The sequence below is a fragment of the Rhinopithecus roxellana genome, chromosome 8 (genome assembly GCF_007565055.1).
Source record: "Rhinopithecus roxellana isolate Shanxi Qingling chromosome 8, ASM756505v1, whole genome shotgun sequence".
In the NCBI taxonomy this organism is placed as follows: domain Eukaryota; kingdom Metazoa; phylum Chordata; class Mammalia; order Primates; family Cercopithecidae; genus Rhinopithecus; species Rhinopithecus roxellana.
The window spans coordinates 80944368-81088546 of NC_044556.1; positions in this window are offsets into that span (position 1 = coordinate 80944368).

Sequence of the window (144179 nt, forward strand, 5' to 3'; positions counted from 1 at the left end):
TGTTTATTCTTTCTCTCTCTTCATAATTAGGCTAGAGGCTTATGTAATTTATTGATCTTTTCATGGAAGTAGTTTTTGTTTTAATTTTTTTTTTTTTTTTTTTTTTTTTTTTTTTTTTTTTTTTTTTATTAGAGACACGGTTTCACCAGGTTGGCCAGGCTGGTCTCAAACTCCTGGCCTCAAGTGATCTGCCCACCTCAGCCTCCCAAAGTGCTGGGATTACAAGCATGAGCCACTGTGCCTAGCCTGCTTTCATTGGTGTTCTCTAATAATTTTTATTTTCAGTTCATTGGTTTCTGCTCTGACTCTTATTTTTTTTCCTTTGGCTTACTTTAAATTTCATTTTCTCTTTTTTTTCTAGTTTCCTCAGATGCAAGCTGATGGATTTTTTTTCTAATAAATGCATCCAGTGTTATACATATCCCTCCTAGAACTACTTTCATTGCATGCCACCTTTTTTTTTTTTTTTTGAGACAGAGTCTTGCTCTGTCGCCCAGGCTGGAGTACAGTGGTGCAATCTCGGCTCACTGCAAGCTCTGCCTCACGGGTTTACATCATTCTTCTCCTTCAGACTCCTGAGTAGCTGTGATTACAGGTGCCAACCACCACACCTAGCTAATTTGTGTGTGTGTGTGTGTGTGTGTGTGTATTTTTTAGTAGAGACGGGGTCTCACTGTGTTAGCCAGGATGGTCTCGATCACCTGACCTAGTGATCTGCCCTCCTCGGCATCCCAAAGTGCTAAGATTACAGGTGTGGCATACCACATTTTTGATAAATTGTATTTTCACTTTTATTAGTTCAAAATATATTTTTAAATTTCCCTTGGGATTTATTTTTTGACCCATATATTAATTAGATTTGTGTTTCTCCAAGTCTTTGAGAAATTTTCTAGCTATCTTTGTTACTGATTATAGTGCAATTTCATTGCGGTCTGGAAGCAAATGTTGTACAATTTTTAGTTTTTAAATTTGTTTAGATGTGATTAATGACCCAGAATATGGTCTAACTTGGTGAATCTTTCATACAAGCTTGAGAAGGATGTGTTTTCCTCTGCTGTTGAATAAAATAGGGTATAGATGTCAATTATTCCAGTTTATTTAAGGTGGTGTTGAGTTCAGCTACGCCCTTACTTATTTTCTGCCTGCCAATTCTTCCCATTTCTGATAGAGGGGTCTTGACATCCCCAAATATCATAATGGATTCATCTACCTCACCTAGTGGTTCTCAGATTTTGCCTCACATGCCTTAATGCTCTGTTGTTAGGTGCATACCTGTTAAGGATTGTTGTCAGGTTCATACACGTTAAAGATTGTTGTATCTTCTTGAATGATTGACTCTTATCATTATAATGCATCTCTGCATGCCTGATAATGTTTCTTGTTCCGATGTTTGCTCTATCTAAAATTAAGATAGCTACTCCCACTTCCTTTTGATTAGTGTTAGCATGATCAGTAAATTGATTTCTTCATCTGTTTACTTTTAATCTATATGTGTCCTTATATTTTAAGTGAGTTTCTTATAGATAACGTTCAGTTGGGTCATGTATTTTATGTACTCTGACAGTCTCTGTCTTTTAATTGACATATTTAGAGCATTGCTCTTCAAGTGCTACTGACATGGTTGGATTAATACCTACCATATTTGTTATGATTTTCTATCTTTTTCTCCTGTTCTTTGTTCCTGATTTTGTCTTTCATGCTTTTCCTGACTTTTGTAGTTTTAATTGGACATTTTATATGATCCCTTTGCTCTCCTTTCTTATCATTAGGTTATACTTCTTTAAAACTTTTTTTGTGGTATGCTAGAGTTTGCAATATACATGTACAACTAACCCAAGGCAGCTTTCAAATAACACTATACAACTCCTTGCACAGTAAGAATATCTTATAAAAACAAAGTAGCCCTAATTTCCCCTTCCATCCCTGTGTCATTGCTGCCATTCATTTCATTTACACATAAGCATATATATTATATATATATACACATACACATACACACACACACACACATAAGCACATAATTCAATACATTGATTTTAGTGAATGGCACATTTAGTGAATAGCACTAATACCACAATCCACCAAGGAATGAAATTTGAAAAATCGAAATGAAAAGATTTTCTCTGCAAAAGACCCTAATAAGAGGATAAAAAGACAACCTAGAGACTGGAAGAAATATTTTCTAACTCCATATATGTCAATGGACTCATAATCTAGAATATATAAAGAATACTTAAAACTTATCATCATAAAAATATAAAAATAAAACAATTAGAAAATGGAAGTGGAAAAGGACATGAGGAGACATTTTGCCAGAGGTATGAATGGGAAATAAACAAATGAAAAGGGGTTTAACATCATTAGTCAATAGGGAAATATAAAACCAGAAAGAGATATTATATGCCCATCAGAATGTCTAAAAAAAAATCATTATTATAATATCAAATGTTGGCAAGGATGCAGAAAACTGAATCTCGTACATTGCCTGTGGGATTGTAAAGTGATACAAACACTCTGGAATATAGCTTGTCAGTTTCCTTGAACAACTGAATATGTACTGGGTTTAACAGTTGGGAATATATTTTAGAGAACTGAAAATTATGTCCACACAAAAACCTGTACATGATTGTTTATGGTAGCAAAAATTGTAATAGCCAGAAGCTGGAAACAATAAACATATCTCTTAAGAGATGAATAATTAGACAAATGGTGGTATAGCTATACTATGGAATACTATTCAGCAATAAAAATAAATGATATATTGGTATATGCAACAATTAGCATAAATGCCAAGGCCCTATGTGTTTTGGAAAAAAACTAATCTCAAAATATCACTGATTATGATTCTTTTGATATGACATCCTCAAAGTGACAACATTATAGGAATGGGAAAAGGAATAGTGGTTCTCAGGGATTAATGATGAGTGTGAGGTTGCGACTAACAAAGGGATAGCACAGGGAAATCCTTGTGGTGATGCAATGGTTTTATATCTTAATTGAGGTGGTAGTTACATGAATTTACATATGTGATAAAATGACATATAGAGCTGTACATGTTGTACCAATGTCAATTTTATAGTTTCAATATATTATATTCATATTAAATGTAAACATTGAAGGAACTTGGGTAAAACATACAGAGGATCTTTTTGTACCGTCTACCCGACTTCCCGTGAATGTATAAATATTTTGAAGTCTTTTTAAATGAGTGAAAAATATAAGCATATCCAACTCATCAATGCTCAAAAATCTTGTCAAAATCTTCCTAAGGAAATCCTTCTAAAGAAAATATAGGGCCGGGCGTGGTGGCTCACGCCTGTAATCCCAGCACTTTGGGAGGCCGAGGTGGGCGAATCATGAGGTCAGGAGATTGAGACCATCCTGGCTAACACGGTGAAACCCCGTCTCTACTAAAAATACAAAAAATTAGCCGGGCGCGGTGGCGGGCACCTGCAGTCCCAGCTACTCAGGAGGCTGAGGCAGGAGAATGGCATGAACCCAGGAGGCGGAGCTTGCAGTGAGCCGAGATCTCGCCAATGCACTCCAGCCTGGGCGACAGAGCCAGACTCCATTTAAAAAAAAAAAAAAAAAAAAGAAAAGAAAATATAAATAATGAAAGTGATTCTTCAACTTTTGAAGTTAGAAATGTATTGGTCTACACACAAAAATTAGGAAGTGTAAAAATTTCAGAGGATATTCAAAATTTGCAAAGTCATAGAATATTTCAGGCAAACTACTAGTGACCTTTATCAGAATAATTTTATTACCTCCATTTTACATGTAACTGAAAAATACAAGATGTGAAATAAATTTTTCTATATCAGAGAGCAAATATGTATGTCATGATTGGGAGGTTTAATGAAGTTTGCTTTACTTCAACACCTCTGTTATTTCAAACACTGTAAATCATAGATAGACTATTTTGTATTTTATACTCTGTAGGTAAGTCATTTAGAGTTGCCTAAATATAATAAATTCAGCATCATTCGTAGAAAAAAGAATTGGCCATCAATCTTTAAATCCAGAACCTTAACCAATTCTCATTTCTTTGCTTGCATTCAAAAAAGCAGTTTGTCTGACTTCTGGTAATTTGTCCACAAACTTAGGCAATGTAAGAAGAGGTCTCTAGGTCTGATTTCTCCTGGCTACCAGAAACTACCGGGCTTCACAACACTATGAATAGACCTCATTACCAGTGGAATCCAACCGTGTTCTAGCCAACCCCTTACAGAGAGATTTAGATCTATTTCAGCCCTGGAACAGATGTTGTTTCTCATTCCGGTGAACGTCCAAACAACTAAGTTTGCCCCAGAATCCCAAAATCTTCTTTGTAAGTACCAAAACAATTTCTTAACATTTTTTTTTGCTGTTGTCAGTAAAGTTTTCAGAATGTGTACCATGCTAGATCTCTAAAAACCTCAGTTCTCTAAAACCTTTTTAAGGGCCACTGTCCTTAAAAGTTTACTAACATTCAGTTAGTAATGTAGACCAATACATTTCACCACATATGAGATGTTTGCCTCTGTTGCTGACTGCCAGAAGCAGAAGACCTGTTCGAGTACTTGATCGCTGAAGTAGTCTGAATTTCTTTTGTTTGTTTTCTTTCTCTTTGGAGACCCATCCAAACTCCTCTTTTTTCTATCTCTTTTTCTACTATTCTCTACAGAATTTCCATTTCATGAGGAACAGTTCCCCACATATTTCTTAGCATCCTGAACGTACTACAGCAATCTCTCATCATTAACTAGAATCAGATTTCCTCTGAGATTATTTTGTCCATATATTCTCTTGAGTGCTCACTCTACCATTCTCTATTTAGTCCAGGAAAAATAAGTGGGAGTTGAATTGAATTTTTTATAAATCTCCACCAGGGTTTTCACTTCATATAAATACGAACCTTTGTTATTTGAAAGCTCACAGCATCTGAACAGTCTGTCCTGTCAGTTTTCACTCTATTTATCTACTAATCTTTCAACGTATCCCCTTTAAACCTTGATGGTTAGAATTAGAATTATCTCTGGCCTCCTTCTCACATGATTTCATCATATGTATTTATGGTCCATGTATAAGCCTTGCATAATTATATATTCTTTTCATATTATAGTTTTTACTCTCTAGTCTTCTTTTACCACCACTTTTTATCACTACACACTTGGTGTGGTAATTATCCAATCTCTGACCACATATTCTACCTTTCAAGTTAATTTTAATGCCTTTTCAGAAAAATATTTTTTCTCCTGCCTTATCAGCATCTTCAGTCTCTTGTACACCCCTTTTTTAAAATCAAACAATCAAATGTTTCTTGGATTTAGTAATGTCTCTCACCAACTTAATGCTCATGATCTGTTTTTAATCCATTCACCAACTAATTTCCTTAATAACTTTAGCTCTTGTTTTTTTGTTGCACTAACCCAATAAATATAATATGGGTGATCAATGCTGATATTTACACATTCAGGTCTGCATATGGATCACTCAGTGTTAGGGTAGAAATCACTCAAATCAGCTCCATTTACAGATGTGGCCTCCAGGCTGAACAAGATCTCATTACTAGTTGGAGGTCTTTGTATATGTCAGCGGTTAGTTCCATCAGAGCTTCACTGATATTTTTAGCTCCCTGCTCTACCATTCTCCTCATTAGTCTGGATTGCGATCAGATTTGTTCTAACTTCACTCCTTCATATTTCAGTGGGATATTTGATTCCTCCCTACTACATTAGAAATAAATATATCTACACATATTCTGGTTTACATATGCTTTCATCTCTTCTGAGAGTTTGATCTGTCTTCTTGTTTTTTTGCTGTTTCTGTATCTTCAACTTTTCCCTCTTTCTCTTCAAAATATATTTGTGAATTAATTCTCCCTGTCTTTAATATGTTAGGTTCCAAGCTACATATTTATTTCACATATTCTTTTAACTAATTTTCTATTGTACTCTTTTCCCCACCAAACTCCTTTCACCAAGTTTCAGAAAGAAGACTCTGCTTTAATTTTCTATCAGTTGTCCCTCTCTATTTTCAACTTTAAGCCCGAATCTTTTTTCTTTGTTCAATCCTCCACCTCTTCATTGAAACTATCACTGCAAAAGTCATTAATGGCTTTACAGAGGCTATAGGTGATGAAAACCTTGCTTTATCTTATTCAACTCTAGCATTAACATGGTTAACTTCTAGTTACTCTTCTTTTGGTTCCTATGCTGTCTTCTTATTCGACTGCTCTTTCTTCATCTTCTTTACAAATTCCTCATTTTCTCATCTTTTAAACATTGGCATACAAGTGTATTCTTTTCTGTTCTTTTTACTTTTTAGTCTACAGTCCTCCTGGATAGCCTCATTCCTCTTCTGTAGTTTGAATTATTGCCTATATGCTGCTGACTCACGCATCCATTTTTCTACTTAAACTTTTCCTTGAAATACATTTAATGTACTTTTCAATAATTGTATCACCAGACAGTATATTTCAGTATGTAAGAGAATGGCTCAGGAGACAAACTGACTGGGTTCAGTTTCAGCCTTTGCCATTCACAGTTGTGTGTGGTTGGACAAGTTGCTTATCTGTTTCTAAGATATACTTACACAGTTACTTACAGATAAATTACTTATCTGTATCTGTATCTAATTTTCCTCATTGGTAAAGTGTCAATTTAAAAAAAAAAAAAACTCATTAATTCTGTTGTTAAGAGGGAATAGATAGATACACACACATACATATACCTCATTAATTCTGTTAAGAGGATATACATATATATACACATATACACACACACCTATACATAGATATATAGCTATGTATATATGTTTATGTATAGAAACACTTAGAATAGTGCCTTTTGTGGTAACCTTGCAATAAAATATTAGTTCTTACTAATAGTTTTAGGGGTAAAAAAAGAGCATTTGAGTTTATATGTCTACTTACTGTAGGCATTTTATGCAGGCAGTGAATTATTACAAGAGACTCAGTGTGTACAAATCTTAAAAAGACTAATGTAACATCCTATCAAAGTCCTCCAAATGACTTCTAGAGCAGTAATGTACTGATGCACCAAGGGGTGACTTATCTGAGGCTACCACTGAAGCTATGTAGGAATCAAAGGCATCTAGAAGCCACCACTGCAGTCACCTCTTAATACTCAAGAAGTTTGAGAAAGGGCACTTACAACTACCATCCCCAAATTAGAAAGAAAGACAGAGGAGATGCTGCTGCTGCAGCACCAGCTGCTACTGGGCACAGCAAAATGGAAAATAGGCTCTGGAAAACATTTTAAGAGAAACCTCATATTTCCATTACTGATTATCTGTAGAAATAGACAAGTGAGTCAGAAAAGTGACTTTGATCTCATTGCTTTTCTGATTTCACACAAGTGCATCTAATTGGTAAAATCAAATTCACAGCCCAAACCCTAACCTCAAGGGAATTTCAGCAATCTTCCATTTAGCTTTCCAATCTTTCCAGTAGAAGGACCATGAAATGAAATTGAATGAATATATCTACAGTAATCTTTGCTGGGTGTCTTAGTCTGCACGTTTTGCCATAAGAAAATATAATATATTGAGTAACTTAAACAACAGAAATGTATTTCTCATGTTCTGGAGGATAGGAATTTCAAATCAGCTATTAAGGCAACAGCTGACTTAGTTCTGTGGTGAGGGCTCTCTTCTTGTCTTGCAGAGGGCTGCTTTCTCACTTTGTACTCATATGGGTTTTCTGAGTGTATGCTGGTGGACAGACAATGAGGAAGCAATGTCTCTGATGTCTCATCTTCTAAGGACACTAACCCCATTATAAGGGTCCGTCAACTAAACCTCAACTAAATTACCTTCCAGAAGCCTCATCCCCAAGTATCATCATATTGGGGGTTAGGGCTTGAACATATGAATTCTGACAGGTCCAATTCATCTTGTATTATAGGGCCATCTCCATTTAAGTGTTCCACATGTATTTTGGAGCCAACTTTTTCATAAGCATCTTCTTCCATTCCACAAATCTGCTCTATTTCATTGGATTCATCGAGTTTCATTTATTGACTTGTCTTTTATGTAATTCTTCCATCCCTAAAAAATGAGAAAGTTCAATTGAAATTATCTTTTTACATCTGTCGTCTTAAAATCAGTGCCACTGGCTTCTATTGGGCTTTCCAATGTCTTTCTTATACTGTTGACATGGCCTATAAATTTCTCTTTATCATTTCATTTAGTTCTACTCTGTTTTCTATACATTGGACTAATTTATATTTCAAAACAACACAACCCTAATTATGTCACTATTCTTTAAAACTCTTCCCAAGGCTCTTCATTGCTTTCAGCAAAGCAGCTCAATTTCCTGGTGTGACATAGTGCACTCCTATGACCTGACCAGTGCCTGCAACCTCTTTTCTCATGACTAGTCCTTCATGATCCCTGAAGCAGGCCTATTGAGCCATTTAAAGCAACAAATCAGTGCTTTCATAAATACATCTGAAATAAATACAAGTGGAATATTCTCGCTTCCCTCTCCCATCCCTCTTCATCTCAGACTTTCCCACCTCTAGGAAGTCTTCTAGCTAATGTGTAACATATTATTGGTCAAGACTAGGTACCACCCCTATGTTCTGTCTGCACATCACTATTTTACCACTTACCACATTGTATGTAATTATTTGCCTTTATTTATATCCCCACTAAACTACATGCTCTCTGTACCTTTTACCTCTAGCTCTCTAGTGACTAATACAAAGCTTAGAACATAGTGAGTGCTTAATAAATGACTGTCAACAATGTTGTTGAATAAACTCCATATATTATCATACAACTTTATTCTCTGCTTTTAATATTTCCTGCCTCCCAAACATAACATGAGAAAAATTGTCTGTGTAAAAGACTATTCTACATTTTCTTTAAAAGCTGGACAACTGTTTTTGTCTTCTGGATGAAAGCACAAATTTAAATGAATATTTTTAATATTTTTCCAACAGATATTAGGTATTTATATTTGTAGCTACTTTAATTTCCCAAAGAAGACTTACGGTAATGTTTATGTCTATGCATACACAGAATGAAAGAGAGATTTGGATTATAGAAAAAAATATTTTAACAAAATCCAGATCACAGTGTAATGATTTCTTTATATGTTAATCAATTTGCCCTAAGTAAGGCATCTCTAGCAGGAAATGAGCAGATCAAAATCCAGATCACAGTGTAATGATTTCTTTATATGTTAATCAATTTGCCCTAAGTAAGGCATCTCTAGCAGGAAATGAGCAGATCAGCTTTAATGGTACCACTAAGTATCATCTCTGCCTTGATCAAATAAGACTGAACTACACACACATAAATATAGCCACATTCATCAAATGGGTCAGAAGTTCTTGGTGTCTTTTTTTTTTTTAATTCACCATTAGTAATGAGAAAGGGATGACAACTGATGATTATTCCAAATTGTAAGCTTATTGGCTTTCCTTAAATTGTTTTGTTTTTCTTGGGGAAAAACTTCCAGATACATTTCCTTCTTTCCTCTTACCTAAAATCTTTCTTATAACACCTATCAAGAATTCCTCAACCTACAGTCTGATCTTCAATGTCAATATTCTCAGCTCTAGTACCCACCATGTGAGATGCCAGGCAATACTGACATATCCTTGATTCTGGGCTCTCCACCCCATTCTCCTGAGCTTCTTCATGAAGTATTCACAATTGTCTACAAGGTATGAATCTCAGAACATAATGTTAAGGAAAGGATGCCAGATACAAAATAGCACGTTCAGCATGATTTCACCAACATGAGGTAGAAGCAGGCAAAGCTAATCTATGGTCTCAGACATCAAGATGGTCATTACTTTGGGATAGAGAGACAGAAAAAGATTACAAGGAGGATATGGAGATCCAGGAAATGTTCTGTTACATGATCAAACTGCTGGACACAAGAATGTGTTCATTTTTAAAAGATTCAATGTAGCTTTGCCTGGTGCAGTGGTTCAAGCCTGTGATCCAAGCACTTTGTGAGGCTGAGGCAGATGGATAACTTGAGATCAGGAGTTCGAGACCAGCCTGGCCAACATGGTGAAACCCCATCTCTATTAAAAAATACAAAAATTAGCTGAGCCTGGTGGTAGGCTCCACTCAGCTCCTCGGGAGGCTTTGGCAGGAGAATCGCTTGAACCTGGGAGGCAGAGGTTGCAGTGAGTGGAGATGGCGCCACTGCACTCCAGCCTGGATGACAGAGTGAGACTGCCTCAATTAAAAAATAAAAATAAAAAATCAATGTAGCTTAAAAATGGCAAAGTTTTATGATTAAATGATTGTCACTATTTTGCTTTGCAGGTGGGGACTCTGAGGTTCAGAAAGGCTAATGATTTGGCCAAGGCCACATGTTCCTATAAGCAGCAGAGCTGAGAGTGGATTTGAGCTGTCTGCCTCCAGAGCCCAGAAGCACAGTCACCCTGAGGAGTGATATCAGTGTGGGAATTACAGCCCTGACTCCGTTAAGAAGCTTCCTACTAGGTTTCCCACATACCTTATGATTCTGTTGTGGCAGGATTCCCTGTGACTGTTCTATTCAGTCTGTTATGGAAATGTCTTATTTAGCTCCTAATCATGAACTTTAATGTATAAAAGTGAAAAATAAATCACACATAAAGATTATATTCTAAATAGCCAATGTTTTATATAACATAAAAACCAAATTTATATATATAAGCCAGAATATTATGACATTAATCTAAAATTCATAAAAATATAATGTTGACCCACACTGTTAAAACAACTTTACTTGAACATTCTATTCGAATACATGGAACGCACTTTAATCAAATTGGATGAAATATTGCCACTGTGAATACAACATACACCTGTTCATCAAATAAAATATATCTTAAATAAATATAAAAAAGGGAAAGCAGTTATCATTAGTTTTGAGACCATAGTTTGCAATAAACGCGCAGTTTAAATATGTTTTAACTACTTAAACTAGAAATAAGTCATTGAATGATTCTGATTTTCCATATTTACATATAGGACATACATATACCTGTACACAATATGTCTTACCAATAAACAAATTGAATAAATTGAGGAAAATGCCAATTGAATAGCTGGTATAAAATAATTTTCCTAGATTAACATATGTGGTCTTCTAACTGACAGACTTTCAACTTTTTCCAATTAACATGGAAAAGAAAACGTTTTCTCAGGCTGCATATGAAACAAGTTCTTTTGACTTATTGAAAAGAAAATTTTGATAAAGTAATACATGACAGGCTGATGAATAAGCAGAAAGCTTAAAAAAAAAAAAAAAGTGAGCATTGCATCCAAATCTCTTAAACTGCCTAAAATAGATAATGGAGATTACTTTGAAAGTGGTTTATGACCTCATTCTTTGGTAAATGTTAGGTGGAGTTTTTAGGATCACTCTCTTGAACTGTCTTTAAAAGCATAGGACATATTCTTAAATGCAAAAGTGGAAGATTAAATATATTATTATAATATATTTAATAGGGCAATTATTTTTATTGTGATAAAAAGTAATATTGTTATGAAAGTATTCAAATTAAACATTTAATTTTCATTAAATTTAAAATGAGCATATGGGCTTGATGTACTATTATTTTTAATATATATATTTTTAGACATTAAATTATTTATGTGTTAAAATTTATAGAATACGTGACTCTATACAAGTGTTTTTGGATTGCAAGAGCCTTAAAGTCCAGTAGGAAAATGTGTAAACTATCAAAATGATACTGAATTAAATTAATCTAAACTTATTTCTCTCCCTGAATTTCGTAAGAAGCATCAAACAATGAATACCTGAAGGAAAATTCCATCTTCAATGAAACCGGGTTATGGATACAATTCTAAAACACAAGATAAGAGAAGTAACTTTTCCAAGATACAGTGAAATGTGAAATAAATGTAAAGAGAACATGGAGGCATAATAACTACCTTTCCAGAAGAGGTGCCCCTTACCTGAAATGACTTTTTCCTCTTGGAGTATCTAAAGTATGAAGCAGCCATTGATAGATGGTTGTGTAGAATGACAAAAGAAGAGAGGCTGAGAGTGGGGACATGTTGACAGGCCATCTTTATTTTAAATACCAGGGTTCCCAACATATAAAATTTGCCTGGACATAGAAGACAAATATTGCACGTTCTCATTTATATGTGGGAGCTAAAACAGTGGATCTCATGGGGGTAGAGAGAATAGTGGTCACCAGAGACTGGGAATGGTACTGGGGAGGGGGTGATGAAGAGAGATTGGCTAATGGGTACAAAATACAGTTAGATAGAAGGAATACATTTTAGTGTTGAATAGCACAATAGGGTGACTACAATTAACAGTAACTTACTGTACTTTCAAAATAGCTAGAAGAATATTCGGAGTCTTCTCAGCACAAAGAAATAATAAATGTTTGAGGTGATGAATAGCTCAATTACCCTGATTCGATCGCTACACATTGTATGCATATATCAAAATACCATGTGCACCCCAGAAATACGTACACTCATTATGAATCAAAAAAAATTAACAAAAACCAACTAAAAATTTAATTGAACAAATAAAAACAATACAACTAAAATCTGCCTGGAGGTGAGATAAGGGAAAGAACAGAGACACAGCAATCAGCATTATGGTTATATGTTTGTACAGTTTATGCACTGCCAAGAGACAACTCGGAACAAAAATTCAGCCTTTGTTTTTCTGGCCAAACATATGCCCCGTCTAGGACCACCTGGAGGAAGACACATTTTCTAGTATATACAAAGGTGCTTGTTAATAGAGCTGTATCCCTGTAGTTGTTGATCAAAGTCATCTGAAAAATGATAAACTAAATATAAGTGAAAATCAACACATATGACACTTATACCTGTGGGAATATGAGTCCTCAAACTTTCTGCTCACATGGAATTGGGTTGCGGTATGGTGCAAAAATGTATCCCCAGGTGCTAAAATGCAGGAGGGGTAATGAATATTTTGAGAACATATACTGAAGAGAAGCTGCTGACCATTCTGACTATTTCCTCCACTACTCTCCACTCTGTTATTGAGCAAAGTGATAATGAAAATGCAACTTTCACTTAATGATATAATATAAACAAGAAAGAAAATATCATAACTGGGCAGGATGGTTTGCATCTGAAATTCCAGCTACTAAGGAACCTTAGGCAGGAGGATTACTTGAGTCTGGGAGTTTGAATCTAGCTTGGGCAATATAGTTAGAACACAATCTCAAAAAAATAAACAAGGAAAAATGATTATGGACCACATGCAAACATACATATATATTATATTATTATATTTTTGAAAAGAAAAGTAAAAATAGTCAAACATAGATGAGGAGTACACATAAGCAGAATGATTATCAATTATAACTAGAAACCAAGTGGAATTTCAAATTCTTCTCCATGCGATCAATAAATACATTTATTCATTCATCAACAACAAAAAATTTGAACAATTAATATGGGTCAACCACTGTAATAGGCACCAAGCACAGAATCGAAAAATTACATGTAGTTTTCCCTTATATGATCTACAGAACAATGGAAGAGGTAAAAAATATAATGAGTAGACAAAAATACTAATGGCTAATACTTATTGAGCATAAACAATGCATCTTTTTCTTTTCTCAGTGCTTTATATAAACTCATAGTAACTTTAAAAGGTGGGTACTATCCTTTCCCCCATCTTACAGAAATGTTAGCTTTGGATATCTTAAGTAACAAGTGGCTGAGCTAGGGTTTAAGGCGGGAATTATCCTTCCTAGTACTTGAATCTATTTGGTTTCCAGTGCCAGCTTTTATAAATATTTACAGATTGTGATAAGTGCTTTGAAGGCAAAACACAGACTACATTAAAGCATTTTTATGTAAGAAATAACATGGTAAACTTCATTAAGATTAGGCCACTAGTGAAGGACTGTTTGAGATAATGGCGTTTAAACTGAGAACTGAAGGAGAAGCAGAAATTAGCAGGTGAAGAATGAAAGACTAGTGGAGAATAAGAGGTCCCAGTAGAGAGGGTGATTTTAAGAACAACGGTATATGTGTTCTGTAAGTAGGATGAATGTGTACCTTACCAAACTGGATGTGTTACTAAATTGATATTCAACTTTTAAGATCTTCTCACAGTGCTGTGATTGGGTTGGAGATTCTGCAGGCTTCCCAAATGGAAGCTTCATGCTTGTGGTTGACCTATTGTGATTCAAGAGAGACTGAAAGTTATCTGCCATGTAGAGTCCATTACATCATAATGTGAGCTTAGTGAATAACGAGAAATGAAACATTTTAACCAATGACCTAAGGAAATCTGAAGCAGATTCATCTACAAATGTGGTTGACTATTAGCCATAGTCAAGACAACCATGTCAGCTAATATATACCAAAGAGGCTAAAAGTATTTAGACAGAAGGTATACTGGAGGTCCAATAAATGCCTAAAAATATACAAAATAGAGATATTTGAACGAGTAATTGGCAAAGTCTAACTCTTTTATGATACAAACACTCAATAAACCAGGAATAGAAAAGAATTGTTTATGATCAAATGAAGAGTACCTATGTAATTCTATAGCTAATACATATAATGATGAAAATCTAAAATCTTTCTGCCTAAGATCAGAAATAAGGTAATGATGTTTGTTGTGACTGTTTCTTTTCTTTCTTTCTTTCCTTCTTTTTTTTTTTTTTTTTTTGAGACGGAATCTTGCTCTGTTGCCCGACCTGGAGTGCAATGGTGCAATCTCTGCTCACTGCAACCTCCACATCCCAGGTTCAAGTGATTCTCCTGCCTCAGCCTCCCAAGTAGCTGGTATTACAGGTGTGTGCAACCACACCCAGCTAACTTTTTGTATCTGTAGCAGAAACGGGGTTTCACCATGTTAGCCAGGCTGATCTACAACTCCTGACCTCAGGTGATCTGCTTGCTTCGACCTCTCAAAGTGCTGGGATTATAGGCATGAGCCAGTGCACCTGGTCTAACCATTTCTTTTCAATATTGCACCTGAGATAGCAGCCAGGGAAATCATATAGAGAATATTTTCTTATACATAGAAAATTATAAGAATATGCTAATAATTAATTGAAATAAATTAGAATAAATGAGGTAAGCAAGCTGTCAGATTGCAAGTTTAGTATAAAACACCAATTGTTTCCATATTTTAATAATAAAAATTAAATTCAGAAAACATCCTACTTATAAAATTGAAAATAATAAAATAAATAACAATATTTTGAAAATGCAATACATTTACACTGAAAACTATAATAAGGAATTTGAAACATTTAAATAAAAAGAAGATATCTCATTGTTATGAGTTAGAAAACAATATTGCTAAGATTGCAGTACTCCCCCAAATTAATCTATAAATTCAATGCAATTCTTATCCAAGTCGCAGTTGTTGTTTACTTGTTTTCTTAAAAAATTGTGTTTCCTATAATTCTTATAAAAATGTTAAGAGATCCAGATAGTCAAAAAAAATTGGAGAAAAATACAAGTTGCAGGAATCAATTTTATTATTTTAATGATTACTCCAAGCTATAGTAATAAAGAGAGTGTGATATTGGTATAAGAATAGTCACATAGATAAATGCAATAGAATTGAGTATCCAGAGATAAACTGATGTGTTGTTACAAAAATTAGATGGATCTTAAGTCTAAATGTAAGAACTATAACTATAGCATTGCTAGAATATACTGGCATAGACTTTCACGATCTTAAGCAAGAGTTTCTTAAGTATGATATTGAAAACACAAATAGCAAAAAAAAAAAAAAAAAAAAAAAAAAAAAACTTCGCAAATTGGACTTCATAAAAATAAAATCTTTTTGTGGTTTACATTCACTAGGATCGCTAAAATGAAGACATTAATAAGTGTTGGTAAAGGTGCGGGGAGATTGGAACCTTCACACATTGCTGATGGGAATGTAAAATGAACCAACCACTTTGAAAATACTTCGGTAGTTCCTAAAAATGCTAAACTTCAAGTTAGTGTATAACCTAGCAGGTCCATTCTTCAGAACTTACCCAAAAAAAATGAACACATAAGTCTAAACAAAAACTTGTAGCGGGGTGGGGGATTAAAGACTGCACATTGGGTACAGTGTCCACTTCTCAGGTGATAAGTGCAATAAAATCTTGGAAATCACCACTAAAGAACTTACCCATGTAACCAAACACCACCTGTTCCCTTAAAATCATTCAAATAATAATGAAACGTCCAGTATAAAAAAGTCCACAGAGAGAAAATAGATTAGTGGAATGGGGCAGAGTGGATGAGGCTTGAAATCCTAGTACTTTGGGAGGTCAAGGTGGGAAGATCCCTTGAGACCAGAAGTCCCAGATCAACCTGGGCCATATAGCAAAATCCCATCTCTACAAACATTTTAAATCTTAGCCAAGTGTGATGATGTGTGCCTGTGGTCCCAGCTACTCAAGAGGCTGAGGCAGGAGGATCCCTTGGGCCTAGGAAGCTGAAGTTGCAATGAACTGTGTTTGAATCACTGCACTCCAGCCTGGGCAACAGAGCAAGGCTTTCTCTCAAAAAAAAAAAGAAAAGAAAAGAAAAGAAAAGATTAGTTGTTGCCTGGGAATAGATGAGGGAGGAAGAGTGAAGAATGGGAAATGACTGTTAATGGAGTTGTGAGTTTTTATATGACATTGAAAATATGCTACAATTAAATTGCTGTGATAGTAGCACAAATTCTTTGCATATATTAAAACTTTCTAATTTTATACTTTAAATTGTGCTTATAACAATGAAGAGATAATATACATAATATATATTATATATAATATATTATATAATTAACTATATATCTATATTGAGATATATATCTATAATTTCAATAGTTTTCAAAATAAAAAAAATGAAAGGAAACTTTTCTGATTCATGTGCTACATCATAGTCCACGACAAAATGGGCAAAAAAAAAAAAAAAAAAAAACCCAAATAAGAAAATTAAAGATCTTAAGAATAAAGACAGTATCAGTCTTAGTTTGACAGTATGTAATTCTTCTGTACATCCTCTGCCTGAAGGAGGAAAAAAAAATCTAAAACCTAGATGTAATATAGAAAACAACCACCTAAATATAAGAAGAGTGACCTGAAGGAGACAAACTCTGGTAGGTAGTTTATACTCACTCAAGAGGGGTAAGTATGTACCAAAACATTTAATCATTCTGGTCCAGGAAGCCAAAAGATGTGAAGTCAGGTACCTATGAATGTTGAAGAAATTGGCAGATTGCTTAAATAAAAAGTCAAAGGTTTTTTAGTCCTACCTAGTAACACCTCTGATTTATGTTTCAAATATGCAAGCACATAATGTTCTCTGAGCAGCTTAGCCAAAAATAAAAATAAAAATAAAAAAATAACAACAACAACAAAAATCTCAACAAAGCTATGATCTGTTACTCTGTAAATACTCAACAATACAGAAGCAGAAAGACTATGGGGAAGAGTGAGAATGCTAGGAGAAGAAACTTACTAGGAGAAGGAGAAGCTGTTACCATACAAGCAATTTCCCAAACGTTTGGCTTTTAATCTAGGGCTACTTAGCAGTGGTAAGGTTGGAAGGGATAAACATAGAAAAAAGAGTTTTTCTGGCCTAGGGAATGAGAAAAGAAAAGTTAGGAAACTATGAGCACTGAAGAAAACAGGGCAATTCCAAAGTACAAGAATTACAGAGGGGATCTCCAAAATTTTAGTCCCACTTCTTGAACTGCTTCTAGGACCACGAATGAGCAGAATTGATGTAAAGCCAACTACCTACAGACAAAAGATCCAACCCAAGACTAGAGTAGCAGAGAGTTTGCAGTACAAGCTCACCAAGAAATGTCACCTGTTAAAAAAAGAAAACAATATTGATGAGAGAAACATCACAGAATCCATAATATCCACAATTTTACTTTCATAATATTCAGGAGGCAATCCAAAATTAACCCAACATGTAAGAACCAAGAAAAGGAATTACGGTTTCAAGAGAAAAAAATAATAATTGAGTTTTGCAAAGAGATGAACTAGATGTTGAAACTGATTGAAAAAGATGTTAAAGTGGATATTAAATCTTCCCTCAATGAAGTAAAATATATATATTTTTTCCATTCTCAAAATTTTAGCAGATAAATTAAAAGTGTAAGCAGAGAAATAAAAACAATAAAATAACTAAATAGAAATTCTGGAACTGAAAAATATGATGTTAAAAAAGAAACAAAACTGGATGAACTAACAGTCAATAGACATGATAGAGGAAAGCATAAGTGAATGGGAAGATGCAGGGAAATTGTTATATGTGAATAAGGAGGAAAAAATTAAAACAATGAATAGATCCTTGAGACCCCGTTACAAATGGCATTAAATTATCAAATATATCTGTCATCAGAATACCAGAAGAAGAGGAGAAAAAGTGTATGAGGGAAAAACATCAAAGAAATAATGACCCCAATTTTTCCAAATTCAGTGAAAACCATTGAATTCGAGGTATGAAGTGATAAATGAACACCAAGCAGAATAAATACCAAAATGCCCATGCTGAGGCACATCGAAATCACCCCAAAGATATGAAAAAATATATCAAGGGCAGAAAGAGAAAAATGACACATTACATAGAGAGAACAAGAATATGGTCTTATACTACATTCTAATAAGAAACCCAAAGGAGAATAGAACATTTTTAAAGTGGTAGAAACAACAACAAGAAACAACTGTTAATCCAGAATTCATTCTCTGAAAAAAACCATGTAACTTAATAATAAAGGTGAAATATATAATGTTCCCCCCAAAAAAAGGAAAGTAGGAAAATTTGACCCCTGGTACAAGAAACACCAAATGAATTTTTTTTTTTTTTTTTTTTTTTGGCTAAAGGGAAACTACATCAAATAGAAACTCAGATGTTTAGAAGAAAATTAAAAATTACTGGAAATACTATTTAGGGAAAATGAAAATATTACCTTTTGGGGACTTTTTCCTCTTAATTCATTTATAAAACATATAACAGTCTAAAATTTTTACAATGTCTTGGGAAACAGGATGCATTTTGTTGTATTACATATAACAAATACAACATAAAGGATGTATGGGTGTATGGAACAACAAATTTGCTAAGTGTCTACATTTTATGTAAAATATTTATTTACTGTAAGTAGACTGTGAATAACTAAAGATGTAGATTTTAATCTCCAGGGCAAAAATTATAGCATAATAAAAAATAATAGCAAAAACATCAACAGAAAGATAAAAATGAAAGTTCAAAAATAAAGCCCAAAACAAAAATGGGCAGATTTAAAGAGAAAAACGTAGAAAACACCACAACTGTAGTTGGAGATTTTAACACCTTCCTCAACAATTGATAAAACAATTGGGCAACAAATCAACAAAGATATAGATCTTCAGAAGACTATGAATTTAGTTGACTTAATTGATATTTATAGAACGCTTTCCCCCAAAATGGCAAAATGCACATTCTTTTCAAGTACACATGGTATGTTTACCAAGGTAAGGTGTAATCTGTAACTTTAAATATTCTAAATCAATTTTCAACATCCTGAAATAATACAGAGTATATTCTCTGATCACAGTAGAACTTAATAAGGAATCTGAAAATAAGTTAACCAATAAAAGCCCAAATATTATGAAACTTAGCACAAAAAAATTTCATTGACTAAAAGAACACATTATAAGAGAAATTATAAAATATTTTGGGCTGAATGACCTCCAAATTAGCATAGCCTTATGGTACTAAACTAACATTATTGAGCTATTTAGTCTTTCCAATTTGTGACTTCTGCAACCACACAGGGAGTCTGGTCTCTGATCAACATCTACCTTTTACTCCCACCCCTCTCTCTTAAGCATATTCACAATAGAAATCATTGCGTAAGTATATGGTTCAGCTGGTCAGGCTGTATATGACTTATGATAAAGGTCATGTGAATTTTCTCTTAAACTGGCCTGTTGTGTTAAAAATTGTTATCTCCAGATAGTCAAATCAAGAAAGTTTACAACTTTACACTGAAAAGTCTACAATTATTTTTGACTGATAAAATGTGGGCAGTAGTCACCCTAAGAATAACACAGCATAATGCACACTTTAATTCGTTTTGTATAATCTAACCCTTTAAAATCAGAAACAAGCATAAAACAAACTGGGAAAAATTAGTGAATAAACTAATATTTTCTCACAAATTAAGGGAGAATTTAATCACAATGATGTTCTTGAATGAGCCATCTATAACTTCTTTACAGCTTCCTGATAAGCTGCTCCCATGGGAGTGATGGACATAAAGGACATCCTCTACATTTTTCCTTCCAAATATTCAGATGTAGGGAGTTGAATATGTACCTTAACGGAAGTTACAAAGGTTATCTAAAAGCAGAAAATATGCTGTAATGAAAATAATTCAGTTACAGGTAATCATTCAATGATAGATAAAAGCAGAATCACTTAAAACAGACATAATTAAATCATGGTTTCAATTTTTTTATGAGCTGTAGATGATTATGGCAACTTCTCACACTTATAGTGATAATTAAGTGAAATGCGTGTTGTCTCTTGAACTTTTACATGATAGTTAACAAGTTAACTTCCCCCTCCCTTTCCTGTCAGATTACTTATCTGTAAATGCAGGAGATAATAATACTTGCCTTAGTCATTTAACAATGCCAGAAGGGGCCGGGCGCCGTGGCTCAAGCCTGTAATCCCAGCACTTTGGGAGGCCGAGACGGGCGGATCACGAGGTCAGGAGATCGAGACCATCCTGGCTAACCCGGTGAAACACCGTCTCTACTAAAAAATACAAAAAACTAGCCGGGTGAGGTGGCGGGCGCCTGTAGTCCCAGCTACTCGGGAGGCTGTGGCAGGAGAATGGCGTAAACCCGGGAGGCAGAGTTTGCAGTGAGCCGAGATCCGGCCACTGCACTCTAGCCTAAGCAACAGAGCGAGACTCCGTCTCAAAAAAAAAAAAAAAAAAAAAAAAAAAAAATGCCAAAAGGAACAAAATATTGATACTCCAACAATATTGCAAATACAGTTAATAGACATCCTACCTAGAGTTTACTCTAAGAATTCCTTAAAATAGCATGTAAAGTAAATTAAAATATAGTAATGAATACCATATCAACAAATTTATATTCTTAAATGCTGAAGATAGAGAATTACATAAAAGGGACTGTTTCTTCACTTTGTCCTAAGTTTCACTGAGTGCATCTGTAAACAAATGAACAACACTGTATAATACCAGGTCACATAATACGTGTGATGAAGAAGAATAGAGCAGAATACTATTCAAAGACAGGATTAGAAAAGATTTTTTGGGGGGGTGGTACAGAAATTGAACGTTGTAAAAGAATAAATCATGTAAGTTACCGGGATAAACAAACTTTACAGGTAGAAAGAATATCAATTACAGAGCCTTGTGGTAGAAGTAAGGGGGGTATTTTCAAAAATAGCAAAGATATCAATATGATCAGAGCACAGAAAATAAGTAATAGCACTAGATAAGGAGAAAGAGCATATAATTATCTGTAGTGCATAGTAATCGCACTTTTTTCTGAATATGATCAGGAAGCCACTGGAGGTTTTCAATGGGAAAATTACATAATCTGATACATGTATAAAAGGTTATTCTGGCTGCTCTTTGTAGAATATACTTTAGAGATTGTTCATGGAGAGATCAACTGACATAGTTCAGGAGAGAGATCCTGACTTTGACTATAGTTAAGAAAGTGGTGATTTGTAGTTGGAGTTGGAATATATTTTAATTGTACAGTCAACAAGATTTGCTCATTAATTGAATGTGGGATTCTTCCCTTGAACAAATGAGTAAAGGTTGATACAACTTATGAAGAGGGTTAATACCGAGGATAGCAGGAGGTTGTAAGTGAAGAAAATATAAATTTAAACTTTTGATATAATGAGTTTAAAGCATGGTTATTTTCAAGTGTGTATGTCACATCAACTATTGAATGTATCAATCTACAGTTCAAAGTAGAGGTCAGGGATGGTGACATGCATTTGGGATTCATTAGTGCTAAAACAATATTTAAAGTCATGCTGCTAGATGATAAGGCCACCTATAGAACAAGCATAAATAGAGGACAGAGAAAATCACAGACCTAACATTAAGGATCTCCAAACAGTTATCACTTAAAAAGATGTGCAAAAGTGGTGTTTGCAAATTATTTTTGCAAACAAACCAAACAACTTTCATTGAGCATGAGAAGAGACATGCAAAATGACAGAAAACAAAACGAAACCAGGAGAGTGTTTTGTCTCGAAAATTCAGTAAAACAAGTGTTTGTAGAAGGACAAGCTAATAAACTTTAATGAATGCTCCTGAATATTCAAATGAGATGAGGACTATGAATTAACTGTCAAATTTGGCTACATAAAAGTGCTTGGTAACCTTGACAAGAGTCTTTTCAAAAGAGTGATGGGGATGAAATAAGTGAATTAATGAATTAGTTAAATTATGTGGAGGACTTATTTACCTCAGTGTGAGTTCCAATGTTGCTCCTTCTTGCCCTGTTTTAATGTGTTTCCCTAATTATAGTCATTGGCTCTTGAAAATTATAACCACCCATTTAAGTTAAAGACAAGCAAGATAACATTTATTCCAATATCTGTGAAAGAGAATATAGTATTCATAGAATGCTTACTCTTGGTATCATGCTATGAACTTTTGAGGACTGGAACCATTTATGGACAGTGAGAGAACAGATTGAAGCCACCTTGCGGATTGCGCATGATGTATGTGTGTAGTGGGGAGCTGGGAAGTCCTATGTATTCTGAAGAGTAAGATTACATTATAGAAAGAAGATGTGAAAAATGGAAAAACACCTTGGCCTTTGGTGATATCATTTGAACTACCAATTAAAGACATGTCTCATGACGATACTACATGTGAGCATTCCACTTCTGAGTATCAATAAATTGGTTTAAACTATTTAAATTTGCTTCATACACCTTGGGAAACATAAAAAAATGTTGAATAAAACATCAATTGATATTTGGATTTTAAAAAATGCTACAGGGTGATAATGTAGTTTTTCCATAAAAACGAAAGTCAAATATGAATTGGCTGGCATCAATTTTAAGATGTCACATCATATAAAAAGAATTGCAGTTTCTGTGATCTTAACATGAATTGTATGTCCTAAAGTAAAATAGGATATATGATCAACACTTGTTATATATTACATAATGAAATAATAATATTTAAAGAAATCTATTACTATCTTCATTTAAAAGAATATTTCTCAAAGTTTACATAGTTCATAAATAGTATAGTTTATCAAGAACCACTTGAAGATCGAATGATTCTATCAGTTGTGGAGAAAATTTTGTGTATTTTTCTCATTAGCAAACAAGATAAGGAATTAGGATAGTGTCATTAAAAAAAAAGAGGAAAGGAGAACTAAGAGATTGCCCCAATTAATGTGGGCAACTGCCATCCTTCTGAAATAGACAATTACCAAATGAGCTATGTTAGCTTCAATTATACCTTATTGTAAACTGCACAAACATTAACTGGACAAATACTTTTAGAGAAGACAAATTTGAAAGCATAGTAAACCAGACGTGCAAGTTTTATCAGCTGAAAATAAATGTAGAAATCTGGAGGAAAAGGGGAACATAGAAAATCTAGAGGCAATTAATAGTGTGAAAATAAATACATGCTGGGGTAGTCTACACTAATTGGTAGGCTTTGGTATGCAAAAGTATTTTGTTTGACTAAATTTAGCTAAACTAACGGCCAAAAATCTAGATAATGTTGATTTCCATTTGGATGGGAAGGATGTAAAAGACCTTCATACTCATTGTGATAACAATAAAAAGCTGAAGAGACAAAAACTTACATTAATATGGGAAGAGGAGAATAGCCAGGAATTTTAAGGATTTCAGACACAAGACCAATACTGATACATTGACACTTGAAGCATTGTATTCCTCCAGGTTACAGTGGGGACATATGGAGATAAGAGTTTAAATGAACTGGTGTCTAAATTTCTTCTTATAGTGAGTCCATCGTCTCCACAGAACTCTCTTATCATCATTTTCCTGGTGTCTGGTTATACAATTAAGAGTGACATGATTGGCTGTTGGAGTAACTCCTACATAGGATCCTTGGTCTATAGGGTCAACCACCTCTTCAAGCATAAACATGTGAAACTACAACCCTTCACTCCTGGTCGGGATGACAAATCCAAAACAATTTCTTATTCCAGGAAATATCTTGAGATTAGCTACTATCCTTAAAGATCTAAAGAATAGATAGTCTTTATTATTCTCCATATATCCATGTAATTAACCAACCTTGCCCTGAAACTGAAATTAGATAGATCTTGAAGAATGGCTGTAGATCACCACAAGCTCAACTAAATAATAGCTATAATTGCCACCATATCAGATGGTTTATCATTGTTGAAGTGAATTAACACATCCCCAGGAAACTAGCCACCTCTTAATTGTCCTATGTCTCTCACCCCCTACCTAAGTAATGTTCAAAAAGATCTGAACCATCTAGTCATACTACGGAACCACACACTGGCCCATTATATTAGTGGCATCATGATGACCTAGGAGGGCAAGCAAGAGGTGCCCAGTCTGGACATCACAGTAAGCAACATGTACATCAAAAGGTAGGAGATGCACGCTGCAAGATTCAGAGCTATCCCAGGTCAGTAATGTTTTCCAAGGTTCAGATTCAGAAGAATGCCAATAAATCTTATCCAAAGTAAAAGGAAAATTAATGCTTTTTGCTCCCCCTCCTACAAAGAAGGAAATGTAATGCATAGTAGACCTATTTAGGTCCTGTACCTAACACAGTTCACATCTGGGAATACTATTTCTGCCAATACACTGGGTAACACAGAAGGATGCTGTATTTGGTAATGACTTGAACAAGAAAGGACTGTGAAACAGGTTCAGGCTGAAGTGCAAGCAGCTCTACCACTTCCTTCAAATTATCAAGCAAACTCTATGATGCTGGAATAATCAATGATGGGAAAGAGTTCATGGCGGAAAAATCACAATGCAGGTCTCTGGATGATGGAGTGAGGCCACACCATCTTCAGTGTAGATACTTTTTCCCCCGAAGAAACGCCTTCTGAAATGTTATTGGGCACTGCTTCATGTAAACTAGGAAATATGGGGACCTGAGAAGTCATAAAGTGGAATGGGCCAAACAGCAGTTTAATTTAATTTAGAAAGAGTCCCTCCTGGATTTAGCCTGAGCAGAGCCAAAGGGCATGAACAAGACACATGAGCAGGTAGTCCAGACCCACATATCACTCCACACAGCAGCACGTACACATCCCTAAGATTGCCTCTACAGTTTTGTGTGTGTTTAGGGGGACGGGGAGGTTTTTCCTTTATGTTAATTTGAAAGAGGAGGAAAGAGACCAAGATTGATTTACGGATAGGTAAACAAAGTATACGGGTGTGAATCTTTAATATACAGTGTCTGTATTATAACCACATTCAGGGATGGTCTTAAAAGCCTGTGGTTAAGGAAAATCTTTCAAATGAGTGGACTGTGAGTGGTATGGCTGCTCATCAAGTTCTTTTGGAAGGATAAATGAATCAAGGTTTGAAATTATAGCTTCCTGGGCAGGAGCCGACTAACTAGATATCTAACTAGAGACATGAAAGGAAATGTATTATAATATTAGGAACAAAGAAGTGTGAGATAAAGTTTCTGAAAAACAAAACAAAACAAAACAGAAAACATGGGAATGACCACCAAAGTGTGAAGATCGTATATGAATGGCCAACATAAATCTTCCATCATGGTGTTTTACAACCAAGTAGTTACAATCACTGAGCCAGCTGAGTCAGTATCTGTCCTCGAGTATCCCATAACAAATATACTGGGCACATAAATGGAGTATTCATTTTGGAAGATTTGGAGGCTGTATATGGGCTTTTGAAGGCTGATATATCTAGCACTGGTTCTGAATGCTGAGCCCTCATGTGGCATTGATTTTTTAAGATCAGCTGGCCACTTGTTTACAAATGGACAACATTTGATCGTTCCTATTCTGAAAGGTTCCTTCTCATGTTGATACATACCTATTCCAAGGGCGTACTCACCTTTCCTGCCTACAAAGCCTTAGAGAGAATCAATAGCCACAAGCTTAGAGAATGTTTGATCTACAAGAATGGAATTACACACCATGTAGTATCTCAGCAAAAGACCAATTACATAGCACTGTTATGTCATATGTACACCATTAAGAAACCAATGGCCTGATAGAACATTGCAGCAGACTATTGAAGATGCAGTTGAAACACCAATATAGAAGTAATTCTCCATAAGTACTAAATTAGAGACGTACATAGGGCACTGTGTTCTTAGCAGGAAGAACAGATAGTTCCATGAACTAAGTAGTAGAATCAGTAGTGTCATATATCATCATTCTGATATCCAGAGCAATTTCTTTGTATTCTAGGGGACTCTGTGTTTCCAGTCACCCCAGCTCTGGACTCTGCAGTTGGAAGGTTGTGGTCCCCAAATACAGGGTACTCATGCCAGCGATCAAACTACAAATGGTTCTTTTTTTTTTTTTTGGCCCTTGTGTATAGGGATAAGAAGGTGAGAAGAGGGTGGCTATTCTGGTGGGGGCAATACACTCTGATCAGTCAGACAACTTAAGGCTGCTTTAAAAAAAAATAGAGGCAGGGAAGAATATACGTGGAATTCAAATTATCTGCTTGAGCATCTTTTGGTATTTTGCTGTTCAGCTGTAACTATAAATGGACATATGTAACAGTAGCTCCATCCTAAGAAGATATGGTAACCACAGCTCAGATCCTTTAGGAGTGAGAATTGGAATCATACTCCCAGAAAAGAGCTATACTATGGAAATTATAGCCGAGGATAAGGATACATCATAATAGATATTGGAAGAGGGAGCAAATATGTGTGAAGTGGATTTGTACAATGGAAAAGATGGACTGTGGTATCCATGGTATGCACCTCTCAGATCTTCCTGATGTGAGAAGTGTAGTAAGCTGACAGTTTCCAGCTGTCTCACTTTAGTATTTATTGCACTATTCATGCAAAGGACACACTCTCTCTAGGCTGCTCCCACCAATGCCTGAGCACAGTGGGAACACTTCTGCCTGACCTGCAACTTGCCTATTGCCAATCTTTGCTTGAGGCTCCCATGGTCCTAGCAGTTTGAGGATTTTTTCCTACACAATCTCTCTTTCATCTATCCCTCCTTTCTCAGTTCTCACATCTGCATGGTGGTCTGAAGGACCCACCTGATCCCCCAGTTTGGTGGAAACTTCTATATCTCAAATGTTTTCCACATTTTGATTAACAGTTATTTCTTAGCTTTCTATCATGGAATATATGGAAAAATCAGAATGGAAATAGCAAAATTAGCTAGAAGCACTGCAATCAGTTGGGGAGAGATGAAGATACATCTATCTATCTATCTATCTATCTATCTATCTATCTATCTATCTATCTATTTATCTATCTATCTATATTTATCTATCATCTCTAAACATTCATATTTATATTTATATCTCTCTATATCTATCTATTCATAGACAGATATAGACATCTATATCATCTGTAAAGACATCTAGATATCTATCTATCTGTAGGTATCTATATCTATCTCTATAAAAATATAAATATAGATATTTATACACACCCACCTATATACACATGCACACATATATATACACATAAATATATATAAATATCTTTATTATTTGGAACCAAACAGTAGAGAATTTAGGGCATTAAGTAAATTACATTAATTATTCAAATTTAAATATGCACTGGGTTAATCTTTATAAAAATATTCAACAGTTTTAAAAGAATAAGATCAAAGAGCCTAAATGATTTGCATATTTTGGTTGCATTGGAGACTGAAATACTGTTGCTCTTTATTGTCAATATTCTGTGAATGAGAAAACCTCAGTCAGAATTTATAAAAGAAAATTAACCTGAACCTGTAGTTCTCATGAAAAGCTTTTTGTTGTCCAGTAAATACCAGAAAAAGTGATGCAAATAAATCATGGATGAAAAATATGTGACAAATCAAAGACAACCCAATATTTACCATTCTCTTTCATCTCTAAGTGATTAATCTAAATAGAATAGATTATTCTAAATAGAATCACATGCTTAAGATTAAGAGATGAATCAATCAATTTGTGCCTACTCAGGAGTTCGGTTAGGTTACCATTTTGGAATCAGACTGAAGAACTTAAAGGAAAGCATCCTTCAGCACTCACACTTCATCAAAAAAACAAAAACAAACAAACAAAAAAAACAAAAAAAAATTCGAAGTGTGGTTGGAATATATGTAATAAAGTTCATTTTTAAACTGTATAGAGTATCAGTTAAAAAGACAATGTAACTCCAATGTGCTACTGCTATTCTCTAATTCATGGTAGTAACTGTCTTATTTCACTTCTAGCAGTGTGTGTTTCTATTCCACTCCTAATTCTAACAAGATTTGTTGTTGTTGTTGTTGTTGTTGAAACAGAGTCTCACTCTAGCACTTAAGCTGGAGTGCAGTGGCGTGATCTCGACTCATTGAAATCTCTGCCTTCCAGATTCAAGAGATTCTCCTGCCTCAGCCTCCCAAATAGTTGGGACTACAGATGTGCACCACCATGCCCAGATAATTTTTGTATTTTTAGTAGAGATGGAGTTTCGCCATGTTGACCAGGCTGGTCTCAAACTCCTGGCCTCAAGTGATCCACCTACTTCGGCCTCTAAATTGCTGGGATTACAGGTGTGAGCCACCACACCTAGTTAACTTTTTTGTATTTCTAGTAGAGACAGGGTTTCACCATGTTGGCCAGGCTAGTCTTGAACTCCTGGCCTTAAGTTATCCGCCTGCCTTTGCCTCCCAAAGTGCTGGAATTACAGGTGTGAGCCACCATACTGGCCTAACAAGATTTCTTTAAGTCAAAAACAGAACCTGAAGCAAAACTTACATGTTAACAGTTTATGGGAAGTGCCTTACTGAAATGACATGGGATTGTTATAAACAGAGCTAATTCTTTAGTCCTATAGGACATAATCATAAAGGCAAATATGAACTGTTATAAAACAGTATATATCTAGGGAAAGAAGGGAGACATAGATATTCTCTGACTTCAACCTAAACCTACTGTTTCATTGGTCCACGTGGTCCTCACAGGAATGTACATGTCTTGCTCTTCCAGATTGTAATACCAATTTTCTGCAGGCAGCCACTGGGAAAGTCAGAGTCTTACATCATTCACTCAGGTTCCATGGCCTTTCCATCAGCTGGTACTGTAGGAGAGGCTGCTTGACCTGAAAAACAAGCAGGCAAAGGCACTGACCTGGTTTCTCAACCAAGGGAGCAGTGGGAGGTTTTCTTAGGTCTTGCTTATGGTCAAGAAAATGAAGTGCATAGAACTGGGATAGAAAATAAAGAAATCTGTCATAAGTGGCTCCATTGACTTTAAGGGGATTCTAAGACCCTTGTCTGGTTTTTCCATTGGACATTCTGTCCTTGTGTATATTCATAAAGAATGATAAAAAGCAGTAAATAAGGAATATAGCTCATTTAAGAGTTTTTACTCACTGTTCACTGAAAAGTGAGTTCACATGTGTGAAACTCTTTGCTGGTCTCTTTTTTTTTTTTTTTTTTTTTTGGATCTAGCATAAATAGCAAAAGGCTCAAGGATCTCTTATCTGGAGAAAAAGTATTTCCCACTGTTCTTTGTTCCCTTACAACTGAGTGGCTCAAGTTAGATATCTAAATATCTTCTAAGTCTTTGTTTAGGTAAATTTCCCTTGGTGCTGTCAAATGCATATTAGCAATCCTTTTCCTCCAACCACCGAGCTATAATGCAAGATCTTGACTGGCATTTTGAGTTTTTGCCTAGCATAGTAATGTAGCCACTCCAGACCAATCTGGCTCAACTTGTAAGTAACAAAGTTGTGTGTTGTTTTCAGTTGCCAAGGACCACCATGTTGAAGGTCACGTAACTTTAGCATGCCCAGATGAACCAAGTATGCAACCACAGGAGGGACCTAAATGCTTGGACTGAGGGGCAGGGATGGAATTAAGAAGTGGACCCCACATGGCGGCATCCAAAATCCAATCAGATGCAGCCAAGGTGTAACCTCAAGGCAGGATTCAATCAGATTATGCCTCCTGGCATCACTTCATTGCAATATCCTATTAGATCTCACCTCATTACCTTATGCTTATAAAACTAGGCCCAAACACCAGCTCAGGGAAACTGATTTGAGTGTTTTCTGGTAACTTCTTGTGGGCTGGCATGCAATAAAACATTGTTTTTTCCAAAAGTCCATGCCATAGTATTGGGCTTGATGCACATTGGGCAGTGAGATCATTGATGGCTCAGTAACAGTAATATGACTTTCATTGGTTTTAAGATCCTTAGACCTGTTTGTTAAGAAAAACAAGGTATTATGCATCTTATGATGGATATATTAATCATGCTTTTTATTTTCTATATTCTGTAATGTTTTCACATCTTGGGACCTTGCTGACCCTGGAGAGACTGTCCCTCTCATAGCTAGCTAATTCCTAGAGATAGCCAACAACTCCTATGAAAGTGTGCTTTTCTGTGTAAACCAATATAGCAAAGCCTATATCCCCCAGTTACCACCTTTGTCAGGCTCTCACACTCATTACCAATATTCCCTAGCTCTAATCTGGTAGGGCCAGCTACCAGGCACTCAGGATAGCCCTTACAACCTGGAACTCGCTGCAAGTATTTAAACTAGCTCATCCTAAACCTGCATATCCTGCTGGTCTTGCCCTGACAATTCCATTCTGCAACAAACACAATAAAGGCTCTCACCCATTCTTTCCCCTCACTCTCTCTGCCTCCTGACTGACCTTGATCCTTTCTGTGTTGCTCTATGTGGTTGGCTACAATTCTTGAATCTAGGAAACTGTAAGTAAATACTTTTTACTTTATGACAGAGATTTCTGTGTTTTTATGACTTAAGATATCCAGTTTAAATGAGTTAAAACAAATCACAGGCACATTTTAAAACAATAGTTGATATTTCAACATCCAAAATTAAAGTGTTACCTAGCTACCTGTTTCTCAGCTTCCTTTTTTCAATAATGTTTTTATTTTCACTTTTAATGCTTTACTTAGATAAACATGTTTATATTGCTGTATAATTATATATAGTAATATAAACAGAAGAGTGCTTTTTAATGAGATTTGACAAATGTATACATTCGTGTTCCACCAAAGTCAACTTATAGAATATTTCCTGCATCCTGGGAAGTTTGCCGGTGCTTTTTTTCAGACATCCCCCACCCAGCTATAAACGAGCACCACTCTGATTTCTATTAACATGGATGAGTATATCCTTTTAGTATCAGGATTATTTTTCCTAACATATGATTTGCTGAATCTTCTATATTTTTGCATACATTAGCAGCTTGTTCTTTGTATTACTGAGATGTATCTCACTGTATGTATATACCACAATTTGCTTATAACTTCTCCTATTGATGGACATTGCCTTGTATTTTATTTTTTGCTATTAAAAATAAAGCTAAAAAATAATGCCAATGAAAATGGTATGCAAAATTAATGCCTAAAAATACATTTAATAAAAGATGCACAGAAGTTCAAGAAAATTGTATTTAAGCCAAATTTTTAAACATCTAAATAATTTTCCTGTATACTATGGAAATGGTTTGGAAGACTCAATATTATGTTGACTCCCACTAAAAAAACCTACAGACTTGACAAAATAACAAACAAAAATCTTAAAAGCTGTTCTGTAGAAATTGATAAGCTTGTGCTAAAATTTATATGGAAATGCCAAGAATGTAGGATAACTGGAATAACTGAATTATTAGTAGACTTCTTATACATAGTTTAGTGAGGTTTTGTATAACTATAGACTAATAGATAAATGAAAAAGGAGTCAATAAATAGACTGATACATAACAGTACGTTTATTTTTAACAAAGAAGTCCATGCAAGGCAAGTCAGTAGACAGAGCAAACATTATTTCTACAAATTTTGCAGCATACAATAGCAAATTAGCATAGATACATACTTCAGAAAATATAAGACTATTAATATAAGAAAGATTATAGACTTAAAAAACAATAAGACTCCTAGAAAGAAACATTATATATTGTATCTGCAACCTTGGAATAGACATATTTTTCTTAGCCTAAAGGAAAAAGTATCATTAAAAAATTAAAAACAACTTAAAATTTAAACATCTACTCTTCAAAGAACACTTTTAAAAAAAATCTGTTAGGCAAGTTGTATTAGGCTGTTCTTGCATTGCTCTGAAGAAATACATGAAACTGGGTAATGTATAAAGAAAAGCAGTTTAATTGGTTCATAGTTATGCAGGCTTTACAGGAAGCATGGTGCTGGCATCTGCTGGACTTCTAGGGAGGTCTCAGGAAGTTTAGAATCATGGTAGAAGGTGAAGGGGCAGCAAGCATGTCACACGGCCAAAGCAGAATCAAGAGAAAGAGAGACAATGGGGTCGGGGGAGGTGGTACAACTTTTAAAGGACCTCAGAATTTGAAAGATCTCACTATCACAAAGAAAGCACCAAGCCATGAGGGATCCGCCTCCATGCCTCAAACACCTCCCATGAGGCCCTACCTCCAGCATTAAGGATTACAATTCAATGTGTGATTTGGGTGGAGACAAATATCCAAACAATAGCACAACTAATATATGAGAAGAAAGTATTTGTAATAAATATATGACAAAGAAATTGTTATATAAATAATTCCTACAAACAAAGTTTTCAAAAGACAAGTCAAAAACTAGATGATCAGTGAAATTGTGCACTTTTTTTGACATTTATCAACCATTTTAAAATCCTCTTTTATGGAGTAGATATATAAATTATTTCATTTTTTTAACTGAGCTGTTTATTACATTGATTATTTAGTTATTTATACAAACTGGAAACAAGTTTCTTTCTAGATACATGTATTACAAACATATTTCCTCTATTTCAACTGCCTTTCAAGGTTAATGATATATTTTAATGAGCAAAATATTTTTCATTATTATTTTTGTATTGTATTTATTTTCATTAACCCATCGCATACTCAGTTCTTTCCATTATAAAAGATCTTATTTTTTTATCTGTCACAGAACAGAAATGCAATTATTCTAAAGAGACAATTAAAAATGAAAACAGGTATAAAACACTTTGTAAACATGGAAAGTATAATTTATTCTTGAAAACATTGTGGTATTTTCAAAGTTCTTGGGATGTTTCTAGCTGAAGAGATTGAAAGTTGGTAGAATTTTGTTATACTCATACAGCCCCAACAGAGGCAAAATCTTAGACTAGCAAACAGAGAAAAACAGACTACCTATTGTCTAAACAAATAACTATTCCAGTTAAATCAGAAGAGAATACTATAACAATGTATTAAAAGCAATTAATCTGTTATCTACTGTGAGGTTAGGCCTATTTAAAAGTATGACCTCTGTTACAGACTGAACCATGTCCTCCCACATTCGTATGTTGAAGCCCTTATTTCCAATATGGCTGTTTTTGGAGACAGAGCCTGTCAGAAAGTAATTAAGGATACAATAGGTCATAAGGGTCATAGGTCATAATTTATTTTTATAATTTATAAAGAAAAGAAGTTTGTTTGGCTCACAGTTCTGCAGGCTGGACAAGACGGATGGTGCCACCAGCATCTACATTTGATGAGAGCCTCTCGGGTCCTGGCAACTCTCCACTTTCTCTTCTGCTTCTTCACTCGCTGTGTGATCATGGCAGAAGGGAAAAGGGAGCCAGCATCTGCAGAGATCACATGGCAAGAGAGGAAGCAAGAGAGAAAGCAAGGAGATGTCAGGATCTTTTTAACAACTATCTCTTGCAAGAACTAACACAAGTGAAAATTCACCCAAGAAAAAGCATTAATCTATTCATGAGAAATCTGCCTCGTGACCAAAATACTTCCCATGGGGTCCCACCTCCATCATTGGACATAAATTTCAACATTTGGTTGAACAATAAAAACATTTAGTAACAAAAATTTGATAGAATTAGTGTCCCTGTACGAAAAGGAAGAAAGACCAGAGTTTTCTCTCATTCCATGTACATAAACAGAGGAAGGGCCATATGAAGACACAGGGAGAAGGCAGCCCCCTGTAAGCCAGGAAGACAGCCCTTTCCAGAAACAGAAAGTTATCATTAACTGTGATAACTTTTGCACAAATCTAATAACAAATAAGTTAATTAAATGTAATTGCAGAATTAAAAGTAATTGCAAAAACCATGATTGTTTTTGCAACAACCTAATAACAAATATGTTATTTTTTATTACACCCCATATTTCTTTTAGTCTATATATTTTTTGTTCTTGACATTGTAATAATCAGCATTCTGACTGACTTGAGATGGTATCTTATTGTGGCTTTGATTTGTATTTCTCTAATGATTAGTGATGTTGAGCTTGTTTTCATGTTTTTTGGCAGCATAAATATATTCTTTTGAGAAGTCTCTATTCATATCACTTGACTACTTTTTGATACAGCTATTTTTTTTCTTGTAAATTTGTTTAAGTTCCTTGTAGACTGTGGATATCAGCCCTTTGTCAGATGAATAGATTGCAAAAATTTTCCCCCGTTCTGTAGGTTGCCTGTTCGCTCTGATAACAGTTTCTTTTGCTGTGCAGAGGCTCTTTAGTTTAATTAGATCCCATTTGTCAACTTTTGCTTTTGTTGCAATTGCTTTGTTTTTGTCATGAAATTTTTGCCCATGCCTATGTCCTGCATGGTATTGCCTAGGTTTTCTTCTAGGGTTTTCATGTTTTGGGTTTTACATTTAAGTCCTTAACCCATCTTGAGTTAATTTTTGTATAAGCTGTAAGGAAAGGGTTCAGTTTCAGTTTTCTGCATATGCCTAGCCAGCTCTTCCAACACCATTTATTTAATAAGGGATCCTTTTCCCACTCAATGAGCCAAAAGTGAGTTAAGTAGAAAGAAAACCACATCTGTGTATATCACACGCAAATCATGAAGATTAGGAGAAAGAACCTTAAAAGTGGGCATAGAAAGTTGACACAATACTTAAAAGAAGACCACTGGCTCAATCTCAATAGGAACCTTAACAAAATTAGACAAAGCCTAAGAAGAACAATAAAAAGTAAAAGAAACAAGCAAGCTACCAACAATAAAATCTAAGCTAATGATAATACCCTCTAGAAATGATGAACTGAGAGTGAGATCCTGTCACTAAAACAAATTAAAGGAAAAGAACAAAAGAAAAGCATCGAGAGAGTTTTAATTCGAGTACATATAAATTAATATTAACTGCAACAAACTAAAAATGAATAATGTTTGGTTAGGTTTATAAACATGTATCAGTAAAATGTATGATATCAACATTGCAAAGCATGGAAAAATTAATTAAATTTGATTTAAATAATAGCCAGTTTCTGACAATGTTTAGCAAATGGTAAAACAATGAGATAGGTTATAGTAAGTCTATGACTATTACTGAAAAAAGAACAAGAAAATGTCTAAATGAAATTATAATAGAGAAGAAATTTATAAAATAAAAATATTAAACTATCAAAAAGACATCAAAAAGGAAGAATAAAATATCAATAAAATGATGAAACAGAAAATACACAGTTTATACCAGTCAATTTACAACTAATACATCAGAAATTCTATTAAATATGATAGATTAGTATGCCAATGAAAGGGAAATATTGTTTAGCAAGAATTTTTTAAAAAAAGAAAATCAATGAACATGTTTACAACATATACCATTGCAAAATGACACAAAGATATTGAAAGAAAAATGTGTGGAAAGATCTACAAAAGGCTCAAAAAGTGTGATTAAGCAAATTAAATGTTCTTAAGAGACAAGGACATAGAAGTGACTGTTGTATTTAAGAAAAGGAAGGTAGAAAAGGTTTACTAAATAGGAAAATGATTGAATATACAGGAGAGGAGGTACATGTACATGCATTCTAGAGACAATAAAAGGGAATTGAATTTGATTTAGAAAACAAGTGGACTGGTTACACTACCTTTGTTTTTTTTTTTTTTTTTTGGGAGACAGAGTTTCACTCTGTCTCCCAGTCTGGAGTACAGTGGCACAATCTTGGCTGACTGCAACCTCTGTCTCCCACGTTCAAATGATTCTCATTGCCCAGCCTCCTAAGTAACTGAGATTACAGGTGCACACGACCATGCCTGGCTAATTGTTGTATTTTTGGTAGAGATGAGGGTTCACCATGTTGGCCAGGCTGGTCTCGAACTCCTGGCCTCAGGTTATCTGCCTCCACCGCCTCCTAAAGTGCTAGGATTACAGGTGTGATCCGCTGCACCTAACCAGGTTGGCTTTTTGTCCCAGCGGGAATATTTGATTGACCTCCATTTTCATCATAAAACATGAGACAAGTTTCTCAGTTAAACAATTAGCTGCTTTGGTGGAGGGATGAAATAGGCAAGTAATTGGGTTGGAATTTTGCTACATGGGTGTGGTAGACAATGAGACAATAGGGCCAGCGGATTTGGAAGTGAATAGTTACAGATCTGAATTATGGAAGCTGGAAAATAGAGAAATAAAGATATAAGTGAGGGTAAAAGTGGTTAGAATTCTAGCTCTTAACCAACATACCACACATATTATATTGCATGAGAAAGATTATTTTTATATACATATGCAGAGTAGAACAGCATACATTGATCAAAACCAATGATTATTTATAATTTAATATATATGTTATTGAATCTTACTCATTTGCATAGCAACAGGAATAATGCTTGGGTAAAAACTTGCCTTGAATACATTTTGAAACAGATCCAACTGCTCTAAATCACATCAGACTCCTTGGGTTTAAGTGAAGAATATCAATATTTGAAGGTTTTTAAATCTACTATAATCTGTGAGCTTTATTCATTTTTAAGTACCAAGTAAGTATATATTTGTATAGATAGGTCATTACTATCTTAAAATATATTGAAAAACATTCCAGATTTTGCACTAGTCTTAAAAATTTCTAGCATTCAATAAATGTTAAATAAAGCAGCACTAAAAATACCAAAATTAAAACTTAACTCCTCTCATATTAAAATTCCATAGTGGAATTCATTAACATGATGGGTTTGGCTCATTTTCTTTAACAGTCTTGATTTTAAAATAATCGAAAGCTGTCGATTTTAGCCCCAAATATGTTTTTCTCATTATTTATTATTCTTACATTGATTGCTTCCACCTTCATTTGTAGTTTTTAGATTTAATATATATTTAAAAGGGAAAGGTTAAAGAAATTTGGGGTTTCATCCTTTGTAAAATAGTTTGAAATATTGTGCTATATGGGAATAATATAAGTGTGTAAATGGCTTGGTGGAAATAGAAGTAAAGATGATAACAATTTTTAGGACATAGTAGAAAATAAACCCAGAATTTGATTGTTATGATGCTGCTTAACAATGCAGCTTTAGAATCTGGTTTGTAGCTAAGCTCTAGGGCATACTAATTTTATGAATTTACTAATTTATTTAATTGCTGTAAACTTTAGTTTGCTAATATCTAAGTTGGAAACAATAATAGTATTCATCCTTCATAATTGCTCTGGCATTTAGACATTTCATGTAAACTTTGAAAATGCAATACCTTATTCCTTCTAAGTGCTATACAGAAAGTGATTTTTGTTATCACTATATTAGGATGACATGAATAAAGTTAACTCTGGGCCTTAAATACTATCCTGGCTCAGAATACACAAAAATAGGTCACACGTTGACATTTTCTTAGAATCCATATTTAATTAACCTATGATACATTAATTTAGTGTGTATTTACACTAGGCTTTAGCAGAATTGTTATACTGAATAAATTAAAATAACATTAGCAAATTAAAAGATCTAGAAATAAAATGGGTTATTGGAAACTACAAGTTTACTGTAGAAAGATTCAAGGAAAAATCTTTCATATTACCTTGTAATCTATAGATATAATATCCATAAGAAACCAATACAGACATACCCTATTTTATTGTGCTTCACTTTATTGAGCTTTATAGATACTTTGTTTTATACAGTAGAAGGTTTGTGACAACCCTGTGTCAAATGATTCTCCTGGCATCATTTTTCCAGTAGCATGTGCTTATTTTGAATCTCTGTTTCACATTTTGGTAATTCAATAGATGAAATTTTTTATTATTTTTATATCTATTATGGTTTCCTGGTGATCAGTAATCTTTGACATTACTATTATAATTGTTTTGGGGTGCCACAAATTGTGCCTACATAGGATGGAGAACTTAATTGATAAGTATGTGTGTACTGACAGCTCCACTAACTGACTGTTCCTCCATTTCTCTCCCTCTCTTGGGAAAAGAGACCTCCCTAATCTCTGAGACACAAAAATATTAAAATTAGGCCAATTAATAACCCTACAATGGTGTGTAAGTGTTCCAGTGAAAGGAAGAGTTGTATATCTCTCACTTCAAATCAAAAGCTAGAAATTATTAAACTTAGTGAAGAAGGCTAAAAAAGCCAAGATAGGCCAAAAGCTGGGTCTCCTGTGCCAAATGGTTAGCTAAGTGTGATTGCAAAGAAAATATTCTTGAAGAAATTAAAAGTGCAACATTAGTGAACATACAAATGATAAAAGGCAAAAAGGTTTTATTGCTGATACGAAGAAAGTTTAAGTGATATAGATAGATCAAACCAGCCACATTTTCCTATGCTAATGCAGAGGAAAGCCCTAACTCTCTTTAATTCTATGAAGTCTACAAGAAAGTGAGAAAGCTGCAGAAGAAAAATTTGAAGCTAACAGAGGCTAATTTATGAGGTTTAAGGAAAGAAGTCATCTTTGTAACATAAAAGTGCAAGGTGAAGCAACAAATGCTGATGGAGAAGCTGTATCAAGTTATCCAGATGAAATAGCTAAGATAATTGATGAAGGTGGCTACACTAAAAACAGATTTTCAATGTAAATGAAACAGCCTTCTATTGGAAGAAAATGCCTTTTAGGACTTTCATAGCTGGAGAGGAGAATCCAATGTATGGCTTCAAAACTTCAAAAAACTGACTCTCTTCTGATCGACTAATGCAGCTGATGACTTTATACTGAAGCCAATGCTCATGTCCAACAAACTCTTAGGGCCATTATAATAAGAATTATGCTAAATCTAGTCTGTCTGTGCTCTAAAACTGAAACAACAAAACTTGGATGAAAGAAGAACCTTAAACAAAAAGACTGTTTATAGCATGGTTTACTGCATATTATAAGCCCACTGTTGAGACCTATTCATTAGATAAAAAAATTAGTTTTTTGTTTGTTTTTGTTTTTTGTTTGTTTGTTTATATTTTATCAAATTAAATCCAAATTTTATTAAGGATTTCAATTTACGTATTTCAAATTTCTAGAATGGAATGGAATCATAAACACTGACATCCCTTGAAGCTTCAATTTTATAAAGAAAATTCTTCTGCAAACCTTATCCCCATTAGAGAACAAGACTAGGTATGATCTACATCTTCACTTTGGCAATAACTATTTCCTAAAAGAATGAAAAAGATGATTTTGCTACTTCAATTCATTAAAAATGGGATTCTACCTTTAAAGTTCAGAAAAAGCTGCATTTAGATGAGCTATAGTTACCAAAGGAAAAAAAAAAAAAGGATCAAAGAGTGTCTAACCAAAGCAAAGGAAATTATTTGAAAATATAGAGAAAAAAGCTATTATAATTGGATACGGATTTCCAGTAGTAAGCTAAAATCTCAGGAGAGGGATGGATAGCACTACAAACAATGTGTTCACATTCAAAGACCTTAACACTAACTTCTCAAAAAGGAAGTCTTCATCACCTCTAAAAATGAATTCAATGTAATTTTATTAAGAACAGGAAATCTAGACCTTCCTCTAATGACAATCCAATAGTCCATTCTTGCTGTAGCAAAAAAAGAAAAAAAAGTTCAACTCCCAAATTAACACTAATTAGCCTGAGGTATTGTAAACATGGCTCTACAGTCTGAAATTTAATGGTATCTTTCATCAAAAATAGTGTTATTTCCACTTTAGTCTCATGACTATAATACTATAGTGCTATCCCTGTAGTATTTACTACAATACAGTCATAAAAAATCTGAAAAAAAATTATTGGACCTTGTGAAATAGTGCATCCATCCACTTTGGCAAGACAACTCTTTGGTTAAGAAGTTCCAGTATGACCACACCCAATAAGTGTATTAGATTGTTAATGGATTATTGTGTTATAGGTGACATAGTTAACTGTGAAGTAACCTGATTCAGTATAGTTACTGGTACCACAGTAAGGTGAATAAAACAGGATTTTCAGAAGGTAGCCTGAATTTAACTGTACTTTTAAACTTAACTTCCATTAACTAAACATCTTTTCTTTGTGGTAGAGTCTACCTTCTGCTTTCCTGGAAAGGGTGAATTTACATCATTGGACAAGCCTATTTTCAAGTTATTTGTTGTTTGTTTGTTTTTGGTTTTGCAGCCTAAAATAAAAATTTCAAATATAATTTTAGTTCTTACAAGATAATTTCTTAATTTTGTACTAATTCAGATAGAAGCAGATGCCTAGCTTAGATTAAAGATTATACTCAGTTTTTACCACATTATTGAAAAAAAGAGTACTGGCTTTGGAAAAAGATACTATACTAACAAGCAGTGTTAAAAAAAAAAAAAAAAAGGAAAAAAAAGAAGAAGAAGGAGAAAATCTTAATTTGATTTCATGCTTTAAAAAAATCTTGACTTGATACTTAAAAAAAAAAAATGTTCATTTTCTTTGGGTTAGAGCTAAAGAGAAGGCCCCAAGCTTCTGTCGTTTCTTCTCATTCTTATTGCTTAAAGTATGAGTATGTAACTTACCCATGCTTCTGTTTACTATGTATTAAAATGGGTAGTACTGTTTACTTAACTACTTCATGGATGTGTTAAGGCATATTGAGTTAAATCTCATAAAATATTTCTCAATCTCATTAAAAGCTCAAATTTTTGGGCCTTTGTAACGCCAGCGTGACACTCAGCATTTTGTTCACACAATGCTTTGATAACTAAACTGGAAAACAAAGGTTAAGTACCTCTGTTCAGGATCTGAGCAGGCAGCACTCTTTGAGATCTTTCTGTGGCTTCCATTTTTATAAAAAGATTACTTTTGAAAGGTTACTGCTCATTGACAATGCACCTGGTCACCCAGAAGCTCTGATGCAGATGTACAAGAAGATTAATGTTGCTTTTCATGCCTGCTAAAACACCGCGCTTTCTGCATGTCATGAATCTATGACTAATTTTGAATTTCGAGTCTTATTATTTGAGAAATAAATTTTGTAAGGCTATAAATGCCATAGATAGTGGTTCCTTTACTGGATCCAGGCAAAGTAAATTGAAAACCTTCTGGAAAAGATTTTCCATTATAGATGCCATTAAAAACATTCATGTTTATAGGAGAAGGTTAAAATATCTACATAATCAAGAGTTTGGAGGAAGTGATTCCAACCGTCATGGATGACTTTGAAAGGTTCAAGACTTCAGTAGAGGAAGTCACTGCAGATATGGTAGAGATAGCAAGATAACTAGAATTAGAAGTGGATCCTAAAAATGTGGTTTAATTGCAGAAATCTTATAATAAAACTGTAGCTAATGAGTTGATTCTTAGGAGGAACAAAGAGTTTTCTCAAGAAGGAATCTACATCTGGTGAAGATGCTGCAAATATTGTTCAAATGACAGCAAAGGATTTAGAATATTACATAAACTTAATGGATAAAGTAGTGGCAGGGTTAGAAAGGATTGATCCCAGTTTTGAAAGAAGTTCTACTGTGAGTATAGCGCTATCGAACAGCATTACAAGTTACAGGTAAATATTTTTGTAAAAGGAAGAGTCAACTGATGTGGGAAACCTTATTTTTGTCTTATTTTAAGTAGTTGTCTACTCGGGAGGCTGAAACAGGAGAACCACTTAAATTGGGAAGGCAGGGGTTGCTGTGAGTCAGGATCGCACCACTGCACTCCAGCCTGGGCAACAGATCAAAACTCTGTTTCAAAAGAAAGAGAAATTAAGTCACCCTTACCATTGCAGCCACCACCCTGATCAGTCAGCAACCATCAACATTGAGTTAAGATCTTCCACCAGCAAAAGGATTGTGACTAGCTGGAAGTTCAAATGACTCTTAGCATTTTTTAGCAACAAAGTACTTTTTACTAAGGTTTGTATTTTGTTTTATAGACATAGTGATATTGCACAGTGAATAGACTACAGTAGAGTGTAAATTTAACTTTTATATGCACTGGGAAACCAAAAAATTTGTATGACTTGCTTTATTGCAATGTTTGTTTCATTATGATGGTCTAGAACCAAAGCAGGAATATCTCTAAGGTAAGTCTCTATATTTTGAATGTCATATTATAACATACAAAAATCCAATCTAATTAAATATATAGTATAATGAGTTTTTAAAAATGAATACAGTCATGTAAACACCCTTACCTTCAAGATATATACATAATATAGTCAGAATTCCCTTATGCCCTGTAGAATCCATCCTCTTCTTTCAATACAAGGTGCTAACAACCAGCAGTAAGTTAACCTTTTCTTTAAATTTTATTTTTGAGACGTTTTAAAATTATACACTATTGCAAACATAATATAGAATTCTTGCATTGCCCTCATCCAGCCTCTCCTCTTGTTAACATCTCAAATTACCATAGAGCACATATTAAAACTAAGAAAATTTATTGGAACTTCACCAGCTTATCCATCAATATTGCCTCTTTATTTTAGGAATTAATCTCCACACCAACTTACATGTTCTCAAAGAAGTCCCCCATGAGGCATGATGATTAGATGCCTCATGGGTGATGATTAGATGCCTCATGGGTGACTTCTTTGAGAGCATGTAATAGTTCTTCCGCTTAAATTTTTGCACAATAATTTTAGCAACTATTTCAATCTAAGTCATGACAATTATTACTCTATATTCTAATGTTGATTTTCTATTTTTCTTATTCTTTTTTTCTGCACTCAAAATTTCATTGAGAATAACATATACTTCAATTCGATTAACTTTACCAAACTAAGAACTGTCTCATTTTCTCATTTTATATGCTTGCACAATTTCTCATTTAACTTTTTAATGGATGCAGGTGATTAGAGTATAAAACTCCAATGAATTCAAAACTCTAAATTCAGATCAGCTCAACCTTTTGCAAACAGGTGAGTGGAATAATCTGTCATATTGTCAATACCGTCAATCTTTCATGTTGCTTAAGGGGGTACGAATTAATATTTTACAAGTCCTAATTTTTGCTAATTATTTACGAAAATAAAAATGTTCCTCATTCATTTAATGCACATGCATTTTAAATGCCACACATTTCACAGGCTTTAAAATTTTTTCCTCCATTTAATTCTCAAAAGTAAAAATTTATGGATGAAAAATGAGGTTTACACATATTCAAGGAGTGAAACATGGAGTAAGAAACATGTCTTCTCAGTGACATTTAATGATTGTTAAAATATCTCTTAGATTTCCAGACTGCAGTGCAATTAGGTCACAAAGTACCCTGATTTAGTGAAAACCCTACAAGTTTAGGACACAGTCCCCAACAAATTGTCCTTATTTCAGATGCAACCACAAGTTTGAGAGTCCCTAGGTCATGCATTTTTCCAACCAACTGGCTATGAATTCAGAGATTCCCACAACCCCATCATGTTCAATGATTTGCTAAAATAGCTGACAGAAATCAGACAATTGCCATGTACTCATGATTATAGTTATATTTTCAAATATACAAATCAGAATTAGCTAAATGAAAAGATACATAGAATGAGGTCTAAGAAGGTCTGGAATTCAGAGCTCCCATGTCCGTTCCCCATGGAATCAAGATGTGTCACCATCTAAGCATATGCATGTGTTCACCAATCAGGAGGCACACCAGAGCTATGTGTCTGGATGTTTTATTGGGCAAATATTGACATAACTGAATCATTGGGCATGTGACCAAATTCAATCTCCAGCTCCCCTCTTCTCTCTGGAGAAATTGAGGTGATATCACCTGGCTCACACATGGTCTTTCTGGTAAGACCAGGCTTCATCCTGAGTGATCTCATAAGCATAAATTTAGATGCAGTGGAAAATAACACCATAAATAACAAAGACACTCCTATCACTTAGAAGATTTTATGCATTTATAAGTTACCTACCAGGAAGCCTGGGGAAAAAATAGTCAATTTTCTAAATACATGATATTAGCAGAAGTTAGCTAAATATATGAGAGAAGGCTCTGAAAAGCAAGTATACAAAAATAATGTTGAGATGTGTCACTATGAAGATTAGGAAGCTATTGCCAAACAGGTAATTTACCATTTGTATATTGTAGATAGAATGAGAAAGAAGTAGGGAATCATAAAAATTATAGATCCTCTTTTTTATTTCTGTTGTGATGTAAGAAGCTTGGAAGTTGCCACTTCATCCTAACAAAGGGTAAAAAGCTAAACAACTTGAAAAGTTAACAACTCTTCTTAATAACAGAAGTGAGATCACAGGGCAAACCACTACCTCCCAAATTGGAGAAACCAACACGTAAATAGAGGTAATCAGAATTTACTACGGCAGGAACCCACAAGTGACAACCTCTGTTGGAACCAGTGCCAAGTAATAAAACCTGAACTACAATTGACAAATTGCTGGAGACTCAGTGTGGAAAACTCAGAGTTAAAATTCCAGCAGCGATCACTCACAGTAGGGCTCCCACAGTTTTATGAGTTTTACCCCCACTAACTCTACCAGGTATTTACAATGACTACTAGAGAAAAATTGCCAGGTTCTTCCAGAAAAAAAAAAAAAAAAAAAGAGGGGTGGTAAAGGAAATATTTTGAAATATGCCAGAGAAGTGTCTTGTTCTTAACAGGGTCTCCCTTCAGTAAAAACATGTTTACTAGAGCTTAAAGTGCTGGTGTTTTATCAGAGACTAACTGACCTGGGGAGAGGAAATATTCAACTCCAATTAGATATAGTATTTCACATGGAGGAAGAAAAATATCCAATTCAAATTATCTCTAATCTTCCACGTAGCAGAAGGGAAATACCCCATTGCAGCCCACTGTAGGTCTCTTGGCTTACAAGGGGAAAAAAGGTGACTGAGGAGCACGTGAAAAATGTACACTCTAGAGGTACAAGCTCAGTACATTACTAAGACCTAATCATACAACTACAGAATGCGAACCCTCCCCCTACACCTTGCCACCACACTTCTAATGGCATATTTGTAGTTTCTTTTATTCAGTACATCATGTCCAACTATCAAGAAAAAATTATAAGACATACTAAAAGGCAACTAACACAGTTTGAAAAGAAAGAGCAAGTGTCAAACCAGAATTAGATATGGGAAGTATGTTGGAATTACCAGACTGAAAACATAAAACAACCATGGATAATATTGCTAATAGTTCTAATGGATAAATAGACAAGAATTAAGAATAGGAGGACAATGTAGTCAGAGACAAAATAATTCTAAGAATTATTTAAATGCTAGAGTTACCATGTATTGCCACAGCAGTGAAGAATGTTTTTCATGGTCTAATTAGTAGACTGGACAGGGATAAGAAAAGAATATCTGACCTGAGCTTGAGAATATTACAACAAAAACCTCCAGAACTGAAAAACAAAGAGAAGAATAAAAGGAACATAATATCCAAGTACTGTGGGACATATGTCTAACATATGTGTAATGGAAACACCACAGGAGAAGAAAGAGAGAAAAAAAAAACACAGAAAAAGTATTTGAAGCAATAATGACCAAGAATTTCTGTAAATTAATGTCAGATACAAAACCACAGACCTAGAAAGCTCGGAGGACACCAAGAAAGACAAATAACAGAAAAAATATTCCTACACATATTATTTCTACATTACAGAAAATCAAAGATAAATAAAAGTTTTAAAAATGTAAACAGAAAAAGCTGTGATTTTTCTCTTTACCTGAATATATATAAACCAAACATATAATCTGCTATTCCTGCTGACATAAAAGAAATCTTTCTCACCAACACCCAGGAGTTTTAAAAAAATTAATAAATTTCAGAATACTTGTAAAAATAATGAAGCGATTTAATTAAAATATAAAGGAAAATGTTATAAGTAAGAAAACTCAAACCAAAAAACAAGAGTTTGATGCTGAAAGTATATGCAGCTAAAAAATTAAAAAGTGACTTTAATAGTGTAATACCAGAATGAGAACCTTACCTTGGATATGAAGAATGTAACTTTTGAAAAAACATAGTAATTAACAAATATCAAGGAAAATATCTGGCATGAGCATGCGAGTTCTTCAGAAATAAGATACATTTCTGTGTTGTTCAGTACATGTTTCTGTGTAATGGTTGAGGATTATCAAGAAAAGAGTCATTTAACTTGACTTTAGATCAATAAAAGTTATTCTCTTTGAAAAAGACAGACAAAATACACCTTTAAAAATAAACGGAACTTCTGCAGTCTATGGGGGCACTATTAAAATGTGTAATATAAGGATAATAGATGATTTCATAAAATGGTAGTTTCTACTTTCATCTAAAGTGATACAATGCTATCTCTAAGTAGAGTATGAGAAGAGAAGAATACAGGAGTATCCCTTCTGCTTTGGATATTGCAAGTTCCAAAAGGACATCATCCCTATCCAAAAACCAAACTGAGTGATCTGAAAAGTCATAATTTTTCCTGAGATTATCAGAGGGCTAACATTAAAACAAACAAATGAACTTTACTCCCAAGAAGTTAGAATAAACTCTCCAAGTATAAATGAAATATACTTACTATTTCACCCTTGGAAGAACACAGGAGAAAAAGTTCACCACCATTAAAACAGTTAGAAGAAAGTAGCTACAAACTGTAAATCTTGAGGATCACCCAACACAATAGTTAGAAACTCTGTTAACATCAAACAAGCAAACAAAAAAATATACTTTCACTTGCAAGATCCTTTGCACAGGCTTCTAACTTTTGCTCATGACAAACAAACTCTTGTAGATGGGGCAGAGCCATTTTAAGTGGTACACAGGCAAAAAATCAATGCCCATTTCTAGACTCATCTGTCATCAGAGTGAAAGGCTTAACTGAAAGAAAACAACCTGCCCCCAAGTCCCAAAGCCAAGGAAATGATTGGGTGGCTATAGAAGCAAAATGTATATTTTTTTGAAGACAAGATAGCAAATCTTCCTGTCCCAATATAAGTCTTGTCTTGTAAGGAGCCACAGCAACCTGGGTTGACTGCTGAGGGACAGACAGAAAGTGCTCCAGCTCCCAATCAGAGAAGCACATTGTGCTTCTGTAGAAGTAATAGACCCAAAAGGAGTCTGTGCCTGGGAAGGAGAAAAAAGAAGACTGTACCTATAAGGTTATAAACCTGACATCCAGATAATACCAATTTCTATTTATTGAGCTCTCTGCAATGACAGATAGACTATATCGGGATTTTCACGTAAATGATTTCAATCAATACAAGAACATGAGTAGATGACACTCCATTTTGTAAATTAATTAGCTAAAGATCCGAAAAGATAAGTAGCTTTATTGTGTTCCAACATTAAAAAGCAACAGACCCATAACATGATATTTTTTGTGTCTGATTTCAATGGTCTTTCAATTTTACTCCATTCTTTCCCTTCCAACTCCTTTGATATAGGGATGAAGGATAGTTTTTGAAAAATAATGATGGAAGTTGAGTATGTTTATGGTTTCAAAAAAAACATCAAATACTGGAATTAGAAAATATAAGAGCGATACTGTAGAATGTATCAGAGTGCTGGAGATCACTAATACTAGTAGAAAGACTGCATTTTTTAGAAAGTTAAGAGCTATTGTTTGGGAATCAAGAGAGAGAATGATAAATGTGGTGCAAAGTGAGAAGTTGAAATTTATTCTTGTTGATCTTTATTTTCTCTATAAAATAAGAGGCAGGGCATAATCTAAGCAATTATCTAAGAGAGATGATTAAATGGAAAGCTTGAGAAAGTGAAGAAATGTGGCTGTATTTGTTGATGGTTATGGGAGCAAGATTTAGCAAAAAAAAAAAATATATATATATATACACACACACACACACATTTGTATATATATATATTAAAAACGAAACCTGGTATGTGGCAGTGAGGGATATAAAGAAGCCATACAGAAATGTCTGGTTCTTATTTTTATTTCTCTCTTTGTTAGATTACATAGTTGATTATTATTGTTATTATTATTATTAAAACAATTGCCAAATTTTTCAAAAACTATCATGATTCTTACATGAGACAAAAGCTTCATTCAAGAAATTTTCCAAGGATGAATTTTTGTCCACATTTAAAAAAAACTCAGCCTAAAACTATGCAACTTTATGAGAGTACAATGCAAATTTTTAAATTCAATTCTTACTACCAGAAAGATCCACTGTGAAAGATTTTTCTGGTATATCGTGTATCAGTGAATTGTCCCATCGTGTCTCTATCTCATGGTCAGTAACCATTCCCTGTTTCTTTCTCTTTCCTTGCATTTGATTTTCTCCTTTGCCTAATTTTTCTGATGTTGTCTCTTTGGAGTTTCTTCCAGCTTCAGGCTCACATGTTGACTTCTCTACCTGATGATCTGCAGAGATACTCAGCTCATAGCTCCATGTCTTAGAAACTTCATTGCAAAGAGGCTTTTAATCTGGATTTCTAAATAAGATTCATGAATTGGATTCAATTTCATGTGTAGTGGTGAATTAAATAGTTGCTAATCAACTCTTCATATAGCTCAGATTGGTTCATTCAAGTATACCGAATGATTTCAACCTTGGAAATTCTGATGGATTTTTAGTTCTCTTAATTTAATACCTTTTGCCATATAGATAATTTTATAGTATGAATAAATGGTTATTTATGGACTACATTGTATTAACTTGAATCATTTACTAAATTTGAATAGTTCTCGACATTGAACTTTAAAATGAAACTTTTTTTAATTGACAGTCTTGGAAGTGGATACTACTCTGAAGTAAAACTAAAAAAAGTTTAAAACAGCAAAACTTCTAAACTGTTGTTCCTCTATTTTTATTACTTTTCTTAGTGAGAAATCAGACTAGTTACTGGAGTGAGTTAGGAAGGCATTTAACATTCACTTTCATGTTAAATGTTCTATCTCTGTATCAATTCCATACAATAATATAAGAAAATATATTTCTCTAGAAGAATAATATTGAGGATACTATGCATATTTTTATGTAGATAGCAAAAGCAAACACATGATCAAACAGATAAGTTATAGAATAGAACTCAACAAACAAGTATCCATTCAATAAAATTTCCTTCTATCTCTTTTATTCTAAGTTCTCTACCTCACTATATTATTCTAGGTTCTCCTCCTCTGCCTTTGGTGATGCTATAAAGTAATGTTTTTTTAAAAAAATCAACTTTGTTTTTTATTAACATTGTTTTGGTAGTGGTTAATAATTATAATAGATAAACAGAAGACAATTTTTCAGGGCAATTTACATTCCGAAAGAAAAGATATGTGAACACATAGAGAAAAACACTAAGCTAGAAGATGAAGTTAACAACAACACAAATCGACAGTAAATTCATCACAGCCTCCTTTTGAGTTTGTGCTGTACAGTTGCTAAAGAGGCTAACGTGTTACAATTGCAGTGAATTTCAATTATTTAGCTCACTCAGCCCTCTCTGTCCCTCTATCTCCCTTATCCAGATATATGGTCTCCTTTGGGAAGAACGGTTTTGACTCACTCCTCATCTAATGATGTATACTTCTTTTTGAATCTTGGCAATCATAGTATATTACCTCTAGACCAAAAGATTGGGCTAAGAAATGGATAAATATATAAGCATATACAAAATAGTACTTACTGTGGAAGACTAAAATCGTGGTTATGATTAGTTTTGGAAGTATTCAGAAAGAATGAAAACGCTTGAAAGCAAGACTAAGAAAAAAGGGATTATTATTAGAATAAATAGTATGTATTCTCTTCTAAGCAGAATATGAATATATTAATTACTTTTTAACATTTTATAGAAAAACAATAAACTATACAAATATTGTAAAAAAGATTAAGCTAATCTCACTTTTAACTTGGATGGTAAATTTCTAAAAAAATGATAATAACAATAATAAGCAAATAAAATCTAACAATGTATGATTTATATTACAACCGACTGTTTATCTCAAATACACAAGTATGGGTTAATATTGGAAAAATCTACTCATATATTTTATCACTGAAAGAGTTAAATGAGAAAAAAAATAAACCACCTAATATGAATAGATGCAGATCAATAGATGCAGAAATAGAATTAAATAAAATTTAATAATCTTTTATAAAAGAAAAATAGAAATTGTATTGAAGTGAAAAAATAGAAGTTTTCTTAACTAGACAAAATATATCTACAAAAAGACTGTGGAATATTAGCACGATGCAGCAATGTAATACCAAGAACCAAAAAATGATGCCCATTTACATCACTTCCATTTAACATTGTAATGAATGTTCTAGGTAGTTCATGAGAAAGAAAAATAATGTAGCACACAGTAAATGAAATTACATAAAATCATTGGTTGCCATCTTCTACATTAAACAATCCATAAATCAAAACTATGAATAAACCCAAAAATCAAAACTATGGATAAACCACGCTAAATTATGAGAAATTTCAGCAAGTTTACTAGATTTGAAATTATCTAAATATTTAAATATAAAATGTCTAAATATCTAAAGCCAATATCAGATTTTATAAGAGCAACAAAGAAAAACACCATATAAATTAAAATAATGCCATTTATAATGGCACAACAATTGTGAAATACATAAGAATAAACCTAAGAATAGACTTTATGGAGAAAATTATAAAAATATCGAAAGGCATAAATTAAAAGTTAGATGCATAAATGTGAAACTACATCATCTTCGCATATAGAAAGAACAAAATTCATTATAAAGCATTAGAAATTAAGATTGTTTGACACAATAGAGACTAATTGACAAATAGATAAAACATAGACCCCCACATGTGAAAAAATGTGACAAGAAAGATGAAATAACAATCAGTGGAAAAAAAGATAATATGCTGCAGATGACCACGTAAAATAAAATATTATTTTAAAAATAATTGATTGTAAATTAATTGTAATTACAATTGTAAATCGTAAAGTCACAGACCAGTTGAGAATAAAAGGATTAAGAAAGTCATGCCCTCTTGGCACAGTGGCTCATGCCTGTAATCCCAGCACTTCGGGAAGCCGAAGCAGGTGGATCACCCAAGGTCGGGAGTTCAAGACCTACCTGACCAACATGGAGAAACCCCATCTCTACTAAAAATACAAAATTAGCCGGACGCGGTGGCACATACTTGTAATCCCAGCTACTCAGGAGGCTGAGACAGAAGAATTGCTTGAACCCAGAAGGTGACGGTTGTGTTGAGATGAGATCGCTCCATTGCACTCCAGCCTGGGCAACAAGAGTGAAATTACATCTGAAGAAGAAGAAAGAAGAAGGAGAAGGAGGAGGAGGAGGAGGAGGAGGAGGAAGAACAAGAGGAGGAGTAGGAAGAGGAGAAGAGAAGAGGAGGAGGAGGAGGAGGAAGAGGAATAGGAAGAAGGAGAAGGAGAAGAAGAAGAAAAGTCATGCCATGAGAACACTAACCAATAAAGCTTGTGAGGCTATATCATTCAAAGTGGACATTACAACAAAATATATTACTAGTAGTCAAGAAGATATTTCCAAAGTAGGCACAATGAAGAAAGTAGTAAAGATAAGATCAGCTAAGCAATACTATATATATTTTATTTACAGAAAAGCAATAAATAAATAAATAAATAAATAAATAAATAAAATCAATATAACTAAATACTGGGTCTTTGATTTAAAAATTTATGAATTTCTAATAACATACTGAGAAAAAGAGAGAAGACACCAACTAAAAATAGTAAGAATAGATGAGGAGAGATTAATAGATCCTGAAAATATTAACCAAAAGCTCCCTTATGAAGAAGGAGGTAACCTGAATAGGTATGTATCTACTAAAATCATTAATTTCATAGTTACAAATATCCCACCTAAGAAAATTCAGGAACAGATGGTATTACTGTGAAATTCTACCCAGCACTGAAGAAAGAAGTGATATTAATCCTGTGATCATTCTTTCAATAAATAGAACATATTGCAATTTATTTTATGAGTCCAACATGACCTTGATAGCAAAGTAAGACATACCACAAGAACAGAAAACTCTCTGCCTATGCCTCTTAGGCATATAAATGCAAAACTTAACAAAGTTGTATGCAATCAAATTGCATAATAAATAAATTTTAAAAACCCATCATGATCAAGTGGGGTCTATCCTAGAAATGAAAGGTTGGATAAACATCTGAAAAATTCAGTCAATGTGTCATGTACTGTCAGGTTGGTGCAAAAGTAACTACGGTGTCTGCCATCATAATAATAAGCTAACATGAGAAAAACAACACAAAACAAAAACAATATGATCATCTCAAGAGATGTATAAATGTATTTGAAGAAAGTCAATATCCATTGCTCTTGAAAACTATCAGCAAATTCAGAACAGAAGAACACATTCACAATCTGATAAAGAGCATTTACAGCAAAACATAAAGCTTATGCCACACTTTTCAATAAAGTGTTAATCCTTCCTCTGTGATTTTGGGAGGAAGTCATTGATATACACTTTTATTCTTTCTGTTTACCATTATACTAAAAGGATTTAGCCATTACAATAAGATAAGAAAAATAAATTAAATGCTTATATGTAAGAAGCAAATAAATAGAACTGTCTTTATTTGTAAACAATAAATTATCTGTTTAGATAACCTCACATAACCTAGAAAAATGCTTCTAGAACTAAAAAGCTGTTTAACAAGGTCACAGATCATGGGTTAAGTATGCAAAAATCAAAAGACTACTGTTATGCTAGCAAGGAACTAGTGAAAATTGAAATAGCACTGTGTACAATATTAATAAAACATAATCAGAATATTTAGGCAGAAATCTGATAAAATATGTACAATATTAGTTTGCCAGTTGTGACAAGATGTTAATGATTAAAATCAAGAGAGATCTAAAAATTTTAAGAAAAGCACTTTATATATGGATCAGAAGTAGTTAATATGTCAATTCTCCTCAAATTGATCTGTAGACATACTGCAGTTCCAATCAAAATCATGGCAAAAAGTTTGTTTTATTTTAAAAAATGACAAGCTTGTTTCTAAAGTTTATATAGAAAACAGCAGACCTAAAATTGTCAACACAATTTTCAAAAATAAAACATTTGGAGGACTCACATTACCTGATTTCAAGAATTAACATGAATCCTCAGTTATCAACTGAATATAGTAGTCACAGAAATTAACATGATAGAATAGAGTCCTGAATTATACATGTATGATAATATAAGTATTTCAATTTAAAAAGGATTGTCTTTTCAGCAAATGGTGCTGGATTGATTAGGCATCTATATGTAATGATATCTAACTGGACCTTAAATGTCTTTCCTATTTTTCATTTGGGTTACAAGTAAATCATTTTGTCCAGTACAGTTTTTCCCTCTCACATCCTGCTTTTTGCCTAAATGGAAGAAAATGATACTGAGATTCTCGATGATTTAGCTGTTAAACACCTTGATTTTATGTTGTTCTTAAATCTTAGAGCTAGCATAAGCTAGCATAAATCTTAGCTCTATTACTCAATTGATCTGTGACTTGCAACAACTGAATTAAATTCCACTAATATTTGCTAAAGTGTTTATCATATGCAATTGATAAAGCTACTTGATCTGTTTGCTGCAAGTATTATATTAACATAGTGACCCACCTTAATAAATTATTATTATTTAATACAGCTACTATTATTTTTGTAGACTTTCCAAAACACTTTGAAATATTGGTATTTAAAAATAATGTTAATCAACTTATTATATAATATATAGTAAGTATATACTAACATAATGAAACAATAAATAATGGCCATCAGAATTTGTAATTGGCATTTAATTTTTTAGTTATTACTTAGCAAATTAAATTACATTTTTGTATTTCAAATTTTCCCTGAAACTATGTTGCTATATGTCTTTCATAACTACATATATTCTGTAAATCTAGTCTCTCCAAAAGTGAAATGACAAGCATTAAGGAGTCAGATAATCCCTTTCACTTTTACTTGCACTATTGCTGGATATATTAGATTCAACATCGCAAGTGGCAAGTTTTGCATCTGTAATACTGTAAAAATATTGTATATTTAGTCAATCATGTGGGTATTATAGCAACAATACAGGTTTTAATAGCAAAGGAGTTTCAGCGTATAAAAGGAGATGCTTCAGTATACTGTAACAGCTTAATATACCTATGAATATGAGAAACTTTTCAGGCTTCTCATGTATTTACCACTAAATTAATAAATGTCAAAGAAGAAACTGTGATCTGAAAATATCACACCTAGAATTTGAGAATTTGGCATTAGTGGTAGCCTAACTACCACCATACTTTCTGCATGATGTGAATTTTTTAATACATGAGATATTCAACTGATTACAAAACAAAACTTTGTTTTGTTTTTTTTTTTCTGTTTTTATTACAAAGCATTGAAGAGTCAAATTCTTGTTAAAGAAATTATCTGAATAAATTTGTAGAATAGGAAATTGGAAGTCTTTATCAGAAGAAAAGAGGTTTGCCAGATACGGTGGCTCATGCCTGTAATCCAAATACTCTGGGAAGCCAAGGTAGGAGGATCCCTTGAGCTCAGGAGTTCAAGACCAGCCCGGGCAACCTAGCAATAACCCATATCTGTTAAAAAAAAAAAAAAAATTACAAAGAAGAAAAGAAGCTTATCATAAATATTTGAGTCCTAAAACTAAATGTCTTGACTCACTAGAACCCCAAAAGAAACACAAAGATTAAAAAATCAATCTATTAAGCTAATTAACATAATTCAGTATTTTTTCCAAAATGCGATTAATTTTTTGGGGGTATTTTGTTTAAAAAACATACCTGAGTAATTTCCCTGTTGATTTGACTGACAATAGATACCTATGTGCTGAAATAAAAAGGAGTTTTTATTTATAAGGATAAACAAATACCAAGTAAACTTTTAAAAGCCATTATTTTGTCCCAGTACTAATAATATCCATTACCTAAATGCTAAAATCCTTTCCCAAAAATATATATTGTAAAATACGAGTGTAAATGCAGCTGGACTTTATTTCTGTAATTAACATAAGAAAAGCAGTAAAGATTTTCTTCTTAGAGAACACATGCTTCTTTCAGCATCCATAAAAATTAGCACTTTATGAATCATCACAACTTAAATTAGTGGTATGAGACACAATACAAAATGCCACCAGAAATCTTTGAAAATGCATTCTTTCATTTATTTAGTGCATGTATTTTAAAATTCACTTTTCTTTCTGGGTTATAGAACATTTGGTTCTTTCTGCACAACATTTCATCATGTGGTGTTCTCATTGTACCATTTTCAGCAAATGAATATTGAATAGCAGTTGCAAAGCTATTTTGATGGAGTTCTGGTTTTGAGCAGACAATGAAATGCCTAGAAAAATGAGCTATTACAATTTCTGAATGAGTTGAAATGTGAATATCTTCCACATTTATATGTATTTAGACAGTTTTCATAATGCCGTATTACTTGTACAGAACTAAGGTAGTGTGAGAAACGATTATAAAGTAGAAAAGTTAGAGGAGATGATAAAGAGTCTGGCATACAAAAAAGTTCATTGATTTTGCAGTAAATGTAAAAATGACTTAAAATTTTCTGCAATAATTTGAAACTGAAATTATATTAGCATTCCACCAAGGTGAACAATTTTATATTATTACCTCTGATGAGACTTATGAAATGCTGTACCAATTCAATGCTTGTGTATAAAGACGTGGGAAGGGAAAAATGTTTGCTTTAAAAAAACACATCTGTAATGTAGGACTATGATCACATCTATATATGAACAAGTATCTTGTGTATGTACTTGTATCTATGTCAGTATTGATTACTCTGGAAAATAATCAGCATTGAAATAGCAATAGTAGCATGGCAGTAAATAAATAACGTTTGTAGGGTACCTGACGTGATCAAGATAACTAAAATGAAGGAGCAAGGGCTTTACGTAGACTACACACAATAAGAGTACAATAGTAATATTACAACAAGTTCAACATATCCCAAGATAACTATAGGTGTGGAAAGTTTCAGTTCGTTAAATTGAAGGATTTTTGACAGATTTATAATAAGTAAAATAATGGGTGTGTTTATTACAGGACTCATGAGTCCAAATAAAGTTTTGGAAATCCATGTTGTTAATTGGAAGAAGTAGAATATTTTTGACAACTGCAGAAATTTTATATAAAATAAAATTTGGTATATTTTATGCCACCAAAATTTCATTATTTTACACTTTCTAGGCAAATTTAGGTTTTAATTTGGCAATAAAATGTAGACAAGATAAGAATTTGTAAAACACAGGTATACAAACTAGTCCAATATTGCCAAACAAACTTTCAATTTTTATTTCAGAGCTACTCCACTTTAATTCTTATTGACTTGCTTAATATTTCATGATCCGTTACCTGTCTGAATTATCTTAATAATATGTTACTGATCATACAATTTATAGTTTTTTGGCCGGTATTACATGCATACTCCTATTTTCAAAATTAAATGAAAACTCACTGGTGCCATAGCTTTTGATTAAAGGGAGGAAGGAAGGTGGCATAAAATCATGGTGTAAATAAAATAGAAAAAGTCAAAATACATGGGTTTGGATCCTAGGTTTGTCATTTCCTACCTGTGGTCTTAGATAGAAAATGTTGATTCATATATTTGGGCCTCAGTTGTTTTTCTTTTTCTTCATTCTTTTTGTAAGTAGATTTATGTCACTGATTTTCAAACAGTTGGTCAAAAATACCTATGTTTCTAAAGAAATGCTTCCAAATCCAAACCCTCAAAAAGGATGCTTATATAAGGATATTGTGGACTCTGTTTTATCCTTCACATTCTAAATGGCATCAATTTAAAGAAACATCAATTTTTTAATATATGAGGGTCCTACATAGGATATAATCATAAAAATAAGTAACCCGAATAGCATCTGCAAAAATGGCAGAGATGGTAGGTTCTTGGGCCTTTTCCTCTGCAGAAACACTGAAGGCACATGCAAAAACTATCAGAATAAACTTAGTAAGACTCTGAAAAACAGTTAAATACTTATAACAACCAAGTAAATGCTGATCAAGAAAAAGGAAATGTAAAAACAATAGAACAGCTGTGTGGTTATTTCATTTATCTTTGCTCTATGCCTTTTCCTGGTTTTATGGGAGTCTTGAGGACAGTAGTTTTATATTCCCAGGATAAAAAGCAGGTTCCTGTTCCTGGAAGGAGCAGAGGAGAACTAATCAAAGTATTGTGTTTCACTTGAAGGACTGAGACAAGGCACTTGTCTGTTTTGACCAATTCAGAACTCCCTCGGGGCAAGAAAGTAAAAGGCATTTCTAAAAATTGTTCTTAGGCAAAGTATACCCTGTAGCCACCTGGAGCAAATAATAATAATAATAATAATAATAATAATAATAATGGCTCAAAGAAATTATAGAGAACTGAATTTCTAGGAGGAAGAGCTAGAGAGAGGTATTTTGGTTTGGGTTTTTAATTATTATTATTATTAAAAAAAATTCAAAGGGACATTCAAACATAGCCATGTGTAGTGTGGAATGTATAAAGTCATGTTACCATCTAGGGCATACCATATACTCAGAAAAAGACTTAAGAACACCTTCAGCTTTTACTTCTGGCTATTCTGTAGTCTCAGTGTAAGTGAGGAATGTAGATAAGGCAGAATTATAAACAGCCTTGCTAAAACTTGAAGAACTGCCCCAGCACAGAACAAATTTGCAAATATTCAGATGAATTTTATCCCTTCCCTCTTTCTCTCTACGACTTTTATTGGCTTCTGACATTCAGGAAAATCCCTGTCAACACTAGCTGAGCACAAGGTATTTGAGAAAAAGAGAAAGAGACCACAGAAGACCAATAATAGACACTTTACAAACAAAGTTTAGAAAGGTCACTAGACAAACATATAAATAGCTCACCAAAAGCAATTTTAAAAGCCAGAGAAAAGAGAAGAGTTTTATTTTCAGAATTACCACATTATAATATTCAAAATGTCTAGATTTCACAGAAAAATATGAAGCATTCAAAGAAATGAAAAAGTATGACCCATTCCCATAAAACATTCACAGAGACTTGTTTCTCAGAAAGCACAGATAATGGAGTTAATAGACAAAGACAGTAACTCAACTATCTGAAGTATGTTCAGAGTTAAAGGATACGATGAACAAAGAGCTAAAGAAAACCAGGAGAATAATGTGTGGTGATAAGGTTAGGTTTTGTGTCCCCACCTAAATATCATCTTAAATTGTAATCCCCAGGTGTTGAGGGAGAAATCTGGTAGGTGGTGATTGGATCATAGGGGAAATTTCTTCCATGTGATTCTCATGATAGTGAGTGAGTTCTCATGAGATCTTATGGTTTTATAAGTGTTTGGTAAGTTTCTACTTTGCTCACTGTTCTCTCTCACCCGATGTCATGTAAAATGTGTCACTTCCTCTTCCACCACGATTGTAAGTTTCCTGAGGCCTCCCCAGCAATACAGAGCTGTGAGTCAATTCAATCCTTGTTTTTTAATAAATTACTCACTCCTGGGTATTTATTTATAGCAGTGTGAAAACACAGTAACACATGTAGTAAATAAGGACTATCAACAGAGACATAAGTAATTTTACTCAAAAAAAATTCTGGAGCTGAAAAGTATAATAACAAATAAAAACTTCACTGGAAAAGTTCAAAAGTAGATTTGGGCAGGCATAAGAAAGGATCAGAGAATTTGAAAATAGGACAGTTATAATTAACCCGTCTGAGGAGCAGAACACAAAAAGAATAAAGGAAAATGAACTAAGCCTAACAGATATGCAGAATACTTTTAAGCATGCTGATACACATATCATATACACATAGTGAAAATCTCAGATGGAGAAAAGAAAGAAACAAAAATAATGTTTTGAAAAAACAATGGCAAAAAATTCCCTAAATTTGATTTTTTAAAAAACTCACACAATGTACACATTTAGGAAACTCAATAGACTCCAAGGAAGTAAATGCAAAGAGATCAACACCAAGATGTGTTATGATCACATTTTCAAAAATCAAAGACAAAGATGGAATCTTAAAAGCAGTGAAAGAAGCAATTCACCAATTAAGATTATCCATAATAACAGAAGGTTTATTATTATTATAAAACATGGACATCAGAAGGACGCAAGATGACATTTTTATTTATTTATTTATTTATTTTTTTTAGGATACTACCAAGATTTTATTGAAAAGTTCAAAGAAGATATTAGGCAAATAAACATGTTGCAATCTTCACTTCGTCCATTTAAAAAACTCTTATTTTTATTTCCTTCAGCTCACATCAGATGTATAGATATTATATTCATTTATTGCCTTATGGCTATTGTTGACAAGATTGAATAGTTCTGGTTTGAATTATATTAGACACTGTGTGGTAAAATGCATTATTATTTAACCAGAGCAACCAAGAAAAGATGAAGAAAAGAAGGAAAGATTAAAGGAAAGGAATGGGAGGGGAGGCGAGGGGAAGGGGAGGGAATAGAAGGAGGACCCATTAATCAACAATTCTGCATCTGGCAAAACTATCTACAAAAATAAGGAAGAAATTAAGATATAAGACAGTTTTAGATAATCAGAAGCTGAAGAAATTTATTGCTAGTCAATTTGTCCTATAAAAAATGTTAAAGGGAGAACTTAAGGTTGATTAGAAATAACAATCAACAGAAACTCATTTATCACAAGAAGAAAATAAAATACTCTGGTAAATATGACAACATAGGTAAATATAAAAAGGAGTATTGTTGTATTTTTATTTTTAATTCCTCTATTATTTCCTAAGTGATTTCACAGACAAATGCATAAAACAGTAATTATAAAGCTATGTTAATGAGCACACATAATACATAAGTTGTGACAAAAACAAAGACAGAGATAAATATGAGCAGAGTTTCTGTGTGCTAAGGCTAATATAATATTATTTTAAGCTAGATTGTTATAAATTTAGAATATTAATATTTCTCATAGTAACCTCTATGAAAAAATTTTTAAAATATACACATAAAGTAATGAGAAGAAATCAAAATGGTACACTACCAAAAATTAAAAACAAAAGAAGGTAAACAGAAACAAAAAAGGTATAATACATACAGAAAACAAATAGCAAAGTTTTAGAAGTCATTTCTTCGCTATCATTTTTTTTTTTCAATGTAAAAGAATTAAATTCTACAATCAAAAGGCAGAGTTTGGTAGAATAGATTAAAATAAAACACATGCTTCATTATATGCTGTGTAAAGTGACTCATTTTAGAGCCAAAGACACAAATAGGCTGAATGTGAAAGGATGGGAAAACAAAACAAAACAAAACCTTAAATGGTATCCAAAAAAGAAACTGGAAATGGCTATATACGTTGGGACCAGAAAAATGCTAGGGACTAGAAAAAAATCAGATACCTGATTTTTTCAGATTTTGGAGTATTTGTATTATACTTTCTAGTTTAGTAAGGCTAATCTGAAAATATGGAAATCTCAAATGCTCTAGTGAACATTTTCTTTTAATATTATGTTGAACCTCAAAGCATTTCAGATTTTGGAACATTTTAAATTTCAGATTTCTAAATTAATAATACCAGACAAGATAGGCAGGAAAAAAAAAAAAAAAAACTGTTACAAAACACAAAGGACATTATGTAATAATAAAAAGTAAAATCATGAAGAAGATGTGACAAATGTAAATGTAAGCACATATACGTTAGAGACAGACTCAAAATTTGAAGCAAATACTTGTAGAATTGAAGAAGGAAACATACCACTGTCAAGTACTAGTTAAGACTTCAATTCCTCACTTACAATAATGAATAGAACTTCTGTACAGAAAATGTATTACTAATAGAGGACTTGAGGACTGGAACAATATCATAAACCACCAATACCTAAAATATACAAACAAATACACACTCTTCAGTCTGCCCTACAATAGTACAATAAACATTTTTTCTCAAAAACACATGTAATATTCTTCCAGATGGACTATATGTTAGTCCATGAAATAAGTCTCAATAAATTAAAAATGTTTTAATGCATACAATTTGATAACCACAATGAAATGAAGCTGGAAATCAATAACAGAGGGAATAATAAAAAATCCCAAATATTTGAAAATTAAGCAACACACTATGCTATGGTTTGGCTCTCTGTTCCTACTCAAATTTCATCTCAAACTGTAATCCCCACGTGTCAAGGTAGGGACCTGGTGGAAGGTAATTGTGATATAGGAGTTAAAAAGTAATCACTTAGGCAGATAGCAAGGGTATGGGAATTCTCAGTAAGGCTTTTCTTTTTAATGAAAAGCAGCCCCAAATGATTTTCTAACAAAAAGCAGCCTGTAAAGTTGAGCTGCACGCATAGACAAGCAAGCTGGGGACTTGCACAGTGGATGCCCACAGGAACTAGGAGCTAGACATGTTCAAGATGGCGACTCTATCTTCCCTTCTCTGCCAGTCAAGTGTACTATAAGGAGCAGACAAGATGGCGCCAATCAACTGGAAAACCTATTTGCATAATATGATTAGGGTAGGGATGACCACCCTTCCCTGCATGCTATGTAAACGTTATACCTGATCAAACCAATCTGTGAGCTCTATGTAAACCAGACACTGCCTCCTCAAAGAGGAGTAAAACATTCAGCGAATTTGTTGCCAGATGGTCTTTCCACTTGGAGACCCCTTCCTCCATAGAGGAAGCTGTTTCTCTTTCTCTTCTCTTCTACCTATTCAACCTCTGCTCCTAAACTCCTCATGTGTGCCCTTGTCCTACATTTTCCTGACACACGACAATGGATCCCAGGGTATGTACACCAGAAAACACAGCCGCTTCATAATGGGGTCTTTTCTGGGGTACCAAGATACAACATTCATCTAAATGGTGAGTGGATTAGCAGACTCCAATTCTGTCCTTTCATTTTGAGGCTTTCAGATTCCGTTTCAGAACCAAATTAAACCAAATACTAAGCCCCTTTCAGTCATTTAAAAAAATTAGCGTGGCTTCTAGTCTTAGAAGACTTGGGGGACAGGCTTGGTGGGGAGAACATGGAAAATCGCTTAGTACCCATGGGTTACTGGGCATATTGGCCTTGTTTAAATCTGTTTTCTTTCATGGAGGGCTTAGACATCATGTGGTACTAGAATAAGTCCTGGGCAACTGAGGATTTCTGGTCAGGGCTACCCCTCGGTGTTACTCATAGGCTTCTGTACTTACCCCAGCCTCCAATGGTCCCGATGCGGTGTTGGCAACGGGATCTCCAACTTTCCTTGTGTAATTTCTTCCTTCCCTGTCCACGGCCATCATATAAATCTCTCATCCGCTCTGTGTATGCAATGTGTGGGAAGTTTTACAGTTCAGGGACATAATCTTGTTTGGCAAGATTAAGGAATGTTGTACTAACCAGGGATATAGCTCAAGAGAAGATGTCTTTGTGATTTTCTAGGAACAGTTTCCCCGCTGCCCCCAAACCAAGCAAAGTGAGCATCTCTCTCTCAGCCTTTGGTCTGGAGAACACAGGGCACATCCAGGTCTCTCTCTGCCATTGGCAAGGAGAGCACATGGCGTTTCCGGGTCTCTCTCTGCCCTTGGTCTGGAGAGCATATGGCATTTCAAGGTCACTCTGCCCTTGGGCTCGAGAGCAAATGGTATTTCAAAGTCAACAGCACCACCTAGTGGAATAGAGATCCTCTCCATGAGGCACATTGTGCGTCCTTCACCGAAACAGTAGCTTCTGGATTCTCTCCCCTTTTTGTGGCTCTCTGTTACAAGCCAGGATTCATACTGCTTCTGTAAATAGGAAAATTCTGCCTTCAGCAATTAGGGCTAAAATGTCTTCCAAGACCAAATTAGCAAGAAAACGGCCATTTGGTCTCTACATTCTTTTAAGGCACCTATTCTGCCTCTAATTAGAGTGATACTTAATTACTAAGGGGACTTGAAGTTTGGAAGTTATCCAAAACCATTCTCTAAGGGTAAACGCTTCAGCACTGGTCATAATAGCAGGATACAGAGTTCAACCTAGCAGGCCCTCTCCATTAAAGGGGCCTTGCCAAACTATTACATAGTTTTTCTTGAGATCCATTTTTCAGAGAGACAGGCAGGTCACACATGTCTAGGAAGTCAAAAGGAAATCATAGGCAGTAGACTAGAGCCACTTGGGTGAGCGTGACTAACCCCAATTGCTTAGTTTCTCTGGTTCTATGGCTGGGGGTCATGCCTGCAACCAGGGGTGGAACATTCAACAAGGTGCCAGGATCCAAGAACCACAGAGGGAAAACAGCAAGAAGAACATTCCCACTGCCTTCCTCTCCACCCTGGCTCACATCACAAGCAAGGAAACTAAAGGAGCCCCTTTTCTTCATTTCTCTTTATCATCTTCAGCCAGTACTCCTCTGGAGTGAATTCTGAAGCTCTGCACTCCTTTGACCCTGAGACTTTTAAGAAAAAGTGGTTCATTTTCTTTTGCACACAGGTATGGCCTTCTTACCCTCTTGAACCAGTCAGGCCTGTGGAAGGAAGCCTTAGTTTTAATATTCTCCAACAAATAGATCTTTTCTGCAGACAGGAGGGCAAATAGTTCAAGGTATATTATGTATAGGCTTTCTTTGGCCTGTGAGAAAACTCAGAGCTTTGCAAGCATTGCACAATTGACCTAGGCCTGTTAATCATATCAGGCAGGGAATGACTCTCCAAGACTAGAAAAGCAACTTCTGGATGGACCATCTGAGGCAGCTATTGGGTGTCCCATTTCTTCCAGTCCCCCTTATCCAGGGCCACCTCCAACCACACCACCAGTTCTTCGACCTCCACCATCTCCAAAATTTCTCACTCCCCTACCTTTGCTCTTAACCCTACAGGAAATGCCCAATGGAGATTATGCCACTAGGGCTTAAGTTCCCTTCTAATTGCAGGACCTTAGGCAAATAAAAGGAGACTTAGGCTGATATTCTGATGGCCCTGATAGGTATATAGAAGCCTTTCAAAATTTAACTCAGGTATTTGACTTCTCATGAAGGGATGTTATGCGGCCCTTAAGCCAAACCTTAACTGCAGCTGAAAAGCAGGCAGCTCTACAGGCATCAGAGAAATTCAGATATGAGTAATATTCTTCCTACAGAAGGCCTAAAAGGAAAAGAGGAAATAGGTCTCAATAGGAAAGGAAGCAGTTCCTCTTGACAGCCCTAATTGGAACCTCAATGACACTACAAATGAATAGAAAATGAAATATTTTTAAATGTTCATATTGGAGGGCATACAAAGAATTAGGGCCAAACCTCTTAATTACTCTAAACTGTCCATAATAGACTAAAAGCCAGATGAGAATCCCAGAGCCTTTATAGAAAGACTGAGAAAGGCATGATAAAGCACACCTCTTGAACTTGAGTCAGTGGAGCGACAGCTCATCCTGAATGACAAGTTTATTACACAGGCAGCTTCCTATATTAGAAGGAAACTACAGGAGTAAGCTCTAGGACCAGATAGCACCTTAGAGAACCTCATGAAGGTGACCACCTTGGTCTTTTATGATAGGGATAAGGAGGAAATCTAGGAGGAGAGGAATTAAGAGAACGACAAAAGCACGAATAGCTTCTTTGCAGGCTTAGAAAGTCCAGAATCCCGGAGGTGCCTCTGCTAGTTGCTATCGGTGCAGCAAGTCAGGGCACTTTAAGAAGGAGTGTCTAGGCAGCAATCAGAAACCACCATAACCCTGTCCAGCATGTGTTGGAGACCACTGGAAATTGGACTGATCCTGGAGATGAAGCTCACCAAGTTCAGAATCAGTCTTACAAGATGGTACAACAAGACTGATGGGTCCTGGGTTTCAAACCTCCAGCTCCAGTGGTTTACACTGTCATTACAGCACTGGAGCCACAGATGATTCTGGAAAATGAAGGAAGGAAGGTAAATCTCCTTCTGGACACCCAAGCCAGCCTCTCTCTTATCCTCTCTGATCCAGACCTCCACTCTTCCCATAGCATGACTGTGATGGGAGTCTCAGGAAAGACTAATTTGATATTTTTCACAACCCCTTAGTTGCAGATGGGGAAACCTATTATTTACACATCCTTTTTAAATCATGACAGAAAGCCCCGCATTTTTATTAGGAGGAGACATTTTAGTTCACGTGGGGGCCAGCATCCTTATAACCCCAAACAATCTCTTTGTCTCTCCCTAGTGGAAGCTAATATCAATCCAGAAGTGTGGGCAATGGAAGGAAGAATAGGTCAAACTGTTCCTTCTCAATGATCCCACTTATTTTCCTAACCAGAAAGAATATCCTCTAAAGCCAGAGGCTGGCAAAAGATTAGAAGCTATTATTAATAACCTGAAGATGTGGGACCTCCACAAACCCTGTAACAGCCCCTGCAACACCCCAATATTAGGAGTGCAAAAACCCAATGGGGAATGGAGACTAATTCAGGACCTTCACTTCATTAATGAGGCCATAGTCCCAATACATCTGGTAGCACCTAATCCCCATACCTTGTTAACCCAAATATCTAAGGGAACTAAATAGTTTACAGTCCTAGATTTAAAGGATGCCTTCTTCAGTATCCATGACATCATGACTCTTAATACCTGTTTGCCTTTGAAGATCCCTCTGACCAAACTGCCCAGTTAACATGGAAGGTGGTTCCTCAGGGATTTCAAGATGGCCTTCGTTTTTTTTTTGGACAGGCATTGTCAAAAGACCTCTCTGAGTTTTTCCATCCTCAGTCAAGGTTTTGCAATATGTGGATGATATACTGCTCTGTGCCCCAACTGAGGAAGCCTCTCAAAAAGGCACTGAATCACTTATTAATTTATTAGCCAACAGAGGATATAAGGTTTCAAAGTCTAAGGCTGAGCTTTGCAAAACCTCAGTGAAGTACCTACAGTAAGTGCTGTCTGAAGGGATCAGAGCATTAGGGGAAGAAAGGATTAAGCCCAATTCTTTCTTCCGCCTCCCCCAAATTCTCAAGCAACTCAGAGGATTTTGGGACATTACAGAATATTTCAGTCTATAGATACCTGGGTATGGTAAGATAGCTCATACTCTGTATCACCTCATAAGAGAAACTCGAGCAGCCAAAACTCATTTCCTAACCTGGAAACGTGATGCTCAAAAGGCCTGTAACCAGCTAAAGCAGGCCCTAGTAAAGGCACCGGCTCTCAGCCTCCCTGTAGGAAGTGTCTTCACTCTGTATGCATCAGAAAGGAAGGGAATGGCCTTGGGAGTCTTAACACAGGCCTGAAGACCAGCTCAACAGCCAATAAAGTTACCTGAGTAAGAAACAAGATTTGGGACTAAAGGATGGCAAGCATGCCTCTGATCCAAAGCCACCTGGCCCTACTGGTCCCAAAAGCCTCCAAATTAACCTAGGAAAATGACTTAACTGTTTATATTCCACATAATGTGGTGGGATTACTGTCCTCTGAGAGAAGCCCTTGGTTAACAGACAGCTGGCTCCTTAAATATCAAGTTCTGCTGTTAGAGGTTTTCACCATCCAGTTAAAGACTTACTCTTGCTTAAGCCCAGAGAGTTTCTTCCCTGAGGGAACTGAGGAACTGGAACATGAACAAGCTATGGTACAGACCTATGTGGCCAGGGAAGATCTCAGGAAAACCCCTAGAGAACTGGGACTGGACCCTCTTCACAGATGGAAGCTCCTTTGTAGAGCAAGGAGTCCGTGAAGCAAGATATGCAGTAGTCACTCTGAATGATGTTACTGAAAGTGGGTCTCTCCCTGCAGGCACAAGCTCTCAAACAGCTGAACTGATAATCCTTACAAGAGCTCTTGAGTGAAGCAAAGGAAAGGTAGCTAACATTTACACTGACTCCAAGTATGCTTTCCTAGTTCTCCATGCTCATGCTGTCATTTGGAAAGAAAGACACTTTCTTACTGCCAATGGATCTCCTATAAAATACCATCAGAAAATTAACAGGTTGTTATCCTCAGTTTTCCTTCCAGGAGAGGTAGCAGTGATGCATTATAAGGGACATCAGAAGGGAGTAGATGAAATGACTGAAGAAAACAAGCTAGCTGATCAGGCAGCCAAGTCAGCAGCAAGGAAGCCTCATGGCACCAACACGCTTGAAGCCTCTCTAATTTGGGAAGGCTCTATAAAAGAAATCAGGCTTCAGCACTCCCATGCAGAAATAGAGTGAGCCACTTCTCGAGGGGACACCTTCCAGCCCTCAGGAGGGTTGCAATCAGAGGATGGCAAACTCCACTTGCTTTTCACTTGGGAAAGGATAAAACTTTCAATGTTTTCAGAGATTGTTTTCAGGAGAGACCTTACCAAGAACAATGAAACGGATTGTTAATGCTTGTGAAGTTTGTCTTAAAAATAATTCCCTGAACAGGCAGCTTTTTCCTCCTCAAACCCAAAGGATGGGAAGCTCTCTAAGGGAAGACTGGCAGATAGGCTTCATCCACATTCCAAAGATGAAAGTCATTCAATACCTCCTGGAATGGGTAGATACTTTCACCAACTGGGTAGTAGCATTTCCATGCATTACAGAGAAGTCCTCTGAGGTAGTAAAGGTGTCACTTAATGAAATTTTTCTCCATTTTGGTCTACCTAAGTACCTCCAAAGTGACAACGGCCCCTTATTTAAGGCAGCCATCACACAGGGGTTCTCAAAGGCATTAGGCATACAGTACCATCTCCACTGCACCTGGAGACCCTAGTCTTCAGGAAAGACAGAGAAGACAAATGATAAGATCAAAAGACACCTCAGGAAACTGCCCCTAGAAACTCACTCTCCTTGGGTTGCTTTTCTTCCCACGGCTTTACTGTGGGTAAGAAACACCCCTCCCAAGTTAGGTCTAAGCCCTTTAGAGACGCTGTACAGACAGGCTTTTCTCATCAATGATTTCTTAATAGACAAAGAGCCCTCTGAATTGGTTAAGCACATTACCTCTCTGGCTTTCTTTCGACAGGAATTAACTCAGCTAGCAGAAACCCATCCCCAAGAAGTAGGACCATTTTTATTTAACCCAGGATATTTGGTATTGATAAAAGCTCTCCCTTCTCTCTCTCCTTCCCTAAGCCCAAGCTGGGGAGGGCATTAAATCATTCTCCTTTCAACTCCCTCAACGGTAAAAGTTCCAGGTGTCAACTCCTGGAAACATTAACTCAACTCAAAGCCTAGAAAGCTGAGTGAGCAACCCCTGACAGCCCAGAGGGATGTCCTGGATACCAATGTGAAGAAATAGGAGACCTTAAGCTGAAAATCACGAAAGATAAGCAAATGAGCAAGGACTATTTATTCTACTCAGTTTCACCTCTACCATTTAGTTATTTCTACTTTTTCTCTCAAGATTAACTGTCAAATACTGGAACTTCTTTTTGACTCACAATTGTAGGGATAATAGTTGCAAGAAGGAACCAGGAAAGTTTTACTATCACTGAGTCTGCTAGGACTTGTTTTGGGGTTTAATGATACAGCACATTCTTTAGCTCCTACAGTATCAGCCATGGCCCACTTGTACAACAAGATTAATTTCTGGGTCTGTTCTGAGCAGTTTGCTCAGTTCAGTAAAAATAAGAAACTTCTTAATAACCCGGAACATACTGTCTTAGGATTCTCTTTGTTAGCGTTACCTTTGACCCTTAAAGACTTATCAGGCATAAATTGGATATGGTATGGGGACATTTTCAACTGGGTAACTAAATTCTATCTGGAAAACACTCTGCATCCAGAACCAAAAAACACTCCCCACAGATAAGCTTCACAACCGTTGGCTGGGAAATGCTGACCAGGTAATAGCAAATGCTTCCCACTGCTGTAAAAGCAGTGGGGAAGGACATTATTGGGGAGATCTCAAGTATTGTAACATCACACTTGTAATTGCTGATAGTTCAAATATTTGGGAAGTCTCAAGTTCCCAAGAAAGTGTAATAAGCATGATCTTAAAAAGTAGAAGCTATCTTGGGGGGTTTTCAGAATATAGCCTCGCCTTCTGGTTGAAAATCCTGATGGGAATACCATGCTCTAAGTAACCATCTTTACTATAATGTAAAGAATAACATATGGGCCTTTCCAAACATGACTTCACATGGAATTCCAGCCTGCAAATCTGTGGGCAAAGTGGAGCTGTCTGGACCAATGGCCCTTGCCACGAGGATCATCTGAGATATTGGCCAGGGCATATTATATCCCTAATATTTTTAAACTCCATTTTTCAGGTGGACCCTTCTCATTTAGCATGCAAGATTCAAAATGGCATTGTGGACGGCTGGATATCCCTATCCCAAAGATGCTCCTACTATCTGTAAGGGGGGAAAGCTCCTAAGATATGAAAAAGATCTGTATGTGTCCTTCAAAGATCACAACTTAGAACCATCCTTTCAAGGGACAGGGTTATATTTCCTCTGTGGCTCCTAGCTACACTTAATCCTCCCTACGTACTGGAAAGGAACCTGCACTATAGTAGCATGGTCCCCAACCTATTATTTTTAAATTCCACTGACATGGCCGCATCATTTGGGGACATCCTTAACCTAGGGTTCCTTTTTAGAAATTGCATTATCTCATATAGGCCAAACAAAGAGATCTATCATTTCCATGCCCTCATATGGAGATTTAACTGAGAGAGAAGATTGTGGAGGGCAAGAACCTGACAATCCCATCTTAGAAAGATCATGCATGAGGACTTCTATAACGAGAAGCCTCTTCTGGTTTGCTGGTATTCCTCTCCTTGAAAGGTAAGTACTTAATATTTCCATTTGGATGCAATGAGGTTGGAAGACAACAGTTGGAACCATAGAAGCACAGCAACAATCCATGGATTCCTTAGCCGCAGTAGTAGCACAGAGTAGGCGGGCCCAAGATGTCCTTACAACTGAGGTAGAGGGTACCTGTGCAGTCTTAAATGAAATATGCTGCTTCTGGATCAACACTTCTAGTCAATTAGAAGAAAACCTACACGTGCTTAAAGTTCAAGTGAAAATCATTGACAGGTTAAGAGAAAATGCAGGCTCCAGACCTGGATGACTACAGTCCTTTTTAAATGAATTCCAGTCTTATTTGTGGAACTCGTTAGTTCCCGTATTAAGTCCCCTCTTGCTCATATGTTTTATATTCATATTTGGACCTTATCTACTCAATACTATAACTTGAATTGTTTCCTCTCACCTAGAGGCAATCACATTCCAGATGGTGCTGCAGACCAAACCACGCATGGACATGCCTTTCTTTTGAGGACCCTTAGATCCACCACAGGAGGAACCCTAGCTGCTGTTCCCCACATGATGCCCCTTTTCAGCAGGAAGTAGTCAGAAAGAGTAATCACCCTACACTCCCTAAGAGGAGTTAGGGTTAGCACCCCAGAGTGGGGGATGATATAGGAGTTAATAAGAAATCACTAAGGCAGACAACAAAGGTATAGCAGTCCTCAATAATGTTTTTCTTTTTAATGAAAAGCAGCCCCAAATCATTTTCTAACAAAAAGCAGCCTATAAAGTTGAGCTGCAGGCACAGATAAGCAAGCTGGGAGCTTGCACGGGTGAATGTCAGCAGGAACTAGGGGCTAGGCATGTTCCCTTCTCTGTCAGCCACATGTACTGTAAGGAGCAGAGGACACGGCGCTGATCAACTGTATAGCCCATTTGCATAATAAGATTAGGGTGGGTCAAGCAGCCTTTTCCGTGTACTATGTAAATGTCATACCTGATTGAACCAAGCTTTGAGTCCTACCTAAATCAAGCACCACATCCTCAATCCAAACTACAACATTTGGCACATTCGCCTCCTGCTAGTCTTTTCTGCTTGGAGACCCCTTCCTCCAGAGAGGAAGCTGTTTCTCTCTCTTCTTTTCTACCTATCAACACTCCCCTCCTAAACTCATGTGTGTCCGTGTCCTAATTTTTTCTGGCGTGCGACAATGTACTCCAGGTATATACCCCAGACATCATAGCTGCTTCAGTTGGATCAAGGAGGCAGTTTCCCTCATGCTGTTCTCATGATAGTGAGTTATCATGAGATCTGAATGTTTTATAAGTGACTCTTCCCCCTTCACCCTCTATTCTCTCGTTCCTGCCACCTTGTGAAGAAGGTACTTGTTTTTCCTTCTCTTTCTGCCTTGATTGTAAGTTTGCTGAGGCCTCCCCTGCCATGAAGAACTGTGAGTCAATTTCACCTTTTTTCCTTATAAATTATCCAGTCTTTGATATGCCTTTATAGCCGTGTGAGAACAATCTAATACACACTGTTGAATTCAAAGACTAAATCACAGGGAAATTAGAATATACTCAGAGATTAATGGAAATGAAAACATAACGTAACAAAACTTTTGAGTTGTAAAGAGAGCAGTGCTGAGAAGAAAATGTATTACTGTAAATGCCTACATTAAAAAGAAAAAAAAAGGAAATCTCAAATCAGTAACTTAAATTTACCCTAAGGAAACTAGAAAAATAGAGTAAATTAAATTCTAGTTTACCAGATGAAGGAAGTAAGATATTAGAGAAGATAGAGAAAACAAAGTAGAAAAAAAGATTCAGAAAATCAGTAAAAGATTTTGAGAAAATTCACTAAATTGATAAATGTTTAGTTACACTAAGAAATAAGAAATAAAGATGTAAATAACTAAAATTATACATGAAGGTAGAGATGCTACTAATGACTTTACAAAAATAAAAAGAATTAAAAAAGAATACTAAGACCAATTCTGTGCCAACATACTAGATAAAATAGATCAAATGGACAAGTTCCTAAAACACACATAGTATCAGAACTTAAGAAGAAATAAAACATATTAACAGACCTACAACAAAGAAAGAGATTGAATTAGTAATTACAAAGAGTTTCCGGCCAAGTGTGGTGACTCACACCTGTAATCCTAGCACTTTGGGAGGCCGAGGTGGGAGGATCACGAGGTCAGGAGTTCGAGACCAGTCTGACCAACATGATGAAACACTGTCTCTACTAAAAATACAAAAATTAGCCAGGCATGGTGGTGGGCACCTGTAATCCCAGCCACTCAAGAGGCTGAGGCAGGAGAATCGCTTGAACCCGGGAGGCAGGGGCTACAGTGAGCCGAGATTGTGCCACTGCACTCCAGCCTGGGGGACAGAGCAAGACTCCATCTCAAAAAAAAAAAAAAAAAAAAAGTTCCAATTCACAAAAGGTCAGAATCAGATTACTTCATAGATGAATCATATCAAACATTTAAAACAGAAATCCATCTCAAAGTCATCCAAAAAAATTGAACAGGGGGTAACTTACTAAATTTATTTTACTAGACCAATATTCTCTGATTCCAAAGTTACACGAAGACTTTATAAGAAGCAACAAACTACAGAGTAATATCTTTTATGAATATATATGCTAAAAGAGAATATTAGAATGACCAAAAAGCATTGGAAAAAATATTTATCATTTTAATCATTATAAAATGAAAGCAAATTCAAACTATAATATCACAATTCCATCTTCAGGAGGGCAATCATTGATATTGGTGGGGGTAGTAACTGGGCAGAGATACAAATGAGTATGCTGGGAAGCTGATAATAGTAGACTTGCTTATCTAGGCTCTGATTATGTGAGTGAATGAGTTCATTTTGTAAAAACACATTGAGCTGTATAATTATGATTTGCGTATTTTTCTGTGTTATTTCAATAAATGACAAAACATTCAAAAACAAAAAATGAATTGGATCATTAAATAGAAAACTTTTTTTGTCTTTATACTTACATTTGCATTTTTTCTTTAATCTTGGGTTTTTCTAAGCTGTGTTATAATATTTCTACAACACATGCTACTGAAGACACACTCCTTTTTCAGTGCTGGTATGGGAATATTTTCTACTTAAAATACATCTTTTATTATTTCGAGGAATGTTGGGCTAAAGAAAGTCATGTTGAAATAAAGTCTATTTTTATCATATAATATTACTTTTCAGAGTTAAAAAATAGTAAATGAATAAAATAATTGTATAACAAATTTTTATTAATACATAATGATGCATTTTGTTTATCCCCGTCTTTCAAGAGCATAAGGCTTAAGAGATGTCAGGATAAGACTTTTATTTTAGATATTTACAAATTCATTAATTTACTTTTTCCCCCTGCGTACCTATAAAGAGTAAATTTCTTTCTTTTACAAAGGTCACACATTTTTCACTAATTATGTTTTTTATTTTACCACCTGAGGGAAACTTGCCTTTGGATTAAAATAATTCTGACTCCTGATCTGTAACATTCAGGGAAGGACAAAGGAAGAAAGGTTCAAGATATGGTAATATTTTTCTTATGTCAGGCGTGAGTATACTATTTCTGTTCCATTAAGAGCACTCTAAACAAGACTTCATTTTAGTATCATAGTTTTTTAATTGTTATTCAACATTTTCACAAGCAGTTATGTTTCCTCTACCATAATCATTTATTGATAAGCTAATAATGAATTGGTTAATTAGTTCAATATTCTAGAATATAACTAAGTATAATTTATTAGTTAACTTTGCATATGATCACTAACAAAAAACCTAGGTCTCATTGGATAAAATAATTAATCATAGGATAGTTATAATTTCATAGCTATAGGTTAAATTACACTTAATTTAGTAACAAAGTTAGAGTGTAATTACAGTAGCCTGAAGAATTTCTTCAATATTAAATTATTTCTTCCAATTTAGTACTACTGGAATAAACCACAGTGTTAAAACAGTGGAAAAATACTTGCAGCATTGAGTCCTTCTCTGCTGATGACCATAGTCACAGTCTCACAATGATCTTCCATCATTAGTAGAAGAGGCAGTAAAAAGGGTATTCTAAGAAATTTACTCTACCAGGAGTTGGATTTTAAGGAATTTGACATTCATCTATAAAATTGTCATAGAGGTCTTTTTGTTTGTTTTTGGGGATTCAAAATTAGAGAGGAACACTCAAAAGTATTCACTAAGCTTGGTTGTGTCTTTAGTGTTTGAGATATGGGATGTATAATGAAAGTAGATCTTTCCTCTGTGGGCCCTATGTACCGGTATGACATCAACAGAAGAGGGAAGGCAAAATGTAGAGGTATCCCTATTAAATAGTTCAATAGAATGCCAAAATAGAAGTACTATAGTTGAAAATCATAAATAAATGAGGTGGATTAATAAAAGACATTACCAGTGGAAAAAGGTTTTAAAGGGACCCACGTACACTGTTTGTGGGAATGTATATTAGTATAGTCAGTAAGGAAAACTGTATGGAAGTTCCTCAAAAAACTAAAAATAGAACTACCATATGATCCAGTAATTTTATTTCTGGGTATTCACCCAAAATAATTGAAATCAGCATGTTTATTGCTGATTTCAGCAATCAAAATGCTTATTAAATCAGTATGCTTATTAAATCGCTCAGTTAATTGCTACACTACTCACGTTAGCCAAGTTATGGAATCAACCTAGGTGCCCATCAACAGATGAATCAATAAAGGTTATGTGGCATATACACAACGGAATACTATTCAGCCTTTAGAAAAACTTTTGTAATTTGCTGCAGCATGGATGAAATTGGATAATACTACGCTAAGCAAAAGAAGACAGGCATAGAAAGAAAATACTGCATGTTCTCACTTATATATGGAATACAAAACAATTAAACAAAGAAAAAGAAAGTAGAATGGTGGTTATCAGAAATGGAGAGGTTGGGGGTAAGGGGAGATGAAAGGTATAAAGCCTCAACTAGGCAAAAGAAACAGCTCTTTTTCTTTGAACTACATTGTGCAGCACACTGAATATAATAAATAATAGTAATATATCTACACTGAAAAATCACTGAGTAAATTTTAAATGTTCTCACCACAAAAAATGAGAAGTATTCAAGGTGATGGATATGTTAATTAGCTTGATTTGATTTTTTTCACATTTTACACATGAATCATGTCACTTTCTACCCCATTAATACATACAATTATAATTTTTCAATTTACAACTAAAAATTAACAATTCAATATACTCGTCATTGGTTAGTCAAAGTTTAAATTTTTCTTTTCCTTTTTGAGATGGACTTTCACTCTTGTTGCTCAGGCTAGAGTGCAATGGCACAATCTCAGCTGACTACAACCTCCACCTCCTGGGTTCAAATGATTCTCCTGCCTCAGCCTCCCGAGTAGCTGAGATTACAGGTGTGTGCCACCAGACCGACTAATGTTTGTATTTTATTTTTATTTATTTTTATTTTTATTTTTTATTTTATTTTATTTTTTTTTAGTAGAGAAGGAGTTCCTCCATGTTGGCCAGGCTGGTCTCAAAGTCCTCACCTCAGGTGATTTGCCGGTCTCCAAAGTTCTGGGATTACAGGAGTGAGCCACTGCGCCAGACCTCAAAGTTCATTTAACCAACCAATACAAAAATAAAAGTTTGATCTGTTGTGCAATTATAAATGTTTATAACATATTATTTTATTAATTTATTTTATGAACCACAGTAAAAGCTCATAAGCAGGGTCCAGAGGCAGAAGTTATACACTCAAGATTTTGTGCTTCAAAATATTAACTAAGGGGGCTTCTGCCTCTGACAAAGATGATATAACCAGAACCGGATTTGACCTTCCACAAGAAACAACAAAAAACCATGAAAAAAAATACAGGGAGAAAAAATGGTTTTTAAGACAATGAATATTAAGCAAGTAAAAATGGTAATCTTTCAAAGGTGAAAAGTAACTGAAGTGAGCCTATGATCGTCCTATTTTACCACCTGAAAGAATTTCTCATATTGCGGCTTTGTGAGGGGAATCTAACACCTACAAAATTCTTTCAACTTTGTCATGTTCTCTTGGCTAGACACAAGTCACAGAATCTTACACACAAAACAAAGGTTATACAGGAGAAGAACATCAGGAGGTGGAAATTTTAGAGGTCACCCTGAAGTTTGTCTGCTACAATTATAAAAAACTTCATGTCTTTAATTCAACAACTTAGATAAAATGGAAAATTTCTTTAAAGAACTATGAACCTTAGCACAATAATGTATTTATTGAGACCAATAATCACATAGTCACATTATGAAAAGTATTTGTTGCATGCTGTTCATGATACTGTCATTTCTTTCAGCTTTTAAAGCAGAAAACTGTTGTCTGCAGCAAGACTCTAAAGAAAGATTTTTTATTATTATTATACTTTAAGTTCTAGGGTACATGTGCACAACGTGCAAGTTTGTTACATATGTATACATGTGCTATGTTGGTGTGCTGCACCCATTAAGTCATCATTTACATTAGGTATATCTCCTAAAGCTATCCCTCCCCCTTCCCCCTACCCCATGACAGGCCCTGGTGTCTGATGTTCCCCTTCCTGTGTCCAAGTGTTCTCATTATTCAATTCCCACCTATGAGTGAGAACATGCAATGTTTGATTTTCTGGTCTTGAGATAGTTTGCTCAGAATGATGGTTTCCAGCTGCATCCATGTCCCTACAAAGGACATGAACTCATACTTTTTTATGGCTGCATAGTATTCCATGGTGTAGATGTGTCACATTTTCTTAATCCAGTGGGTCATCGATGGACATTTGGGTTGGTTCTAAGTCTTTGCTATTATGAATAGTGCTGTAGTAAACATACAGGTGCATGTGTCTTTATAGCAGCATGATTTATAATCCTTTAGGTATATACCCAGGAATGGAATGGCTGGGTCAAATGGTTCTAGCTCTAGATCCCTGAGGAATCACCACACTGTCTTCCACAATGGTTGAAGTAGTTTAGAGTCCCACTAACAGTGTAAAAGTGTTCCTATTTCTCCACATCCTCTCCAGCACCTGTTGTTTCCTGACTTTTGAATGATTGCCATTTTAACTGGTGTGAGATGGTATCTCACTGTGGTTTTGATTTTCAGTTCTCTGATGGTGAGTGATGATGAGCATTTTTCATGTGTCTGTTGATTGCAACCATCTGATCTTTGACAAACCTGACAAAAACAAGAAATGGGGAAAGAATTCCCTATTTAATAAATGGTGCTGGGAAAATTGGCTAGCCATATGTAGAAAGCTGAAACTGGATCCCTTCCTTATGCCTTATACAAAAATTAATTCAAGGTGGATGCAAGACTTAAATGTTAGACCTAAAACCATAAAAACCCTAGAAGAAAACCTAGGCAATATCATTCAGGACACAGGCATGGAAAAGAACTTCATGCCTAAAACACCAAAAGCAATAGCAGCAAAAGCCAAAATTGACAAATGGGATCTAATTAAACTAAAGAGCTTCTGCAGAGCAAAAGAAACTACCACCAGAGTGAACAGACAACCTACAGAATGGGAGAAAATGTTTGCAAGCTACTCATCTGGCAAAGGGCTAATATCCAGAACCTACAGAGAATTCAAACAAATTTACAAGAAAAAAGCAAACAACCCCATCCAAAACTGGGTGAAGGATATGAACAGATAGTTCTCAAAAGAAGACATTTAAGAAAGATTTTTCCCTGATGTTTAAATCATGTTATTGAGAATAGCCAAATACAATAGGAAGACCAAATATCCTTCAACAGAAGAATGAATAAACGAATTGGACTATCCATATAACAGAACAGTATTTAAGCAATAAAAACAGAACTAACAACTACATGCACCAACATGGATTAATCTCAACGTAATTATGTAAGTGAAAGAAGCACAACCAAGGAATCAACCAATGCACCAAATGAAAAAGGAAACATGAAATCCAGACTTTAGTGTTTCTTTCCTCTTTCTGATCCTGGCACCCATAGGCCTAGCTATCCTAGTTACTTCCTACTGTGTTTAAAGAACATTTAAAAAATCTTTAATTAATATTCAGCATTTCTAGTTCTTGGGATAATGATTGGTTTGACATAAGCTACACTGTCAGAGCAGATATCCATCTCTTAAATGTGGAACTTAAAACAGAGAACATAGTATCATGATTTATAAGCTGCAGTATCATCAAATTGGTATTTGAGAAAACGCAAATGACATTTTTTTAAATTTGTTTTTACTAAATACATGCTTTTTAAATTCTGAAAAGTGGTCAGATCATGGAGTTTCTAGCTTTTGAAGCATAGAAAATAATTGTCAGATAGACATAACCTACCAATTTAATATTTTTGTTTTTGTTTTTCCACTAGAGTACTTACATGTGTTTAATATTACTAAAGTATGTTCATACAGGTGTATTTGTTTCGAAAATTCTGTGTAGTCAGATTACTGCTTGAATTAGCACTACTACTAATAATTTTGTCAACTGATAAAATTATGCATTTGACAGAAATTATTTTAATCAGAGTAAGGCATCACTTAAATGAGATAATGGCAGTGATAAGACTGAAATAGAAGGAGAAAGATATGATGAAACAAAAAGAGAGACAGCAGAACACAGACAAAATCCTTTGCAGAATAAGTGCCTCTATTTTGCAAGCTAGTCATCAGCATTAACATCACTTAACATTTTATTGACTTCTCCTAAAATTTGGTGTTTTAAATGCAACATATAATTTCCAAATGTTAATTATTCATAGCATAGATTTATAAATAAGAAAGCAATCTCAGAGATAACCATATAATATGTGACAGAACTGGTATTTAAACACAATTCTGACATCTGATATTTCCTGGTTGTAGTCTAAGAAAGAAATTTAATTATATCATTTTCACCTAATTAATAATCTTGCATCAAAAGAGAAATTTTAACAAACCACTCTCTTGTTTTGCCTTTGTTTTTGTAACTTTTAATAACAATGATTTGTTATTTCTTATGGAAACAATTCTAATAGGCTAATCGTGCCTGCTTTGATCATGTTTCCAGTAAGTCAAGGACAGTTTACATGGATCAAATGGCTAAAATTTGATTTTTATAATCTCTTTGTAAAATAAATCTTACACCTTTTTTAGAGGAATCAGTGAAAGAAAAATATCTCCCTATTTCAAAGTTCCCATTACATATTTGTTTTTTTCTACCCGTGATTTGGAATATATGGGATTTGAGCCATATATCCTCCTGATCTAGGTTGACCTTTAAGCTCAATGGTTTCTATATGTGTTTGCAAACTGACAGCATTTCTCTAATGAGCTATGCATCTTATAGCAATCATGTATTTATTGAGACCAACAATCACACAGTCACATTAGGAAAAGTATTTATTACATACGGTTCATGATACTGTAATTTCTTTCAGCTTTTAAAGTAGAAAATTGTTGTCTGCAGCAAGACTCTGAAGTTATTGCTTTCATATTGGACATGATGGCTTTGTTGTATATATTATTTTATCTACTTAAAAAAATCCCAAAATTTCTTGAAAACTTATCTTGACGCATAAAATTCATGACATTCAAGGGAAACTTGAGCAAAATAAATTATTTTGCAAGATAGTTATGCAATTGGGACCATTATTAGAGATGGGTGGAGGTGGAACAAGTTGATTTATTGGTCTAAATACAAATTGTTAAAAATAATATTGAAATAAAAAGACTTCACATTTAAAAAAACAGTTAAGTGTTTTTTTTTCGTTTTTTTTACGGATGTCATGCATAAAATTACTGAGGCCCTAAGGGCATCACGGATGGAGAAAGTTTGTTAATTTATGGAATAATAGTTTTGTAGTAAAGAGGGTCTATTATAGGTTAATTCAGGAAAATGTAGAAATTCTGAAATTTTGACAAAAACTAAATGTGTAACTATGAATAACAAGCCTGAGAGACTGCATTTAGAACCCAAATATCTCTTCTCGGGTTGTGTTTGGATAAGCCTTGCTCTCATCAACTGAACAGCAATTTCAGCGGGACTATTTCTCTGCTCAAATTGACTCAAATTTGTAACCATGAAATGTTATTACTCTTAATTAAATAATTTTTAATAGATACTTTAAAGAGTATTTTTAAATAAAACAACAATGAGCCCAATATAACTGAGTGTTTCCTCTCAATTTCCTGGGCTAATTATTGTAATTACTAGTACTTGCTTGCTTTTCAATACTACACAGCTGAAACAGGTAACCTTTAGCCACTTTGATTGTCACCACAACATTTTAATGATTAAAACTTTTGACAGTTTGTTCTCAAATTTTCGGGCATTCAGATTACATAGAATACTAATTGTGGTACTTTTTAAAAGTTATGTGAAGTTATAGCTACTGAAACTATAAATTAAGAAAAATAAAATAAAAATGCCATTTTGTAGCTCTGCATCCCTCTGCTGTGGTATTTCTTTTTCTCTTCCTAGGAAAGGAATGAGCAGAGTTCTGTCTAAGACAAGCAAAGACCAATGGTCTCATTTGGTTAAGCTATTTTTTCATATTTTTTTCACAAGATACACAGAAATATACTTAAAAACCAATCTTACTCTGTTTAAACTTTATATATCACACGTTCATATCAATTAGGTCTTTTTTACAAATTGCTTCTTAATTTTCCATTGACATTATTGTTTTCAACATAATACAACTGATTTGAATACTAAAATGCCTTTAAATCAATGCTATGAATGTAGTTAGTATTTCATGTAAATGCTATACTACACAAAATATATTTACATTAATTGTCTCATTTGAAGCTGATAACTACCCTATATTATGAGGACAGAAGAAAAAATACTCCCAAATTGTATCAATTTTCAACAATCATCCTTGATGTTAATTGACAGAAATCATATTTTAAGACTAGAAAACACAAAATCAAATGCATTACATCACATCAATGTTTTGTAGTAGTTAATAAAAAATATTGGCAAGTTCTATTGTGTTTTACGTTTTTTTTTTTTCAGTAAACATGCTTTGGAAAGAAAATTTCAAGAGCCTTCAATAATATTACATGCTCTTCATTTTCATTATAGTTGTAATTTTTTCTCTCTTGTCCTTTAATCAACATTAACTCATTTAAAGATATTTTGTAACAATTCTGTGAAGTTTTTCTATAGCAGTGGCCTGTGGGGCATTGGGCCTACCTTGACTGGCAAATTTTTTGAAACCAAAGTTTTATTTAAAGACAGACACTCCCACTTATTCACGTATTGTTTATGGATGCTTTAATGCTCCAATGTCAGAGTTGAGTGATTATAATAGAGACTGTATGGTCTGCAAAGCAGAAAGCATTTATTATCTTGTCTTCTAAAAAAGAGTTTGGCAACCCTGTTCTGTAATAACTAATATGATCAAGCAATCTGTACTATACTTCTAATTATTAAACCCAAGTTGAATAAATAGGTGGGAAGAAAACATTTTAAATGAAGCTATGGCTGCCGGGGTCATAACATATTTTTTAAGTCAAAGTGAGTGAACTTTGAGTCACAAGTCTAACGTTAGGCTAACTTTTCTATTTCTTTTATTTTCTTGTTGGCTTTCTCCTAAATTTTATGACTTCATTATTAGATAGAATAACATTTATTTTTCATCCTAGGTATTTAAGGATAAATTAGGTAAAAAAGAAGAGAGAAAGAAAAAAAGCATTCCAGGCAGAGAGAAGAGCCTATGTAGACACATGTGAGAATAAGGAAACATACTGATATTGCTGGAGCAAAGGATATGTAGGGAAACATTTCAAATCAGTGTAGAGTTAGTGTGCAACTTCTCGGCATATGCCTGTTACAGATGACTTTTTTTTTTTTTTTTCTTTTTTTTTTTTTTTTTTTTTTTTACTATTCTCCTCCACAGAGGTATGAGCTATACCTTTCCTGTTAGAATATTGGCAGACTATTGACTACTTTGACTAATGCAATAAAAGAGATATGACACTGTTTAATTTTCTGAACCTATCTTGAAGAGAATGTCAGTTTCCACTTGCTGTCTTTTAAATATTCACTCTTAGAATCCAGTTACCACGTTGTGAGGAGCTCAAGCCACAAGGAAAGACATATGTAGAGTTGCCCCAGCAAACAGCCTCAGCTAAGTTGGCCACAGGTCCAGTATGTGACTGAGTCATCCAGGACATTCAGCTCTGTTGGGTCTAGTCTTTAGATGACTGTACCTTAACTCATTGCCTGAATGCAATCACATGAAAGACTCTCATCAAAAAGTACCCCACTGTGCTACTCAACCTATAGAATGTGAATGGCAATAATAAATCAGTGTTTTAAGACTTTAAGATTTGATGTGATTTATTATGTAGCAATGTATTATCAGATCATAGAGTATTAAAAATATTCAGATGTGCCCATGCGTCTAAATATTTTAGGTTTTTAAATAGATGACCAAAAGAAATACCAATAATTCTGCATAATGGGTAGCACTTAAGCTATGGTGATTCACAAACTCAGAAAGCTTGTAATTGAAAAAAGAAATAATATTTACTTGATTTGTCTCTGAATTTCTTTGTGACTACTATCCACTTCTAATATAACCACTTCTAATATACTCTCTGCTAATATAATATACCCAAATTATCAACTGAATTATACTTTTCTACAGTGAGTCTTAATTTAACAAATATAAATTTGAAGAACTGAAAAATAAATAGGATATTGTAGATTAAGAATTGCTGTTTATATTTTAAGCAAAATTTTCAAGGCTTTAAGTAAACGTATTCACATTGACGAGTCCTTAATTACAAAAACCTTTAGTAAATCTTCATATTTCGACAACGATGTACAAAAACAATGCTTGCAATGTAAGCTAAAATCTGAAATCAATTTACTGAAATATAGAATGCATTAAAATATTGCAGTGAAATAAGTGAGTGCTTATTAACAATTTAGTTTAGTTAAAATAATAGGCTGATTTGATATTGAAATATCTTTATATATGTATCTGAAAAATTGTTTTCTATAAATTGCTTGTAGAATTCATAAAAAATGTTTCCCTGTGGATTTCAAGGGATTTTTTAATTGAAAACTTTATGTAGTTTAATACCATATGAATATGCCAGCTACATTTGTTTTCTTCAATATTTTTATTAGAAATATAATACATGAGCATCCTGTGACACTTTCATTTCCTGTACCTGTATTCACTGAATGATTTGAGAGACTGTGTGATATAATAAACATGCTTACCCGTGCTTTCCTTAGGGCTGAAGGTGTGTGATGCAACAGGACAAACATTATGCCAGATTTGCTGCTAATGATTTTGGTCAGGTTGCTACCAATTGTAAAACTTAGTGACTATGTAATATGTTTGCTAAATTTTATGGGATTTATGTGACATTTTCAATCTATGTTTTGATATAGCTAGACCAAAAGTAAAAACGATTCCCCGACTTAAAATATTTAACAAAGTTAAATGTCCCTAAAGGCCATAAATTTAAAGAAACTAGTGAATATTGCTGCTGTTCCTGTCCCTTCCTGAACACTTTTCATATTTGCAATATGACTTAATAAGACATGAAGGATAAGGCTGATGTTTTCTATATATTAAGTGAAAAGACTAATGTAAACAACCTATTTCTAAAATATTCTAAATCTCTAATTAATATTAAATATTTTGAGGAAAGATATTTTGAAGAGATTTTATGCCAAAAATGATAAAAGTCTATGGCACATACTTAGAATTTATAAAACCCAGATTATCAAAGGACATTCTGTAATAAAGCATCAAATAAAAATTATAATTTTAAATCAAAAATAAATATAAAATTATTAAATATTAAGTTGTTATTCGATTATATTAGTTATTGTTTATTTTCTTAGATATTATAATGGCCATTTTGGTTATGCAGAACATTTCTTGTTTTGAAGAGACTCATGCTGCACTATTTAGGATAAAGTATCATAAGTATAATGTACTTGCAGACACTTAGCAAACAATACATATATGATTTTAAATAATTATATGTACATACTACAAAAGTTAGTGTGTTTTCATTTTAGATAATAGTTATATTCTTATTCATTGCACTGTTCTTTTAACCTTTGTATTATTAATGCTATACATAAACAATTGACAAAGGTAGCTTTTTCCCCAACTTTATTAAGGCATAATTGACAAATGAAAATTGTATCTATTTAAAGCATATGAGGGGGGGCGGAGCAAGATGGCCGAATAGGAACAGCTCCAGTCTCCAACTCCCAGCGCGAGCGACACAGAAGACCGGTGATTTCTGCATTTTCAACTGAGGTACTGGGGTCATCTCACTAAGGAGTGCTGGACAATTGGTGCTGGTCAGCTGCTGCAGCCTGACCAGTGAGAGCTGAAGCAGGGCGAGGCATCGCCTCACCCGGAAAGCGCAAGGGGGAAGGGAATCCCTTTTCCTAGCCAGGGGAACTGAGACACACAACACCTGGAAAATCAGGTAACTCCCACCCCAATACCGCGCTTTAAGCAAACGGGCACACCAGAAGAATATATCCCTCACCTGGCCGGGAGGGTCCCACGCTCACAGAGCCTCCCTCATTGTTAACACAGCAGTCTGCGGCGATCTAACCGCAAGGCAGCAGCGAGGCTGGGGGAGGGGCGCCCGCCATTGCTGAGGCTTAAGTAGGTAAACAAAGCCACTGGGAAGCTCGAACTGGATGGAGCTCACAGCAGCTCAAGGAAACCTGCCTGTCTCTATAGACTCCACCTCTGGGGGCAGGGCTCAGCTAAAAAAACAACAGGGGAAGCAGGAGAGGCCTGAGCAGATGCGAACGACACTGTCTGACAGCTTTGAAGAGAGCAGTGGATCTCCCAACACGGAGGTTGAGATCTGAGAATGGACAGACTGCCTGCTCAAGTGCGTCACTGACCCCTGAGTAGCCTCACTGGGAGACATCCCCCACTAGGGGCAGTCTGACACCCCACACCTCACAGGGTGGAGTACACTCCTGAGAGGAAGCTTCCAAAGTAAGAATCAGACAGGTACACTCGCTGTTCAGCAATATTCTATCTTCTGCAAACTCTGCTGCTGATACCCAGGCAAACAGGGTCTGGAGTGGACCTCAAGCAATCTCCAACAGACCTATAGCTGAGGGTCCTGACTGTCAGAAGGAAAACTATCAAATAGGAAGGACACCTATACCAAAACCCCATCAGTACGTCACCACCATCAAAGACCAGGGACAGATAAAACCACAAAGATGACGAAAAAGCAGGGCAGAAAAGCTGGAAATTCAAAATATAAGAGCACATCTCCCCCTGCAAAGGAGCGCAGCCCATCGCCAGCAACGGATCGAAGCTGGTCGGAGAATGACTTTGACGAGATGAGAGAAGAAGGCTTCAGTCCATCAAACTTCTCAGAGCTAAAGGAGGAATTACGTACCCAGCACAAAGAAACTAAAAATCTTGAAAAAAGAGTGGAAGAATTGACAGCTAGACTAATTAATGCAGAGAAGGTCATAAACGAACTGACAGAGATGAAAACCATGACACGAGAAATACGTGACAATGCAAAAGCTTCAGTAACCGACTCGATCAACTGGAAGAAAGAGTATCAGTGATTGAGGATCAAATGAATGAAATGAAGCAAGAAGAGAAACCAAAAGAAAAAAGAAGAATAAGAAATGAACAAAGCCTACAAGAAGTATGGGATTATGTAAAAAGACCAAATCTACGTCTGATTGGGGTGCCTGAAAGTGAGGGGGAAAATGGAACCAAGTTGGAAAACACTCTTTAGGATATCATCCAGGAGAACTTCCCCAACCTAGTAGGGCAGGCCAACATTCAAATTCAGGAAATACAGAGAACGCCACAAAGATACTCCTCGAGAAGAGCAACTCCAAGACACACAATTGCCAGATTCACCAAAGTTGAAATGAAGGAAAAAATCTTAAGGGCAGCCAGAGAGAAAGGTCGGGTTACCCACAAAGGGAAGCCCATCAGACTAACAGCAGATCTCTCGGCAGAAACTCTCCAAGCCAGAAGAGAGTGGGGGCCAATATTCAACATTCTTAAAGAAAAGAATTTTAAACCCAGAATTTCATATCCAGCCAAACTAAGTTTCATCAGTGAAGGAGAAATAAAATCCTTTACAGATAAGCAAATGCTGAGAGATTTTGTCACCACCAGGCCTGCCTTACAAGAGATCCTGAAGGAAGCCCTAAACATGGAAAGGAACAACCGGTACCAGCCATTGCAAAAACATGCCAAAATGTAAAGACCATCGAGGCTAGGAAGAAACTGCATCAACTAACGAGCAAAATAACCAGTTAATATCATAATGGCAGGATCAAGTTCACACATAACAATATTAACCTTAAATGTAAATGGACTAAATGGTCCAATTAAAAGACAGACTGGCAAACTGGATAAAGAGTCAAGACCCATCAGTCGGCTGTATTCAGGAGACCCATCTCACATGCAGAGACATACATAGGCTCAAAATAAAGGGATGGAGGAAGATCTACCAAGCAAACGGAGAACAAAAAAAAGCAGGGGTTGCAATCCTAGTCTCTGATAAAACAGACTTTAAACCATCAAAGATCAAAAGAGACAAAGAAGGCCATTACATAATGGTAAAGGGATCAATTCGACAGGAAGAGCTAACTATACTAAATATATATGCACCCAATACAGGAGCACCCAGATTCATAAAGCAAGTCCTTAGAGACTTACAAAGAGACTTAGACTCCCATAGAATAATAATGGGAGACTTCAACACTCCACTGTCAACATTAGACAGATCAACGAGACAGAAAGTTAACAAGGATATCCAGGATTGAACTCATCTCTGCACCAAGTGGACCTAATAGACATCTATAGAACTCTCCACCCCAAATCAACAGAATATACATTCTTCTCAGCACCACATCGCACTTATTCCAAAATTGACCACATAATTGGAAGTAAAGCACTCCTCAGCAAATGTAAAAGAACAGAAATTATAACAAAGTGTCTCTCAGACCACAGTGCAATCAAACTAGAACTCAGGACTAAGAAACTCAATCAAAACCGCTCAACTACATGGAAACTGAACAACCTGCTCCTGAATGACTACTGGGTACATAACGAAATGAAGGCAGAAATAAAGATGTTCTTTGAAACCAATGAGAACAAAGATACAACATACCAGAATCTCTGGGACACATTTAAAGCAGTGTGTAGAGGGAAATTTATAGCACTAAATGCCCACAAGAGAAAGCAGGAAAGATCTAAAATTGACACTCTAACATCACAATTAAAAGAACTAGAGAGGCAAGAGCAAACACATTCAAAAGCTAGCAGAAGGCAAGAAATAACTAAGATCAGAGCAGAACTGAAGGAGATACAGACACAAAAAACCCTCCAAAAAATCAATGAATCCAGGAGTTGGTTTTTTGAAAAGATCAACAAAATTGACAGACTGCTAGCAAGACTAATAAAGAAGAAAAGAGAGAGGAATCAAATAGATGCAATAAAAATTGATAAAGGGGATATCACCACTGACCCCACAGAAATACAAACTACCATCAGAGAATACTATAAACACCTCTACGCAAATCAACTAGAAAATCTAGAAGAAATGGATAATTTCCTGGACACTTACACTCTCCCAAGACTAAACCAGGAAGAAGTTGAATCCCTGAATAGACCAATAGCAGGCTCTGAAATTGAGGCAACAATTAATAGCCTACCCACCAAAAAAAGTCCAGGACCAGATGGATTCACAGCTGAATTCTACCAGAGGTATAAGGAGGAGCTGGTACCATTCCTTCTGAAACTATTCCAATCAATAGAAAAAGAGGGAATCCTCCCTAACTCATTTTATGAGGCCAACATCATCCTGATTCCAAAGCCTGGCAGAGACACAACAAAAAAAGAGAATTTTAGACCAATATCCCTGATGAACATCGATGCAAAAATCCTCAATAAAATACTGGCAAACCGGATTCAGCAGCACATCCAAAAGCTTATCCACCATGATCAAGTGGGCTTCATCCCTGGGATGCAAGGCTGGTTCAACATTCGCAAATCAATAAACATAATCCAGCATATAAACAGAACCAAAGTCAAGAAACACATGATTATCTCAATAGATGCAGAAAAGGCTTTTGACAAAATTCAACAGCCCTTCATGCTAAAAACGCTCAATAAATTCGGTATTGATGGAACATACCTCAAAATAATAAGAGCTATTTATGACAAACCCATAGCTAATATCATACTGAATGGGTAAAAACTGGAAAAATTCCCTTTGAAAACTGGTACAAGACAGGGATGCCCTCTCTCACCACTCCTATTCAACATAGTGTTGGAAGTTCTGGCCAGGGCAATCAGACAAGAGAAAGAAATCAAGGGTATTCAGTTAGGAAAAGAAGAAGTCAAATTGTCCCTGTTTGCAGATGACATGATTGTATATTTAGAAAACCCCATCGTCTCAGCCCAAAATCTCCTTAAGCTGATAAGCAACTTCACTAAAGTCTCAGGATACAAAATTAATGTGCAAAAATCACAAGCATTCTTATACACCAGTAACAGACAAGTAGAGAGCCAAATCATGAATGAACTTCCATTCACAATTGCTTCAAAGAGAATAAAATACCTAGGAATCCAACTTACAAGGGATGTAAAGGACCTCTTCAAGGAGAACTACAAACCATTGCTCAGTGAAATCAAAGAGGACACAAACAAATGGAAGAACATACCATGCTCATGGATAGGAAGAATCAATATCGTGAAAATGGCCATACTGCCCAAGGTAATTTATAGATTCAATGCCATCCGCATCAAGCTACCAATGAGTTTCTTCACAGAATTGGAAAAAACTGCTTTAAAGTTCATATGGAACCAAAAAAGAGCCCGCATTGCCAAGACAATCCTAAGTCAAAAGGACAAAGCTGGAGGCGTCACGCTACCTGACTTCAAACTATACTACAAGGCTACAGTAACCAAAACAGCATGGTACTGGTACCAAAACAGAGCTATAGACCAATGGAACAGAACAGAGTCCTCAGAAATAATACCACACATCTACAGCCATCCGATCTTTGACAAACCTGAGAGAAACAAGAAATGGGGAAAGGATTCCCTATTTAATAAATGGTGCTGGGAAAATTGGCTAGCCATAAGTAGAAAGCTGAAACTGGATCCTTTCCTTACTCCTTATACGAAGATTAATTCAAGATGGATTAGAGACTTAAATGTTAGACCTAATACCATAAAAACCCTAGAAGAAAATCTAGGTAGTACCATTCAGGACATAGGCATGGGTAAGGACTTCATGTCTAAAACACCAAAAGCAACGGCAGCAAAAGCCAAAATTGACAAATGGGATCTAATTAAACTAAAGAGCTTCTGCACAGCAAAAGAAACTACCATCAGAGTGAACAGGCCACCTACAGAATGGGAGAAAATGTTTGCAATCTACTCATCTGACAAAGGGCTAATATCCAGAACCTACAAAGAACTCAAACAAATATACAAGAAAAAAACAAACAACCCCATCAAAAAGTGGGCAAAGGATATGAACAGACATTTCTCAAAAGAAGACATTCAAACAGCCAACAGACACATGAAAAAATGCTCATCATCACTTGCCATCAGAGAAATGCAAATCAAAACCACAATGAGATACCATCTCACACCAGTTAGAATGGCAATCATTAAAAAATCAGGAAACAACAGTTGTTGGAGAGGATATGGAGAAATAGGAACACTTTTACACTGTTGGTGGGATTGTAAACTAGTTCAACCATTATGGAAAACAGTATGGCAATTCCTCAAGGATCTAGAACTAGATGTACCATATGACCCAGCCATCCCACTACTGGGTATATACCCAAAGGATTATAAATTATTCTACTACAAAGACACATGTACACGTATGTTTATTGCAGCACTATTCACAATAGCAAAGACTTGGAATCAACCCAAATGTCCATCAGTGACAGACTGGATTAAGAAAATGTGGCACATATACACCATGGAATACTATGCAGCCATAAAAAAGGATGAGTTTGCATCCTTTGTAGGGACATGGATGCAGCTGGAAACCATCATTCTTAGCAAACTGTCACAAGAAGAGAAAACCAAACACCGCATGTTCTCACTCATAGGTGGGAACTGAACAATGAGATCACTTGGACTCGGGAAGGGGAACATCACACATTGGGGCCTATCATGGGGAGGGGGGAGGGGGGAGGGATTGCATTTGGGAGTTATACATGATATAAATGATGAATTGATGGGTGCTGACGAGTTGATGGGTGCAGCACACCAACATGGCACAAATATACATATGTAACAAACCTGCACGTTATGCACATGTACCCTAGAACTTAAAGTATAATAAAAAAAAAAATAAAGCATACGAGATGATGTTTAGATATATGTATACATTGTGAATGATTAGCACAATCAAGCTAATCCACATATCTATCACCTCACATAATTACTGTGATGAAAACAATTAAGATCGACATTCTAAGGCAATTTCAAGTACATAATAAAATATTAACTATAGTCACCATGCTGTACATTAGAGCTTCAGAACTTATTCATCCTACATAACAGAAATTTTGTGCTCTTTGATCAACATCTTCCCATTTCCCCTACCCACAGCCGCTGACAAGTACCATTCTACTCTCTGCTTTTCCTATTGTGCTTGTATTGCTATTTTTATCTCCTGTCACATTTGTTAATATTTGCATTACATATTTAGATGTCCCAATGTGAATGCTACGTATTTTGTTACATCCCCTTGATGAATTAAACTCTTCGTGATAATAAATTACAGTTACATAATAATTTTTTGTGATAATTTTTACTTAAAGTATATTTTTTATGACAGAAATATAGCTACTCTTACTCTTTTTGGTTATTATTTTTATGGAGTACATTTTTTCATCCCTTGTGTGTCCTTAAAGCTGAAATGAATATCTTGTAATCAGTTTATGTTTTAGCTTATTCTTTTGTTGTTTTTGTTTTGTTTTATTTTTCTGTGTGTTATTTCCTTTTTCCATTCAACCACTTTGTGTCTTTTGATAGAAAAATTTAATCTACCTTTAAAGTAAGTATTGATAGGTTAAGAACTGCCATTTCACTGTTTCCTGACTACTTTATAGTTCCTTTTTTGTTGTTTATTTTTTCTGTCTTCCTTTGTGATTTAGTGGCCTTTTTTAGTTATATGCTTTGATTCCTTTCTCCTCATCTTTGGCATATCTACTAGAATTTTTTTTTTTGTAGTTACCACAAGGCTTACACAGGCCATCATATAATTATGAGTCTATTTTATGGTGACAACTTACCTTCCATCATATATAGAAACTCTACACTTCAACTTCTCTTCTTCTTGTATGTTATGATACTGATGTCACAATTTTTATCCTTTTGTATTGTATATTCATTATTCAATTTTTATAATTATAGTTATTCAGAATACTTTCATATTTAAACCTTTGTACTAGAGTTAAAAGTGATTTACACGACACCAGTACAGTTTTACATTATTCTGTATTTTCTGTTTACCTTAATCAATGCAAAGTATACCTTTATATGCTTTTGTGCTGTTGCTTAGCATCCTTTCATTTTAATTTTAAAAACTCCCTCTAGTAATCTTGTAAAGCATATCTAGTGGTAATGAACTCCCTCAAATTTGTTTGTCTGGAAAAGCCTTTATTTCTCATTCATTTTTAAAGGACATTTTATCCAGGTATAGTTTTTTTTCATTGGCAGGATTTTTCTTTCAGCTCTTTAGATATGTCTGTCCATGCTTTCCTGACCTTCCAGGTTTCTGCTGAGAAGCTCACTGGTAACCTCAGAAGAGTTCTTTTGTATGTGATGAACCCTTTTCTACTGCTTCTTTAAAAATTTTATCTAAGACTTTGACTTTTGAAAAGTTGATTACATCTCAGTGTAATCTTTCATAGACTCTGCTTGGAGGATTTTGGAGTTTCTTACTCTGGAGGTCCACATCCCTCCCAAGATTGGAGATGTTTTCAGCCATTGTTTTTTAAAATAAGCTTCTTGCCCCTCTCTCTATCTCTTTCCTCTGAGATTTCAAAAACGCATGTGGTTTGCTTGATGATGTTTCATAAATTCCATAGACTTTCTTCACTCTTTTCCATTCTTTTTTCTCCTCTGATTGCATAATTTCAAATGACTTACCTGTTTTCACAGATTCTTTCTTCTGCTTAATTAAATATGTCCTTGAAGATATGTATTGCATTTTAAAATTTTATTTATTGTATTCTTGAGCTAAAGAATTTAGTTTTGTTCTCTTTTATTATATCTATATCTTTGTTTGATTTCTTTATTAGGCAATTAATAGATTTCTATTGGGGCAATGGAATATAAAAGAAAAATTGTGTTCCTTGACCAGTGTCATGTTTCCTTGATTTTTTATTCCCTTTGAAATCTTACACTGATGTGTTTATATTTAAGGAAGCAGCCACCTTCTTTGGTCTTTACTGACTGGCTTTAGGAGAGAAAGATCTTCATCAATCAGCTTATCTAGGGATTCTATGAGACTTAAAACCAAAGATCTACTCTCTTCTTCTTGTTCACTTTGTGGCAGAATGTTAGGATTGTATTTTTCTCTCAATTCTGGAAAGCCATGCTGCGTGATGAGAACCTACTACTTATTTTCTCTGGAACAGTGCCTTGAAGTGTTCAAGGTATATGACTTCTCCCAATCCTGCAGACTGAAGTCAGCTTTTTTGGGGCATATGATTTTCAGAGGCTCATGTATGCCATCTTCTTCTAAAGAGCATGGGGTACATACAGTGATGAGGGCATGCGTGGACTAACTGGGGGGGATTCACAGCTGATGCATCCTGAAAGGTTTATGGTGGAGTCCATAAGATGATTATTGGAAACTTTGGCCCTTTGAAGTGGAGTGAGGAAAATGTGCAGCTCCTTTGCAGTATCTCACATGGTTGGGTGTTCAATACACTCTTGCTTTTACTTGTGGGAGTTATTATGGGCTGAAGGGCTCTCTCTTGGCATTCAGCTGTGCCACCCTTGGGGAGTGTGGTGATGTGAATCTTTTTTTTTTTGAGACGGAGTTTCACTTTTGTCTCCCAGGCTGTCGTGCAATGGCACAATCTCAGCTCAGTGCAATCTCCATGCCCCGGGTTCAAGCGATTCTCCACCCTTGCCTCCTAAGTGTCTGGGATTACAGGCATGCACCACCATGCCTAGTTATTTTATTTATTTATTTATTTATTTTTATTTTTTAGTAGAGATAAGGTCTCACCATGTTGGCCAGGCTGGTCTCAAACTCCTGACCTCAGGTGATCCACCTACCTCAGCCTCTCAAAGTGCTGGGATTACTGGCCTGAGCCACCATGCCCAGCTTGTTTTTCTTTCTTTTTAATGTATCTGTTTTTAGATATTTTTGTTCCAACCAAGTGCTGATATCTATCTGGTGGATTCCCCAAATGCACTCTCATTCATGCCAGGTTCTGTGGGCAAATGAGAGTTGAAAACTCCGATTTTGCCATCTTGTTAATGCCACTCTGAGTATAGTGATAAATAACTTTGTGGCCAGGACCACTACAAAATTATTTTTTCTCATTTTGGTAAAAAATTAATTGCTTTTTTTTTTCAAATGAAATATTTTTAAAACAGTGTTCACTGTAGGTACTGATTTTCTCTTTTAAGTAGATAACATTGATAGTAGAGACTGTGAGGAAGGGATATTTGCATTCAGTTAATAAGTCAGTTGCAATATCAGACATAAGGTGAATAGATTACATTGGCATTTCCTTGCCAAACTGTAACTTTCATGCTAGTAGGAAAAACATTTGTTCTCCATTACATATGCTAAATTTCTGTCACTCAGTAGGTCCTCAATAAATCTTTGTTCAATGCTTTAATCCTTAGTTGAATTCCTTGATGCCTTTGTCAGATCCCATTTTAAGCTGAATCTACTTGATATGCAGAACTTTGCTCATGAAAGTTCTCAAGATTCTGGAACCCCTCTAAAGTGACAGCCCCTTGCAATTTATTTGAGACTTGTAATTTGTATCCAAAAGAGCAATAAGCCTTAGCCCAAAGGTAACTGAACAGGAAAATGTCATTCTCTATGATAGCACTATTATCCAAATTATAAGCTATTTGTTCTATTAATCCTGTTTATACTTATTCTGTAGAGCGAATTAAATTGGATGATCAATTAACTTAGGATTTCCTTTAATGAATCAGAGGGCAAGAATTCTTGGGAAAGACTTTTATAAGCCTAATTTTTGCTATCAGTAATATGAACTTCTACCGTACAAGAATACAAGATAATTGGGAGGATTCACTGTCCATAGTGTCTATGTTAAAATGTATTGAAATTACAATATGCTAGACAAATATATGTTATTATGCTAAAATTGTTGGGGTCTTTCTGTACAATGTTAATAATTTGACAATATTATACCTCTGGTACAGCTTTCTGGGATTTTGTCCAAGAATATAAATTAGCCCTAATTCTATACATATTAAATCCTTATGTGTCTTGTATTAAATAGATGATTTTCTGAATTTAATAACATCATAACTTCTTTATTATATGTGCTACATATTTTAGGTAATTACATTTTGAAATTGGCATTAGATCTATTTCATGTTCAATATTTGTGGAATTAAGAAGATTTATGTAATGTGAACCATTTGTTTAAAGATATTTTCTGAATTTCAAAGTGCAACTCTTTTCAATATCATTTATTATTACATTTTTATAAGATTAAACTTCATTCCATTGCAGAGAGAGAGGACACAATTCATCTACCATCCTAAGCAACAATATTGACTTTTAATCAACCGTCACACTTCAGTAGGCTATGCTAAAAGAGAATAAAGATTATGATTTTCATCCTCAGTGAAATTTTTATCTTTCAAATAACTGTTCTCCTATTCAGTTACAAAATCATACTAGTTAAATGACTATCCCAATTATAATAGCAATAATTATGTACTAGATACTGTTCAGAGTACTTATATGTTGTTTATAACAACATATAAGGTAGGTACAGTCATTATTGCCACTTACTGGTGTAGAAACATAGGTAAAGAGATATTAAGAAACACATTCAAGGTCACAGAGCTAGGAAGGTTAAAACTGTAATTTCAAACTTTGTCTCCAAAGTTTCTAGTTGTTTTCTATCATTGTGCTACCTTTTGAGATTCCCAAAATCTGGAATGAAGAATTGACAGGAATGGATAAGTCTAAGATAGTAATAAATTTTCCTTGCCCCCAATTGGAATAGAGAACCTATGGACCACAAATCACACTGCATTTGGAAGAGATCTCACTCAGAATACATGCATTGGTTTCCTAAGGTTGCAGCAAGAAGTTACCATAAACTTGGTAGCCTAAAACAACAGAAATTTTTGTCTTATAATTCCTGACGCTGGAAGTTCAAAATCATAATGTTAGCAGGGCTACCTTTTAAAGTCACAAGGGGAGAACGTTTTGGGGACTCTTCTAGTTCCTAGTATTTTCAGGTATTCCTTGGCTGTGGCAGCAAAACTCCCATCTCTCCCTCTTTCTTCACATGGCTTTCTTTTCTGCATCTCCTCTGTTTACATGTCCTCTTTTTCTTTCTTATAATCTCAACTCTAGTTGCTTAACTTTAATTATATCAGCAAGGTAACTTTTTTCCAAATAAAGTCACCTTCGTGGGTTCCAAATAGGAGTATTAGACATATCTTTTTGAGGCCATTATTCAAAAAGATACAGTACATATTTCTAGATCATAGATTAAAGAAGACCTGCCTTGCTTGACCAATATGTGGCCAATTGGAGGATAGTATTTATTTAATATAAAACAAAATAAATCCTGGTTAAACCACCAAAAATAATTTTTCAAAGAAAATTTAGCTGAAAGCAGAAGCGATTTAAATTTAAATATGTTTACAAAATAGTAGAATTACCTATGTTTAAAATAAAAATTAGACAGATAAAGGCTTAACACAAAGCCTCCTAGAAATAAAATAATCTTAGGTTTTGTTTTAACAAAAATATAAAAGGGGATTGGCAAGATACTGCTTTTTAGCCTAATTCCAGAGCCTACTGCTAGGTCACTCTCCACACTCACTCCTTAAATCTGGCTGTGGGCCCATCCTTCATTTCAGAGCAAGTGCTCCAGTCTCTGGCCTGAGACTAAAATGGCTGCTATGGCGGTGGCTGCCAGGTCACCAAACAATGTGTCTAAACTTTCAAAATGGTGTTAGCTGTGGGCTTGTGACCAGAAAGGATGGGGCCCTCTCAAGCAAGCAGCGTGAGCAAGAAGCTGTGGGGAGTGTGTTCCACTCATGTCTTGGTCTCACCACAGTCCATAGCATGGCAGTGGGCATTATTCTAGGTATGTCCACCAGAGCCTGGCTTCTCCTTCTCTCCTTGGCTAGGTGGCAGTTGCAGCTGCATTAGGCCAAATTCAGGTGGAAGATGGGGCACAGCTCAGCATTAAACTCTGTGACTTTTACCCCACCTACTCTTCCCATCCTGTTCAAGTATTTGGTCTTACAATTATACTCTCTTTTTTATTTTTTAACCATTTGTCCTACTGATGTTGTTTTCAATGAAGCAGCCTGAAAAAAGGGAAAAGGGCAATGGAAGACAATGCCGTATATAATAATTACTTTATTTTCAAATGGGAAAGTCATGAATATGTATGCCTATGTATGTGTGTATATACACAAACATAACCAGTATGTATGAATGTATCCATATATATATATGTAATTGTCTATGATATATACATATGTAAGTATAAATTTTTATGTATACATCCACATACATATCCATGACTTTCCCATTTGAAAATAAATACTACATTTTCTTCCAGTTGTCCTTTTCCCTTTGTTCAGGCTACTTCTAGGAAAAAATCACACACAGGCAAATACACACACACCCACACACAAACACAGTAAATGTAAAAATAATGAAAATGAAAAATTTGAGATCACTAAATATATATATTCTAACATATTTATGTGTGTGTATATATACACAATCATCTTTAATTTTTTATTTTTACAATTTTTACATTTCACAGTTTCAATTTCTTTGCTTCCTGTCTATTACCCAATCCAACGTCTTCATATTCCTCTACATAGTGCTTCTTAAAATAATTGTTTTGTTGTCTTTAGTTTCTTTTTCTGCAACTCCAATGCACGTTTCTTAGATCACTTAATTTTGTCTCACAGGTCTCTAAGCCTCTGTTCCTTTATTTGTTATTGCTATAGGTCTACTTTTTCTTGTTCTTCATATTGAGTTACTTCTATAGATACAATTTTATTAACAACTCTTTCATATTTTTTTATTTCTAAAATGTTTTTTAGGTAATCTAGTAAATTTCATATTTTTAGCACTAGAAGTTTTGGCATTATAAATTTCAGGTCAGTTATTTTGTATTATCTATGCTTTTTTTTTTATCTTTCCTTATACTACATAGTTCAGAGGTCAGTCTGAGGACCAAGGAGAGTTAGTATTTAGAATGTTGGAGAAAAGTCAGGGAGAGGGAGAGAAAGAAGATAAAACAGGAAGATCTACAGGTATATTTTCCTACATGCAATTTTTTTATTGCAGTTTCTGCCTGCTTTTCTACATTCTCTACTACCTTTAGATATTTGAATGTTGTAATGTTTTAGAGTATTATATTAAAATTGTACGGAATTTTATTACAATTGCATTACATTGTATTAAATGTTAATATACATTAAGAAGTACAACAGAAAATACAGCTTGATGAATTCTTCAAATTAAAAACAACATTTAAGTAAGAAGCAAAATACAAACTTCCCCAAATTCCCATGTGTCTTCTTACAAACCCACCATGATCTCTGTTAGTCTTCTAAAACTTTTTAAAAATCCAACACATTTTACTCTTTTTATACTTTATATAAATAAAATTGTATAGTATATTGTTTCATTTCTGACCACTTTGGCATATGTTTATGTTTGTGAGATTCATCTATATTGTTGCATATGATTGTAGATTTTTCATTCTTGCCATAATATTTCATTTCCTTATATGAATATCCCAAAATGTGGATTTTTCTGTTTTTTTTTTTATTTTAGAATATTATGAAACATTCTGCTTGAAATATTCCTATACAAATTATTTAGTAAATGTACATCAGAATTTGGGGATAATGTATATCTGGACGTGGAATTGCTGATCCAAGGTTATGTATACAACTCTATGTGATAATATAAAGCAGTTTTTAAAAGTAGTTTTACCAATTAATACTCCCATTAGCAATATGTTAGTTGTTTTACATTCATCACAACTTGGTGCTAACAGTCTTTTTAAACCCAGTTGGAAGTAGGTTATTATTGGCTTTTGGTGTAATTTGCATTTCACTGATGACTAATAAAATTGAATTCTTTTTAATATGTGTATTGGTCATATGGATATTTTTTCTTGTCAAACTCCATTCAAGCTTTTTGATAATTATTTTGTGAAGATACCATCTGGTTGTCTTCTATGATGTGGGAGGAAGAATTTTGAAGATGTCCTCTAATGATTCTTGTTTACTCATTGTTCAATCCATCACAATCTTGGTGCTTAAGTGAAGGGATTGTGAGGATGTAACTGATACTAGTGGTAGCCTTTAAATTACTGAGACTACCCTGGATTATCCAGGTGGGCCCGGTTAAATGTTTAAGAGCAGAAGAGGAAGGCAGATGAGTCAGAAATATGTTATGGAAGAAGAAAGACAGAAGAGAGTTGGCACAAAGGAAGTTCAGAGAGATTACAAACATAGAATCTGATGCACCATTATTGACTCTGATTTGTCAGGGCCCACATGCAAGGATGAGAGAGAGGCTCCTAGCAAATAAGGGCACCCTTAAACTGACAAACCAACATGAATTTAAGACCTCAGTCCTACAACTGAAAGGAATTTGATTCTGCCACAACTTGAATGAACTTGATTCTTCCCAGACTCTACTAATACCAGGACAGCATTTGACACTGATTTCAGTTTTGTGAAACACTTGACAGAGAAACCAGATGAACCAACCTAGACTTCTTACCTATGGAGATACAATACATTTGTGTTGCTTTAAAGCACTAAGTATGTGGTGATTTACTATGGTAACAAGAGAAAACTAATACACATGGTTTCTGTTTGGAAATTAGCTCTCAATTTTATTGATGCTCAATTGAGGGTAGTCTATCATTTTATCTAATTGTGTCTAGGTTTTTCATCTTATTTTCTTCAACCATTTTACTGTGATGGACCTGGATGTGGTTATCTTTTTATTTATCTGGTTTACTATTTGCAATATTTTGTTGAAAAATAAACATTGTTTATCATAGGACACTGTTAGGAAAATAACAAATATATATGGCATGGATTGGGAGAAGTAGTCAAAAAACATATTTCTGTCAAAAAATTATACCAAGAATATGTAAGCAATTCTCACGTTTGAATGAATTGCTCACAAAAGAAAATATACTAATTGCTAATAACACACTGACAGTTAACCAACTTTGTTGATCATGAAATTAAAACCATAATGAGATATTACTTCACACCCACTTGAATGGCTAAAATCAAAAAGATTGAACATGATAAGTGTTAGCAAGGCTGTGCAGAAACTACAACTTTTACACATTGCTTCTGGTAATTTACAATGGTATAGCCACTTTGCAAAGACTTTGGCTAGTTCTCATAAAATTAAACATGCGATTGCCATATGACCCAGCAATCTCATGTATTTCCCCAAGAAAAGTGAAAATCATATGTTCATAAAAAGTGGCATATAAATATTTATAACTTTTTAGATAATAGTCCTAACAAAAAGCAACCCAAAAGTCCATTAACTGTTGAACAGATAACAAATCACCATCTATTCTTATAAAGGAATATTATTTAAAAATAAATATACGCAAATGACTGAAACATGCAAAAATATCCATGAATCTGAAAGCATAATACTAGGTTTATTAGTCTGTTCTCATGCTACTATGAAGAAATATCTGAGACTAGGTAATTTATAAAGAAAATAAGTTTAATTGACTTACAGTTCCACAGGGCTGGGGAAGCCTCACGAAACTTACAATTATGATGGAAGACACCTCTTCACAGGGCAGCAGGAGAGAGAGTAAGTGCAAGCTGGGGAAACATCAGATGCTCACAAAACCATCAGGTATCATGAGACTCACTCACTATCACAAGAACAGCATGGGAGAAACCAACTCCATGATCCAGTCACTTCCCACTGGCTCCCTTCCATGACACATTGGAATTGCGGGAACCACAATTTGTGTGAGGGCACAGCCAAACCATATCACTATGTGACAGAAGTCAAGGAAAGATAACTAAAATGTGTGAGTACATTTACATGATATTTTGGAAAAGGCAAAAGTATAGTGACAGAAACCATATATATGATTGAGTTGGAGGAGGAGAACAGCTCAGAAGAGAGCAGCTCAAAGGAGTTAAAAGGTATTTTGGGGTTGTATCTGTCCTATATTTTGATTATAATGCTGGTTAAATTCTTGTACTTAATACATTTTATATTTACAAAGAGTGATTTTTATCATATATAAAGTACACCTCAGTAAAATTATTTTCAATTATGCAAAAATCTGTAACGCTTAAAAGAATGAGATGTTGCTTGAGTGAAATACATGAGTCAAAAAATGTATAAAATGCAAGTCAGCAAAAGTTCCTAGTATATATTAACTCTTGGGTATAAGGGCAATGTAAACATTCACAGAGCAATGATTCAATGACTTGAGTTAGGCAAACTGATTGCTAGTAACCAGAAAAATATTCAGTTCATATAATCACTAAACATAATACCTACAAATTAAATATGGGTTAAGTAGATGTAAATGGGATCAAAATTTGAAAATTAAAAAAATGTAGTAAACATATATTTAATTGTTTGATTTGATTTATTTAAAATGAAAATATTTTATGCAAAAAATATTAGAACTGGCTGGGCATGATGGCTCACATCTGTAATCCCAGTACTTTGGTAGGCCAAGGTGGAAGGATTGGTTGAGTACAGGAGTTTGAGGCCAGGCTGGGCAACACCGTGAAAACCCGTCTCTACAAAAATACAAAAAATATTAGCTGATGTGGTGGCATGCATCTGTAGTCCCAACTACAAGGGAGGCTGAAGTGGAAGGATCACTTGAGTCTGGGAGGCAGAGGTTGCAGTGAGCTAGGATCATGCCACCGCACTCCAGCCTGGGTGACAGAGGACAGAATGAGACTCTGTCTCAAATATATATATGTGTGTGTGTGTATATATATATACACACACACACATATGAACAAATGTTAAAAGAATTAATTAATGCTGTACATATTTAATGAGTTAAGAAAGAATACCTGGGAATATATTTTCACAAAATTTAACAGGATTCTTAATCACAATAATTAAAGGCTATTGCAAACTGAATAGCAGCATGAAACTATTGCTAAGAAATCTAAGTAGAGAAAATTAATTAACAATTTACAAAGAGCAAATGTTTAAGCCATAGAAATAATCAAGAATTGCAAATAAATACAGTCAGGGAATCCAACTTTACTTCAATAAAATTATTAATATGATCAAATATTGAATGAAAAAGTTGTGTCATCAATATTATATCTGATATGTAAAACAATAATTATTTATAAATTTAACATTCAATTTGATTTGTTACCTGCTTTTTATATTTTATAAATATCTGTGTTGAAATTTACTACAATATTAATGTATTGTTATTTAAGCAGAAGAAAGATATCTATATATTTAGCTAAATATTATGACTTTTTCATTTTATTCCTGGATTAAACAAAATTTAAAAATCTATTTAAAAAGTTACAGGTTTTTCTGTAACTTTCAATGAGTAAATGAATTAATATATTATTTAGTGAGAATGAGATCAGCTGAGCAGACTTTCTGTTCTTGGCTGAGCTCACTCATTTATTTGTGATCAGCTGTGAGTGAATTAGGCGGGCAAATGTGATGATCTTGGCTGGGCTGTCTCATATGTTGAGGATCCTGTTGTCTTTGGGCTGATTTAGAATGACCTCAGCTTGGACAGTTGAGTTTGCCTCCATCTGTTTTCTTAATCTCCAACTGGCTAGTGCAGGCTTGTTTTTTGATGATAGCAAGATTTTGACAGCGAGAACAAGAGCATGAAAAGACTCTTAAGGCATAGTCTATCACATTACAACTTCTACTACATAGAAAAGAAAAGAGAGTCCATATAAAATTCTTTAATTTGAGGTATTACATTAAGATCCTATAGGCATAATTGAATTCCGGGTAGAATCTGAAATTAATCAGCTTACCATTGATCTATATTTCTTTCAATAGCAATATTCTATTTATATTGTACTGGCCAGAGTAAATCACATAGATCTCATAGTTTCAGGGGAGGGGTAATATGTGTCACAACTTGATACAAGGAGCTAAGCCACAAACTTAGCTCACAAAGTGCAGCAGGTGTGGATATAGGTAGAAAATTAGAAAGATTTATTTTATTTTATTTTATTTTTTGAGACGGAGTCTGTCTCCGTTGCCCAGGCTGGAGTGCAGTGGCGCGATCTCGGCTCACTGCAAGCTCTGCCTCCCGGATTCCCGCCATTCTCCTGCCTTAGCCTGCTGAGTAACTGGGACTACAGGCGCCCGCCACCACGCCCAGCTAATTTTTCGTATTTTTAGTAGAGACGCGGTTTCACTGTGTTAGCCAGGATGGTCTCGATCTCCTGACCTCGTGATCCCCCCGCCTCGGCCTCCCGAGGTGCTGGGATTACAGGCGTAAACCACCGCGCACGGCCAGAAACCGATTCTAAAATCTACCTAACAAAAATTTAAGTGTCTCCAGGAATGTTGCTACTGGGTCTTAGGGAGGGTAATATATGCACTAAGCCCAATATGTGTACTAAGCAAACGTAACTTTTGAAGTAGAATGAGGTAGTGAGCTCTGGTGTTAAACTGCTTAGATCCTCGTCCTGGTTCTACCACTTACTAAGTAAACGCTTTTGACAAAGTTATGTATTCTATCTATCCTGGTTTGGTCAATCTTTTAAATGGCGCTAATTTTAAAACATACCACAGAACTTCACCTTGTTCAAATAAGCGAAGCACTTAGGACACTACTGGGAACATAATAACCTTCTAGTGTATTTTAGCTATTATAATTATTGCTCAATAAACAAGATCATAAATACTAGGTCAATGGCAATTTGATTAAATCCAGATAATGCCTGGAATTTATTGCACAAATAAGGCTCTTAATGTAACACCTCAAATTAAAGAATGGTATCTGGAGTTGTTTTCCCCTTTATTTATATACTCTTTCTTGAGGATCTCAACCAGCCCTGTGGCTTTATACTGAATGATGCCGGTGACTCCAATATTGTGCATCTAACCTTGACAACAGCACTACGTATTAATTGTATTAATCTTAATGGTTGCAAGATTAATTCTCCAACCACCTCTACCTTTCAGCCCATCATATTTCCTTTTTAATCTCTTTCAAAAGCATTTAATTATTCAAATTAAAAACCTAGCAATTATAATTGTTTATTCTTTTTACTCTCACTCGCTAAGTCCAATCCTCAACAAGTCTTATTTACATGAACACCAGAGTGTAGTCCTTCATTTTTCTTCCTCTCTATCCCCATTGAGATAATTTTATAATAAACCAATATTTTATTTAGTCTTTATTTCTGCAATAGTTTCTCTTGTGTCTACGCATTCACTCTTGCACTTCTATACTTTCTTTTCCTGCAGCTAAAATAATCTTCTATAATATGAAGCAGATCATCTTATTTCCCTACACATAATCTTCCAGTAGCTTCTCATAGAACTTGGAATTAAATTCAAATTACTTATCATGGCCTCTGAATATGTGTCTCCAAAAGACAAGACTTTAATACACAAAAATCTCCAGCCTCATCTGTTGCCTTTCTTTCCCTGGCCCACTAAGCTTCACATAGCCTCCTCCTCTATGAATTCCGACTCTGCCAAGCTACCCCTAATTAAGTGTTTTTGAATATTATTCCCTTTATCTGGAATAATTTTTGCCTAGATTATTTAACAGAGAGTTTCTTCCTGTTATTCTGTTCTCTCCTCAGTGTTCAGAAGATTTTTTACCTAACTGTCCATCTAAAGCAACCTTACCTCATCCCAAACTGCTTTCTATCATATCACCCTGCTTTATGTGTGACTTTTATTTCCATCTGAATTTATTTTATGTACATAATTGCTTATTTTCTGCCTACTCCCCATATTTTGGAGGTATTTTGTTTAACAACTGTACTTCCAGAACTTTGGTGGTGTCTAGAACATAAATGTTTTACAAATGATCCCTGAGCCAGATCTATCAGAAGATAATGTCAAATCATTTGCACACTGAATCTAAAATATCTCCAAAGTGTAAAAACCACAGTTCAAAAAAAAATCTATAATTATTTGCATTTGAAAAATAATATCCTAATAAATGAATATAAACTGATTTCATTAGTTGTTTAAACATATCACATAATTGTAACACTTACAAAATGATATCTAAAGTCTAGTTAATATAGCATTACCAAAAGGAATACTGTTTTGATAGTGTGAAAAATAAACAGAAAATGATTAAGTATATATTTACACGTTTGATTGATGTTGTATTTCCTAAAATGTCAAATCTTTAAAGGCCATAGAGAAATGACAAAAAATGCCCTAATAAAAATTTTATATTAAATGATTTCAGTAGATGTTGCTTGCAACTGTAATAACTGATCACAGAAGACAATTTGATTTAAATATTTTTTCAGATAAATCAGCAGTAATCTGCATAAAAATGAGCATATTTCTTTCAAAATGACCTGGTAAATATTTTCTTTGGGTGTTTCAACAAACATTATGAATTAATCTTTTCAAACTAATTAATATTGAGAGAAATTTTAAAATGCTGACTGGTAGAAAATGAAAATTTGACCTTTCAAAAGGGTTATTTTATTTCTTCCATGATAAAATTATGTTTTAAAAATAAACTTTCAAACTTTTATTCATTTAACATTATACATAAACTTAGTAAGTGTAAGATAAAAAGCACATATTCCAGTATTATTAATTAGAATATATGACTAAAACTGATTAATATTTTCAATCTATGTCATCCAAATGAATTTGGTTTAAAGTTTCTTGACATTTTTATTTCCATTTATACAAATATATATCTTTATATAGTTAAAATAAGAGCAAGCCTATAAATAAATGAACACAAGATTAATTGTTTTTTAATGAAAGTGCTAAAAGAATTTAATGGGGAAATATTTTTTACAAGAAATGGAGCTGAAACAACTGGATATCCACATATCAAATAAATGAATTTGAACCTTGTCTCACACACACACACACACACACACACACACACTTCTGTTAAAATGAGATAGATCTAAAAGCAAGCTGAAACTATAAACATTTTAGGGAAAAGTCATAAGACAAATATTCACCATCTTCTGGTATATAAAAATCAGTAGCTATAGAAGTAAATGTGAAATAAATGTTAATAATAATTCTTGGCAGCTTGTATAAATTATGAAGGATTTACGTAAAGGCATTGAATTGATATCTCAGACCTCTTTTTGTGTAAGTATAAAGTTTTTCAATCAATGGCTTTTCTAATTTGGTATTTAACTTTTGCTCTACAGTATTAAAGAAAAACTCTGACTAAAGTATCTTTGCAGAATCATGTTTGTAAAACTGTATCTTCTGGCTGTATAAAAATTATATAATACTTTTGGTCATATAAATTCTAGAAATTGTGGGTAGATTATATAAATTTGAGATATATAATTGGTATCAAGAATTTTGGGAATTCATGTGCATTTGGAAATTTAACTGTGTAGATTGATGGTTGCACAAACCTAAGGAAAAAAAGAACCTTCTGCAAAATGAGTATTGAATATATGTCAGATCATGCCACTCTTTGCACAAAACCTACTAATGGCTTTCTCTTTTACTCAGGGTAAGAGTCAAAGTCCTTACAATGATCTACACAGCCAGTCTGATTGCTCCCCGCCTCACTCACCACACTCATCTTGCTGCTTCTTCTCTCTCTTTCTCACCACTTCTCATGTTTATTAAACTTACTGAGCTTAGACTAGTGCGCTTACATTCAGGTTTATATTCAAGTGTCACTTTTCCAAAGAGATTTCCTTGCCTATCCTAAAATTGAAGTAAATACAGTGAAATATTTCAGCAACTACCTGTGATATTTTTAAGATACACATATGAGCATATCCTTCAAATAATTTTGATAAGTCTGCAATTTTTCAGGATTATTTGCCAGACTTTAGGAATGTGTTGATTTTATTTAAAAATCCCAATAATTTTTAATGTTCCACTTTGTTTGCCATAAAATAAATGCTTTTAAATTCAAATTATATCACTATAATTCACTTTCCATATAATACTTTCTCAATGCAGTTTTCCAGATAAAATTTATTTATCTATGAAATTAATTGTCTGCATTCAACATTCATTCGTATGCCCATTTCTCCTTAAAATGGCACACTACTGAAATATAGAGTTGTCCTGATATACCCAACCATGTCTCCTGTCCTATGACATTGTGCACAATTCCATATTAATTCAATATTCATTGCTTTAGAGTATCAGATAAATCTTTGCTTCAGGTAACTGTCTCAATCTTATTTCTTAATTTTATGTTAAAGTAATACAATATTTTTTAATATTTCTCAGTAACTGACACATACTGAAGACATTTTATAAGATAATTAGTTTGTTATAATTATGTGACATCTTTGAAATTAAAATAAAGACAGATTTTTCTTGGAAAAAAATCATCTTATTCAACTTAGAATTAAAAGGGTGACATATTGATTTCATCTGCAAAGGCTTCATTGCTATTAGTGAAGCAAGTGATGTTTAAAGTAAAAGTCACAGAGAATGCCACTGGAGTGCTAAGAGGTTAGTATTAAAAATAAATCTCCGTTCTCCTGAAAGCAATGAGCTGTTAAAATGATAAAGAATAATAAGCAAAATAGTCTAATTATAACTTTCAGATGGCAAAATCTTAACTAAAGTTTTAGAATACATAAATGAATAAGTTAAATGGCAATGAACAATATCGTACACATTAAGGGATAGTGCCAAAATTAATAATGAAAATCACATTATCTCTATATATTCAGCACTTGTTACTTTGTTCCATACATATACCATACATTCTGGTGAAATTAATCAATTAAGCATCTGTGATTCATAATCCCTAGAACAATCATCCTCATTGGAAAAACCACTATTTTTTTCTTCTTTTAAAGTCATATCTTTATTTTCTGATTTTTTATAAATATAAGTAAAATAGACATGGCCATTCTTTTTCATAGTAGTATTTGTTTCTGGTATCCCTCTTAACATCAAATCAAAACAAACTCTATGAAGGAAGGTTTACTGAGATTTAGTTATTTTAAGTTATATAATTCTATATTAGTATTTCTATTTATACCTACAGATTTACCTTCTAGCACTTGAAGCTTCATCTAGAGTAGAAAATGAAGAATGACAATGTGCTAAAAACTTTGAGACATTCTTTTTTATTTTAATTTTTTATTTATGTTATTATTATTATTAATTATTATTTTGAAACAGAGTTTCCCTCCTGTTGTCCAGGCTGGAGTGTAATGACGCGATCTTGGCTCACTGCAACCTCCGCCTCCCGGGTTCAAGCAATTCCCCTGCCTCAGCCTCCTGAGTAGCTGAGATTACAGGCACGCATCACCACATCCGGCTATTTTGTGTTTTTAGTACAGACAGGGTTTCTCCATGTTGGTCAGGCTGGTCTCAAGCTCCCTACCTCAGGTGATGCACCTGCTTCAGCATCCCAAAGTGTTGGGATTACCGGCATGAGCCACCTCACCCAGCCTATACATTCTTATAACATGCCATCCAAATTGAACTAAATTACTAAACCATAACTTGACAAAGGAAAACTGACTGCAAATTTAGACAATATTTCCCCCATATAAACCATTTTTCAACCACTACCACTACCAAAAGCACAGCCTCAGAAAAATAATAGATGAGACTAATGTCAAAATAAGGGGCATTCAATAAGTGGTGAAGCGAATGCCATCGATACCTGCCTCATTGCTTGCACACTCTGCAAATGCCTGCTGACACAATCCCATTCTCTCTATTCTTCATTCATACAGCATGCCAGGAGTAATCAGAGATGTGTCACCAAAGATTATAAATTTGAGATAGCTCTTTCTAAAGAAATATTATGTAATCTTTAAGAGAATCTATTTCAATAATTAATGTTAAATAAATTAAATACATAGATACAGAAGAAAGCAGTTATTTGAAAAATTGATTCAATAGAAATTTATTGAAATGTTAACTAAAACTTTTCAGTAAGAAGGAAATTATACCAAATCAAACTGAGAAAGAAGAAAATAAAAAACTTGGCAGGCAGGCAGTTAGGGTGGGTCCTTGCAAAATTCCTCCAAAGAACAGCCTGAAAATAAAAATGCAGGCCCCAGATAAGAATAGAGCCCATGTCCTTGAACGGAAACAGTATTTGAACCCAGATGAACAAATTCCACCCTTTTTTGGACACATTTATCTCTCCTTGGCTCACCTTAATCTCTTACCTTTCACCTATTGATCTTTTACTTTTCACCTATTTTGCATATGCCGCTCTTTCCATAATTGGTGCAGGCTAAGCCTTCATTTACATAGGGTGAATTATTACTTCAGCCCCTGATTGGTCCTGGGCCAAGGTCCCGAGCCTAGCATTCACTTCAGCCTCCAATTGGTTCTTCACACTCTCATACCTCTTTCTTAGTGGTACTTTGTCCAAAATGGCCTGCAGACCAGTCAGGACATTCTTCCTCTTTTCAGTGCTTAAAAACCCCTGACTCAGCCTCATAATTGACACCACTCTTTTGGGCCCCCTTTCCGCTGTGGAGAACTTTCCTCTTTTGCTTATTAAACTTTTGCTCCAAACTCACCCTTGGTGCCCATTCTCCTTATTTTCCTTGGTCGTGAGACAAAGAACTCCAGGTAATACTTCAGACAATGAAGCTGCTTCAAAACTGTGTCTACACGAAATAATGAAGAGGACTGAAAATTTCTAACTACATGATTATACATGAGAATATTTTTTTTTAAATAGTGGCATCTCTTCAATATAATTTTAAAGCAAAAATAAATAGAGTGATGTATATATTGATTATCTTGACAATGGTGATGGTTTCACAGGTTTATATATAACTAAATTTATCAAATTATAAAATTTAATAATGTACTGTGTACTCTATGTTAATTATTGATCAATAAATCTATTTAAAATGGCAAAACTAATTATATTTTCAACAAATGAATAGATATTATTTCATTAAATAGATATTTATCATTAAATGTTTAAAAATTATAGCATAGCTTATATTAATTACTCATATGTATGGCTCTAGTTATTGTTAACAAAAATCTGTTAATTGCCATTTTTAAGCCTATGTGATTTGTCTAGAACTAAAATACATTACATAAATATTTTTAATTCACTTTTAACAAGTGAATTAAATTTTCAGAATAAAATAGCATCAAACAGAACAGATGAGTTCTATTATTCTCTTTGGTACCAATACAAAACAAATATGATTTTTCACAAGCAATGCCATTTAATTAAGTTCTGTAACCATAGTTCTCTTTTGTTATTAAATTCATTCATTTGCTCATTAGTTCTGAACTTCATTTTTTAAAATGATTTTAATAAAGAAGTCAATACATCTTAAAATTACATAGGATTCTCTGTAAGATTAACATTTCTAACTTAATCATATTTTAAAAACTTATATTTAGTCCAGGCGTGGTGGCTCATGCCTTTAATCCCAGCACTTTGGGAGGCCATGGCAGGTGGAGCACCTGAGGTCAGGAGTTTGAGACCAGCCTGACCAACATGGTGAAACTCCCTCTGTACTAAAAATACAAAAACTAGCTGAGCATGGTGGGGGGTTCCTGTAATCCCAGCTACTCGGGAGGCTGACAGAGGAGAATTGCTTGAACCCGGGAGGCAGAGGTTTCAGTGAGCCGAGATTGCACCATTGCACTCCAGCCTGTGCAACAAGAGCGAAACTCTATCTCAAAACAAACAAACAAACAAATCCTTACATTTACTGTTTGTTAAAAATTTATACTATAAATTAATCAATCAGCCATTATATATATTGAAGATAGTTTATGCTGTTTGAAATATTACTGGGACTAATATTTGATGGATATCAAATATCAGTGCAGTATTATAAATAATTAGGAAATGTTCACAAAGTTTACAACATTTATATATGTATGTACATGGATTTCTAAAGATAAAATTTCATTAACATTCCAAATTTTTGAAATAGTTATGTAAATATTTAATAAAAGTCACTATATTTTAATTCAAAATATATTTTTTGTAAATAAATTCTACCGCAATAAAGACCAAAAACCTTGAGAAACAAAGTACTAGATCAAACTATACTAAAGACTGTTGAGAAGCTCAATAAACTAACAAAATATTAAAAAAAGACAAAAGAGAGATTAAAATAAAACAAAACATTAAATAATACATTATAAACGAGAAAGACCATAGTCCTACAGATAATTTTTATATATAATTATATATATTAATTATATATAAAATTATATATAATTAAAAATACATTTTAGTATTTTACTTTTAATTATTTTAATTAAAAATATACAATATATTTTTAATTAAAATAATGTGTACATATATGTACGTATTACATATGTATTATTTTAATCTAAAAATTTTCTAAAATTCTTCCTAAAATATATTAATATCTCTGCTAATTTTATAATGTTGTGTGTGAAAAAACATAACTGTTTCAAGACGATGTGAAAAACGTAAATAGATTAATAAAATGCTAGCAATTTCACCCCATCTTCATGTTGGAAGACATTGCTCTGCAACTGAGATTTAGTAAATAGATGGCAAATCTGGATTAGTTGGCTGGGACTGCTGTAACAAAGTGACAGAAACCGGATAGTTTAACCCAACAGAAATTTATTATCTCACAGTTTTGGAAGCTTAGAAGTCCAAACTCAAGGTGTTGGCAAGGCCAAGCTCCTTCTAAATCCTCTAGGGGAGGATCACTCTTTTCTTATTTAGCTTCTGGTAGTGAAAACATCCTCATAAAGTTAATATAATCCATTGACAGGTGTTTTTGACCAAAGTATAAGCCTAGAATAGAGTTATGGCTTGGCATTAACTTTTAACAAGCCTGCCTGCCCTTTGGTTCACTTCCTTACAGTTGCTTTTTGCCTGTAAGTCAAGTAGACCAGGTCACAAGGCACTAACTTCCCTTAATTCTTCTCACAGAAAACATCTTTTACCTTGAGAAACCTCAAGTTTTCCATTTAAGATGCTTCTCAGATCTCATATGCCAGCAAAACTCCCATTGCCAGCTAGTCTGAGAGCTCCCACTGAGGAGTTGACTCAAGTGAAGAATGCAGTTTCCACATCATGGTAATTTTACCCCCTTTTTCTGAGCAATCAGTGAACCCAATCTTCCAGCCCTTTGCCTGCCACAATTCCCTTATTCGCTCCAGCCCAGAACCCCTCAGGGAGACAGGTTTAAGAGTACTTCTTACCTCTTCGTCCGTTAGGCTGCCTGATGATTATTAAATTCTTTTCCTGTTGTAACTCCTGCTGTTTCAGTGTACTGCTCTGTTACCATGCAGCAGGTAAATGAGACTAGTGATCCAGTAACAGTAGCTCCAGGCCGGGCGCGGTGGCTCACGCCTGTAATCCCAGCGCTTTGGGAGGCCGAGGTGGGCGGATCACGGGGTCAGGAGATTGAGACCAACCTTGCTAACACGGTGTAACCCCGTCTGTACTAAAAAAAAAAAAAAAAAAAAAAAAAAATAGCCTGGCGCAGTGACGTGTGCCTGTAGTCCCAGCTACTCGGGAGACTGAGGCAGGAGAATGGCTTGAACCCGGGAGGCGGAGCTTGCAGTGAGCCGAGATCACGTCACTGCACTCCAGTCAGGGCGACAGAGTGAGACTCCGTCACAAAAACAAACAAACAAACAAACAAACAAAAAAAAACAGTAGCTCCAGACATTTCTTGGGTAGTAGCAACACAGCTTCATTTTCATATTCCTATCTTTCCCATGTGTCTCTTCTCTTCTTGTAAGAACACCAGTCATATTGACTTAAAGGCCACCCTACCCCTATATGACTTCATCTTAACTAATAACATCTAAAATTATCCTATTTCCAAATATGGTTAAATTCTGAGGTACTAGGGTTTAGGACTTCAACATATTCTCTTGGGGGAAAACTCAACCCAAAACACCTTCCCATACACAAAATGCATGGGTCCATTGATCAGCAGTGGAAAATGATTGGTTACTATTATCACATGAAATAACCCACTGAAGTTACTTTTGTTTCCCATTCGTTAAGTTTGGAGGATTGTGTATGTTTTACGGCAAAGGAAAAAAAAACTATTTAATACTCACAATAGCTCCATGATGTAGGCACAGATATTATTTCTAGTTTAAAGAGGGTAAAACAGAGGCACAGAAAACTTCAGTAAATTGTTCAAGCCCACATAGTTAGAAGGTGTTAGGACCAGGATTCTAACCAAAATAGTTTCTTTATAAATCAATGTACAGATCCCAGAAATTAATAATTCTGAGACCTCTGTGTAAAACCTGTGCTAGTTAAAAGTATTTCAGACTGGATTTACTGACACCCTTGTTCAGGATATCAGTAAACAGATTGTTATAGAACAGAAGTTCACCATGACCTGGACTGGAATATTTTCTTTGCATCCCCTAGGGATGGTGCTCTGTGTTGCGTGTGCACCTTAGGCTGCCTGTGTCTTTTGAACTATGATTTCTAAGTCTGTGAGACCATTTTCCTTGTTTGCATATAAACTTAGAAATTAGCTCAGTGATCACAGGTGAATAGAAATGTACTAAGCAAAAGAAGAATGAAATATGATACAAGGAATTAGCTTTGTTGTTAAATTGCTTGAAGCTGTTTTTTAGACAGTCTGTGATTTTTTTTCAATGTGAATTTTAAGCCTCAATTTGATGCATATTTGCATACACACCCATGCACATACCTCACACACTTTATAGCTCTGGTCTGGTAGCCAAACTGAAGCTTCTTTGAAAACCACATTTCTTTCTGAATCACACTGTGACAGGTTAATGCCTCTGTTCCATGACTGCGGCTGTGCCAGGATGATGGATGATATAATGTGCAGGCGTCCTACTGCAAAGAGCCACTGAGCCTTGGTGTGAATTTAGGTGTTGATGAAAGATGAGCTCTTGCTTAAAAGAACATATGTTGTTCGTGAAACCTCCAGAGAAACTATTAAAAATGCACTATTCATTTTAAGAGAGGTTTAATTACTGGGTAGACAGCATAAAGCAGTATTCCTGTAATCTTCCTCTTGCAGTAATGCTATGAATGATTGGAGTGTGAAGTATTCTGTGGATGACTTCAGAAAACCGGGAGTTAGCAGGAATAACGATAACAATCTCATCAATGTGTCGTTAGAAAAAACTCAATTGGGAGACCTGGCGTCATGTGAAGGCTACTCTATTTAATATTGCTATTTGACATTTAAGAAAGTCACAAATATCATGTTGGGCATCTAACATTATTTTTTGGAATGCAAAGACCGTGTAAATACATAGTAATTGAGAACAGTGAAACATTTTAACCTCTTATTACTACCTGAGATTAAAGGTCAGGTGAGCAGTATAGGTAAGATTTGCTGGTGCTAGTTATAGAATTAGCTTTTGTGTTCAATCGAATGCCAGTCAGTTGGGGAAAAAAAAAAAAAGTGTACTAGGTTCCATTGAAATAGAGTAGTCCAACTGGTGGAAATTATGCTGGAGGAGTTATTTAGCTTTAGTGAAACAACCCAAGAATTGATGGACAATTAACAAAAAAGGAGAACTCCCATGCTTCTTTTCCTCTATGTCGTAATCTGATTTGATAAATATCATTAATTTAATTACAAATTGAAAGAATTCAATAATTAATTAGTAATTCACATTTACTAAGCTTTTGTGATTGACAATGACATACATTTGTCTTTGCAATATTTTGTTCTTATTTCTTTAGGGTCTGAATCTAACCATTCTGTGAATTGAAATGATAAAGATTATTTTATATCACAATAGCCATTGGAACTTGGGTGTAGTATCACACTGTCATGTTACTTTGTGTCATCCATGCTTACAATTTTGATCTCTACATCTTTAGAATTCACCGAATAATTTTTAAAATATTTAACATTCTTAATGTTTAGTTTGCATTTGGTATTGAAATGGCCTACTTTAGTCACTATTTTTTGTTATGTTTCCTTACATAAATCTGGTAGAATTGTGTATCATATTATATTGTACATTATAATGTATAATTGTTGTACATTATTATTAATAGAAAGTGTATTATTATTAATAGAAAGACAATTTCAGATAGTTACCATTGTTAAAATTGGATTCCTTAAAGAACAGAAAAAATGAAAAAAAAAAAAAAAAAACAACCGCTATTAATATATTCCCTGAGTATTCAGTTTAGTTATCATTTTGGTGATGGTATTTCACATTTATTTTTGAATCAGCTACATGTTTTGGATTTGACATACATTCAGTCTAGACGACATGTTTTTATCAGAATGTTGATGTACCCAAAGGAGTAACCCAGTTCTAATTGTTGTTTTAATTTAGGCAGAAAATCTGATTACTTTTTTGAATTGTGTCAGTTCTGGACTGTCTGAGAGGACTGCTGTTACTCATCCTGAAGCATTTTTTCAATTCAAACCTTGATGAATGATTCCCCTACAAATTCATTTGAAGTTTTTTAAAATGTAAATATTTACCACAAAGTTAAGACTACAAGCTTATATCAGTCATTTGTATTGTCTGATATTCATTTTTAGCTCTAGAATTGAGGATATGGTTGGGCAAAAAAAAAAGAAGAGTAAAAATTAAACCACAGTGTTTGGGGTAGAGCAAGTATCAGTTATGGATAGGTAAGGGGCAGTAAATAAGGAGCTGGGGACTTATGAAAAAAAAAAAACAACAACAACAACTTTTAATTAATTAATTTGCCAGTAAAGCTGGCTCATAGGAATACCTGAAGCAGAATCACAGATTTTTAAGAAAACAAAGGTAAATTGCATTGTTTTTGGTATTATGGAGATTTCCTAGTACATCCTAAGCTGCTCTTATATAAAAAATGGAAAGTGGATTTGGAAATGAATTTTAATTTTAATCTTTGTCATTTTTTGTGACTAGATGAGTAATTTAAGCTTTGATTTTCATCTCTATAAAATGAGGAGGATGATATTAGATGTACAATAGAATTGTTTTAAGGATTTAATGCTAGAATCTATATAAAGAGCCTAGAATGGTGCCTTGCAGAGAACAAGCCTAGAGGAAAGTGGAAGCAAGTGGAAAGAAAAAGTATAGATGCTGTATTCCAACCTTGAGGTTTCATATAGTAAATATCAAGTACAGGTAAGCAGTATGGTTGAGTCAGTGACTGCATCCTGTTGCTTATTCATATAGCAGAGAACCTACTACGTGTGTCACCAGCTTGAGGGAATAGATTCTTCTGCCATATACTGGTTTAAGAACAAGATACCTGCCTATTCTCCTTGCTTTATTCTCAGATGTAGACTCATTAGATGTAGACTCTAGACTTTCTTTCATATCAACATTTTTTCCATTTAATTGCTTTTTATGTTTGTATTTTTAAGAGTGTTTAGAACATCAACTTTGCTGCCCAAAATATCAATTAATCAAGTGTTTCCTGCAGACTTAAAAAACAAGCTTAAAACATTACATACAATTCAATTAGTGTCATTTTCAAAATATAACTTGGATTCACTTGCAACTTTTAAGAGTTTTATATATAGAAATCTATATACATGTATACTATATGACACATTTAAAGTTTTAACATAAAAATATATACTGTAATAATTATTTAAGTATGATTCTAAAACGCAAATTGCAAAATAACTTTAATCTTGTGAAATAACTACTTTTTAAAATCTTTTCCCTATTGTTTACTTATGTAATTGATTTTAGTTCTGTCTTATTCTATCACTAATCTCCATTAGGATAATATTCAAGTATTCTGTTTATCATTTTTTAATTCCAAGTGTTATAAATATGCATGCATACACACAGAATTACTACATAATATTAAAAATAACTAGGTGTAATCACAGGACATGTTACCAAAATCCATAAGTAAATGCATTTTCAGAACGTTTAAAAGAGTGGGGTTTTTTTGTTTGTTTGTTTTGTTTTTAAGTTCTAGGGTACATGTGCACAACGTCCAGGTTTGTTACATACATATACATGTGCCATGTTGGTGTGCTGCACCCATCAACTCGTCAGCACCCATCAACTCGTCATTTACATCAGGTATAACTCCCAGTGCAATCCCTCCCCCTTCCCCCCTCCCCATGATAGGCCCCGGTGTGTGATGTTCCCCTTCCCGAGTCCAAGTGATCTCATTGTTCAGTTCCCACCTATGAGTGAGAACATGCGGTGTTTGGTTTTCTGTTTCTGCAAAAGTTTGCTGAGAATGATGATTTCCAGCTGCATCCATGTCCCTACAAAAGACACAAACTCATCCTTTTTTATGGCTGCATAGTATTCCATGGTGTACATGTGACACATTTTCATAATTCAGTCTGTCACTGATGGACATTTGGGTTGATTCCAAGTCTTTGCTATTGTGAATAGTGCTGCAATAAACATACGTGTGCATGTGTCTTTATAGCAGCATGATTTATACTCCTTTGGGTATATCCCCAGGAATGGGATGGCTGAGTCATATGGTATTTCTAGTTCTAGATCCTTGAGGAATCGCCATACTGTTTTCCACAATGGTTGAACTAGTTTACACTCCCACCAACAGTGTAAAAGTGTTCCTATTTCTCCACATCCTCTCCAGCACCTGTTGTTTCCTGACGTTTTAATGATTGCCACTCTAACTGGTGTGAGATGGTATCTCATTGTGGTTTTGATTTGCATTTCTCTGATAGCCAGTGACAATGATCATTTTTTCATGTGTCTGTTGGCTGTGCGAATGTCTTCTTTTGAGAAATGTCTGTTCATATCCTTTGCCCACTTTTTGATGGGGTTGTTTGTTTTTTTTCTCATAAATTTGTTTGAGTTCTTTTTAGGTTCTGGATATTAGCCCTTTGTCAGATGAGGAGATTGCAAAAATTTTCTCCCATTCTGTAGGTTGCCTGTTCACTCAGATGGTAGTTTCTTTTGCTGTGCAGAAGCTCTTTAGTTTAATTAGATCCCATTTGTCAATTTTGGCTTTTGTTGCCATTGCTTTTGGTGTTTTAGACATGAAGTCCTTGCCCATGCCTATGTCCTGAATGGTACTACCTTGGTATTCTTCTAGGGTTTTTACGGTATTAGGTCTAACATTTAAGTCTCTAATCCATCTTGAATTAATTTTCGTATAAGGAGTAAGGAAAAGATCCAGTTTCAGCTTTCTACTTATGGCTAGCCAATTTTCCCAGCACCATTTATTAAATAGGGAATCCTTTCCCCATTTCTTGTTTTTCTCAGGTTTGTCAAAAATCAGATGGCTGTAGATGTGTGGTGCTATTTTTGATGGCTCTGTTCTGTTCCATTGGTCTATATCTCTGTTTTGGTACCAGTGCCATGCTGTTTTGGTTACTGTAGCTTTGTAGTATAGTTTGAAGTCAGGTAGTGTGATGCCTCCAGCTTTGTTCTTTTGACTTAGGATTGTCTTGGCAATGCGGGCTCTTTTTTGGTTCCATATGAACTTTAAAGCAGTTTTTTCCAATTCTGTGAAGAAACTCATTGGTAGCTTGATGGGGATGGCATTGAATCTATAAATAACCTTGGGCAGTATGGCCATTTTCACGATATTGATTCTTCCTATCCATGAGCATGGTATGTTCTTCCATTTGTTTGTGTCCTCTTATTTCACTGAGCAATGGTTTGTAGTTCTCCTTGAATAGGTCCCTTAAATCCCATGTAAGTTGGATTCCTATGTATTTTATTCTCTTTGAAGCAATTGTGAATGGAAGTTCATTCATGATTTGGCTCTCTGTTTGTCTGTTACTGGTGTATAAGAATGCTTGTGATTTCTGCACATTAATTTTGAACCCTGAAACTTTGCTGAGGTTGCTTATCAGCTTAAGGAGATGTTGGACTGAGATGATGGGGTTTTCTAAATATACAATCACGTCATCTGCAAACAGGGACAATTTGACCTCTTCTTCTACTAACTGCATACCCTTTATTTATTTCACTTGCCTGATTGCCCTAGCCAGAACTTCCAACATTATGTTGAATAGGAGTGGTGAAAGACGGCATCCCTGTCTTGTGCCAGTTTTCAAAGGGAATGCTTCCAGTTTTTGCCCATTCAGTATGATATTGGCTGTGGGTTTGTCATAAATAGCTCTTATTATTTTGAGATGCGTTCCATCAATACCGAATTTATTGAGAGATTTTAGCATGAAGGGCTGTTGAATTTTGTCAAAGGCCTTTTCTGCATCTATTGAGATAATCATGTGGTTTTTGTCATTGGTTCTGTTTATATGGTGGATTACGTTTATTGATTTGCATATGTTGCACCAGCCTTGCATCCCAGGGATGAAGCCCACTTGATCATGGTGGATAAGCTTTTTGATGTGCTGCTGGATTCGGTTTGCCAGTATTTTATTGAGGATTTTTGCATCAGTGTTCATCAGGGATATTGGTTTAAAATGCTCTTTTTTTGTTGTGTCTCTGCCAGACTTTGGTATCAGGATGATGCTGGCCTCATAAAATGGGTTAGGGAGGATTCCCTCTTTTTCTATTGATCAGAATAGTTTCAGAAGGAGTGGTACCAGCTCCTCCTTGTACCTCTGGTAGATTTTGGCTGTGAATCCATCTGGTCCTGGACATTTTTTGATTGGTAGACTATTAATTATTGCCTCAATTTCAGAGCCTACTATTGGTCTCTTCAGGGATTCGACTTCTTCCTGGTTTAGTCTTCTCAGAGTGTCCATTTCTTCTAAGTTTTCTAGTTGATTTGCATAGAGTTGCTTATAGCATTCTCTGATGGTAGTTTGTATTTCTGTGGGGTTGGTGGTGATATCCCCTTTATCATTTTTTATTGCATCTATTTGATTCTTCTCCTTTTTCTTCTTTATTACACTTGCTAGCAGTCTATCAGTTTTGTTGATCTTTTCAAAAAACCAACTCCTGGATTCATTGATTTTTTGGAGGGTTTTTGTGTCTCTATCTCCTTCAGTTCTGCTCTGATCTTAGTTATTTCTTGCCTTCTGCTAGCTTTTGAATGTGTTTGCTCTTCCTTCTCTAGTTCTTTCCATTGTAAGAGTGTTTTTTTTTTTTTTTTTTTTTTTTTGTAAATTAACAGTATTGATCATACTCATGTTTTCTCTTTTCTAATATCTTTTTATTTTTATTTTGTGAATATGTTGCCTAATCCAACATGATTTATAATCCCTTGGGTATATACCCAATATTGGGATGGCTGGGTCAAATGGTATTTCTAGTTCTAGATCCTTGAGGAATGCCACACTATTTTCCACAATGGTTGAACTAGTTTACAGTCCCACCAACAGTGTGAAAGTGTTCCTATTTCTCCACATCCTCTCCAGCACCTGTTGTTTCCTGACTTTTTAATGATCACCATTCTAACTGGTGTGAGATGGTATCTCACTGTGCTTTTGATTTGCATTTCTCTGATGGCCAGTGATGATGAGAATTTTTTCATGTGTCTGTTGGCTGCCTAAGTGTCTTCTTTTGTGAAGTGTCTGTTCATATCCTTTGCCCACTTTTTGATGTTTAATTTCCTTGTAGATTCTTGATATTAGCCCTTTGTCAGATGAGCAGATTTTAAAAATTTTCTCCTATTCTGTAGGTTGCTTGTTCACTCTGATGGTAGTTTCTTTTTTTGTGCAGAAGCTCTTTTGTTTACTTAGATCTCATTTGTCAATTTTGGCTTTCATTGCCATTGCTTTTGGTGTTTTAGTCATTAAATCCTTGCCCATGCTTATGTCCTGAATGGTATTGCCTAGGTTTTCTTCTAGGGTTTTTAATGGTTTTAGGTCTAACATTTAAGTCTTTAATCCATCTTGAATTAATTTTTGTATAAGATGTAAGGAAGGGATCCAGTTTCAGCTTTCTACATATGTCTAGCTAGTTTTCCCAGCACCATTTATTAAATAGGGAATCCTTTCCCCATTTCTTGCTTTTGTTAGGTTTGTCAAAGTTCAGATGGCTGTAGATGTGTGGTATTATATCTGAGGACTCTGTTCTGTTCCATTGGTCTATATCTCTGTTTTGGTACCAGTACCACACTGTTTTGGTTACTGTAGCCTTGTAGTATAGTTTGAAGTCAGGTAGTGTGATGCCTCCAGCTTTGTTCTTTTGACTTAGGATTGTCTTGGCAATGTGGGCTCTTTTTTCATTCCATATGAACTTTGACTTATTTTTTTTTTTTTCCAATTCTGTGAAGAAAGTCATTGGTAGCTTGATGCAGATGGCTTTGAATCTATAAACTACCTTGGGCAGTATGGCCATTTTCACAATATTGATTGATCCTGTCCATGGGAATGGAAAGTTCTTCCATTTGTTTGTGTCCTCTTTTACTTCATTGAGCAGTGGTTTGTAGTTCTCCTTGAAGAGATCCTTCACATCCCTTGTAAGTTGGATTCCTAGGTATTTTATTCTCTTCGAAGCAATTGTGAATGGGAGTTCACTCATGATTTGACTCTCTGTTCGTCTGTTATTGGTGTATAAGAATGCTTGTGATTTTTCACATTGATTTTTTATCCTGAGACTTTGCTGAAGTTGCTTATCAGCTTAAGGAGATTTTCGGCTGAGAAGATGGGGTTTTCTAAATATGCATTCATGCCATCTGCAAACAAGGACAATTTGACTTCCTCTTTTCCTAATTGAATAACCTTTATTTCTTTCTCCTGCTTGATTGACCTGGCCAGAACTTCCAACACTATGTTGAATAGGAGTGGTGAAAGAGGGCATCCCTGTCTTGTGCCAGTTTTCAAAGGGAATGTTTCCAGTTTTTGCCCATTCAGTATGATATTGGCTGTGAGTTTGTCATGAATAGCTCTTATTATTTTGAGATACGTCCCATCAATAACTAGTTTATTGAGAGTTTTTAGCATGAAGAGCTGTTGAATTTTGTCGAAGGCCTTTTCTGCATCTATTGAGATAATCATGTGGTTTTTGTCTTTGGTTCTGTTTATATGCTGGATTACGTTTGTTGATTCATGTATGTTGAACCAGTCTTGCATCCCAGGGATGAAGCCAACTTGATCATAGTGGATAAGCTTTTTGATGTGCTGCTGGATTCGGTTTGCCAGTATTTTATTGAGGATTTTTGCATCAGTGTTCATCAGGGATATTGGTCTAAAATGCTGTTTTTTTTGTTGCGTCTCATCCGGGCTTTGGTATCAGGGTGATGCTGGCCTCATAAAATGAGTTAGGGAAGATTCCCTCTTTTTCTATTGATCGGAATAGTTTCAGAAGGAATGGTTCAGCTCCTCTTTGTACCTCTGACAGAATTCAGCTGTGAATCTATCTGATCCTGGACTTTTTTGGGTTGGTAGGCTATTAATTATTGCCTCAATTTCAGATCCTGTTATTGGTCTATTCAGGGATTCAACGTCTTCCTGTTTTAGTCTTGGGATGATGTATGTGTCCAGGAATTTATGAATTTCTTCTAGATTTTCTCGTTTATTTGCACAGAGGTGTTTATAGTATTCTCTGATGGTAGTTTGTATTTCTGTGGGATCGGTGGTGATATCTCCTTTATCATTTTCTATTGCATCTGTTTGATTCTTCTCTCTTTTCTTCTTTATTAGTCTTGCTAACAGTCTATCAAATTTGTTGATCTTTTCAAATAACCAACTCCCGTATTCACTGATTTTTTGAAGGTTTTTTTCAGTTCTGCTCTGATTTTAGCTATTTCTTGCCTTCTGCTAGCTTTTGAATGTTTGCTCTTGTTTCTCTAGTTCTTTTAATTGTGATGTTAGGGTGTTGATTTTAGATCTTTCCTGCTTTCTCTTTCGGGCATATAAAGAGTCAAGACCCATCAGTGTGCTGGATTCAGGAGAACCATCTCACGTGCAGAGACACGCATATGCTCAAAGTAAAGGGATGGAGGAAGATCTACCAAGCAAATGGAAAACAAACAGCAAAAAATGCAGGGGTTGCAGTCCTAATCTCTGATAAAACAGACTTTAAATCAAGAAAGATCCAAAGAGACAAAGAATGCCATTACATAATGATAAAGGGATCAATTCAACAAGGAGACATAACTATCCTAAATATATATGCACCCAATACAGGAGCACCCAGATTCATAAAGCAAGTCCTCAGAGACCTACAAAGAGACTTAGACTCTTACACAATAATAATGGGAGACTTTAACACCCCACTGTCAACATTAGACAGATCAATGAGACAGAAAGTTAACAAGGATATCCAGGAATTGAACTCGGCTCTGCACCAAGAGGACCTAATAGACATCTACAGAACTCTCTACCCCAAATCAACAGAATATACATTCTTCTCAGCACCACATCGCACTTATTCCAAAATTGACTACATAGTTGGAAGTAAAGCACTCCTCAGCAAATGTAAGATAACTGAAATTATAACAAACTGTCTCTCAGAACACAGTGCAATCAAACTAGAACTCAGGATTAAGAAACTCACTCAAAACCACTCAACTTGATGGAAACTGAACAACCTGCTCCTGAATGACTACTGGGTACCTGACGAAATGAAGGCAGAAATAAAGATGTCCTTTGAAACCAATGAAAAAAAGACACGACATATCAGAATCTCTGGAACACATTTAAAGCAGTGTGTAGAGGGAAATTTATAGAAAAATCCACTTTTAGACATGTGGAATTAATTGACATTTTGCACTTGGCAAGAGTCAACTTTATTCAAAACTTGTTGTCTACAACTTGCCTCTTCTGCCAATTTGTTTTGCTTTAGAAAATTTCCTGTGCTTCTCTTCCAGATAGGGCAGAAGGTAAAGTCCGTACCATTATACAAGAAAGGTTTAAATGTATGGGAGTTTCAATTTACTTCTACATAAAAAGTAAACTTAATTCTGATTTCCCAAGATTACTGTAAAGTTGTTTTAAAAAGTATTTATGAGAAAGCATAATATAAAATATTATATTAGTTTGCTCAGGCTGCCAGAAAAAATACTGCAGACCAAGTGCTAAAACAACAGAAATTTATTTTCTCCCAGTTCTAGAGGCTAGAAAAACATGACTCAGTTTCTGGCCAATTTGGTTTCTGGAAAAGGCTCTTCTCCTTGCTCACAAATGACTGCCTTGCTGTGTCCTCACGTGGTCTTTCCTCAGTGTATGTTTGTGGAGAGGGAGAAAAACAGGTTTTTTTTTTGTTGTTGTTTTTCTCTTATAGAGACAAATCACATTGGGTCAGGAGTCCTACCCTTCTAACCCCATTTACTTTCCTAGAGGTCTCATCTCCAACTATGGCCACACTGGAGGTCAGGACTTGAACACATGATTTTGGAGGTAATAAACAGTCAGTTCTTAACATTTTATCCCAACCTCACAAATTCATGTTTTTTCTGATTTGCAAGATATATATAGATATATTATCTCAACAGGCCAAACATCCTATCTCATGGCAGTATCAACTCTTAAGTCCAAAGTCTAACCTGACTAGTATCGAAATCAGGTATAAGTGAGACTAAAGGTAAGATTTATCCTGAGGTAAAATTCCTCTCCAGATGTGAACTTGTAAAACCAGAAAAGTTGTGTGCTTCAAAAATATAATGGTGGGACAAGCATAGGATAGACATTTCTATCCTCAAAGGAAGAAGTTAGAAGAAAGGACTGACAGATTCCAAGCAAGTTAAAAAAAAAAAAATAGCAAGGCAAATATCATTAAAATTTAACACTTGAGAATAGGCCTTGGTTCAATGATCTGCCCACGTGGCCCTCTGGGGTGGCAGTGTACTACAGTTCTGTGGGGTAAGCCCTGCCCTAGCAGCTCTCTGTGGTGGTCCCACTCATGCAGCACTCTTCAGTGGCTTTCAGGCCAGCGGAAGCCAAAGAGATGGCTTCACCCTCCAAAGCTAAAGAGGAAGAAGTTTCGCTTCTTGGATCTGTAGTGGGAGTGGTAACCCTGATGGCCTCTGCTTCATCTTTAGGGGTAACTCCTCTTTTCTTTAATGACAATGCATACTTGCAGCCTGTCTTCATTCTATCTCACTTTCTCTGTTTTATGTAGTTCCAGCTGGCAGTTTCTGCTGGTATAATCACATCTCGATTCCTGGTTTTTGTTGAGATGGGACTAGTATGTGCATGGTGAAAAAACACACTCATCTTTTTATCAATGATTATTTAGCTACACTCTTAGCAATCAGGCTGGTTCTCTTTATGTTGCCTACAAGAGACTCACTTCACCCGTGAAAAACACAAAGACTAAAAATGAAATGGTTGAAAAGGGTATTGTATGAAAACAAACCAAAAGCAAACAGGAATACCTATACTTATGCTAGATAACAGACATTAAGTCAAAAGCTGTAAAGAATGTAATTATGTAATGATAAAGGAATCTATTCAGCATGAAGATACAGCAATTATAAATATATATGCATCCAAAACCAAAGCACTCAAATATATAAAACAAGTATTATTAGGTTTAAAATACAAGATACTGCAATATGATAATAGTAAGAGACTTTAGCACTCCACTTTCAAAAATGGACAGATCATCCAGACAGAAAATCAACAACAATAACAAATGCAGAGTTACACTACACTCTATACCAAGTGGACCTAAATGATACACAATAACTTTTCATCCAACAACTACAGAATACACATTTTTCTCAACTACAAACGAAACATTCTTCAAGTTATATCATATGTAGGGCACAAAAAAGTTAACAAATTTGTTAAGATTAAGATTATATCAAGCATATAATTTTTACCACAATAGTACAAAACTAGAAATCAATAACAGCAGAAACTTCAGAAACTTTAAAAATAAATGGCAATTAAACAACATGCTCCCAAGAAACCAATGGGTCAAAGACAAAATTTTTTAAAAATCAATAATTTTGTTCAGACAAATGAAAATTTAAAATAAAACATATCAGAACTTAGGAGATACAGCAAAAATGGTTCCAATAGAAGATTATTCCAACAAATACTTACATCAAAAAAGTAGAAAAATCTCAAATAAACAAACTAACATTGCATTCAGGAACTAGAATAACAAGAACAAATTAATCCAAAATTAGTGGAAGAAAAAATAATACATATCAGAGAAAAAGTAAACAAAATAGAGAATAAAAATCTCCAAATCATCAACAAAGCAGAGTTGGTTTTTTGAAAAGTTAAACAAATTTGACAATCCTTTAGCTAAACTTTAAAAAATTAGCTCAAATAAATAAAACCAAGGATGATAAAAGAGATGTTATCACTGATACTAAAGAAATACAATCACAAGACACTATTATGAACAATTATATGCTGAGAAATTGGATAATCTAGAGGGAATATATAAATTGCTAAACATATACAAGTACAGAGTTTGACCTATGAAGAAATAGATAATCTAAACAGATAATTAATCAATTAGGACATTGCATCAGTAATAAAAAAAAATTCCCATGAAAGAAAGATCCAGGAACTGATGGTTTCACAACTGAATTCTACCAAACACTTGAAGAATAACTAACACAAATTATTTTGAAACTATTCCAGAAAGTCAAAGAAAAAAATTCCAATCTTATTTTATGAAGATAGCATTATCCTGATATCAAAACCATACAAAGACACACACACACACACACACACACACACACACACACACACGACCATTATTCTTGATAAACACAGATGCAAAATTCCTCAACAAAATACAAACAAATCGAATTCAACAGCACATTAAAAAAAATTCATTCACCATAATCAAGTGAGGTTGATGTCAAGGATACAAGGATGGTTTAGCATAAACAAATCAATAAATATGGTACATCCCATTAGCAGAAAGAAAACTAAGAAACATACAATCATTTCAGTAGCCATGAAAAAATAATTTGACAGTATCTTTTCACGATAAAAAATCTCATGAAATTAGGTATAGAAAGTATGTTCAACACAAAAAAGATTACAAGTGATAAATCCACAGCTAACATCATTCTAAATGAGGTAAAGTTAAAAGTTTTTTCTCTATGATCTGAAACAAAACAGGAATATTTACTTTTACCAGTTCTATTCATCACACTACTGGAAGACCTAGCGAGAACAATGAGTCAAGAGAAGGAAATAAAAAAACAGTCAAATTGAAAAAGAGGAAATCAAATTGTCCCAGTTTGCAAACGACATGAATTTATGTATAGCAAAGTCTATAGACCCACCAAAAAAACTATTCAAACTAGTAAAAAAAACTTAGTAAAGTTGCAGGACACAAAATGAATATACAAAAAGCAGTAGCATTTCTATATGTTAATACTGTACTCTCTGGATAGGCATGGTGTCTCACACTTGTAATCCAAGCACTTCAGGATGCCAAGACAGGAAGATCACCTGAGGTCAGGAGTTCGAGACCAGTCTGGCCACCACAGTGAAACCATGTCCTTACTAAAACTACAGAAATCAGCTGGACGTGGTGGCGTGCACCTGTAATTCCAGCTAGATGGGAGGCTGAGGCAGGAGAATTGCTTGAAATCAGGAGGTGGAGGTTGCAGTGAGCTGAAACCACGCCACTGCATTCCAGACTGGGCAACAGAGAGAAACGCTGTCTTAAAAAAAAAAAAAAAAAAAAAAAAAAAAAGGCCCTCTGAAAAAGAAATAATTTCCATTTATAAAGGCTAGAATAATAAAATACCCAGGAATACATTTAACCAAGGAAGTAAAAGATCTCTAAAATAAAATCTATGAAAGAAATGGATGAAGACTCAAATAAATGGAAAGATATTTTACTTTTGTGGATTGAAGGAAATAATATTGTTAAAATATCCATACTAGCCAAAGCAATCCAGTCAAAGACATTCTTCACAGACGTTTAAAAAAGCTTTATATGTGGTAACTTATATGTGGTAACTTATATGTTACATAAGATATAACTTATAACTTATATGTTACAACATATAAGTTATATGTTACAACATATAACTTATATGTTACAACATATAAGTTATATGTTACCACAAAATACCCTAATATCCAAAGCAATCACAAGACAAAGAAAAAATAAAATAATAAAATCAAATAATAAAAAATAAATAAATAAATAAAAAGGCTGGAGGCTCACACTAACTCACTTTGAAATACACTACAAAGCTATAATAACTAAAAATATGTTGGTACTGGCATGAAAACAAACACATAGACTAATAAAAGAGAAAAAGGAGTGCAGAAATAAACCTACACATCTATATTATACTGATTTTTAACAAAGATGCCAGAAACACACATTGGGGAAAGGGCAGTCTCTTTAAAAAATGGTGCTAGAAAAATTGAATATTCACATACAGAAGAAGAAAGCTAGACCCCTATTACTCATCACGTACAAAAGTAAAGTCAAAATAGATTAAAGAAAGTAAATTAAAGTAAGACTAGAAACTATGAAACTACTAGAAGAAAACAGTGGAAATACTTCATGACATTGGGCTGGGGAAAAAAAGACCTTGAAAGCACAGCAATGAAAGCAAAAATAGACAAATATGATGACATCAAACTATAAAGCTTCTGCATAGAAAGGACAACAGTCAACAGAGAGAAGAGGAAACATGCAGGATGGGAGAAAATATTTGCAAACTACATGTTTAACAAGGAGTTAATATCTAGAATATATAAGAAACGTAAACAACTCAATAACAAATAACAAATCATCCCATTAAAAATTGAGCAAAAGACCTGAATAGACATTTATCAAAAGAAGACATATAAAAGGACAACCATTATGTGGAAAAATGCTCAATATTTCTAATCATGATAGAAATTCAAATAGTAAAAACAATGAGATATTACTTTACTCCAGTTAGAATGGTTATTATCAAAAATACAAATGATAACAAGTGTTGGCAAAGTTGCAGAGAAAAGGAAACCCTTATACACTGTTGGTAGGAATATAAATTATTGTATCCACTATAGAAAACAGTATGGAGGATCCTCATAAACTAAGAATAGAACTATCATACCATCCGGTAACCCCAATACTGTTTCCAGAGGAAAATAATATTGGTATATCCCCTCCCTGTGTCCATGTGTTCTCATTGTTCAACTCCCACTTACGAGTGAGAACGAACACGAGGAGTTTGGTTTTCTGTTCCTGTGTTAGTTTGCTGAGGATGATGGTTTCCAGCTTCATCCATGTCCCTGCAAAGGGGGCCTATCAGAGGAGTGTTGGGGGAAAGGGGAGGGAGAGCATTAGGACAAATACCTAATGCATGCGGGGCTTAAAACCTAATTGATGGGTTGATAGGTGCAGCAAACCACCATGGCACACATATATCTATGTAACAAATCTCACATTCAGCACGTGTATCTCGGAAGTTAAAGTAAAATTAAAAAAAAAAAATTGGTATGTTAAAGAGATATCTTCACTCCCATATTCATCACAGCATATTCACAATATCCAAGATATTGAATTAACCTAGGTGGTCAACAATGAATGAAGAAAAGGGGACATATATACAAAATGGAATATTATACAGCCATAAAAGGGAATAAAATCTTGCCATTTGTGACAACATGGATGAGCCTAGAGGACATTTTTTTAAATGAAGTAAGTCAGACTCAGAAAGACAAATACTGCATACTGTCATTCATATTCAGAATCTAAAAAATTTGATATCATAGGAATAGTGATTACAATAGAGGTTACTAAGGACTGGGGAAGAGGAGATGTGGTGACTATGGGCAATGGGTACAAATTAGAAAAAAAATTAGAGAGGAAGAATCAGTTCTGGTTCCCTACTGTACAGTAGGGCAACTATAGTCAACAATAACTTTGTTATTTCAAATAGCTAGAAAAGAGGATTTTGTTTGTTTCTACCACAAAGAAGTGGTGGATATCCAAACTACTCTGACTGGATAATTACAGTGTATACATATATCACAACAGCATATTATCTTCATAAACATGCATGAATATGTATCAATTAAAAATAAACAAAATAAAAATACATAACAAAATAACACAGGCTTTGATTAACACATCATAGAGCAGAATAAAAACACAAAGGAATTATTGGTCATTTCTTTTTATTGGGAAAAGTTTTTAGGGAAATATAAATAGATATGGTGATTGGGGAAGGAAAGGGAAGAGATTCCATGCACAAGGAGCAGATTAGCAATTCATTAAATTATGAAACAGCAGTATACTTTTAATAGAATCTTGTGTAATGACTTGGGGGATTTGAGTGCAGGTGCGCTAAGAAATAAATGTAGTCAGATAGTACGGGCTTTGTCAGAAAGATTCCTTGAGTGAAACTACTTTAAAACTAACTTGGATTATTACAGCTGTCTTCTAAAAAATCTGTGTATACCTACACACTGTAAATAACTAAAGAATGAAAAAAGAAAACTAAACTAGTATTTTCAAGTGAAAATAATTCCTTACAAATGAAAATAAACATATATATTTAGGTATCTAGACTTTAAAGAAAGTCAAGATCTAATCTGTACCACAAAATTGTGTTTTTGATCTGATGTAAGCTAATTTACAACCTTCATTTTCATCCTTAGGATGAAAATAAATAAAAATTGAATTGTCTTAATCATCACATTAGTGGCCTTATTTTGATTCCTTTAGTTGCTCATATGTGAACGTGAGAATTTTTTTTGCAAGGCCCATCCAATTGCTAGGGTTTACACCTATTAAATTATTCTTTTCTTCCCAGTTCCTCTACATTAGAAGCACACCTGTATGTGGCTAATTCTCCAAGTATGAAACATTCAAAGCAGGGATTGATCTGGTAACTATTATTTACTGTTAAGACACTATTAGAGGTTTGGAAAAATATTAGAAAAGTTAAGAGATTAAAGCATTCTCCTCACAAATTTATGTTGACTAATACAAAGTTATTTTGGTTCATGACCCTGAGCAAAAACATTATCCTTATATAAACCCTAAACATTAATACGGGACAGTTTTGAATAGCTTATCAAAAAACTGATTTCACCAATAACAGAGAGATGTTCAATCAAGTTCAAGCTTTCTGGTCTTTAACGTGACAATAATTTAATACACCTACTTAATAAAGGACTCTTATCCAGAATATGTAAGGAACTGGTATAGAGATAAGAAGAAGATGGTTAACCCAGTACAAACATAAACCAAAGATTACACAAACACATTACCAGAAAGGATAATAGAATTAAACCAGTTTGCCATAGAGATATCTGTATGCCCTTGTTCATTGCACCGTTATTCACAGTATCTAAGACATGAAAGCAATCTAGGTGTCAATCATCAGATTAATAGAAACAAAAAAAGTTTATACATAATGAAATAGATTCAGCCTTAAAAAGAGAAAACCTGACATTTGCAACAATGGGGATGAACGTGTAGGACATTATGCTAAATGAAATAAACTAGGTAGAGAAAGAAAACACAGCACGATCTCACTTATATGTGGAATCTAAAAAACTGGAATTCATAAAAGTAGGGAGTAGATGGTGGTTACCAGGAGCTCTGGTATGGGAGAACAGGAGACATTGATCAAAGGATGCAGTTTCAGTTAGACAGCAGAAATAAGTTCTGGAGAGCTATTGTACAGCTTGGTAACTATAGTTAATAATAACATATTGTATATTCTAAAATTGCTAAAAGAGTAGATTTTAAAGTTTATACCACATAGAAAATAATAAGTATGTAAGGTGATAAGTAGCTTGATGTAATCATTTTACAATGTATTTACATATTTCAATACATATTACATACCATAAATATATACAAAAATATAATTTAAAAAATAAGACAAATAATTTATTATTTATTTATTTTATTTTATTTATTTTATTTTTTTGTGATGGAGTCTCGCTCTTGTTGCCCAGGCTGGAGTGCAATAGTGTGATCTCAGCTCACTGTAACCTTCGCTTCCTGGGTTCAAGCGATTCTCCTGACTCAGCCTCCCAAGCAGCTAGGATTACAGGCGCCCACCACCACACCTGGCTACTGTTTGCATTTTTAGTAGAGGCAGGGTTTCACCATGTTGGCCAATCTGGTCTTGAACTCCTGACCTCAGGTGATTCACCTGCCTCGGCCTCCCAAAGTGCTGGGATTAGAAGCGTGAGCCCCCACGCACATCCTAATACAAATAATTTAAAAGATTATTTGATATTTCAAAACCGATTTAATATTAAAATTAAGTTGATATATCTAATAGGCCCTTGATATGAAATTATATCCCCTCTAAATAAAAGAGCATTTTTCTGTGCCTCAATAATTACATGAGCTTCTCATCCTAGTCTTTTACATGCTTTTATATGAAATATCTTCTGTCATTATTGTGTCATCCTTGTTGAGGACTAGCATGTTGAATTCTAAAGTGGTGAAAAAATTAGAGTCCCTGTAGACCCAATTTTTGTACAGGACCAGCACACTGGCTGAATTATGTGAAAAGACTGTAATGGCATATTGTTGTTGCTTAGTGGAACAAAGTACTAGACTTCTCTGTTTATTGATTTTCAGACAAATAGCACGTACCAATTCAATAGTTGCATTCCTAATGCCAGGAGATGTGCTGATTTGCTTTTCTAAAGAAAACTAAACCTAGAATAGCAACTGTAATGGGAGTCACCACCTGAGTAAGGCTTTAATAATTAATTGTCATTGTGCTAAATCAATCAATCTTCATTAATTGTAAAACTGGCAAGTAAATGAAGATTTGATAAGATTCACCCACTGTTAATATTTCATCTTTGTTGATGGTATTTAACTTTATAATTACTTCAAGTTTGTTGTATTGTTTTTGCTTTCTTCTTTGATAGAGAAAGATAATTTCGTAAACTTTTCTTGAACAATATAGCCCTTCCCTTGGGAGTCAAGTTACCAATGTGATTGATTTTCCTGCCATTAAACTCTGGAACTGAGGGAAGATCTGTTGTCACCGACCTACCATGAAGCGAATTTGATAAAAATAAATACTGCATTTATGTCTTGGCACTGTACTTCTCATTTTGATGAGTAGAAGTGTTGTTATGTTTTCTCCAGGAAAATACATAAACTTAGAGCCAGAGCATAATAACTTCCAGATTGTCTGAGACTCTCTGTTTTCTATTGCATAGCTACTTTGGTGAATGATACAAAGGAGACACATTTAGCGTGAGCTAGAACAGCAATTTACATGATGAACTTATAATGATTGTAGGGGTTTTCCTCAAGAGAAAAGCCTCTATTTCTTTGAATGATCTTTGATGTGAATTGACTATGGCCTTGTTGTATGACTGACATTGGCTCTGTATCCTGGGGCTCAGATCTTCCTTCTATTTGCCTTCAGAACCTCTTTTTACTTTTTTTTTTTTTTTTTTAACTTTGCTGGCCTCCTTATCTATTTTGGTCCTTAAAAATGTCATGAATATATAGCTACTATCAAGATTCCTGTTGGTGAACCCATTTTGATTGTTGTTCCCTTCCAAAACTTGCCTTTAAAATTGTTCTGCTCCTTTCCCTCTGCTATAAACAACATGTGGATACACGCTTTGGAATCTTGGGATCCATTTCAATTGCAACACCCTATTAAACATTTTCAGACTACCAAAAACATCCAAACTACATAGCATTTTAAAAACACAGGTCCTCACTTTAGTGTCTATTTCTTAGTGCCTTAATAAGAGAAGTATCTCCTATGTTTTTTTTTGTTGTGGTTATTTTCAGGGATATTATTTAAGGGGTATGAATGATATCTCATAATATCAATCTATGTTTATATCTCCCTACTTTTGATTTATCCTAATACATTATAAGAAATTATTTCTTATATTTCACCTTCATTTATCATAGGACACAATTAACTATGGATTTCAACTAACAAACTAAGTAAACAATTACAAATACCCCAGCTGCTTGACCTGGTAAATTGAGTCCAGAACCTCTAGTAAGTAGCATCTATATTATAACTTCAACCCAGTTAAACTTTTGTTCTTCCCTTATTGATCTAACAAATACATGTGTTCCTCATGTATATTCATGACATTTTTGCTAATATAAATCGTCGCTTACATAATATTTTTTTAAAAAGTTTTTGCTCCTAGTGTTTACATTGTAATTTCACAATTGGTCAGGTTTGTACTGAAGAAAAGGAAGAGTGAAGTTGGGAAGTAGGGTGGCGTAGTTTTTCTTGCAAAGTAACTCTCACCACTAAGTAATTATGGAATCTTCAAGTAATTTGGAATAGGCTTACCACATATTTTCTCCTAAATAACCATTCAAGTTTTCAAGGTTCAACTTTTTCAATTGTTGCCTTTAACATTCACATTAAAGACATGGCAGGGGAATGAATTCAACAGACTTTGTAATTTAGCCACTTAAAAGAATACAGTTCCGCTTGATTTTGTAAGCAACGAGGGACTGTTGTAACTTAGTAACCAAAAGACACTGGATTTCAGTCTGTCCTTTGAATTTGTCAAGCCATTCACCTTCTGCATTTCATGCTTTCTAGAGTACTTGTTATTTATCTCTTTCATTCTCTTCCATAGCAATGATTAGTTCACACATCAACTGCTTAGCTTCAACAGGTACTTCACTCCAGTGAGCCAGGTAATAATTTGAATACTAATAATATATTAATAACTTTTATGTAGCATTAATTCTGTTTGATATTGTTCTAGGTTCTTGACACATATTAACTCATATGAGCTTTGCAATTGCCATTGAATTGGTTACTCTTCCCACTTTACAGTGAAGAAACTGAAGCACTGATCAGTAAATTAACTTGTTCATGGTGCACAGCTAGTAAGTGAATCCAAAATCTGTGTTTTTAATCCACAGAATCTGTCACTTGAGCCTTGAGTAATTGCTTTATATTGATTTCAAATTTCTGGGTTAGGTATATCTTAGGTTATGTACATTTATCCTGTTTTCAGATACTAGGTAGCTCCCAAAATCGCCAGTTATTTCCGTAATGACTGACATTGACATCCATAACACATTCTAATATTATTTGAAAAACATTACCTTAGAAAAATTTTTGACAAAAATTTTTAAACAAGTATTTTGGATTCAGACTAATTAAACATAGCCCAAATCTTTGACATTATTTCTAAGAAATTCATGATTACCAGAATGCTTACACTAAATATTCAGATTTGAATATACTTGATCATATTTGGATAAAATTATCTGAATAATTGGCACAAACATTAATGTTTGATTAGAACATCTCTTAAATATATTGTATATTATATAACTTCCTCATAGACAAATATTCATTTTTCATTTTTAATATAACCATAATGGCTAGAATATAAACTTCTTAGGAAGTTAGGAAACATGAGTGTAAAATTTTGAATAATTTTAAGGTCAATCCTAGAAAATAATGCAATGAGATAATTATTTTGTTATTGTCAGATATGCAAAACAATTTTATGTGTAATTTATTTTGGGGACTATTATATTTCTATGCATTAAAAAGTAGTTTGGAAATTGTATTGAATTATCTTTCTGTACCTCTAAGTGTCTGAAGAATATATTATTTCAATTTTATAAAGTAATCATGTAATTTTAGTAATCATTATCTAAAGTAAGATATGAATAAGCATTTATTTTGAGTCATATTTTCAAAAATAGGTACATGTACAAGATAGCTTTTTTCAAAATTTTCAGGTAACTGAAAATTGCAGGCATTAGAACTGAAAATCACTAGTCTGTATATTGTAAAATATTTGGCAAACAATGTATCTTTTTCCAGAAAATGTTGGTACGTTGTTACTCTGATACATATTATTAACAAAAACTAAATATGTATTCCTTCCTTATGCCATATTGGTACATAGTGCTTCATATGTATAATATTATAAAACATTGGTGGGCTTAATTCATATAGCATTTTGAAGTTAGTCAATCTGCAAATGTTCATTTAGTCTTTGACATATTCAACACAACTTTCGGCTTCATAAACAACCACCAGAGCAGTGGAATATACAATTCTTGTCCTTACACTCAAAGTGAGGAGGCTTGCTTCTCCTCTCAAACTGATTTTTTGGTCAATAATTATGTAAGTAAATTTGATGTTTTATGTTTGAAGATATGCTAATGTGTTTCTTTTAATTTTATCTCATTAAACTAAGAAAGACAGAATCTACCTTTTCTTCCATGTGAAAAACAATTTGATTATTGACTTACATAAAGGGTACAGATTGTGTCTATTTGTGGTATTTAGTCTGGACCTATGTGGAAAACCAGTGGGGTGGATAAGACAGAAATCTATTTTTATTTACAGGGACAGGGACAGGAGAGAGTAGTGTGAAGTTCCTTCAATAGGATAATGCTAAGATATGCCACAACACTGAGTTTGAAAATACAATAAAAATCACCAGAAAGTGGAAATAATTCTCAGTAAAACATAAGACATGTCCCCTTCATCTAACTTTAATTTTTGAGTTGAAATGAAAGGCATAAGACTAAAATTTAAAGAGCAGGGAATTAAAGAGCTAGTTCAATAAAGACATTTTCAAGAATTTAGAGCAAAAGGAATACTATTTGGGAAACTCTAATAGCATTTTTTGCGACATATAATTATAGAACTGGCTCTTTCTGAACTTTTTGTTTTCTTAATTCGGTAGTTCTCAAACCACAATGATAAGCTATTTTGAGGCTCAATTACCTTGTAGTGTCTTTACCATGTTCCCATCAGTCAGCAGAAGTTTTTATTCCTTTTTGATTCATCTCCCCTGAGTCTGCTATTTGATAAATATGTGATTATGTATTCCTGTGTGTACACATGAAGGTACACGTGTACTTTTATTTTTTATGGTTTAAACTTTTTCTTTATTTTCTGTAATATGAATGTGATATCCCAGGAGTTTGTACAAAATACTGATCACTGGATAAGAGGTTAATTTCCAGGTAAATAGGTGTGGGGAATAGCTAGAAGATATCTATATTGTTATGTAATTATGTCATCTGTACTTGCACTGGTTGAAATCCGAGAACACTGAAATTCTATCTATACACGTTATTTTTGTCACTGGCACTAACTCACAAAAATCTCCCTACAAATTAGAAAATCCCTTCCTCAGGAAAGGATTTTTAGATATAAATTTATTTCTTTATCTATAATAATAATAACAACATACAGTTGTTATCTATATATTATAAAATCTATTTAATAAATAAAACAATAAAAAGTTTGTATTTTAATCAGGATATTTTAGAACTCAATTTTAAAGAATTTGTTATAAAATGGTTACACACCTTACTTTCATGAAATAAAATTTTATGACATTATGTGTAAGAATAGTTGTTGTATTTAATAGACTATCTCATATCACCACCTAACCAAGTATTAGAATTAGGAATATCGTACATTTATAATTAGTATAATTTTATTTTCTCAATTTTATATAAACTTTGTTCTGTAACATTATTAGTCATGTATGTGTTATATTTCAATTTAGATTGAAATGTCGTTGTCATTATAATAAACATTTATTTTCTTTATGCTGACTATGGATATGTGATAAGTGCTGTTGATCTTTGCAACCTCTTACACTCTTTTTATTTATATTTTCCATTGCCAGTTCATTTATGACATTGAAAAATACTAGGCCAGGCACAGTGGCTGATGCCTGTAATCCCAGCTCTTTGAGAGGCCGAGGTGGGCAGATCACTTGAGGTCAGGGGTTCGAGACCAGTCTGGCCAACATGGTAAAACCCTGTCTCTATTAAAAATACAAAAATTAGCTGGGCATGGTGGTGCATGCCTGTAGTCCCAGCTACTTGGGTGGTAAAAGTGAGAGAATCGCTTGAACCCAAGAGGCAGAGGTTGCAGTGAGCAGAGATTGAGCCACTGCACTTCAGCCTGGATGACAGAGTGAGGCTGTTTCAAAAAAAAAAAAAAAAGAACAAAAAAAGAAAAATAATAAATTATTACAAGTAGAATAAATAATTAGCATCTATCATTTTTCCACCATTTTAAAATATAGATAAACAAATGAGTTTTAAACAACTTTCTATTTGATATATTTTTGGTGAAAGATTAAATATTTTAGTGCATAGAAAGTTTTCAACTAGATTGCATAGTGTTTAATATTCAAATTACAACGCAAATAATGATTGTTATAAACTTCATTTGGTTAAAAAAGTCCTAAGATTTTCTTTCCTCCTGTGTGTGTTTTAAAGGAATTCTATTATGGCTGACCTGATAGTGGAAGTTAAAATTAAACCGTGTTCCATAAGTCTTCATTCTTCTGAAATAAATAGAGCTGAAGTATTTTTATTTACTTATATTTCTTTCGTTCTACTTTAATTATACAATAATTAAAGTTCTCCCAACTTTAAATTAATTTTCTCCAAAAATTATGCAATAATCAAATATATTTTTCTTTTTTTGTGTGTGATGTTTTCTCATTTTCTATTTTCTGATAATGATAATCTATTTTAAACAAAGTTTTTCTGTCACATGGGAGGAAAATATAAAACAATATATTAGAATAGATAACATTTTAACTTAATATAAAATGTGTTTACATTGTAAAATAATGTATTCAATTACATAATCAACAAAAATTAGATTTTTATAGTATAATTATATAATTATGGAATCTCAATTATTATTTTTGGTGAATTATTCATGGTAAATATCTATTAACTTTTTTTGTATCATAATTAATGTTTCAGTAGGTTTAAAATAGTAAATGAACCATATCATTCTGGTAAACAAACATGTCATAATGAAGTGCAAATACAATGTGACAAATATATTTAGTGCACTAATGTAATGAATAATCTGAACATTTAGAAAAGTGTCTCCTTGCTTATTTTAAATGTTGTGTAATCACCAAAGGAATTTTGATTTTAAATTCATTTTTTAATGATCCTGAAATAACAATAGCAACACTTTGCTATTTCAGAAAATTATGTCAACATACTGATCTATTAACACCAGATAGTTTATTCTCATCTGCTGAAATTTTCTTGTTATATATCTATAATTTTCTCATGATTAAGCATAATATTAGATTGATTTAAAGACATTTAAACAATACATATTTAAACTATGAGAATTGTACCCCTTAGATGCTGCATTCTTCACAGTACATAGTCTGATAATAATCTGCACAATTCATTCTTAATTACACTATTTAACCATCATAAAAATCAATTTAAATATTTAGGAATTTGAGGCATGGAGAGGGTAGGTATTTCTCCCAACTAAACAGAATTAATTAGAAACATATTTAAAGAGCTTTAAATCCAAATAAAAATTAGTATGTTAACTATCAAACTAAAAGAGAAAAAATCTATATAATTTTTAGTAGATGTGAGCTTCAGAAAATGGATTAATAAGTACATATGTTTATCTGATCAAGTATCTTAATATACATTTGAGAAAGCTTAAACACACACGTATGTACACATATACATAGATGTACAGTGCACACTTTCACTGGTAGCCCACAAAGAACAGTGTCTTCTGTCATTCACTCGCCTGTGTAATTCCTTATCACACAGATCCTGGGCTTGTCCAAGAGATGTATTTGGCTACTGAAACATTAGCAAGTCTCATGAAAGCATTTGATATAAACACATATTGAGGCTTACAACCTTGGAAAGCTCTCTCTGAAGGCCAGGCAATATGCTGTAAAAAGTTCAGATTTAATTCTTAAATGTGAGCAGCTAAAGAGAGAGAGGGCCCAGAAGAAGACAGGTTATCTTGGATGTTCTTGACCCCACAGAGCTCCCATCTGGATGCAGCTGTGTAAGTGACCTCAGCTAGTCCATATGGAGTGGAGGAACTGCACAGCTAAGCCTGGTGAACCGTAGCATTTGAGAGCAATAAATCATTCTTGTTTTAAAACATTAAGTTTTTAAGTCCTTTGTAACCCAGAAGTAAATAACTGAATTACACACATGAAAAAAAAGTTTCCTCCTAGTGGAATTTTCCAGGTGCTTATTTGGGGGAATTACCTTCTCTGAGCTTGTTCAGTGGAAGATGCAGAAATATCTTCCTCAACAGGGTTCATTTAATATGCCTACTAATGGATTTTGTATCTAGTCTATAATGCTTTATTGCCCCTTGGAGACTTGTTTAGAAATGAGAAGTCCCGCTGGGGTTCCATAGTTAACTTTTTTTTTTTTTTTTTTTTTTTAAAGCATATGGCTGTAAATAGCAGGAAAGAGTAAAGCAGCAGTGTGGTGAGAGTGTTAAGGCATTTTCAAACAATCCCTAAGTAATTTCCCACAGAGATGCGAATGAAATCCAGGTTTTCAGAGGTGTTAAACTGATTAAAGCTTCATCAAACTCTTAAAAGGAAAAAAGAGACTATAAATCTAAATAAATTGAGAGTTAATGCATGGATTATATGTATTTATTGACTTAAAGTGAGTTGAAAGTTATTTTCTAGATTAGGAATTTTGAAAAAAACCTTTTTCTGGACTTTGAAGAAAAAGAATTGTGCTTTGTGGCATCTAAAACATAGAAGTCTAATGTACATTTTATACAACTTTTTAAGAGTTTTAAAAATCTGCTTTGATTTACATATTTTAGGTAAAATATAGAAAATCAATAAACGTGGACTGAGCACAGAGAAAACACCACGCTTATTTCCAGGAATACTGCATATGGCATGCTAACATCATTCTTGAACCACAAGTTCTGCATAGGAGACCAGAATGTGATGCTGTCATCTCACATGGAAAAAATCTGCTGTGATCAGTTCCTGAAGCTTACTATGATCTTCCCTTAGGAAAGTATAACAATCTTTTTGAAACACTTTATTCTACAATCAATGAAAATTAGGTGAAGCTACAGAAGCCAGAAATTACTCTAAGATTAGAAAATTGTTTAAGAAGACCAATTGTCTTTTTGTCTTCTTCTGAAGGGTCTGACTACCCTCCTCCAAAGAATTTCTCTACTAATTTGTGGAGCCCTGAAACAAACTTACATTAATGCAAAACCTACTACTCCAAATGGTGGTGTTAGCACTTAATCATCATATATATGAAGTAGATAGTATTGATCAGAGCGCATATGTGATATAGAAAAATGGTAAATGAATAAGATCTAATAGAAACCAGAGGTTAAAATTAGTACATTTCAGAGATATTGTGAAAGAATAAGAGAGAGGTCTTTCAGATAGAAAGAAGCAAAACAAGATTAAGCACACCTGTGGATTTGTTTGAATAACATAAACCGCAAGAACAATAATAGCCAAGAGCACAGAAGGTCAAAGCCACTTACTCAAATATTCTTCTGCAATTTGGCTTAGTAATAATTCACTTATATTGAGATAACATTATAATAACAAATTTTACATGCAAACAAACTATAGTAATTATATAGTCTAATTAGGTCTATCATGGAAGTGTCTGTAGAGGTGTTTGACAGATTTATGCTACAGACAGAAAATGAGGTCGCAAGAAGAAATGTGATACATACAAATGGTTGATGAGGTTTTAAGCACTTCTGGTTTGCGTATCTCTCAAATATTTGGTTAATTCAGTATTAAACAATAAAGTAGGTATCACAATAGCTATACTGAATTGCCTGTTCTTACAATATTACTGCTGTTAGGAACAAAACACCACACACTGAGATAACTGATTTAGGAGGGAAAAATGTTAATCCTCCTAATGTCCTGTGAAGAATGTAGAATTTATAATAATCTAGGCACCTTGCTGTTAATGTTATATTCAAAATGCCTTTTCCACAGGCAGTTTGAAAGAACAGAAGAGAAAGTCAACATTATGTTATAAATAGCAATAATTCTATAGTGGCAAAACTTCATATCTACCAGACATTAGATTCATAAAGTTTTCCATTCTGTAGAAGAGGGATAAAATGCCTATATTATACATATTTTTAAAAAATAAAGAGGGTAAATCTAGAATAATGCTGTGGAAACAGCATTGTTTAAATCTCTCCAAATTCTTAAATGAAAATGGACAGAACAAGTAGAAAAAAAAAAAAAAAACATGAAACACATTTACAACAAAACTAAGTAACAATGTTGTAAGGCAGATACACCTGACAGCAATAACTGATGTATACCCTGTGAATGGCCCTGTATGGTAGATGCACTTGAGTGTATATTTGGAGTTAAGAGCTAAGGAATATGATACTAGCCAACTTGGAGATTCATTCCTTAACTAGGAGGAACATCTAAACCCCTGTCCCTTCTGGTGGAATGTGGACCATACAGGCTATCTAGGTTCTTTGTTTGGGGGGGGGGGGGGCGGGGGTAGATGAAGGTTGCCAGGTGTAGGTCATTAGGGCGAGGGTGCTAAGTGAGCACACCAAATAAACTGCATGTATTTTGAAAGCAATTGCTGTTCTCCTACCCAGCCCACCACCACTGGGCTGTAAGATTCTCCTGTCCATCCTGCCACTCCTGGACCATCTCTGTATGTAATGTTCTGGCTAATAAAATCCTATGTCTTGTTTGCTGACTCCAGACTTCTTCTTTAGCCTCTTGAACCTGGCGCCATCCCTGTTGAGGTTAATAGGGGTCAAGCACAACAAATGCATCCACACAAAAAAAACCCCAAAATAAGCAGATGGATATAAACCTCCAACAGCCACATAAATTACATGATACCAGTACAATGTGGGAGGAAGAAAGAAGCAATATGGCAACATGTGTTGGATCTGAAAAAAGGAAGTTTTCAAAGTAGCCAAAGGGGGTTCACTAGAAAGCACAGAAGGCTAATTTGACAATGGAAGCTAAAATTGAGAGCAGTTCACACCTTAATATGGACAAGGTAAGAGGACCGCAACAAGAAGGATGAGAACTTCATGTTCTCAAGGAAATAGCTTGATTGCCATTTAAATATATAATACGGGCATGAAACAATGGTCTCTATCATTAATTTAATTAACTCTTCATGAGAATAGACCAAATAATTTCCATTATCCTATTTGGGTTGATTGAATTATATAGGTAGAGTACAGACAGAGAACATTATGTTAGATAGTTACTTAAAAGTACTAGTCTGTCAAGATGGGTTCTAATTTAATTCTAGACTAAAAACCAATAAGAAAATCCTTAAATGGTATCTTCAAATTAACATTTCCAAAATATTGTCAAATGTGTCATCAAGATAAGTTGTATAAATAAATCATGCTATATTGTTAGAACATAATTCAGCTATACAACAGCAGAGTTAAGAAATGTCAATTCTATAACCTTCCAAGATAGAGCAACAATTTAGTGATCAATTTGCTATTTTTCTGTTTATATTTGGCCTAAATGGATCAGCCAAGCATCAGAATGTATTAAGCAGCATGCCAAAAAAAACAAAAACAAAAACAAAAACAAAAACAAAAAAAAGCAGACTTACACATACACTTGGAAATCACAGAACTGAATATACTCTCATGTTTTGATAATTTTTTATGGAAAATTATAACAACAAAAAAACAGTCATACTAGCACATAATGTGCCCTTATTTCTTCTCACATACTAACCTACACCATTTTCTAGATCGATATGAGTACTGAAGAAGTCATGATCTGGAGAAAACAAAACATTTGTCGTATCTTCCACACTTTTCTAAAAAATGTAATACAAATTTTGGCCGGGCACAGTGGCTCACACCTGTAATCCCAGCATTTTGAGAGGCTGAGGCGGGTGGATGACTTGAAGTCAGAATTTGGAGACTAGCCTGACCAACATGGGGAAACCCCTTCTCTACCTAAAATACAAAAATTAGCTGGGCATGGTGGCACATGCCTGTAGTCCCAACTACTCAGAAGGCTGAGGCAGGAGGATTACTTGAACCAGGAAGTCAGAGGTTACAGTAAGCCGGGAGCATGCCACTGAACTCCAGCCTGCGCAACAGGAGAGAAACGCTGCCAAAAAAAAAAAAAAAAAAAAAAAAAAAAAAAAAAAAAAAAAAAAAAAAAAAAAAAAAGTTATGAAAATTTTGATTTAATTTTGGCCAAGAGTAGCCATTATTATATTACCTCCTGAAATGCTTTTCCTCAAGTCATACACATTAAGGCATCTATAATCTTTATAGTCTATAAAGAACTTTGCTGGATAAATAAAAGTCTGAAGTAGATGTTCCTATTGATAAGAAATTGGAACATATTCAATAAAATGGCTAATGCAATGGTCAATCGGGAATATGTATTAAATGTAAACCAGATAAAGATATGAAAAAGGAAATACTGCAAATACAGTGGTAAACAAAGAAATCTTTACCTTTTTGAGCTTACATTTAGCTGGATGAGATAAAGAAAATAAAAATATATAAGTTAGCCCGAGAAGATTACCCTGAAAGGTGACATTTGACTGGAGTTCTGAGTAAAGTAGTGTGACAAAAATAGTCAGTGGAAGAGAATTTAAGGCAAAAGAAACATAAGAACAAATGACCAAAGTCAGGTTCATGACTGAGATTTTCTAGGTTTTGGAAAGAGGCCAGTGTGGCTGCAGCATGATGAGCAAAGGAAAACTGATTGGTAGCAGAAGCCAAATCATATAGGGCCTGGTAAACTTTGGTAAATAATTTGGATTATACTCTTCAAAGCCATTAACCAGGGAACGTTGAACATTTCAGCAGGAAATAATACAACTTGGTTTATATTTTTAAAGTCTCTTTGTTTTGTAAAAAATTAATTTCAAGAGAAGGGCCAAGTTTAGAAACAAAGGGACAGATCAACAAACTACCGCAGGGGTGTCCCATCTTTTGGATTCCCTGGGCCCCATTAGAAGAGCAAGAATTGTGTTTGGCCACACATAACATTCGCTAACATGAACAATGGATGATGAGCTAAAAAATTGCAAAAAAAAAAAAAATCATAACGTTGTAAAAAACTTTACGCATTTGTGTTGGGCCGCATTTAAAGCCATCCTGGGTTGCATGCAGCCCACGGGCCATAGGTTCTACAAGCTTGAACTACCGAAATGGTCTGAATGAGAGGATATGATGACTTAAACTAGGCTGATAAGACAGAGGTAATAAAAGGTGGTTGGATTCTGGGTTTATTTTGAAAGTACAGTCTAAAACATTTGCTGTATAAGTGGCAGGACAGTGTGAGAAAAAAACTGAAGATAATTCTAGAGACTTTTGCCCTGAGTAAGTCTGTAAATGGAAATAT